Source organism: Callorhinus ursinus, unplaced genomic scaffold (genome assembly GCF_003265705.2).
Source record: "Callorhinus ursinus isolate GAN/ISIS: 27379988/994484 unplaced genomic scaffold, GSC_fseal_2.0 scaffold65, whole genome shotgun sequence".
Classification (NCBI taxonomy): Eukaryota; Metazoa; Chordata; class Mammalia; order Carnivora; family Otariidae; genus Callorhinus; species Callorhinus ursinus.
This window is the reverse complement of record NW_027397127.1, coordinates 7413188-7556433: the sequence shown is the minus strand read 5'-3', so window position 1 is coordinate 7556433 and position 143246 is coordinate 7413188. Positions and strand designations below refer to the sequence as shown.

The 143246-nt window shown below is 43.6% G+C and overlaps 4 protein-coding genes and 1 long non-coding RNA gene across 15 annotated transcripts in view; 3 read left to right on the top strand and 2 right to left on the bottom strand.

Annotated features, from left to right (window-relative positions):
• Positions 1–21410, top strand: part of TBC1D8B (TBC1 domain family member 8B) — a 56779-nt gene extending 35369 nt beyond the window's left edge. The window contains exons 11-21 of the mRNA XM_025853688.2: positions 4781–4898; positions 5823–6108; positions 7034–7163; positions 8204–8302; positions 11567–11635; positions 11810–12050; positions 12812–12877; positions 14577–14660; positions 15705–15761; positions 16767–16864; positions 18734–21410. Coding sequence (XP_025709473.1) covers positions 4781–4898; positions 5823–6108; positions 7034–7163; positions 8204–8302; positions 11567–11635; positions 11810–12050; positions 12812–12877; positions 14577–14660; positions 15705–15761; positions 16767–16864; positions 18734–19129 — 1644 coding nt within the window. The 3' untranslated portion in view covers positions 19130–21410. The remainder of the gene's footprint in view (positions 1–4780; positions 4899–5822; positions 6109–7033; positions 7164–8203; positions 8303–11566; positions 11636–11809; positions 12051–12811; positions 12878–14576; positions 14661–15704; positions 15762–16766; positions 16865–18733) is intronic.
• A 12897-nt stretch (positions 21411–34307) lies between these two features.
• On the top strand, positions 34308–74904 carry CLDN2 (claudin 2). 4 transcript variants are annotated; one of them, XM_073885719.1, is made up of 2 exons: positions 34308–34421; positions 71950–74904. In XM_073885719.1, the coding sequence occupies exon 2, from the start codon at positions 72133–72135 to the stop codon at positions 72823–72825; it is 693 nt and encodes a 230-aa protein (XP_073741820.1). In that variant the 5' UTR covers positions 34308–34421; positions 71950–72132; the 3' UTR covers positions 72826–74904. The 4 variants fall into 4 exon arrangements, with proteins under 4 accessions (XP_073741820.1, XP_073741821.1, XP_073741822.1 ...); XM_073885720.1 differs by lacking the exon at positions 34308–34421 and adding an exon at positions 50938–51060; XM_073885721.1 differs by lacking the exon at positions 34308–34421 and adding an exon at positions 63839–63879.
• Positions 45874–49070, bottom strand: RIPPLY1 (ripply transcriptional repressor 1). Of its 3 annotated transcripts, none has more exons than XM_073885734.1 (4): positions 48892–49070; positions 47959–48058; positions 47275–47339; positions 45874–46704 (listed from the first exon to the last, which is right to left on the bottom strand). In XM_073885734.1, exons 1-4 carry the CDS (start codon positions 49035–49037, stop codon positions 46509–46511), a joined length of 507 nt encoding a protein of 168 aa, XP_073741835.1. In that variant the 5' UTR covers positions 49038–49070; the 3' UTR covers positions 45874–46508. The 3 variants fall into 3 exon arrangements, with proteins under 3 accessions (XP_073741835.1, XP_025709489.1, XP_073741836.1); XM_025853704.2 differs by having other exon boundaries at positions 47959–48034; XM_073885735.1 differs by lacking the exon at positions 47959–48058 and having other exon boundaries at positions 47190–47339.
• A 1867-nt stretch (positions 74905–76771) lies between the features above and the next one.
• Positions 76772–116693, top strand: LOC141371285 (uncharacterized). Of its 2 annotated transcripts, none has more exons than XR_012376113.1 (3): positions 76772–76893; positions 79941–80057; positions 116239–116693. It is a non-coding gene; the product is annotated as an uncharacterized lncRNA (long non-coding RNA). The 2 variants fall into 2 exon arrangements; XR_012376112.1 differs by lacking the exon at positions 116239–116693 and adding an exon at positions 93774–94068.
• MORC4 (MORC family CW-type zinc finger 4) lies at positions 84660–136159 on the bottom strand. Of its 5 annotated transcripts, none has more exons than XM_025853727.2 (17): positions 135796–136159; positions 135603–135675; positions 129959–130091; positions 124574–124791; positions 123806–123953; positions 121364–121496; positions 120925–121053; positions 116703–116822; positions 115205–115305; positions 106227–106325; positions 102839–102967; positions 100490–100558; positions 100022–100073; positions 98460–98635; positions 86471–87164; positions 85890–86173; positions 84660–85582 (listed from the first exon to the last, which is right to left on the bottom strand). In XM_025853727.2, the coding sequence occupies exons 1-17, from the start codon at positions 135895–135897 to the stop codon at positions 85429–85431; spliced, it is 2814 nt and encodes a 937-aa protein (XP_025709512.1). In that variant the 5' UTR covers positions 135898–136159; the 3' UTR covers positions 84660–85428. The 5 variants fall into 5 exon arrangements, with proteins under 5 accessions (XP_025709512.1, XP_025709513.1, XP_073741818.1 ...); XM_025853728.2 differs by having other exon boundaries at positions 85928–86173; XM_073885717.1 differs by lacking the exon at positions 135603–135675.
• Positions 136160–143246: the final 7087 nt, after the last annotated feature.

The window sequence follows — 143246 nt, the reverse complement described above, 5'->3', positions numbered from 1 at the left end:
CACAAAAGTTTTAATTTGTTTTAATTTAATCTAAGTTTTTTAAAAAGTTTTAATAATGTAGTCCAATCTATTTTTCTTTGTTGTATGTGCCTTTGATGTCCTATCTAAGAAGCCATTGCCTAATCCAAGCTTAAAAAGATTTACTCCTATGTTTTCTTCTGAGAGTTTTATAGTTTTGATGATTAAATTTAGGTCTCTGAGCTATTTTATGTTAATTTTTGTGTATGATGTATGGAAGGAGTTCAGCTTCGTTCCTTTACTTGTGGATAACCAGTTGTTCCAGTGGTATTTGTTGAAGAAACTATTCTTTCACTCATTGAATCACCCTGACACACTTGTTGAAAATCAGTTGACCATAAATATTAGGGTTTATTTCTGGACTTGCAATTCTATCTCATTGATTTATATTTCTGTTCTTATGCTAGTATCACACTTTTTTTTTTTTTTTTACTACAGCTGGGTAGTAACTTTTGAAATAAGGAAATGTGAGTCCTTTAACTTTATTCTTTTCCAAGATTGTTTTGGCTCTTTTGGGTTCCTTGCATTTCCACATGAATTTTAGGATTAGCTTGTTAATTTCTGGGAAGAAAAGAAAAAGCCAGCTGGGATTTTGATAGTCATTGTATTGAATCTGTAGATGAACTTGGGGAATACTATATATCAACAATATTAAGTCTTCTAATCCATGAGCACAGGATATCTATCCCATTTATTTAGTTCTTTTTAAATCTCATTCAAAGTTGTTTTATAGTTTTCTACTGCCTAAGCCTTGTACTTCTTTGTTAATTTTATTTCTAAATATTTTATTCTTTTTGATACAGTAAATAGAATTGTTTTCTTGATTTAATTTTTGGATTGTTCACTGCCACTATATAGAAATAAGATTGATTTTTATATATACTGATCTTGTATACTGCAATCTTGCTGAGCTTATTAAGTTGTAGCAGATTTTTTTGTGGATTCCTTAGAATTTTCTACATATAAAACCATGGAATCTGAAAGGTGATATTTTTACTTCTTCCATTCCAATCAGGATATCTTTTTTTCCTTTTTCTTGACTAATTAACATGGCTATAACCTTCAGTACAGTGTTGAAGAGAGGTAGTGAGAATGCAATTAGTCTTTCATCATTAAGTATGATGTTAGCTGTGGGGTTTTTTTGTAGGTCCTCTATCAGGTTGAGGAAGTTCCCATATATTCCTAGTTTGTTGAGTGTTTTTATCATGAAAGGGTGTTGGATTTTGTTAAACAATTTTTGTCTATTGAGATAATCATGTGATTTTTTCCCCTTTATTCTATTAATATCCTGTATTACACTAGTTTATTTTCACATGTTAAATCACCTTGTATTTCCAAGATAAATCTCACTGGATCTTGGTGTATAATCCTTTTTATGTGTTATTGGGTTCAGTTTGCTAGTATTTTGTTTAGAATTTTTACATTTACATTGATAAAATATATCGATACATAGTTTTCTTGAGATACCTTTGGTTTTGGTATCAGGGCCTCATAGAATGAGCTGGGTAGTATTTCTTCCTCTCCTGTTTTTTTGAAGAGTTTATAATGAATTAATGTTAATTTTTCTTTAAATGTTTGGTAGAATTTGCTAGTGGAGCCATCTGTTCCTAGAGTGTTCTTTGCAAGAAATTATTTCATTACTAATTCAGTCTCTACTTATATAAGTCTATTCAGATTTTTCTATTTCTTCTTAATTTGGTCTCTATAGTTTGTGTTTTTCTAGGATTTTATCCATTTTATCTAGGTTATCTAATTTGTTACCACATTCCCTTATAATTCTTTTTATTTCTGTTAAGATTGGTAGTAATAGGGGTGCCTGGGTGGCTCAGTCGTTAAGGCTTAAGCTTCTGCCTTCAACTCACGTCATGATCCCAGGGTCCTGGGATTGAGCCCCGCATCTGGCTCCCTGCTCCATGGGAAGCCTGCTTCACCCTCTCCTGCTCCCCCTGCTTGTGTTCCCTCTCTCACTATGTCTCTCTCTGTCAAATAAATAAATAAAATCTTAAAAAAAAAAAGATTGGTAGTAATGTTCACTGTTTTCTGATTTTAATAATTTGAGTCCTTTCTCTGCTTTTTATCTTTTTGGTTAGGCCCCTATGGATATCTCATTCCCCAGCTATTCATTTTAACCCTTTTTTAGCCTATTGTTTGGCCCAACTGTTATCCATTTCCTCAGCAAGCCATACTTGTTCAATAACTGTCTCCATTTGTTTCCAACAAACACTCTGGGGAAAAGGCTCTTTGCTTACCCTGAACCCTGTGTTAGGTCAAATAAACACAGCCTTGTGAGTGGCGTCTTTCTGTGGAAACCACCAGACAGGTCAAATAATGACAATTATGTGGAAATGGGGCTCCTAAAGAGTTCTAGCCCCTGTCTGTTCCCTAAGGTGGCTGTCTGCTAGGTATTTTTAATCACGATTGCTGGAATGTTGGTTTTTAAGACTACTATGAGGCTGAGGAGGGGGGCTGGGTATAGGGCAATTTAAAATGCCGAAGAGCTCACTTTTTTACTGAGATTCAGCCATTTTATTAAACAAATGCTTTCTGAATTGCTCTAAGATTTTGGTTAATTTTCACAGTTCTAAAAAATTGACTCTGACAATATTCACCAGTGTTCTTGTTGCATGTATAGAGGAGAGCATTTTCAGAGGGACTTACTCTGCCATTTTCACTGACATCCCCTCCCATTATGACTTCTTGAATAGGAAAATTGACGGAGTAAAAACTAAACTTGAGGGGTACCTGGGTGACACAGTCAGTTGAGCGTCTGACTCTTGGTTTCAGCTCAGGTTGTAATCTCAGGGTCCTGAGATCAGCCCCACATTGGGCTCCACGCCCAGCAAGGAGTCTGCTTGAGATTGTCTCTATCATTCTCCCTCTGCCAAGCCACCCCCTCCCCTCCCACGTCACCTCCCACCCCCGCCTGCCGCTCAGGCATGCTTTCTCTCTCTCTCTCTCTCTCTCTCTCAAATAAATAAATCTTAAAAAAAAAAAACTGAACTTGAGGTCAAATACTGTGCCAGATCTGGCAAATAATCGACATCCTTAGTACACATATCTATAAGAAAAGTATTAAAATATAAAAATGAGCAATGAACATGAAAAGATTAGTCATAGAACCAAAAGTACAGATGGGTTAATAAAGGCAAAAAAAGAAAGTTCAGCTTCAAAGAAATTCAAATTAAAACCATAAAATACTATTTTCACTATTAAATCAACAAGGACAATTATAATTTTTACAATTCTCAGTAGTATTGGCAAAGAAGGAGTGAAATAAACATTCAAACACTATTGGTCAGAAATATAAATTGGTACAGTCTTTCTGGAATACAATTTGGTAATAATGTCATGTCATTTAAAAGTAGTATTCTTGGGGTGCCTGGGTGGCTTAGTCAGTTAGGTGCCTGCCCTCAGCTTGGATCATGATCTCAGAGTCCTGGGATTGAGCCCTGCATCCTGCTCCCTGCTTAGCAGGAAGCTGCTTCTCCCTCTGCCCCTCCCCCCCATTTGTGCTGTCTCTCCCTCCCTCCCTCTCTCTCTCTCAAATAATAAATAAAATCTTTAAAAATAAAAAATAAAAACAGCATTCTTTGACTGAATACTTTCATTGCTGTGTATCTTTCCTGAGAGAAGAGTAAAACATTTGGATGAAGATTTATATAAAAAGATGTTCCTTGCAGTGTTATATATAATAGTGGAAAATTGGATCCAAACTAAATGTCCAACAGTAGTAGATTGGTTAAGTAATTTATAGTATATTCAATTTACTAGATTATTTCATAGTCATTAAATACACTGAGAAGAATTATTTAATGCATCGAAAATGTATATATAATGTGATGCTAAGTGAAAAAATCAACAGTTTGTTCCAAATTTTAGAAGGTGAAAAAGGAAGGAAAATACACACACACACAAATACATCAACTTGTTAACAGTGGTGATCTCTGGGTAGGTAGGATACAGGAGATTTAATTTTCTTCACACATTTCCCTTCTTTCCAGATTCTATACATTAAGGTTTTATTCCTTTATAATAAGTGCTGTGGCTGAATGTTATATAAAGGTAATGATCTGACATTTGTATGCAAGATAGATTAGAAGGAGAAGGTTGGGGTGGGATAGAGAGGATAAAGCAGATCTAAAAGACATTTTATAAGAAGAAACTCTAGGCTCTAAAGATAAATTGGATGTGGCAGATAAATGGTTTCTAGCATGATCAAAATTAGGATAGCGAAGAAGAGAATCCTATTTAATAGAAAAAAGATGTTTATTTTTGAACACAATTGAGGATGATTGACATCTAGAGGGATGTTCTATAGGTAGTTGAAAATACAGATGAAGTTTGTTTCTCCAATTTTAATATGTTTTTGAGCATTGTGGGTTTTTTTTCCAGATTTGCGATAATTAAGATATTTTACTCATTGAAATTAGTCTCAAATTACAGAGGTTTTACTTATTTTGTTCTATAGTCATATTACTGCTTTATTTTCTTTGAATTTACTGTTAAGTAACTGATTAGCAAATGTTAGCCTGACTTCACCTTGTTTTGCTTTGGACTGGCTCAGAATTCTTATGTTTCCATTATGATTATTTTTCATAGTTTTTACTGCTGAAAACTAAGATTTGAAGAAGAAATGTAATTATCACCCGAACAATATATATATATATATATATATATATATATATATATGTGTGTGTGTGTGTGTGTGTGTGTGTGTATATATATATATATGTATATTTATTTATTTTTCTGTGAATTTTAGGCAATGAACATCTTAACTTCAGTGCTGCTTCTGTATGCAAAAGAGGAAGAAGCTTTTTGGCTTCTGGTTGCTGTGTGTGAACGAATGTTGCCTGATTATTTTAACCGTCGAATCATTGGTAAAACACACACATCCCATATATAAGCACATATTTCTTTTTTAAACAATTTATATGTCTCTTGTCTATCCAGTTATGTATCAAATGGAAGAAATGATCAATTAGGTTTTGAAATATACAAAATGCAAGCAATATCAAAATGTCACATTCACTGACATGCTCAAGAGAAGAGCTTTTTGTACTGAATGGGTGATTGGAAAGATTGTTTAATATGTTGCATTTTTAAGATAAAATACTTGGTCTGTCTCTTAATAAAATAGAAATTTTAAGTATACCTTGTCTGTATTGCTGAAACAGTGGCAATCTGAAGTATCCAGAGCTACTGGAACATTTTTAGTAGTTTCTTGATGAGAGAGATTTTTAACCAACTTATGTGAACTGTATTGATATTTGCAAGGTTTGAAAAAAGGATCAAGTTCTTGGTTAGTTACTTATATAATATTTTCTTCAGTCATCAAATACTTATAGATTTTGACACTACCACAAAACCACAGGTGGTCTCTACTTTATGCCCTCATAAGCCTTCAGTATCATAGCTGGGTTATTGATTATATTGTCTTTCATTACAGTTATTTGTATATTTATCTTAAGTTCTACTAGATATTAGGCCCTCTGAAAGTGAGGCTATTTCATTAATTGGTGTATCTCTTATGGTACCTATTACAGGTTTCTGCACATAATATTCAATAAATTACTGTTCAAATGAATTTGAACTGAGTTTCTCAAGTGCTTCTTTTTTTTTCCTTGATGCATGACACTTTGCTAGCAGATAAAGAGATGTGTGAAATATAGAAAAGGCCCTGAAGAAGTTCATAATTTAAGGAATAGAAATGAGATATATTGGCATTCTAACAAGCGGGAAGGTATCAGAAACAAATCCTATTGAAAGGTGTTCATTTTTAAACTTCCTTTTATGTTCGCCAGGTGCCTTGGTGGATCAGGCAGTCTTTGAAGAACTTATCAGGGATCACCTTCCCCAGCTGACAGAACACATGACTGATATGACATTCTTTTCCTCAGTTTCTCTCTCATGGTTCCTCACACTTTTTATTAGTGTGCTGCCAATTGAAAGTGCAGTGAATGTGGTGGACTGTTTCTTCTATGATGGAATAAAAGCCATTTTACAGCTGGGATTGGCAATACTTGACTATAATTTGGACAAACTGCTCACATGTAAAGATGATGCTGAAGCCGTGACAGCTTTAAACAGGTACTGTCAGAACCATAGAGTTTCAATCTGGAGAGCCCCTTGGAATGTCGTTCAGCTCCCTTATTTTACAGATGAGGAAACTGAGCCCTAGAAACTTTAAACAGTTTGCCCAATGTCACAAAGCTAGTTGCATGAAAAATCTAGGACTAAAGTCCCCTTCTCTGTTTCCAAATAGAATATAGTAAGAGTAAATCCCTTTTGAAGTAAACCACTTGGTAACATACACATTTATACTAATATTGTTGATTCAATATGCTGGGACTTTTCATAGTCCCAGTTTGAGCTATGAAGTGTTATTGTGTAAAAGTAATTTGAAAGGGGAAGGATGGTTGATAATGTTAAATATCCAGTGGGAGAAACTGGTCTGGTTTTCAAGTAATTTCAATTAGGTAGGCTGAGTTTCATTTATTCAGTGCTTTTTCTGTGAATGTTATTTTATATTGGAACATTTGTGTGTTGTGTGTGTGTATGTATGTGTGTATATGTTAAACGAATGAATATTTAATTAGGGTAACCATTGGAATGGTTCATCAAATACATTTTGTACAGAATAAAATCTAAACACTCTGGCATTCAGAATACTCTTGTGTTAAGGCCTCAAGGTACCTTTCTTATTTCTCCTCTCTTGCCTCTGCACACCTTATATTCCATCCTTACTGGGCTATGTGGTATTTGCTGAGTACTCTCTGAGCCTGTTTGCTTTCCTTGTGCTCTCCTCTCTGCCTATGAAATAATTTCTTCACCATCCCATTCCCTGCTCCCTTGTCCTCCTAATGCTCTAACCATCTTCAAATTCCACTTCCTCTTAAGACCATCCTTTGTTCTCTCAGTTGACATTAACTCTAACTAACTACAGAGAAATTAGCTGTCATTTCTTCTGCATTTTACTTCCACTAATTCTTGTATTACTGTTACTTTTGGATAGGTTCTTTGACAATGTCACTAATAAGGATAGCCCATTGCCTTCAAGTGTTCAGCAGGGTTCAAACATGAGTGATGAAAAAAGCAGTCATATTAGAGTGGATATTACAGATTTGATTAGAGAGTCAAATGAGGTAAGTTTTTTTTTATACCACAAATATAATTACATAGTATAGTTTAAATGATTGGTACTATAGTTCATAGCATAGTTTAAATGATTGGTACTGTAGTTCCATCTCTAGTGGTACATTAAGAGTAAGATGATAATACAAGTAAAAACATAATTTAAAATCCAATTTCACTTAGTGTATTTTTATTGAGGTATAGTTGACATGCAATGTTTATTAATTTCATGTGTACAACATAATGATTCAACATTTGTATTGTATACGTTGTGAACTGATCACCACAATAAGTGTAGTTACCATCTGTCACCGTACAAAGTTAATACGATATTATTGACTGTATTCCCCATGCTGTTCTTTAATCTCTATGGGCTTACTTGTTTTACAGCTGGAACTTTGTACCTCTTGATCCCCTTTACCCATTTTGCACCCCCCCCAACTCCCTTCCCCTCTAGCAACTACTGTTATGTTCTCTGTATCTGAGTCTGGGTTTTGTTTGTTTATTTGTCAGATTCCACTTACAAGGGAAATCATGTCATATTTGTCTTTCTCTGACTTATTTCACTTAGCATAACACACTCAGGTCCATCCATGTTGTTGCAAATAGCAAGATTTCCTTCTTTTTATGACTGAGTAGTATTCCACTGTATAAAAATGAGTTCTGTGAACTGTTCCTAGGTTATATAGCCTCATGTGCTTCAGTTTGCTATCCTTTAATGAAACGCTATTCACTTGCTTTCACGGGTAATGACCACTTTTAAATATCTATCACCGTATAAAAAGGTGAAAATTATTCTCTTCTTAGAGACTAAGAATTTTTCCAATGTTCTTGTACTTAGGCTAGACACATAGTAGTTGGAATTCTCTCCAGTAAATATATAGAAAAACTGAAACGTGGGAGGTGAAAATTTGCATAACCACTGAACAAGTTAGGAAAATAGCTAGAAATAGAACCAAGGCCTCTGAGAATTGAGTCTGGTGAAATTCAATTGTAGGAAAAGTGGATATTTATTATGAATGAGTATCTACTGAAATCATATTTTTTGCAGAAATATGGTAATATTCGCTATGAAGATATACACAGCATGCGCTGTCGAAATAGGTTATACGTCATACAGACCCTAGAGGAAACGACAAAGCAGAATGTGGTGAGTATCTACCCTATGGGGGGAAACCAACTGGAGAAACAGTTTTTTTTCCAACTTCCTTTAAAAAATTGACATTCCATGTAAAGAAAATGAATATAACTAAATTTTTGAGCTAGATTCTTACCACAGCTTAGCTTACTGTAAATTTTTTTGAGAGGAAGTAAATTATTTTCTTCTAGCTGAATTATGTCGATTTCTCCAAAATATTTTGTTATTTCACCTTTAATATTGAATGCTATGATATAGGCATTTAAGCATAACATCTTTGTGATGTGCTTCATCAGTAAGAACAGCTGACCTATATAGTAGTCAGTGTTGCTAATATATATTATCCTTGGAAACCTAAGATAAGGTTAAAAAGATATAAAACTGCTTTAAATACTCTCTTTTTTAATATTTGGGTGGCTACATAAGAAACTGTTAATATTCGTTGCCTCTGGTGAATGGGATTAATAGATTGCTAGTTGGAAGAGGGAGAGTTTTACTTTGCTGTATATACATCCTTCTGTACTGTTTGAGCTTATCATTAGCATGTATTGTTTTTGTAAACCTGCTTGCTTAAAGGCCACGTCCTCAGAGATACCAATCTGGGAAAATAAACATTTCTGAAGATTCTAGGTTTAGCTTTCAATTAAATAATTCAGTGATGTTACTGTGATGTAGTTAGCATAGCCCCCTTGTTTTGGTTTTTATATATTAATATTTTTTAAAGATTTTATTTATTTATTTGACAGAGAGAGACAGCAAGAGAGGGAACACAAGCAGGGGGAGTGGGAGAGGGAGAAGCAGGCTTCCCACGGAGCAGGGAGCCCGATACGGGGCTCGATCCCAGGACCCTGGGATCATGACCTGAGCCGAAGGTAGACACTTAACATCTGAGCCACCCAGGCGCCCCTTATATATATTAATATTAAAAAATAAGTCATACACATTTGCTGTAAATAATTTAAACATGACAGAAATGTAAAAAAGTAAAGATTCCCTATCCCAGGAGCAACCAGTATTAAAATTATTTGGCATATATCCTTCCAGATCTTTTTTCTTTGTATCTGTAGACATAAATGTGTGTGTGTGAGGGGGATGATATAGTTTGTTAAATGAGATCATATCAGTTACTTTGTTCTGCAGCTTACTTTTTTCAATCAGAAATATATGATAATCATTGCATATCAGTACATATAGACCCCCCTCACTTTTTTTAACATACTGAATAGTATATCATAGTATGGATATACTATACAGTTGACCCTTGAACAACACAGGGCCCCGGTTCCCTGTGCACTCGAAAATCTACATGTAACTTTTGACTTCCCAAAAAGTTAAGTACAGTTGACCCTTGAACAACATAGGTTTGAACTGTGTGGGTTAACTTATACATGGATCTTTTTTGATAAATACAGTACTGTGAATGTATTTTCCTTATGATTTTCTTAATATTTTCTCTTCTCTAGCTTACTTATTGTGAGAACACAGTATGTAATATATGTAACATACAAAGTATGTGTTAATCTGCTGTTTAGGTTGTCAGTAAGGCTTCTGGTCAACAATAGGCTATTAGTCGTTAAGTTTTGGGGGAGTCAGAAGTTATCTTGATTTTTGACTGTGCAGGGGGTTCAGTGCCCCTAAACCCCATGTTGTTCAAGGGTCAACTGTACTAATAGCCTACTGTTGACCAGGAGCCTTATTGATTCATTCAGGTTCAGACATTTTTAAAAAATGAATATTGAATGTTAACTTTGATCAAAAGAACTTTCCATATCTTGAGATTATATATTTTTCCAGCTTTGTTAATGTAGTAAATTATATTAAGGAATTCCTAATGTTAGACTTCTGTTGGATTCTTGAAATGAATCCTATTTGATGATGTCATATTGTTATTTTAATATCCTGCTTTGATGATTTTGCTACATAGCTTAGCTATGGTCTTTACATCTGTGTTTAAGTTACATTGGCTTACAGTTTTCTTTCTGTGTGTGTGCTAACTTTAGTTTTCATATCAGAGTTGTACTCATGTCATAGAACGAATTTTAGAATAAATTATATTTTACTATGCTTGAGATTAGTTTAGATCACATAGGAGGGGTACCTGGGTGGCTCAGTCGGTTAAGCGTCTGCCTTCGGCTCAGGTCATGATCTCAGGGTCCTGGGATTGAGCCCCGCGTTGGGCTCCACACTCAGTGGAAAGCCTGCTTCTCCCTCTCCCACTCCCCCTGCTTGTGTTCCTGCTCTCGCTGTCTCTCTGTCAAATAAATAAATAAAATCTTAAAAAAATAGATCACATAGGAATTATACATTACCTGAAAGTTTGAGTAATTGAGCCTATAAAACCATCTGGATCTGCTGCCTATTGGTAGAAGGCAGATTTTTTTTTTATTACCTTTTCAGTTCTATCTGTTTAGAATTTGTTTTTCCTGGCTTAATTTTGGTGCTTTATTTTTTTCCTAGAAAATTACCCATTTCATCTAGACTTTCAGATATATTGATATAAAGCATATAGAATTCATTCAACAGATATTTAATGCTACCTCCTCTGTGCTGGACACTTTTAATAACCTCTATACCTATGTTTATATTATCATTTTACTTCTCAATGATGTTTATTTGTGCTTTCTTTTATCTCCCTTGTCAGATATGTGTCATTTTACTTTTTTAAAATTAGCCAACTCTTTTATTTATGGAGTGTTTTATTTTTACTTATTCGTTTTATTTATTGTTTTTAATTTCCACTGTTTTATTAATTCTTTTATCTTCGCTCTTGCTTTTAAATTTCCTAAATACCAAAACCATTGTACCATTGATGCTTATTCGTCATGTAGTAGGATAAAACTACATGTTTTCTAAGCTTCTTCTTGGATTATGTTTTTTGGCACAGAGAGGGGAATACACATCTCTCAGAATGTCTTTGAAGTGTTTAATGACAGCCACACTTGATGACTTGACAGACTGCTTCTGTGGCAAGAGAGGAATATGTGGAATGAGACTTAGAATACTGTTGCTTATATTTATAGACATTAAATGGATGTCCTTTGGCAATGATCTCTGGGTATGAAGGGATGAAGGTGAAAGTACATGTCAGAGTAGAATTGAACTGTAGTCTATGTACAGCCTTTTCAAAGGGCAAAATTGGTGCATTTATCTTTGTTATTCTTTTTAAAAGTTAGAAGAAAATTATTTTCTTCTAGCAGAATGAGATTTCTAAATGGATTCAAGGAGAATTTCAATACTGAAGTGTTAAATTCTAAATTGCTTTTAATCTTTTTACAGTTGCGTGTTGTATCGCAAGATGTGAAATTGAGCCTTCATGAATTGGATAAACTTTATGTCATCTTTAAGGTACTGTTGTTCTTCTTCAAGTGAAAAAATAATACTTTTAAGCAAGATTTTACCACAACCACTCTTAAATATTTTATCTTTAATTGTTTTAGTAGGCATGCTTAAAAGAAAATAATTTTGTAAAATTACTTTTTATGACTTACTGACTTTCCCCTTCTTATTTGTTTTTCACAGAAAGAGCTGTTTTTTTCTTATTATTGGTGCTTGAGTTGTCCAGTCCTGAAGTACCATGACCCCAGTCTGCCGTATTTGGAACAGTATCAGATTGACTGCCAGCAGTTCAGAGTGTTATATCATTTGTTGAGTCCCTGGGCTCATTCTGCAAACAAAGACTCACTAGCCTTATGGACATTCAGACTGTTGGATGAAAACTCTGACTGCCTTATAAACTTCAAAGAATTCTCCTCTGCAATTGGTAGGATGATGTCCAGTAATTTTCTTTTTTAAAGCCAAAAATAAAGGTACCCCTAGAAATAATTGGTACTGCCTGTTACTGCCAGTTTAGTCAGATTTTATCAGCCTGAGTTACATTATCTCCAGCTTTAGCAGTAAGTGGACCTTTTTCTGGGTTTATTACTAAAACTAAGTATATTGGTCTCATTTTGACCCAGCCCTCTCAGAAAAGCAAGCTGTTAGATATGGATGTTTTAAAGGTTAACATGAAGGAAGCAAATGTCTGTGTCTCCCCCCACTCAGGCACATGGATACTTCAAAAGGAGCTTCCCCCTCAGTAAAAATCAACCACATAACCTAGAAAAGTGGTAGAGAAATAATCCAACAAACATGTACCTGCAGATAGTTTACCAGTTACATTGTTCCTTTGCTTTTCCAGACACCACAGCATACTTTCTTATCAGGGATTGCCCCCTTGAAGAGGAGTTCTCTCCTCAAATGAGTCATAAGGCCTCATTCAAAAGAAAAAAGAAAATTTAGGTTACGGGGAAGGGAAATCAGCAGGTGAGCATTTTTCCCTCTGATAAAGGGTATTTTGCTTATACTTGAAGGAGAGAGAATCTGGCTGACTGGGTGGTGGTTTAACTGTTAGCTTAAGTAACGGAACGTTTTTGAATCCTAATTACTGACTAATATCTTCTGTATCTTATTAATCTGTGTTGCTAGAATTGATTGAATGGTCTTTGAAAACATGATAATTTGTAATTGAATTTTATTGGACAGATATAATGTACAATGGAAATTTCACTGAGAAGCTTAAGCTGCTTTTTAAGCTGCATATTCCTCCAGGTAAGAGTTTAACAATCTTTAATGATATACAGGAGTTGATTCCATTTTAACAAGTATAATTACAGATATTCAAGTTTAATAAATCACATAATTTTCAATATGATAAAAGGTCATTACTTCATTATGGCCCATGGACCGTATGTCCAGTACTTTTGCTGATATATAGTTACAGTGAAATCTATGGAAGAGATTCTGTGTAACAGATGGGTTCACAAGTTTCCTTCAAGTTAGTGGTCAATTTAATGATAATTCATGTATAAGAACTACCTGACATTTACATATTGGTGTAATACTGAAATGTGATGTTGTTGTTATTGTTGTCATTGGGGAGTAGAATTTAACTTTAGACAAACTGCCAAACTCGTGGAATACTACAGATTATTCAGAAAAACTGAGACTAGGCAGCAGGAATGTTAAGCATTTGGAAAGGAAGCAAAATAAAAGCTACCATTTATTGAGCACTTGCTCTGTTGAGACATTTGCTTTACATGTATTCTTTTACTTAATTCTCACCGTATCTCTGAGAAGTGATAATGTCCTTCCAATTTCGATGATAAGGAAACTAAAGCTCAGAAAGGTTAAATTATTTGGTCAAGATCACATAGCTAATAAATTGCATAGCTGGAATTCAAACAGGTCTGACTCCAAAGCTCAGGTTTCTTTCTATTCTATCATACTGCCCTAATGTTACCATATAATGCCAGTTTACTTCAGTGTTTTCCACTGACCTTAAGAGGCTGCTTTCCCAGGCCTGATCCATATCTTGGGAAAAGAGTCTTAGCCTTTAAGCTAAAGGAACATTGCAAAAGTACCACTTAGTTTAGATAGGGTTAATTCACACAAGGAAACAGCACCTCGTAATTTGTCTAAAGCTACACCTGGGATTTCTTTTAGTCTTCCCAGGATAGCCAGGAACCATTCTTTTTTTTTATTTATTTTTTTGTTTTTTATTTTTTTTTTAAAGATTTATTTATTTGAGAGAGAGAGAATGAGAGACAGAGAGCACAAGAGGAAAGAGGGTCAGAGGGAGAAGCAGACTCCCCGCTGAGCAGGGAGCCCGATATGGGACTCGATCCCTGGACTCCAGGATCATGACCTGAGCCGAAGGCAGTTGCTTAACCAACTGAGCCACCCAGGCGCCCACCAGGAACCATTCTTTACCAGACCAAAACTCTAAAAGCTATCTTTGACTCTTCACACACTGAGATCACAAACAGAGCATTAGAAACCAAAGATAAACCACCTAATAATTTAATTATGGAGGACTTTACATTGTCAAGTCAAATTACTGTTGGAATGTTTAATGTTGCCGTGGAATGAATATGCTTTCGGTAGGGGATCAAAAATGGAAAGAAAAACCACTGTGTATCTGTTACAGCACTCAGCTTCATGTTTGCCTTATTATTGAAGATGTTCTTAAATGACTGAGGTTACATTTTCAGAGATTTCAAAATGCCAGATTTTCTTATTTCAACTTGTAATGGCTCTCAGAAGACTATTAAAAAGCAAGTAAGAGAACTAATAGAACTCAGAGTGATCAAGTACTTCTTGTTATTTGCTATAGAGTAGAACCTCTTCTACATTTCTTCACATGTGTCTTTCTTATAGTGACCTTTTATTTAACTCTCTGCCCCCAGATTTGCTTGACCCGTTTCTGTCCCTTATTGTTAGTAAATTGATTTGGGTTATCTGTTTTCAGCTTATACTGAAGTGAAATCTAAGGACCCTTCAAAAGGAGATGAACTTTCCAAGGAAGAATTACTTTATTTCAGTCAGCTCCATGGTAAATATCTGTTTAAAATGTATCTTTTTTTGATGATTAGTCAGAGATCTTCCTGGCTTTAAATAATTTTTTACCCAGCTACCATTAATAAAATTTGAGTTAATTATACTTTATATTTCTTTTGTGCTACCATAACACTTAGCACAGTGCTAAATGCATGGTAAGTACCCCATAAATACTTGACTAATTAACTGAAATGTGTTTTGGGTTTTGATTTATGGAATTTTTTGTCTACTGGAGGATTAGAAAGAAAAAGCATTTTGTTTCTACTTATATGGCAGAAATTTCTAAAATGTATCCCACCATTTTCATGCCTTGTTAAAATACAGTGGAAACAGTAGAATCTTTGATGATTGAAGGTCATAGCTATTATTCCAACAGTGAATACTCATTATAAATCACTGTAGGTGTAGGAGACAGGGATGAATCTGTCTCCAAGACATAATTTGGAAGTGTTATGAGCTTATTTTTGTATCCTTTGCCTCTTTTTCATAAACATGAATGTCTTATAGAGAGATAGGTCCTGATTAATGTATGTTTATAGCTACTATATGTTGGTGTTTGAACATTAAGTTTGAAGAAACCTTATAAATCATCTCGTCAAATCCCTTAATTTATATAGATAAGGGCACGGAGACGCAAAAAGGAGAAGTGACTTCTGTAAGATTTCACAATGAGTTATTGCCACAATCAGGATTAGTAGCTCAGTCTTCTGATCTCCTGCATGCTTTTTTTTCCCCCCAATAATAAAAGTAACACAGTTTAGTTTGAAGAAGGCCACAAGGAAGAAAATACCACCAAGAAATAAGTAATATTTGGTACATTTCTAGGATTGTTTAATATAGATTTTTTTTCCCAGTGTTCTTTCTACTATAAAAGTTCTTGAAATTTTGTCTTCTGATGAGAGGAGGTCATGTCAGCTAAAATTGGTTTCCTGAATTGAAGAAAATAACATGTGCCTAAGTCTTTATATAAAATATTATTTTACTTTCAAAAGGTATTTACTTGTTAAATATTTTACAAAATGCAATTGTTTTCCTCTAGTTTCTAAGCCTGCAAATATGAAGGAAGCAGAATCACCAAAAAACAGCCCTGAAAAAGGTACTATGATTAGGAATATCATTTAGCTTAAGTTACTGTTTTTGTGAATAGGGTTAGCTACAAAGGCAAATAGTAGATTCCCTTTAAAGGCTATTGATTTGTCCTGAGAGCCTTTTCACTTTTGTGTTAGTTTAACAATTTAGTCTTTCTTGTCTTGATACTTAAGTCTCACAACTTAGAGTACATGACCCATATTCATTTTACTATTTTGAAAATTATTATGTTTAATTACAAGAGTTAGTAGATAATAAAAGAAATTTAAACAGAAGTCTTCATACCCCCACTGAACTCCACCCTGAAGTAAATGTGAAAGCATTTTTTTCTGTATCCTTTCCGGACCCATTTCTATGTATACACAAACACATATAGACATCTCTTTTATAAAAAAAGAAACATTCCATAAATACTGTTCTACAATTTGCTTTTTCAATTTTGTGATATATCATGGACATTTTCATGTCAGTACATTTGGATACAACACCTTCCCTAGGTTGTTAAGTGTATCTACATAGTTTTCCAATAAGTCTCAAGTAATTATTAATAGTCACATTAATTATCTTCATTAAACTCTTCAAATGAATGAATGGATAGTAGTATTTTGAGATTTTTTAAGAAGAGCCACCATAGACCACTTCAGAATCTGCATATTAAGAACATCATATAGAAGCTATTTTAAACTTAATAGTATGCATGAGAACATCTACATGAAATTTACATTGTCAAGCCAGAGTGTACTGTTTAATCTAAAATGCGTCCTTCTCCCTCTCTCTTCACATCTTCCCTAATCCCCAGCCTTCCCAAAGTAAAAGTTTTAGTCTAATGGAACTAGAGAACATATTCTGAAAACCAGTGGGTGAAATAAAAGATAAATTCAGATAATTTTCTGGGTTATTTAAAGGTAGAATCTTGTATTTTAAATAATTTCCAATTGTAGTTATTCCTTCTGAGATTTGGGGAAATAAAGTGAACTGTTCATTATGAAATGGTTTTATTCCACTCATACAGGCAAAGAGAAAGTTGATATTCAAGCATATCTAAGTCAATGGCAAGATGAGCTTTCCAAAAAAGAAGAAAACATTAAGGATTTACCAAGAATGAATCAGGTATAGTATTTTCAAAGAAAAAATTCTAGGTTCTTGTTTGTTTTTATGAATGTGGATGTATCCGACTCTAAAATAGTTAATAATACTATTACAAAAATAGTTAAGTAATCTATGTATCATCTCTGTAAGCTTCAGATGAGCACAGAAGAGTAGGAGCAAATTTTTAAATGATTTCTTACTTTAAGCACTTAAATGCACTTAGTGTTTCAGAATAGTTCCTCTGCTATGACAACATTTGTGACTATAGAACAGATGTATGTATAAACATACATTTCAGTGTTTCCTATTTCCAGCTTTATTAAAAGTGTTCATTTATTCAGTAAACATTTTTTTTAGTGCCTACTAGATGACAGACCCAATGTTAGGTACTAGGAATAAGAAGTTACTAAAATAGGTCACATGCTGGTTTCTAATCATCTTGTATTTGAACCTGCTCGAACAATACTAATGACTACTACTTGACACAATTCTAAAGCCATCTCTTAAACACTGTTCGGTCTGTTTATGTTCTTATGTTTTTTAAATTAAAATCTGTTGGTGATTAGATACTGAGGATTCCCAGAACTTTACCAAAATGAGAACTATCAAATAGCGGTGTTCCTCGTGGACTGGCTAATTTGGTAGCTGAATAAGTACTTTTTAAAATGAATTAATATGATTTTAGTCTAAAATTTTTTATAAATAAGCAGTACTACAGACTAAGGTAGAAAGAGAAATAAAACTTAAGAGTTTGATACTATTTATTTTGATTAAGTACATCCTTTGTATTTGCTTTTATTTACAGATAAACTTTTCTGTTAGGATGATTGGCTTATTGTGTTAGAATTATTTTTTTTAATTGACAGATTCTTTTAGGAATGTCTATGGATTATTAGGGGCAATTAGCAAACACAACAGTTTATTTCTCCACTTGGGTCCCACCTCAGCCTTTAAAGAGAAACATGTCTAAATGGGCCCTGTGGAGCTACCTTGTACTGCTAGATAGTTCCCAAAACATTCTTCCATAAATTTAAGTCGTCCTAGTTGAGCTGCCCACACTGTAGCCCTTTAGAGTGATCTCCTTGTTAAGCCTTTCATTAATATTGATTAATGAATGAATGATTAACATGTAAGGAAATAGGTGAATTTGCCTAATTAAAAGTACCACCGGGGCGCCTGGGTGGCACAGCCAGTGGTTAAGCGTTTGACTCCTGGTTTCAGCTCAGGTCATGATCTCAGGGTCCTGAGATCAAGCTCTGGGCTCAGGAGGGAACCTGTTTCCCCTCTTCCTCTCCCTCTGCCCCTCCCCCCTCGAATAAATAAATAATTTTTTTTTTTTTTAACAAAAGTACCACCTACGGTCTCCTGGGTGGCTCAGTTGGTTAAGCATCTGCCTTCCGCTTGGGTCATGATCCCAGATTCCTGAGATCCAGCTCCTTGCTCGGTGGGGAGGCTGCTTCTCCTTCTCCCTCTGCGGCTCCCCCTGCTTTGTGCTCTCTCACTCTCGCTCTTTCTCAAATAAATGAATAAATAAAATATTTTAAAAAAAAAGTACCACCTAACATTGAGGGAATGATGGCAGGTAAGCTGCCCAAGAATTATTGTGTGTGTGTATATGTGTGTGTGTGTGTGTGTGTGTGTGTGTGTGTATAATGTACTGCTATTAGGCAACATATGAGAAGATTTAAAAGGCATTTTAAAGGGCATTTTCTTCCATGGTTTATACCCATCTTTCTAGAACCAAGATTTATTTGTTTTGCTTTTTTTTTTAACTTCTATGGTGAGGGTTAAATGGTACAAATTCTAAATAGGAGACTGTTTACTTCTAAGTTCTCTTTCTTTTTGCTAAGTCTAATATCAAATGTGGTATTTCTAACTTATGTCTTTCAGTCACAATTCATTCAGTTTTCAAAGACCCTATATAACTTATTTCATGGACACCCTGAAGAAGAGTCGTTATATCAAGCCATTGCTGTTGTAACCAGCCTTTTGCTCAGGATGGAAGAAGTTGGAAGGAAACTACATAGCCCTACAGCATCAGCCAAAGAATTCTCTGGTACAGTCTGTGCTTCTGGAGGACCCAGTGAGGGGAAAACAGAGAGCCACTTGAAGAAAGATCCCTCCTCTCTGAGGGAAGAACCTCAGTGGTCATTTGCATTTGAACAGATTCTTGCGTCTTTGTTGAATGAACCAGCATTGGTGAGGTTTTTTGAGAAACCCATAGATGTAAAAGTGAAACTAGAAAGTGCAAAAACCTCTCAGTTAAGCTGTAGAACCAAGATGTAAATCTCTTAACAGGAATTGCCTATTATAGACAAGTTTACTAAGATTCCTATAGCTGTCAGTTTGATTCTTGGGAATAGGGATCAGGGATTTATCTTGTTACCAATGTGCTTGAAGGTTAAAAAGGAAAAGATATGTGGAAGCACAATAATTCATTGCTTTGTGGTAATCTCTAATTTTGATATTCTTCATTACAAATGAACTTTTTATAGTTCACATGATATGCACTATCAGGGGAACATGCTAAATGTTACCACCAGAGGGCACTACCATATCACTTTTAGTAAGAAAATGCCTAATTTGTTCTGCTATTTACATATGAATTACTGACGATTTTGAAAATGTGATGTTATGTTTGAGTATTAGTGATGCTGACATGTCATCGATAAACCCTACTTTCTAAATTGCCTCAGTGCTATTAGAATGCTTTAGAAATCCAGGCTCTTAGATCTATAGCCTTAATTATCTAAGGGATTACCATACAGGGACCTCATTTTCAAGTTATCTAACTGAAATAATACTAACTTTTTAAAGTTAATATCATTCAGTTTTCTAATAATAAATGGTTTTTTAGTAACTTCTACATTCTTCCTACCTGAGAGCAGTTCAGAAGCTGCTGACACACTTCTAACTCTGTGACTGATAAAAACAAGTCAAGAACTCAAAATTCTGGGATTATTATTATAAGGAGAAACAATATTGGATTTAATTTTAAGCTGGATAAAGCCAGTCTCTTCAGAAGGGTTAAGAAACAGTTCAGTTAACTATATAGGTCTCATTAGACTGTGCAATTACTTGGAATTCTTCTGAGCACTGCTGTTTGTGGCATTTGTCTCAGAGTAGCCTGTGACTGCTTTGGTTCTAGCTTTAGATTTTGAATTTTCACCGGTCATGTTTTAAGCTACATTAGATAGACTGAATTACTGTGTTAGTCTGGCAAGTTCATAAAGTATACTTGTGTGTAATAATAGTTAAGGTAATTGCTGGTGTCTATCTAAAACGTTTTGACCATCTATCTGATTTAGATGTGTGATTTCTATATTTTATGCTGCTTATATTTCATTACAATGAAAGCCCATTTAGAGATGATGGGCTTTTGTTAGCACTTTAAAGAAAAAAAAAAAAACAAGCAAACCACACCTATTCGATCTTCTGTGCTATTTTAGACAAGAGCAATTTATTAATCAATTGACTTAGGAGATTGTGGGGAGAGATCATCCATTGGAGCTGCTTTTTTCACAAAAGGCTTTGGTTTTAAGCCCTTTGACTTTTCAAATATGAAACAATAAAAGGGCAAAAATTCTTTAGAGTAACCCAAGATGACGCCCTTTCTGGGAAGGAATTGGTGTAGTCAACCTTTGACAAGAGTCTACTGTGAACAAGGCCTAACACAAAGGGTTTCATCATCACAGAATGTTATTTTCAAAGAGATTCAAGGATTTTAAGTTGATCCTTTAAATTTCATAAATTGGACTTGGCCAAACACTTAATAGTGTTGTCTTTAAAATGATTTGGTCAACTTTTTCTTTTCAAGGAAATTATCACTTAAAGATACAGTTGGTAAATAAGCATCTATGCCTTTTCTCAGAAATAATTTGCTGAAATGTGTCCAAATTTTAGAGTTTAGTTAATAGTTTATATGTAAACTATCATACATCTGCTATTTTGCAATGATTGTTAAATTATAGTAGGTCTAGAAAGACACAAGGTTCTGTGCTTATATACAAAGGTACTATTGCACATACTCTGTTGGATATTTTGTCAATTATATTTACAAAAAAAGATACTTTCTTAAGAGCATATGTTATTAATATTTGATATGATTTTAAAGTCTGAATATTGAAGTTTAACCTATATTAATTAAAATTGAATACTTAGATTTTTGAATTGCAAAATGATTATAAATGGAAGTTTAAAAGGCAAACATTTATTTTCTGAGTCTGCAAGAGAAATAAGATGAACACATAGTTTTATAGTTGCTACCTTGTTAAGCAAATGAGTTGTTCTTAATATTAAAAATCTTATGTAGTTGTGTTGAACTGAACCACTGCGTTATACCTTATACATTAAATTAAATGTGTTATAAGGTGGCTTTACTTGTCTTTATAAAAATAAATATTACAGGGGCGCCTGGGTGGCTCAGACGTTAAGCATCTGCCTTCGGCTCAGGTCATGATCCCAAGGTCCTGGGGTCGAGCCCCTCATGGGGCTCTCTGCTCAGCGGGGAGACTGCATCTCCCTCTCCCACTCCCCCTGCTTATGTTCCCTCTGGCTGTCTCTCTCTCTCTGTCAAATAAATAAAATCTTGTAAAAAAATAAAACAAATCTATTACAGTAAACATGAAAAATTGTTTACTAAAAGATATTACTGTTATTTATTACAATGTATTTTTATTTACACTTAATTCAGTTATCACTTGAGGACTTCTCTATTAGTTAAGGTTAGGTTGCAGAGAACAGAATTCACTCTAATTAGTTAAGGCAGAAAAGATTTATTACCAGACATGAAGTGGCTTACAGAATTATCAAGGGGACTGACTCTAAATTGAACTTTCAAGAACAACTTCCAAAACTACACCACAGAACCAGGCCACCAAGGGAGTTGCTAATTCTTCTGCGATTAGGAAACTGCTGCTTCCTGCTACCATGATGAAAAGCCAACACCACAGCTGCTACTTACAGATCCATGCTCCACCTGCTATGATTTATACCAGCAGAAGAGATGCCAAGGATCCCACCTCTCACCACCCACACTCTAGTGACTAAATTGCAAGAGAACAAGCAAACGTCTTCGCAACCATGTTTACCAGCAGAAATGGCAGAAGCATAGCCTTCACCTCCCTTCTGCCATTCAAGTCTCAAGAGTATGCATCTGAGTGACCTGTAATATATCCAGAATCCTAGTTGCAAGGGAATCTGGAAAATATCCTTTTAGCTTTTAAGCCTCTGCAGTACAGGAAGGTACACTAAGAGGCTAGAATGGACATTGAGCACTGCATTTGTTTTCTATTGCTGTGTAACAAGTTACCATGTCACACATTTATTATCTCACCATTTCAGTGGGTTAGAACTCTGGGCTCAGCTTAGCTGGGTGCTGTGTTTAGGCTCTCACAAGGCTGCAACCAAGGAATCAGCCAGGCTGGTTCTCAAGGAAAAGCTCAACTGGGGAAGAATCAACTTCCATGCTTACTTAGGCTTTTGGCAAAATTTATTTCCTTATGGCTATAGGTCTGGAGGCGCCAGCTTCTTGCTGTTAGTCAGTCAGAGGCTGTCCTCAGCTCCTAGAGGCTTCACTCAGTTCCTAGCAGCTGCCCTGAATTTCTTCAGGCTGCCCACAGTTCCTTGCCATGTGGCCTTCCCCAAAATGGCCACTTACTTCATCAATCTAGTAAGGAGTGTCTCTAGAACAAGACGGTATTTTATATAATGTAACATCTCACAGTGGTGGCATCTCATCCCCTTTGTCAAATTCTGTTGGTTAAAGGCAAGTCACAGGCCCTACGCACTCTCAAGGGAAGGTTACACAGTGACATGTACATCAGGAAGCAGGGACCATAGGGGGTACACCATAGAGTCTGTCCACTACAAGTACCTATCTATGTTATCCACCTCTTTTACCATGCAGCATACCCTTCTTCCCATATTTATACATAAGAGCTAATAGCATCAATGGCCAGCTGCTGCCTGTCATGACCTAAATCCTCATACAAACAAAAATACATTAATCCTCTCTCCTGAGGGAAGATCCAAGTTTCTATTTGGTCACTTGGATCCATGGATGAGTGATACCTACTTGTCCTAATTCAATCTCAGTCCCATCTTGATATCCTGTAACGTGAACTAAAAAAAAAAGTTAATTACCATAAAACTCGCCTTATATAAAACAATAGAGGGAAAGTAGGGAAATAAACTGATTGCTATATGTAATTATGTACCTTAAAGAGAAAGGGAGAGACTATGGGTAGCTACTATAGTCCTCATTTCTGCAACTAGTCATGAGGCCGTGGTTGCGTTTTATTTTTTTAATTATCACACAATAAATTAACTTCCTTTTGCTATACACTTCTATGAATTTTAACACAGGTATATATTCCTGTAACCATCATCACAATTACAGTACAGAACAGTTCCAGCACCCCCCAAACTCCCTCATGCTATTCGTTTATAGTCACACTCTCCTCCCACCCAACAACCACTCATGTTTTCTGCCCACCATATAAAAGACCAGATGTTTGCTTTCCCAGAATCCCCACCTCCTGTGGCCCTGTGACCAAGGATTGGCTAATCAGATGCTTCTGCTTGGAATTTCTTAATATACAGCAGAGCACGATGGAAAGTGAGGTATACATTCTGGTGGCAGTGGTGGCATCTTCACATTAACATTCTGGTTCTGACATAGGACTTAAAGTGCTTTTGGATGCCCAGACTTTATTCTCCCTTTTGGGGGGAGCTTCTTAGTGGACCCATGAGCTCAACAGTTCAATAAAGTCTTTTTCCACTTTTCCAGCCAAAATCCGTTTCTTTGGCTATTTAAAGTAAGACTGATACATATGACACTGGGAGCCCTATACCACTAGATCCCTCAAAGCAACGCAAGCAAATTATCCCGGTAGCTACATTCCTGGGCTTAAAATCACCAGTAGAAGGGTGTTTTATCCTTCATCTTACATTATACTGCAACTTCAGTTTCTATTATCAGAACCACATCTTTCTCCTATCCTAGAAGCATCAAGCAATAGATTTCCTAGCTTCTAATTCTACTTGTCTTCCTCTGCAGGTAATGTCTCCTTTAAGGCTGCTTTTAAGACCTTGGTCTTTCCGGTGTCCTGCAGTTTCTTATGATTTATGTAGATTTTTAAAAATCCTATTTGGGATTAATGATTAAATTTTGATAATCAACTATCATTCCCCAAGACCCATGTACCTTCTGCACCAGCCAAACAGGCAAGTTAAATGAGGATGTAATAGAAATCCCTCTCCCGCCTCCCATATGACTACATACATCCCTTATATCTTTGATGGGCACTTATTTCTGTGATTTCCCCAAGCATACAGTATTGACAGGTACAGCAAACCCTTCATGGCCCTTCCTACCATAAATAGTCCTTACTACATTGGTCAGAGAGAAAATGTGATAGATCTGTCAGTTGCTGAGTATGGCTATTTTATTTCTTTTTAATATTTTATTTATTTATTTGTCAGAGAGAGCACAAACAGGGGGAGTGGCAGGCAGAAGGAGAAGCAGGCTCCCCGCTGAGCAAGGAGCCCCATGGGGGACTCAATCCCAGGACCCTGGGATCATGACCCAAGCCGAAGGTAGATGTTCAACTGACTGAGCCACCCAGGCATCCCTGAGTATGGCTATTTTAAATATACATCCATAAACTAAGAACTAACCATATGAATATTTGCAGATCCACTGGACCCACTGTAGATGGATTCAGGATAAAATTCTGTCTCTTGACTCCGTAAGCCCTGACTCTCACCAGTGGATAATTGTATTCTAAGTGGCCCTGGATAAGTGTGAATTCAACGTCAGTGTCCAGTCTCTGAAAAGTATGAGTATTTCTAGTTGCCCAGTCATGATTACCCTGGTAAATGGCCACAGGCCCCTCTGGCCAGAAAGAAAAAGGAAAGCCAGAAAGAAAATGTACAACATGCTTATGGTATTCATTGTGGAGTCCTTCTTCAAGTGTACCTGGCTTTCCCTTCAAGGGCCTCTGGGTATGTGAACTGACTCAGGCCTGCAAACTGGGGTAGAGGCCATGAATCTCCATCACAGTGACTTAAATTAGATCTTTGTTCACCAGACACATATTTTGGCTATACGGATCAAGTAAAAAATAAGTAGGCTGCTCATTTATTTCCATCTAAGGAAACTGAAGAACAGTTAGCCACTACCAAACTACTCTGCAAGTCAAAACATTCAGATTACATCTCTGGCCATGCTTCTATCACATTAACCATGCTCACCCCATCTCTTGTCATTAAGTGCTGCCACTTCGTCTTTGCCAGTCTAAGATCCCCTTATTGAAATTAGCAAGTTCCTTTCAGTGGCAGCATCTCTCATTTTTATCCCTGGCCTACTGAAGAGGAATAATATAAACTGTAGCGTGTTTTGGGAATAATAAGGCTCTTCTCATAAATATATTTTTCAATGCCTTGGGAAAGAGAACATCCCCTGGGTCCTCTTGGGAGACATAGTTAGGATGTAGGTTAGTGAGTCATATATCATAAATGTACTCCATTGTTTCTATTTCCTTGTCTTTGGAGTATCTCCTATACATTATACCAAGGAATATCTGGCATATCAACTTTATTTAATATGGGCTAGTTTTTAGCCTTGGCTTCAGTCAACTGAGCAAAAAAGAACCACTTCCAACTGGGCAAACTAGTAATTTTTTTTTTAAAGATTTTATTTATTTGACAGAGAGAGATAGCGAGAGCAGGAACACAAGCAGGGGGAGTGGGAGAGGGAGAAGCAGGCTTCCTGCGGAGCAGGGAGCCCGATGTAGGACTCGATCTCAGGAACTTGGGATCATGATCTGAGCCGAAGGCAGACGCTTAACGACTGAGCCACCCAGGCGCCCAGGCAAACTAGTAATCGAATCCAGAATCTCTAGTAAGTATTCAGGTGTTGATATATTTGACCTAATCTAAAATTACATTCCTTCCTCCATGGTATAGTATTCTCAAAATCCATTCCTACACATATTCTGCAGATTTCTGCCACTATAAATTAGCAAAATTCTGTAATTATCTCCTCCCAGTTCAGACTTTTATTTGTATCCTTGGAGCAATTCTGTGACCTATAACTAGTTACAGGTCTGGAAGCAATGAGAGGAGGAAGGGGTGGTACCTGAGGATAACTGACATTCCCTTGCAAGTAGCTTCAAGCAAGCGAACATTCCCTTCAAGCAACATTCCCTAGCTGGTTCAAGCAAGGCAGAACCAGCCTCATCAAATAGCATACTTCCACGGGCAAGTAAGGCTCATTGGTGAAATACTTAGAGTCATCTGAATTCACTCAAGTGTCCCCATTTCTATTCTAGGTTGTCTCTCTAATCAAATAAATGCCCTTACTTTCATAAAAGTGACCTGACAAGGCTGTGAGTTCAGCACATACTGTAATTGAACAACCCATGGGATCAGACTCTCATTTTCAGCTATGTCAGCTCTACTGCAACAAGGGGTAAGGGAATAGAAACTCCTAGTCCTCTTTTCTTTGAGCTTAGAATTTAAATCCTGCGATTGCCATTTTCTTTCTTAAACCTCTAGAGCACAGTTAGAAGTTATTCTACTCCACAGTCTTTGGGTATCATTAGCACCAAAATAATCTGTAGTAGCAGTTACCTGGTCTATCAAGCCTTGCCTTCAATAGACACTTCATGGTAAATGCCCACTTGTGATAATTTGATTGGTTTGCCATTATGTGCCATAAACTATCAACATCCCATCTTCTAATATTAACAGTATCATCACTGCTTTCAAATCCAATCATGCTATCTAATCGATCTGAGTTTCCCAGTTTCTTGAAACACTATTGCCTTTAAGCACTCCTGCTACTACATTCTTTATTGGTCAGGGTTCAATTTTAGAGAACAGAAGCCACTATAGCTGATCTGAGGAAGCAATTTATTACAGGGTGTAAAATGGCTTAGAGAGTCATTCCAGGAGAGCTGTAGAAACAGATGCTGAGCCTTCAAAATGACTCTCAAAGCCACATCACAAAGCTATGCCATCAAAGAGTGCTGCTTGTCTCTCCATACCATCAGGAAATTTCCGGCTCCAGAACCGTGTTACTCTTGCCACAATCAGGAAGCCCTTACTATTGCTATCAGTTCCAGAAACATGCCACCTATAGTACAACCTGCACCAGCAAAATGGGTGCCCTGTCACTGCCTCTGGACTCCCATGTAGTTAATATCTAGACCATGGGACCTCTGCTAACCCTCCTGAAGAATAACTAAACCAACTCAACCACTGTGCTTCTCAGCACAGGCAGCAGAAATGAAGCAAAAGCCATATTACACCTTCTGAATCGCATGCCCATGCATCGGATTAGCTGAACCTAAATCATATTCAGAGCTTCAGCTGCAAGGAAGTCTGGGAAGTGTGTTTGTATGTATACTTTCCATCACCTGCATTACAGGTTACACTCTAGGATGAGGATGGAATGGAGCTGAACGCCAAGTCACAGTATCTACCCTAGCTTTCATCAAAGACTTAGTATATTTGGCTTGAACCCCAATTCCAGGATCACAGGAAGCTCAGAGTTCTTTCTGTGATTTTGTCTCTATTTTCTTACGTTTCTCTGAATCATTCTCTGCTTCTAAATGCACACAGGCTTCCTGAGGCCTCTAATCAGAACCTGGCCCAAAACTCCAGCCCTCCACCATCTTCTAAAAGAAATCAAATCACACTTAAGCATATGATGACTTATGCATTCCCCCCCCCAAGATTTGTGAGGTTATAGGGGAGAAAGGCCATATCAAGGAGCATATAGCCATCTGCCATCTCATTGGGCCTCTTTTTTCTCACTTTCGCTTCAAGCTGATCCCTCAAGTTCATAACCTTCCACAAGTCCACACTCCACATATGACTCTCCCTGCCATTTGAAGCACTATGAGAAGCATAGGACCCTTCTTCTGCTCTGGGCTATTTCTCTTGTATGGTGAAGCCCACAAGTCCTATGTACAATTTCTTCAGGCTCCCCTGAAATTCCAGTAAATAAAGTAGTTTTTTTCATTTCATTATTGGTTACGTATTTCATTAATTGTTATTGTTCTAATTTGCTAATCTTGTATCTTATGAAGAGTAGCTTATGTCCTCATGTTTTCAAAAGGAGTAAGAAAAGGAGAAAGAGCCAAAGACCAGTCACTTTAAATAAGACATGAGAAATATTTCGTTCATCCCCACCTCGGGGACTTGGCTTTTTTACATCATTATTTCAGTAATTTATTAAGAGTTGCTACCTATTCCCTGGTGACTCATTAATGGTATCCTAAGCATCTCCCTTTAACGAGTGAGACTTGCTCACTTCCTTGCTTACCACTCCTGGAGGAATCTCCTCACATGATTAAAATTGAAAATTGGGATTAGCAGTGGCTCTCTTCTTCCTGTTTCGTAATTTTCAGATGCCCAGGCTAATTGTTCCTCTCCTAAGCCAAGACCCAAATCAACAATATGAAAGTGGATGAATTCCAAATACTGGCTTTTATCTGATTACCAATTTCTAAAGAAACAAATACATAATATGGGTCAACTTTTTTTTTTCTTTTTCTTCAAATTTATTAGATTTTTAAACAATAAAAACAAAGAAAATATTCTTGAAAAGACAAAGCTATATTGATGGGGAATAGATCAGTGGCTGCCAGGGGTTAGTGGCAGGGGAAGGTGTGATTATAAAGGGAATTTGGGGGGACTGATGGAACTATTCTGTATTCTGATTGTAATAGTGGGTACATGAATCCATACATGTGTTAAAACTCATAGAACTGTATGCCAAATGAAAAAATCAATTTCACAGTATGATAATTTAAAATAAAAATTTTCAGAAGAAAAAATCCTTTTTTTTTTTTTTTGTATTGCACAGGATGTATCTAAAAAGGTACACAAGATGCACATTTCAGTGATTTCCTCTGAGGAAGGCAACTAGATGGAAAACAAGTTGGAGAAATATCCTTATTCCTTGTTTACCTTGTGTTTTGAATTTTTTAATACATTATTTCATTAAAGTATAACATAAGCATACATTTAGATGAATTATCACCGAGTGAACACACCCACCCACGCAACCACACTAAGGGCACAATAACGAATATTGCCAGCACCTCAGGAGCCTCCCTCCTGCCGCCTCCCATTCATTATCTTTTTCTCTCCTCCCCAGAGAAAACCACAATCTTGACTTCTATGACCACAGATTAGTTTCACCTATAAAAATTTATATAAATGGAATCGTATAATATGTACTCCTTTTTGTTTGTCTTCTTTCACTCAATATTATGGGACTCATTCATATAGTATATCGGCAGTTCATTTCCTTTTATTGTGGTGTGATATTTCACTGTATGGATACTCTATAAATTTTTTATCCATTCTACCATTGATGGACATTTGGGTTGTTTCCAGCTTTGGAATATTACGAATAATGTGGTTTCAAACATTCTTGTATTTGTCCTTTGGTGCCCCTATTTATATATCTCTTTTGGGTTATCTTTTACATATCTAGGAGTGGAATTACTGGGCCAATAGGGTACATACATGTTCAGCTTTTTGTTTTTTTTTAAGACTTTATTTATTTGAGAGAGAGAGAGAATGAGCAGGGGGAGGGGCAGAAGGAGAAGCAGACTCTCCCCTGAGCAGGGAGCCAGATGTGGGGCTCGATCCCAGGACCCTGGGATCATGACGTGAGCCAAAGGCAGACTCTTAACCGACTGAGCCACCCAGGCACCCCACATGTTCAACTTTGATAGATGCCAAATGGCTGTACCAATTAACACTCCAATCAATTGCAAATAAGAGTTCTGGTAGCTGTGTATCCTCATCAACACTTGGAATGGTCTTCCTATTTTCATCTTAGCCATTCTGGTGAGTGTATAATGTCATCTCGTGGTTTAAATTTGCATTTTCCTCATTGTTTCTTAAAACAAATTCTATTGAGGTATAATGTACATACAAATTAATGCATTCACTTAAAGTGCATATTTTGATGAGTTTGACAAATTTATATACCCACACCACACTCAAGGCATGGAACATTTTCACCACCCTAAAAAGTCCCCTTGTTCCCCAACCAGGACAACCTCCTCTACCCTCATGCCCAAGCAACGCTTGACATGCTTTCTGTCATATAGTACATTTATCTTTACTAGAGTTTCATAGAAATTGAGTCACACAGGAAGTTCTCTTTTATGTCTGCCATTTCTTGCTCAGCATAATGTTTGTAAGATTCATCTATGCTGTTGCTTATACCAGAAGTTAATTCTTTTTAGTATTCCATTAGTATGAATATTTCACAATTTGTATATTTATTCACTTGTTCAGTGTCATTTGGGTTGTATCCAGCTTTTGGCTATTATGAATAATATTGCTAGGAACATTTGGGTACAAGTCTTTTTCAAAACATGTTTCATTTCTCCGGGTTAAATACCCAGAAATGGGAATGACAGGATATATATATTTTTAATCTCATAGGGAACTTCCAAACTGTTTTCCAGATTAGCTGTATCATTTTGCATTCCCACCAGCAATATATGAGAGCTCCAATTGCTTCACATTCTTGCCAGCACTTGGCATTCTTAAATTTTGTCTTTTTAATTTTGGCCATTCTCGAGCATGTGTAGTAGTATTTCATATTGTAGTTTCAATTTGCATTTCACTGATGACTGATGAAGTTCAGCCTCAATTAATGTACTTATGGGCCATTCTTGCATCTTCTTTTGTGAAGAGTCTGTTAGACTCTTTCATTGATTTAAAACATTTTTTAAATCAGCTTTATTGAGGTGCAAATCACATACAATAAAATTTACTGATTTTAAACAGTCTGCGGAGTTTTGAAGAAACTTTACACTCATTATAATCACCACTCCAATCAAGATATAGAACATTTCCATCAACCCAAAAAGTTCCCCTGGGTCCCTTTGAACAATCCCCTCACTCCACCCGTGGTCCTTGGCAACACTGACGTGCTTTCTTTCTTTATTCTTCTTCTTCTTTTTTTTTTTAACACTGATCTGCTTTTTATCACGATAGTTTTAGTTTTGTTTTTCTAGAATTTCACATAAATGGAATCATACAGGATGTAGCCTTTCTTATAAGATTTTATTCTTCGTTTTCATATACTTCTAAAAACAGCTTTATTGAGACAATTTACATACTGTGAAATTCACCCATTTCAAATGCACAATCTGATGAGTTTTAGTAATCTTACAGAGTTGTACGTGCATCATCACAATCTAGTTTTAGAACATTTTCATCACCCAGAAAAGAGAGTTCTTAATCTTCATTCCCACTGCCAGCCCAGGTAACAAATGATCTACTGTCTATCTGGCTACTTTCACTTATAATGCTTTTGAGATTCATTCTTGTTAGCCAACTATCAGCAGTTAATTCCTTTTCATAGTCGAGTAGTATTCCACTGTGTGGCTATATGACAAAATGTATATGTATTCGACAGTCAATGTACATGTGGATCATTTCTACCTTTTAGCGTTCCGTGGTACAGGTTTTGTGTGGTCCTATGCTTTCATTTTTCTTAAATAGGTACCTAGAAGTGGAATTGTTGGGTCATATGCTAACACTATGTGTGACATTTTGAGGAACTGCCAAATTATTTTCCCAAGTGGCTGCTCCATTTTATATTTCCACCAGCAGTGTGTGAGTTGTCCAATTTCTCCGTATGCTTGCCAACACTTGTTGTCTATCGTTTTTATTGTGGCCACTCTAGTGGATGTGAAGTGGTATCCCACTGCAGTTTTCACCTGTATTTTCCTAACATCTAATGATGTTGAGCATCTTTCTATGTTCATACTAGCTGTTATGGGCTGAATCGTGTCCCCCGAAAACTCATGAAGGGGAGCCTTGTCTGGTTGAAACGTAGTAGTCAGCCCCTGTGTGGGGCTGCATGGCACCATGGCCTGAAGAGGTAGCTGAGCTTGCATCCACCTAGAACCCTACCACACCAGACAGCATCCTTGACAGCTTGCTGAGGGCTTCCCTGACGCCTGGCAGAGTTGGGCCTAGAGGCCCCGAGGCTGGCTAGTCCAGCTCAGAGTGGCTACCAGAGCTGCCATCAAATCATGGGTTGGGGTGGGGGGTGGCCTGTGGTTCACTGCTGCTTCTGGGTCTGAGCCCAGCCAGTGTCAGCCATGGAGAGGGCTCTGGGTCTCGGCAGGAAAGGGGTTGCAGCCCGCCCTTTTCCCCCCACCCCAGTTCGCCTGTCTCCACTTCTCACTGCCCATTCTTTTTTCCACACTTTATCTCTGAAATCCAGTGTGTATTTCACACTTACAGAACATCTGAACTTGAACTAGCTGCATTTCAAGTACTCAATTGGCACGTGTGGCCAGTGGCTACTGTATGGGACAGCACAGTTCTATAGCTTTACCAATATATTTTGTCTACTTATTCTGTCATTGACAGAAAGAGGTATGATAGAATTGTCCTATGACTATGGATGTATCAACTTTTATTTCTATCCAGTTTTGCTTTAAAAATATTGAGTCTAGGGTATTGTGTACATCAAAATTTAAAAATTTTATCTTTTTTTTTGGTGAATTGAGTCTATTGTCATTGTGAAGTGATCCTTGTTATCTCTAGTTCACGCTTCCTGCATGAACCCCTTAACCTCATTCATTCTCATCATGACTTATTTGCCATGGTTGCTGTGTAATTTAATGCTCTGTATATTGTTGACCTTACATGACATTATTATTATTGTTGATTTATACAACGTTTACTTAAGATTTCCCAACAGATTTACTATTTTTATTGTTCTTTATCACTTCTTGCATCTCTAAGCTGCCATCTTGACCACCTATATTTGATATTTCCTTTAGTATGAATCTGCTGGTGACAGATTTTCTCAGTTTTTGTCTGAAAATATCTTTAGTTCACCTTCTTTTTCTAAATCTTTTATTATGAGATCATTTAGGTTCACATGCAGTTGTGAGAAATAATATAGAAAGATCCCATATACCTTTTACCCAGTTCCCCCAAAGGTAACACCCTGCATAGATACGGTACAATATCACAATCAGGAAATTGACATTGATTCAATACACTGACCTTATTGAGATTTCTTGTTTAAATGTATTCGTGTGTGTGTATTTCATTCTGTGCAATTTTATCACTTGTAAAGATTCTTGTGACCACTACCACATCCAAATGCAGAGCAGTTCTCTATCAGAAGGCACTCTGATGCTACCCTGTTACAGCCACATCCATCTCCCTGCTGCCCACCCCAGCTCCAAAAACCACAAATCCAGTCTCCTGTTCTAAATTTTATCCTTTCAAACATTATATAAGTGGAACCATACAGTAAAGTGACCTCTGGGGATTGGCTTTTTTCAGTCATCACAATTCCCTGGAGATGCATCCAGGTTGTTATGTATATCAACAGTTAGTTCCCTTTTATCCATGATATGGATGTGCCCCAGTTTGTTCAACCATTCGTCCACTGGGGTACATGTGGACTGTTTCCAGTTTGGGGATATTATGAATGAAGCAGCTATGAACATTCATGTATAAGTTTGTGCATGAACATAAATTTTCCTTTATCTGGGATAAATTACCAAGAGTGCAATTGCTAGGTTGTATGGCACGTACATGCTTAGTTTTGTGAAAAACTGCCATTCTCATTTCTGAGAGTGGCTGTACCATTTTACATTCCCACCAGCAATGTGTAAGTGATGTAGCTCCTCAGCATCCTCCCTAGCATTTGGTGTTGTTACTATTTTTTATTTTAGCCAATCTGATAAGCATGTAGTGGTATCTCATTGTGGTTTTGATTTATTTATTTATTTATTTATTTATTTATTTATTTATTTGACACACACAGAGAGAGAGAGAGAGAGCAAGCACAAGCAGGGGGAGAGGCAGAGGGAGAGGGAGAAGCAGACCCCGCTGAGCAGAGAGCCCGACATGGGGCTCGGTCCCAGGACCCCGGGATCATGACCTGAGCCGAAAGCAGATGCTTAAGGACTGAGCCACCCAGGTGCCCCCTCATTGTGGTTTTAATTTGCATTTCTGTGATGGTTAATGTTATGGCCTGAATGGTGCCCCACCCCCACCAAATGTGTACGTTGAAGTCCTAACCCCCAGTACCTCAGAAGGTAACTGTATTTGGAAAGGTCTTTAAAGAGGTGATTCAATTAAAACGAGACCATTAGGGTGGGAACCTAATCCAATATGACTGGTGTCCTTATAAGAAGAAAAGGAGACAGGAGGGGCACGTGTGCCTAGAGGGACGTCTAGGTAAAGAGGCTGCAAGAGAACAGCCAGCTGCTGTGCCTAGGTGGCTCAGTCATTTAAGCGTCTGCCTTTGGCTCAGGTCCTGATCCCAGGGTCCTGGGAGAGAGACCCACATCAGGCTCCCTGCTCAGCGGGGAGCCTGCTTCTCCCTCTCCCACTCCCCCTGCTTGTGTTCCCTCTCTCACTGTGTCTCTCTCTGTCAAATAAATAAAATTAAAAAAAGAGAGAGAGAGCGAGCAGCCAGCAGCAAGCCAAGGAGAGAGGCTTCAAAAGAAACCAACCATGCCAACATTTTGATCTTGGACTTCTAGCCTTCAGAACTGTAAGAAAATAAATTTCTGTTGTTGAAGCCAGTTTGTAGTATTTTGATATGGCAGCTCTAGCCAACTGATATAGGTACTGATGTTGAACATCTTTTCATGTGTTTATTTGCCATGTGTCTATCCTCTCCACTGAAATGTCTCTTCATGTCTTTTGCCCATTTTCTAATTGGATTGATTGGGTTTTTTTACTGTCGAGTTTTGAAAGTTCTTTTTCTATTTTAGACACGAGGTTTTTGTTGGCCATGTGGTTTGCAAACGTTTTCTCCCAGTATACAGCTTGTCTTTTATGTAATTCATAGGATTTTGATGAGGTCCAATCTATCAATTTTTCCTTTATACTATGGTGATTCTGCTGTCAAATTTAAGAATTATTTGGCTACTTGTAGATCCCCCAAATTTACTTCTATGGTTTTCTCTAGACATTTTAGAATTTTGTGTTTTACATTTGTCTGTTATCCATTTTGAGTGAATTTCTGTGTAAGGTGGGAGTTTAGGTTGAGGTTCATTTTTTGCCTCTGCATGTCCAATTATTCTGGCACCATTTTTTTGAAAAGGCTCTTTCTTCATCGAATTGCTTTTGCACTTTTGTAAAGAATCAACAGGACATATTTGTGTGGGTGTGTTCACTTTCTCCTTTGAAAGGTATTTTTGCTGGACATCAAATTGTATATTGCTTTCTCATTTTTAAAAAGTTTCCAGCTGTTTGACAATATCATCACATTGTCTGTTGGATTCTATAGTTTCCATTAAGCTGTCAGTTTTATTGTTGCTCTTTTGAAGTTAATCTTTCCTTATGACTGCCTTCACCCCTAACAATCTCAAAACAGTGTAGGCTTTTAAAGTAGCATTTGGAAAAAAGAGAACATGAAGTAAAATCACATCTAATGTTACCACCCTACCACAACCCCAGATTTGCACTTTTGGATACTAGTTTCTGTAAGCATTTTTAATTATGGCTAATTCTTTAATCCTCTGCCTATTTCTTTTAAATCATACCCTCTTCCATATGTTTTCAGTTGCGGTGTCCCCAACCACAATGTAATATTCTTGCATTTGCAAAACTAGATAATAAGGAAGCCTTGCCAACATCTACGTTTATAATTCTTATCTTCTATTCAGTAGTAAGAGATTTTTCCTTTCAACTAACTCTGCATGGGTTGATTTATGGTTTTATATATGCATTGGACATGCAGAGGCAAAAAATGAACCTCAACCTAAACCCCCACCTTACACAGAAATTCACTCAAAATGGATAACAGACAAATGTTATATATGGTTTTATATATGCCTAAGAGGGGAAAGGTACACAGAAGTGTCTAGTACATTACATAAAGACTAGTATCTCCACCCTTCTCTTTTTTAAAAGTAAGAAGAAACTTTCTTACTTTCAGTAATTTCATTTGTATTCCCATGACTCTGCCTTCATTTTCTTTTTTGTTTCAGCAAATGTTTTGGTCAGTTGGAATTTCTCCTACCATTTTTGGTGTTGTAATTCTTTTATGGATTATTTGTAGGTTCCTCCACTGTTTTAGAGATTCTTCTTTTAATTTCCAGTAATTTTGGGGGGGGAATTTAAATAGTATGAATCCACAAAGTGGCTTCTAGAAAAAAAAATCCATTTTCCTAACATGCTGAATACATTCAGAGTGGCATATGTTCGTTTTACTCAAGTGTGCCGGCAGCCTACCTTGTGAGAAAATAGCATAAACTGAAGATTCTGTAAGCCATTACCAATGGTAACAATCAAAAGTCACCACTCCCTGCAATTCAAGCAAAGTTACTGCTTCCATATTCAGTTTTGTACAATACGGAGCCTCTTTGATAGCTTCCCCAAGTTGAGTAGGAAACAGAGTATCCAGGAAAGGTTGAGCAGACAGAAAAACGGAAATATTTCAGCAACCTCCAGGAGCGAAGTCGCGAGCTTTAACTTCTCTAGTAATTTTCCTGAATATCTTTTATGTCAGATCTCCAAAGGGTTTTTCTCCCAGAAATTTCTGGGGCTTGTGTTTGTGTTTTGAAAGGCAGACGATTACACTGAAGTTCCTTTCACGGTGCTTATTAAAAGACAACTGCATATAACATTTTACAATTTTCAGAGTGGTTTCATCATATAACCATCCACTCAAACCTCATTTCCAACAAAGCTGTGATGTTGATAGGCTAAAGACTGTCCCCATTTTAGAGATGAGGAAACTAAGTCAATTGTCCACGATATTACAGATAATGAATGACAGGACCTGAACAAGCACCTGAGTCAAGTCGGCTGATTCTGGTGCCCCTTCCTTCCCACCAAACTGCCCCCATGTGGTTTGCAAACGTTTTGCAATAACAGGATATATTAAATAGCCACGAATAAAATCTCCTAAATTTACAAAGAATGGATTTTTATTTTAAGCTTTTCTTACCTGTGGAAATTGCCCATCAGTTTGCCAGAAGCATTTTGATTAATTAAGTAAGTTCACGTGGATCTGTCTTAGCAGGGGATATTTTCACTCTTAGCCCAAGGCAAAGCTCCTGCTCCCAGGCTAACAATTTCGCTACATAGGTCACTTCTGAGTCCCCATGAGAGAGCCACCCACAACTAGAAGCTCAATATGAAATTTGAATTTAAATTGAATTTGCTCGCCAGGTAATCAGAGATCAGTGGAAGGTGAAGAGATTTAATAAGTGCACCCTCTCTGCCTGGTGTAGACATAGGCTGGGACAAGACCAATCCTGGGCTAACCTTCCTAGGTGCTGTGGGTTCAAGGAGGAGTTTTCATGCCTGAATCCTACCACTCACCATTCTCCTCAAAGCTTTCCTCTCCGAATGCTGTAAGCACAAGGAACAATTAGCAGAACAGCAGGAAAATGTCATATACTAATAAAAGCTTGATTTGAGGAATCAGCATATGCCTGGTAACCCCTCTTCTCTTTCTAGCTTTCTGTTGCAGGGTTCTTTGGTTCTTACAAAAAAATTAATTGGAAAATGCAGCTTACGCTACCCCCTCCCCTCGGAATCTGAGAAGCTAAGGTCTTCTCTTCAGAACAAATTGGCCTGACCTAAAAATCCAGAGCAGAGGGAACTGACTATATATATAGTCAGAGATGTATATTACTTTTCACCGTGATGACCTTGTGGCCCTAATGATTCATCTCAGACCACTCAGATTAGTAGCTCCAACGCAGGGAGATCTAAGAAAGAGGTATATCAGGCACCTGCAATTGTAGGTGAGAGTATTTGCTCTCTGCCATGGACCAAAGCTGAAGCATGGAGAGATGGTTAAAAATGTTCCCCTTCTCGAACGTGAGAGAGAGAGCGAGGGAGAGTACACTTGCTCTTCCACATACGTCTATTGGGGAAAGGATTTCAATGCTGGCTCCCTCTCTTGGGTTGCCATGGTGATGAGAGTGTGAAGAGCAAGTGACAGCAGAAAGAGGAATTCAGTGCCATCCAGAGATCCAGTGCTCTGGGGGAAGTAACGAGATTCTCCTCTCAGCAGAACCAAGCTTCCCGGGGCTTCAGGGTCGCACAGAGGATAAGGAGGGGGTCTTGCGCTCGATGATTTGTTATTTCAGCTGTGCTTGTGCTGTTGACAATGTGTCAGAATGAGAGCCGGCCAGCCTCCAGTACTGACGGTCGAACCTGCATCCTCTACCCCCAGAATCATGTCACATATTGCTTCCCTCGGTGCTTGCAAATAGGTGCTGCCCTCAGCACCCACGCTCATGGCGCCCATCAACACGTCCCAGTGCTCATACTAAGGACAGAGTTGCCCTTTTGAGCCCCCGATGGTTATGTCCAACAGGAGACGAGTGGCTAAAGCAAGCTGGCTGTGAGGACTGGGCAAAAGTTAATTTCTCAGCAGGGCACGCAGCTTGTTTGGGGAGATACTGTTCATCTCTCCTCAAACCTCTCATCTAACATTTAATTGTATTCTTGGCATGTGTTGGAGATGTGTCAGTCTCGGGCCACCAGTCCTGGGAACTTGCTGCCTTTCCTTTTAGGAGAAGAGTCATAGTTTAAGAGTTTACCAGAGATACAACTTGGCCTCAGTAGAGGCAAGAAATTTGTTGTCAGAGTGCAGCGATGTGGCCTCCAAACAGTAAGCCATGTACTGCCTTATCGATGCTCCATGTTTAGCCAGAGCTTGGGGCCCTGGGCAGTTGCAAGGGTTGGTGGAAAAGCACTAAGACTCAACACAAGATTCTGGGGTCCAGTCTTAACTCCTGTGCTGAACAAGTCACTTCTCGTCCCATCATCTTCAATCTCCTCATTGAAAAATGAGAATATATCTCCCTCTCTGATTTCATCTTATTTTATTTTTCTCTCCCTTCCCCTATGATCCTCTGTTTTGTATCTTAAATTCCACATATGAGTGAAATCATGTGATAATTGTCTTTCTCTGACTATTTTGCTTAGCATAAGACCCTCTAGTTCCATCCATGTCATCACAAATGGTAAGATTTCAATTTTTTGATGGTTGAGTAATATTCTGTTGTATATAGATACCATGTCTTCTTTAGCCATTCATCTCTGGATGGACATCTGGGCTCTCTCCATAGCTTGGCTATTGTGGACATTGCTGCTATAAACACTGGGGTACAGTTGCCCCTTTGGATCACTAAATTTGTATTCTTTAGGTAAATACCTAGTAGTGCAATTGCTGGGTTTGGGGGTGGCTCTATTTTCAACTTTTTGAGGAAACTCCATACTGTTTTCCAGAGTGGCTGCACCAGCTTGCATTCCCACCAGCAGTGTAAGAGGGAGACTCTTAATTCTGGGAAACAACCTGAGGGTCGCTGGAGGGGAGAACGGGAGGGGATTGGGGTACCTGGGTGATGGGCATGAAGGAGGGCACTTGATGGAATGAGCACTGGGTGTGATATGCAACTGATGAATCACTAAACGTTTGGCCCCCAAACATCCCAACCTCTGAAACTAACACACTCTATGTTAATTCATTGAAATTAAATTTTAAAAAAAGGAAAATGGGAATATATCATGGGGAGTATTACGAGATTCAAATGAAATCATGGATGCAAAGCTGCTCTGAAACATAGAAAGAGCCTGTGTAAAGCAAGCTTATTAACATTCACAGGATGTACAAAGATGTGGAGTCCAAGATTCTTGAGAGTATACATGGAGGGAAACACCTGTCTTAGCCCGGGTCTTGCCCGTAAGCCTTAGGTGAGTGTGTCGACAGTGCCTGCCTTGGGAGACAGCGGGTGTGGGGGCATCCAGGACTTAATAGAGCACGTTAGGGACATCAAGAAGAGTCAAAGATGAAACTTCTAAAATGATAAGATGTGTCAAAAAAGAACAGTGCTGGAGTGCCTGGGTGGCTCAGTCGGTTAAGCGCCTGACTCTTGATTTTGGCTCAGGTCGTGATCTCAGGGTTGTGAGATCGAGCCCTGTGTCAAGCCCCTTATTGAGCCCCACGTTGGGCTCCACACTCAGTGTGGAGTCTGCTCGAGATTCTCTCTCCCTCTCCCTCGGCCCCTCCCCCCAAGGCGCACACACACATACACACACTCTCTCTCTCAAATAAATAAATAAATCCTTTTTTAAAAAAAAGAACAGTGCTATATATATCCTTGTACCTCACATCTATAATGTGCCAAGTACTCTAAGTCCTTTACATGTATTATCTCACTTAATTCTTACACTAACCCTTGAAAGTAGTAGTAGTATCCTTATCTTACAGATGAAGAAACCGAGGTTTAAAGACCAATGTGCTATTTTGCCCATGGTCACTTAGCCAGCAAGGAGGAGAACTAAGATTTGAACCCAGGTCTAGTGTGACTCCAGAGCCTGTCCCATAACCACCAGGTGCTAAATGGCTGGTCATAGAATCCTCTGGGTCAGTGGGCCTCTGGATCCCTTGCCTAGTGCTAAAGGTCCAGGCTCAGTCTCGAGCTCGGCCACTAGGGGGCAATGCATCTCGTGCTGTTACTAGACACCAGTTAACTTGTTGGGGCCTTGTGGGAGTTGGCCATTCTCTCCCAGGGTTGGAAGGCTTTGGGAAGAACCCAGAGCTTGACTCCAGCTTGTTCTTGGGCTTTCCCTCAACCTCCTTTTAATTTGCACTTGGCTCTAGGCCCCAGGTGTCCCCAATGATGAGGATAGAAATGCCTTTGCGTGGCAGGTTACATGCTTCTCCTCCATGTCTGGCACAGGAGAGCATGCGGGCTGCATGCCCTTAAGGGCCTTTCAGGACTTCCCTGGGGGACTCAGTAGAGGGTGGGAGGAGCCTAGTAGTTAGGAGCCAGGACTCTGTATCTACACCGCCAGAGTTTCCCCTCAGCTTTCCCACATCCTGGCTGTCACTTAACCTCTCTGAGCCATTTCCTTCTCTGTCAATATGAGCATGGCACCACCCACCCTCTGGAGTTTGGTGAGCCTTGTTTGGGATAAAGTGTGTGCGGTGCAGGGCTCAGTGCCTGGCGCACCACCTAGGCAATGGGTAGTTCCTCCCTCTGGGCCCAGATTCTTCGGCCAGAAGGAAGCATGCCCAGCCAGGGCCCATTCCACTCAGAGGCCACACAGCACTGAGGGGCAGGAACAGAAGTCCCTCATCAGCCCCTGGCCCCTGGTAGCCCTGTGCCCGAAGAAGCCCAGGGTCTGTGGGAACCTGCCACTGCCGGGCAGGAGGCCCCCAAACGTCCCAACCTTGGTGACACCTTTCAGCATCCCTCAGTTTTTCCTGGCCCGGCATTATTCCTAGACTCTGATTCACTTCCCTCCCGCCAGAAGTGAACCTTTGTTTCTCCCTGGACTCCCACAGACTTAATCCTTCCTCAAGCCTGTAGATTTCATCCCTTGAAAGCGTGGGGTTCTGGAAGGAAACAGACCTGAATCCTGCTCCTGCTGCTTATCATCGTGGGGTAACCTGAGGCACGTGCTGTAATCGCTCAAAAACTGGCTCAGCCGTTTATTAACTGTGTGACCTTGAGCAGATTCCTTAATCTTTCTGAACCTCAGGTTTCTCATCTGTACCTAGCGCTTACGATTCAGGACTGTTGTGAGGATTGCGTGAGGTAATACATGTAAAGTGCCTGGCACTTGGAAGGTGCCATGGATTACCAGCTGTGTGATTTGGGGCAAAAAAGAAAAACACCCAAAAAACCAAAACACTCTAAGCCTCAGTTTTCCTAACTGTACCTTTCCTTCGGGGTTGGTATATTACAAGAGTTCATCCCTGTCAGGTTCCTAGCCATGCACCCAGTCCATAGTAAGAATTCAATGATTATCTGTGGTGCGCCTGGGTGGCTCAGTCAGCTGAGCATCTTCCTTTGGCTCAGGTCATGATCCCAGGGTCCTGGGATCGAGTTCCGCATCAGGCTCCTTCCTCAGCGGGAAGCCTGCTTCTCCCTCTCCCTCTGCTGCTCCCCCTGCTTGCGCGCTCTCTCTCTCTCTCTCTCTCTCTCTCTCTCTCTCTCTCTCTGTCAAATAAATAAATAAAATCTTTAAATAAAATAAAATAAATCAATGATTATCTGCTGTTGTAACTCTTATCCTCCTAGCCACCCTGTTGCCTATTCCCTCTGGATAGGGAAAGCTCCCTCTTCTGACTCAGTGTTATTATCTCTGACCCACTGACCCCCAACCATGCACACGTGGTTATCTAACGGGCAAGATGTCTCCTTTCCTCCCTAGCGCCCTGGTGTAAAAGGGTGGCCCAAGTTTCCTACTCTGACCTGTCAGGGACCTGGTGTCGCCTACTGTGTTTTGGGTTTACCCCCAGCAGGCAAGGCTCAACCTCCATGCAAGCACACAAACCCAGGTACAAAGACCTTGCTAACTCTTAGTTTTCTCATTCATAAAGGGGCATAATAATTGTGCCTACCTCCTAGGCGATCGTGGATGTTACGTGGATAGCAAGTAGATGGCAAAGAGTGTTGTACTCACTCTTTGTCAGGCTTTTGTACCTGGGTTTCTGCGCTTTGCGTGGGGGTTGCAAGAAGCTTTCCCACCTGGGAGTAAACCAAAAACACAGTACCCAACACCAGGCTCCTGACAGATCCAAACAGGGAACTCGGGCCACCTGACCACCTTGTTTGGGAGTAGGATCGGCAACCCTTTTACAACAAGGGGCCTGAAGCAGAAAGGAGACAAAGTGCCCACTAGATGAACACACAGGCTCAGTTGGGGGGGAGGGGAGAGATGGGGGTTGGTGATACCCACTGGGGCAGGGAAGGGGGCTTTCCTTGCCTAGAGACAGAGGAGAATAAGCAGAGAGCTGACAGCTCATTGACATCTGAGTGGAGTGGGCCTATGGGTAAAGGCATCCTGCGGCAGATAATGCGATCTGAACACGGGCACATCTGCCTGCAAAGCCCATACTCTTAATCATTACAATATTAATGCCTGGCACAGAGTAGGTGCTCAACGAGTATTTGTGTAATGAAGGAATTTATACTGCTGCCTCCTTCTGGAAAGTGTTCTCCCTCCATCTTTCCCTGAGCCCATCCTTCAAAGCCCAGCTCAGATGCAGCCTCCCACTAAACTGATGTGTCCTCTCTCCGTTGCTCTTGGGTGGGGGAAACCAGAGGCATTAGTGCTGGGGTAAGGAAGTGTGGGGCGCGAGGATGGGCCAGCTGTCGTGGAGCTGGAGGAAAGACTCTTGAGTTTTGCACAGAGACTTCTCTCCTGAGTCTGTGTACTGGATCTGAAGTTGCTACAAGGACCGGATACACCGATGACAAAGCAACTCACACTGGGCTCTGGTTACTCATAACAGTGAATTCCAATCACTTAGCAACCATGTGTGGGGAGGAGAATTGGAAGCCATTGCAGGGCAGGGGCCTGGGAGGAAAGGGAGACAAAATGTCTGCCACTGACCAATAGTGCGTGTGCACTGAGGAGGAGGAGGGGAGGGAAAGTGAGAGGAGCTCATTCTGACTTAAGAATTACTGCTCCAAGGGTTTTAGGGTCTTTAAGCACCTGAGGATTTAGGGATTTGTAATTCTATGCTATATAATACCCTAAAACCAAGGATATTGGGATTCCAAGGATTTCAAATACCTATAACCTATGGTACAAGGACTCAAGCAATTTTTGAGCTGTGAAATGCGGGGAGCTTAGGACCCAAAACAAGGATTTTAAACGGAACACTGGACATGTTAAAATACTAATCCCCCTTCGACTTCAAATCAATCTTGTTTTAACCCTTGCGACAGCGGTTTCCAAAGGGTCTTCCCAACAATCTAGGGATCCCTGTGGGTGCCTCACAGAGGAATGGAGAGAGTTAGTTTACAAGGGAGAGGACAGCAGGATGGGAATTCTGCATCAGCCATTGTGCCTTCCACCAGGGCAACTCCATCTTCACTTGGTTTGTATATTGGGCTGCTGTACTCAATTCCAAAGAGGGGTGTTCCTGGGGCGCCTGGGTGGCTCAGTCAGTGAAGCGTCTGCCTTCAGCTCAGGTCCTGATCCCAGGGTCCCTGGATCGAGCCCCGCATTGGGCTCCCTGCTCAGCGGAGAGTCTGCTCCTCCCTCTGCCCTGCACTCTGCTCCTGCTTTCTCTCTCTCTCTCTCTAAGAAATAAAATCTTAAAAAAAAAAAAGAAGGGTGTTCCTGCTAAAGCACAAAAAAGAAGTTTTGAAGCCTCTGTCCTAGGAAAAAGGGACCAGAAACCTGCAGAGAGTGGCCCAGGAAGCCACATTTGACCTCTGTTGTTTGTTTGTTTGTTTGTTTGTTTTTTACCAAACACCACAAAGATTCCTCAACTGCTAAACGAAATGGTGCCAGGGAGATCAGGTGGATCAGGATAAATCAGTCATTAGTTGAGTAAACCAGTCATTAGCTGACTCTACTGATAAGCTCTGCTTATCCGTCTGCTATAAAATTAATAATAACCACCACTAAAACTATAATTGTGATGAGTACTAGTGTTTATCGAGCACTTTTACTATGTGCCAGGGGCTGTGCTAAGTACTTTAGATGTATTATCTCATGGGATCCTCACAACAGCCCTGAGAAGAAGTATTAGTTTCCCCATATGACAGATGAGGAGACTGGGGCTCTGAGTGGGTAAGTAACTTGCCCAAGGTCATACAGCCAGAGCACGGTAGAGCCCGCCTTACTTACAAACAGAAACAGAATGGACTCCAGAAATCCCAGTAGCCAAAGTTCAGCTGTCTGGTGGCCTCGATTAAGGAATGAGGTTAAGTTTTGACCAATAGATGGCACCAGCGTGTGTGAGTTTGGTGGTCTGCTCAGGTCCGTCCAAATTCAGGCACTTCGCAGCGAGGGCTCAGAACTAAAGCAGCCCCATCTCAAGTTGAAGGAGGAGAGAAATGGCTAGCATTTTGGTCCTGAATCAGATGACATTAGCCGGTCCTGTTTGTAGCTAAGCAAAGATACGGGAGACCAGCAAGTGGAGGGATAGAGGCGGTTCTTTAAGAAGACCCGAGAATCTTTATCCTTCAACATTTCCTGGGCATGTCCTTTGTACCAGGCAGCGTGCTGTGTGATAAAGTCACATGGGGATATCAGACACAGCCACATAGGGACAGAGGCAGATGCTATGGTAGACGAGGTCCTGAATATATGGGGGCAACCCAACCTGGACTTGAAGGTCTGGGGAGGCTTCTCACAGGAATGGTGTCTGAGCTAGTCCTCTGGGCTGAAGGGGAACTTACCAGACTTACGAAAGGGGTAAGGCATTCCAGACAAAGGCTTAAAGCCACAAAGGTGTTAAAAAACATGACACATTCAAGGACAGGAGCCATAGGCTTCAACTGTCAAGAGAGGAGTCTGAAGAGACAGGCAAGAACCAGGTGATCGAACAGCCTAGAATATCAAATTAAGGACTTCATTGGTGAATATATGAATAGAAAAGCCATAGATTCTCAAGAGGATCTGTGACCAAAAGAAAAAAAGAAAGGTAAGTCCCAGTTGTTGGGGAAGCAATGAAGAGCCACGGCAGGGCTTTTGGCAGGAGCACGCTATGGTCTGATCTTGTGACCGGTGGGGAGGGCACATGGCAAAGGCGCCTGCGGAGGCAAGAACATTAGTTGAGGTAATTGGGACGGGATAGGCATGAGGACCTGAGCTGTGGTAGATACAAAGGGAATCAAGGAGATAAAGTTGACGGGACTTAATAACGCCCCCTCTTGAACCCCCTCCCCGCATGCATACACTCGTCTCCAGAGCTCAACTGAGGTTGTACCTCTGACTTTTCCCCCCAGCCACACTCCCAATTTTCAAGCTGCTTTTTGGGGGCCTTTTTGCTCCTTCCCTAAGCTGCCTTTGAAGTTTAATGGAGCCTGCCTGATTTCACAAGTTGACAGAGAAAGCCTGGCCCCATGCTGGGTCAGTCCCTGGCCCTGGATCCCCATGGAGTAGAATCTGTCAACTGACCTCAGGTAGGGTACTGAATTGGCCTTGAGCTGGTCTCTGACCCTCTGCCTGTGGCTTCACAACATGGCCAGAGTTCAGTTAAGAAATCAGCACAGTTCCAGGAAAAGGGCACCCATCATCTAGTTTATTTTTCTCCTGATTCATTTCATACCAACACACAGACCCCAGTGGATAGCAGGCAAAATGGAGGGAGGTCCCCAAAGCAAGCTGATTTCCTAGATGCCCCCTTCCTCTCCTGCAAGGCTCTTCAGAGAGGTGCCCCCACTTTGCCTGGATCTGATGCTGGTGTCACTGGAGGCGAAGCCAGAAGTCAGGTCTTCTGTGGGGAGACAGGACTCTGGAGCCAGCTGGAAGGCTGGGGAGTCAAAGAACCCCGAAGAGTAACTGGTCCTCTCTGCATGGGCAGCCACTGTCTTGATCTGCTTCTGGGGGAGCTTCAGAAAGCTGGTCTTCCCCCAGAGCTCCTTGGACCCTCTCACTGTCTCACGACAACACAGACAATGAGGTTCCAGAGGCCTGGGTCCACAGGCCAGCTGAATATCACCGCGGTGAGCTGGGGACTCAAGGACCCAACTTACAGTCTAGAGAGCTATGTCTGGAGATTCCTGGCTCATTGATGCTCTAGAGCCTCGCCAGTCATACTGAACCCCAGTCAGACTCTGACCGGTTCAGTTTGGGCACGTCAGGAGCGGGGAAGGAAGAGGAGCTGTGGCCGTGTGTGGGGCTGACCCCGGGACCCTCACACACTCTTCCAGCCCCCTTTCGTCTGTCTCCTCTTCTTCTCCTCTTCTTTGTCCTTTTCTTCTTCCTCTTCCTCCTCTTCGCTGTCTGAGTCCTCATATAGGTTGATGGTTGCCTGGACGGGGAAGTTCTGCAGTAAAATCTCCCCATCACTGTACAGGTAGTCAAAGGAGCGTGCTTTAGGCCAGAAGAGCCTGTGGACAGAGAAGAAATATGGCCCCTGACTTAGGTCTTTTACGTGCAGAGAGGCAAGGAAGGCCACGAAGGGAGTCAACCCCTAAATTCCTTCTCCTGCCTGCAGTAATGAGGTGAAAGGGAAAAGAAGGAAGCAAGCATTGTAACAGAACCTTCTAGATGGTTACAAAATGGCCCCAGGCGGGAAGGTCATATCTGGTGGGCCTAGAGCTGTGGGGAGCCCCTGCCCCGGTATCTGTCAACTCTGACATTGGTCCCATTCTCCCCCCTGCAGCCCCCCACTTCAGAAGTCTTCTAGCCAAGAATTCTCTAGCCCTGTGTCCTCCATGTCCCACTAAGGCTTCCTTTGCTGACCCCGCCCATAGGGGCTTATTCTTAGGGGTCACTGACAGATCCTCCAAAGAAGGCAACCTTGGTCGACTCCCTTAACCACCCTGGGCTTCAGTTTCCTGGTCTAAGAAAGAGCGATCCTGGCACTGCCTACCTCCTCCGGCTCCACAGGGCTGTTCTGAGGACTGGAAGAGCCGACGGGCCTACATCAGGTTCCAAGCTGGGCGCCACAGGCTTACCTGACGGGGTGATGGAACTCAGGGTCAGCCTTCGTGACTTCAGCCCCTGTTGGCCCACCAGTAGCCTGTCCAAAGCAAGAGCTAACATGTCGCTCAAAGTGCATGGCCACACGACTGCCTCCTCCATACCAGGGGTCACAACCCTTCATAAGACGATCTAGAAGAAACCTTAGCCATCTCTGGGGGCAGCCCCTGTCCCCCCCACCACCACAACAAGGGGCTCTATCCTGGTTCTGGTTGTAAAACAAGTGCAGAGTCCTGGGGGTTGTTTGCTTTCCTGCCCCTGTTCTAACACCTGTTTGGAGACTGGCCAGGAGACAGAGTTCTACTGAGCCGCAAAGATTCGGCGGCGGGGGAGGGAGGAGGAGAGCCCTGGGGCTGCATGCCAGGAGACCAGGATTCTAGCACCAGCTCTCCCACAGGCTAGCTGTGGGGCCTGCCCAAATCCCTCCCCTCTCCTGGGCACTCGTCTCTTCATCTTTCCCATTGCAGCAGAAACCCCAGGGCGGCCCTCCTCCCCCAGCTGTTGTGGAATCAAACGTGACCGAGGCTGTGGAGAGGCTTTCCCACGTCTGCAGCCCTGGCCCGAGGGCAGGGGTGCTCTGGAAAGGGACCTGCCTGGCCACTGTGAACGCACGTGGCTGCCTATGCACGTGACCGTGGGCCACAAGGGCTCAAACTCACCGAATCTACCGGTCTCCTCACCTGCCCCGGCAGGTCACTTGTAGAGGACAGCCAGGGCCTCCAGAGACAAGCTCCTCTAGGACAAAGAGGCAAGATCAATCTGTGGAGGAAGGAGAACGGAACTTGGCTCCAATGTGGGCTCCAGGAAGCCTGTCATGAGGCCCCTGAGCCCAGGTCAGTGCTCCTCCCCCCTGCTTCAACAATGTGATCATTGCTCTTGTCACGCTGGTTTGTAATGATCTGTTTACTCGCCGTTGAGCTTCTTGGGGGCAGACTTACGTTTGATCGTGTCTGAATCCCCAGTGCCCAGTACAACACAGTAGGCATTTCACTCATCGGTTGTTGACTGTTACATGCTTAGAGGGATAAAGGAGGGTTGGGTGGAAAATATCTGGCCCCTGGCTCTCCTACTCCAAGAAGTAGAGCTGAGAGTCCTACCATCTTCCTGCGCTGGGGAAAGGGGCCCGAACTATTCCTGGGCCCACTGCTTCCCCACTAGACTCCCAGAGATCCGGACAAAAAGCAAATGGGAATCTTAAGGCGTGGTCAGGGAAGAGACTGCCCCCCAGTCTCTTTTGGGACTTTGGTCCTCTCTTACCCCCTCTTCAGCCTGGGTCATATGGAGGCCACACTCCGTGGCAGCCTCAGTGGACTAAGCCACTTGGCCCACGAGGGCCTGGCTGGTTGGCTTTCAGCTTTGGCAATACCCCCTGTTCCCCTCCTGCCACCCAGAGGGATGAGTGAGGCGAGAAGCCAGTTGAGACACTCCAGCCTGAGATGTGGAAGGGGCAGTCTCTGGGGGCTGTGAGGCCTTGCCCTACCCCTCCACAGAGAGCGGGGGCACCCTGGCCATCTCATCCATTTCGTTGTCCTTCCAATCCCGGGACCCCACTAAGCCCGAGTTGGGGTCGCCAGAGGCCAAGTTCCACTTACCTTTCTCTGCCACCTACTCGTTGTCCAGAGGAGACAAGGGGCGATGGACTTAATAGGTCAAGGAGTGCCCGGGGGCGCTGCACAGGGGTTGGAGCTAGGGCCAGGGCTGGGACCGGGGCAGCAGCAGCGGGAACAGAAGGGTCCATCCTTAGGGGGTCGAGGCCAGGCAGGCCGTAGGGGCTCTCATTTCTCAGAACCTCCTGCATTCTTTTGGCCTTTCCTGGGAGACCCTTTTATAAGGCCTGCCTGGACTCATAAATTATTCAGGGCCGAGCAGGGCTGGGGGACCTGGGAGGAGGGACGAGGATTTAGAACAGGGAGCTCACGGAGGGGGGAGCTGGGTCTCTGGGTATGAAAGCCCTCCCAGTTGAATAAACAGAGAGTCGGTGGGGGGTGAGGGGTTTTCTTTACCTCCAAGTCAGAAAGGAAAACACAGAAGGGGCAAATCACACACCATTTGTGCAAATTCCCCAGGCAGTAGCAAGGCTAGAGGCGGGAAGCTCATTAGCACCCCAAACCACAGAAAGCTGTCAGGCACAGAGGCCTGGAGAGACAGGCCTTTGGCAAAGCCAGTTCCCAGCAAAAAGGGACAGCTGACCCGGCTAAGGCGAGTGAGGGACTCACACATTATTTCGGCTCAAAACCCGCAAGAGATGTGCCAAGTGGACCTGATAGAGGGTGACCGCCATTAAGCATGCCACCTGGGTCAGGAAAATAGCAGGTTGGGGGTGGAGCAGGTCCAGCTGCCTGTGGGGTGACCCTCAAGCCTTCCTTCCACACCCTATGCTCTCTGGGTCGGTTCCTTTGCAAAAGTGCCCAAATCTCCTCTCGGGCCTCAGCAGTAAGTGGTCTGGTAAAGGAGTGTGGGCAGCATTTCAGGGCTTGGAGGTCAGATTCCAAGTCTCAGAGCTCAGCCCCCAGTCCAGGAGCCAGGGTCCTGGCGGGGGTGTGTGTGTGTGGGGGCAGGGGGCGGGGTGAGGCAGGGTTCCTTCTGGCCGCTAAACTGCCTCAGAACCATCCCCGGCCCAGGGGCCTCTGTTCCCTCATGTGTGAGACGAGAGTGCAGGTCCAGTGGCCTCAAGGGGCCCTGCCAGCCTGAACACCCTTTGCTGGGTAAAGGGGTACTGACCCCCGGGCGGGGGGCAAGCCTAGCCGTTCCAGCACAGTCTTTGGCCTTAGCCAGTCTTCTGGGCCTTTGCCAAAAAGCTTCCAGTTACAACCGTTGGCGGCCTCCTTGTGCTTTAGAAGTCCCGGAATATTCCTCCGGAGCCCCAGCGTCCAGCAGCAGCATGGATTTAGCTTCTTGGGTATTCATCCTGGTCGGGTTTGTGATTGTCCAAAATTTGAAACCACCTCAATGTCCAATATTAGGAAACCAGCTACATTCATTAGGGTGAGCCTTTGCCCGTGAATACTAAGCAGGCACTCACAATCAGGCTCTAGAAGGATAGTCATCAGCACAGAAAGTGGGAAAGAACATCAGATCCTAACATCACCTGAGCACTTCGATTCAGGGGCTCCTCTTCTCTCTGTTCGCCCACCCCCTACCCCCTCCCCACTTCGAATTCTAGCCCCACCGTGTGCTCTGTAGCAAAGGAAAATTGGAAACAACATCGACAAATGCCTCACTTTAGAAAGCAGGCTCAACAACTCCTGGAACAGTGAGACAATTGCACATTCAAATTGGCTTGGTGGAAGACTGGGGAAAGAAAACAAGTGGAGACTATCCAGGATGCCGGGGGCGGGGGGGTGGGGGAGGCTGCTTGGAAGAAGGAAGAAGGTGACTGCGGTCAGTTCTGGGAATAAGACTGTGGGAGATTTTTACTTCCTGCTTTGCGCTTTTCTGAACGTCCGCAAAAGTTGCACAGGATCCTGCTATTCTTTGGGCAAGAGAAAATAAAGACATGGGAAAATTAAAAAGAGAGAAGGAAATGCCTATCCGGGGAGCAGAGAACCCTCTCGGGGAAATGACCCATGCTCTGTGGGAGCGAGGCCGAGGCCCATGGCAGAAGCTACAGGGAGACACATTTTGGCTCCATCCAAGGAAAACTTTCTAACAGCCCAGCCGCCACCTAACCCAAGGGCCTGGCATGGCACCAGCCCTCGATAAACAGAGGTTTATTATATGTGTTGAAATGAGGGCAGTGGCATGCGTGGCCTCGGACCGAGGTAAGCTCTCTGGCCCTGCTTTGTGCGAGGCAGGCTGGATCCTGGGTCCCAGGGAGGGGAAAAGGAGGGCTGCTGGGGAGCCCTGAGTTCCTATCAGTCTCTGAGGGCTCTTGCTCAGTTGACCTCCAGAGGATGAGAAATTGCTGGTACGGCTTGGCCTCGCCAGCTCCAAGGAGGAGTGAGGCTGAGGGGGAGGAGCCTGGTGGAAGAAAGGCCTGGAAGGACCGGGGCCTGCGAAGGAGAAAGAAGCCAACCTATTGGCACTCCCCGGGATCTTTTTGACCTCTAGGTGGCTGTGGGTTCCGCAAGCAGGCAGGAGGGAAGAGGGAAGAGGGAAAGGGAGGAGAGGGAGACATTACTCCTGAGCCCAAGCTGACTCAGCCATTGCCACCCATCTTGCCACCTCCGCCCTTGAACCTGTGTTCATTCCTCCTTCCGTGTATGGGAGACGAAGCCCCTGGCCCCTCTCGGTGGGCTCTCCCCAGCCTGAAGGATTTTTAAGGCCTGCAAGTGTCGCTGGACAAATGTGGGAGCCTGGCTGTTTTCCCTTGCAGTCGGCACAGAACAGGAATGAGCAGGACGGCCAGCAGGGTTTGGCAAGGAAAGGCGTGGAACAGCAAAATGCATAACTTCTTGTCAGGTGATTGCGAGCCCACCTCTGTTTCCCCTAACAGCCCTGGAGCACCTCTGGGTTTGGTCAGTGACTGCTTTGCCAGGCCCTTCTGAGAGAGCACCTCCGCCGGTCGACACCCCGCTGGGCACTGCCTGGCAAGGGGAGGGGCGAGAAAGAGGAAAGTGCCGAGGACCCTGCCTCCAGGCGCCTGCAGCCTAGGGAGGGAGGTAAAACCCGCACAAGGGCCAGGCGGACTCCAACAAGCTCTGGTGGGCCCTCGTACCCCTCAGCCACCCTCGAGTGGGCTCCCCTGTGAAGCCCCAACATTCCCCTGGGCCCCATTCCAAACTTCCTTCAGCTCCCTACCATGTTCCTGCCCCACCCCTCTCCTCCTACTTCCCTGAGAAAACAGAGGCCTTCAAGCATGAATTACCTCAGTGCCCTGCCCCATCCCCCCAAAAGTGGCGGGCCGCTCCAACTTCCTTCTCCTCCAGCCCTCCCTTCCCAGGGGACAAGGTGCCCCTCTTGTTAAAGGCTAATCCCTTTATCTGGGCCTTGGCCTCATCCACGTGGACCTCCTTCTCTGGGCCCTTCCTCCAGACATTATTCCCCCTTCTCTTCAGGAAAGTCCAGTTTCCTTATACTAGCTCTTTCCTTTCTGATTGTAAAATGGTGGTCTCTTTTATGCCAGAAAATAAGGCCCCTCCCTCTCCAGATGTGTTTTCTTGCTCCCCTAACAAGTTCTCCCTCTCTCTCTCTCTTTTTCTCTCTCCCCTCCCTCCTTCCCTCTCCCTCTTCTTCCCATCACCCTCAAATGTACCTCAACCTACTACAGTTTGGCCCCCGCCCCATCTTCCTAGTCAACAGGCACCACCAAAGGTCACCAATAACCCCCTAATTGCCAAATTCAGTGATCTCTTTGAACTCTGGGTGTCAAGAGACTGGGGGCCAAGCCCTCTTTTCTTAAACCCTCCTTCTGCTCTTGGCCTCCACGACGACTCTCTCGTTTTCCTCCTGCTTCTGGATCCACTTCTCTTGGTCTCTGTTGCTGACATCCCTTCCTCTGCCCATTGGCCAGACCTGTGGTTCTCAGTTACAGTCCCCGAATTGGGCTGATACACAGTGACCTTTTCAGTGGGTCACGGCAAAACGGGAGACACATCCAAAGGAAAGCTTTTCAATAATCTAAACTTATTCACTTATAAAAAGGACTGTCTTTTATTCTGAGATTATACCCTTCCTATTTGGGCGGGTGGGATAAGCAAAATAGTCTTTCTTTCGTGAAATGATCGCAATGGTGGATATTCGTTTTTTTTCTTTAATGAGGCAACTTGGCAAAATAAAACGTTGGTTTCTCTATGTCAGTCCCGTTAATGTTTGTTGAATGAATCAAAACCTGAGAATGATATTTCCTCCCCCGCAAAACTCCCCCGTACCTACCTCAGGAACCGGCGTCATACAGGCCGAGTCACTCAAGCGAAAGCCTCAACCATTTCTCCCATCTGTCTCCTCCGGGCTCCCCCACTCACCCCATTGTTTCTTCAACTGTGGCCTCATCCGTCCTCTCTCACCTGGACGCCTAGAACGACTTCCAAGGAGGTTTCCCCTTGTCTTGGACTTGGCCTTTCCACTCCATCCTCCCCAATAGCCACCCCAGTGATCTTTCTAGAACACACACCTGAGTACAGTCCTCCTGCACTGGAGAACGTCCAGTGGTTCCCAGTTGCCTAGAAGAAACGTCCAGACCCCTACGAAGGGGATGACACCTGAGGCCTTTCGCTGCCTAAGCCCAGCCTGCTTCTCCAGGCTTCTGCCTCCAGTGGCCTCCACGCACCCTCCACTGCAGCTCCCCTTGACTTGACCTCCTCTCTGTAAACAGGCCATGGCCTTTCACCCCTAATCCTTTCAGGGTTTAGGGCCTCTGGAGGTCTTAATCCCACCTTGTGTCGGGCTTATCGTGGACAACGCTGTGGGTCACAACCAATGGCAGGGCTTAAAATCGATGGAGGGGGTCGGGGCCAGCATCAAGCCAAATGAACGAACAGCGACTAGAAGCGTGGGTCACATCTGGTAAGGATGCAGGTCGTTCTGTGAAACGTTTGCTTTTGTCACATGGAGATGGAGGTGGAGATCGAAGCATGCAAAAATGCACGTACTACGTACGCCGTGCTGCAAAATACGTTTCTAGCTGTGGGTCACGGTCACCGGATTTGCACTCCGGGGCCTACACGTTGTTCTGTGATTCACTTGGCACTGCCCGTGTCACAGTCCTTGCTCTCCAAATGGGTGTAGTCTCCCTGGGGGGCGTAACAGAGGTCAGGTGAAGGGGCAATGCCGGGGAGACCTCTTGGAGGAGGGGGTGGTTGAGCTGGGCTCGGCTTAAGTCGGCAGAGAGAAGGGGACGTGTCATCCTGGCAGGCAGAGCTGGTACAGGAGCAGAGTAAGAGGAGGGAACATTTGTTAAACATTTATGTACCAGGCACTGTCCTAAGCATTTCGCATGGATTAATTTGTCTCACAAACAACCCTATGAGGAAGATACTGCTACAAGCCTCATTTTATAGATGAGATTAAAATACTTGCCCAAGGTCACAGAGCTAAACGTGACCTACCTGGGATTTGAACTCAGGTAGTCTCCGTGCTTTTAACCACTGTGCTGCACCACGGCTGGGGGTCGGGGAAGAGAGGGGGCCGTCGGGGGGACAGTGAGAGCCCAGGCCCTCAGGAAGAGGGCCGACAGTGGCAGGTGGAAAGGCCCAAAACAGGTTCTGCGCTCACCTTGGCAGAGATCTTACTCTTTCCCTCCAGCCTCTGACTCGAGCGGGGGCCCGCCCCTGGGGGTGGGGGGCAGGAAGCCCTAAAAGGTCAGTATGGGGGCCCGGCGGAGGCAAGAAGCAAAGCAGGGTCTGCTCTGAGAGAGGAAATAAGGGGACGGTTCTCTCCCTCACCCCAGTCTGTCCCCAAAGCAAAAATAGCAAATGGTGCATGGGACCTCTGCCCTCAAGTCCAAATGTCCCAAATGTGCCAAATCCTGGACCCAGCCCCTTGGGTTCCTGGGACAGGGGGTCCCCTCTGGAGAACAGTTTGTTGCCGGGTCAGCCCTCCTCCCGCACCCTCTGCCTCTTGGCCCGCCGCTGGAGCCAGGCCGTGACCCATGTGGTGCAGGGCTCTTTTGGCAGACCCCCTCGCAGCTCCCCATTTGCTCCTCATTTGAACCACAGGGGCCTAGAAAAACAGAGCTCCGAGGAAGCAGGAGGGGCCGGAGGGAGGGTGCCTGGGGAAGGTCATGCCCAGCCAGGCTCCTTCCCTCCGCCATTCAGCCCATCCAGCCCCATCCCTGGCTCCTCTGGCCAGCCTCGCCAGCCCCTCTTCTCTGAGATGGCCTCTTTCCCAGCCTGGTCCCGGAAGCCTCTGGAAGATACGGAATTCTCAGGAGTGCATTCTCTTCTCTTTCCCCTTTGGCCTCGGAGTCCTGCTGATCATGCCTAAGTAAGGCCAGATACTGCCAAGTAGTGGCAGGTGTCTCCCCGGGAGGTGGGTCCCGACAAGCTAATGAGAATAGCCATCAGCACCACAAAAATAAGTGAGCATTTATTGAGCGCTTACGATGTGTCGGGCACTGTGCTAAGCACTTCTTTCTTTATTTCTTCATTTACTCCTTCAGGAGATCCTATGAGGTAGGTCCTGTTACTGCTCCCATTTCAAGGTGAGCAGGAAACTGAGGCACAGAGAGATGAAGTGACTTCCCAAATAGCTGGCGAGTGACCGATCTGAGATGGGAATGTAGGCCTGTTCTGTTTCAGCACCCCCAACCCCCACAGGAGACTGTAGAATACAGCTGCGTGGAGGGTGTGATTCCTTCAGTGGTCGCCCGCATGGGCTGCTGTGGCAGGAGGCAGAGGGCAGAAGGGGCCAGTGGAATTGGGTGACCAGTGTCACAACCTGAGCAAGTCTCCCCTGTCCCGTCACCAGTGCTCTGGGGCGGGGTGGAGCCGTCAATGGCTCCACCTTCCAACTACAAAATGGGGCGCAGCTCTTCACTTCGCCCTCACCAGCTGCTGCTATGGATGGCTTGGGCTGCCACTCTAGCTCAGGTCCCTGTCTGCTGGGGTCTGTGTATCTGTGCTGGATCTTCACATGGAAAAGCTTGGGCTCGTGACTCAGATACACTCAGGTGCGTCCCAGCTCCAACACCTAGCTGTGTGGCCCAGGGCAAATGACTTAACCTCCCATTTCCCAGTGTCCCCGTGGGTGAAATGACATAATAAGGGTTCCTACCTCGCAGTGTTGTAGTGAAGGTTTCACGAGAGGGAGTAGAGGTTGTTCAGTCGGACACGTCCTTAGCCATCAGCCTATGTAGCCCTTTATCATTATTATAATTATTCCTCTCTCCCCACTCCATCCCCGTGGTGAGGCAGAGCTTAGGCTTTGGGAAGCGGGCATGAGTTGGAATCCCTCCTCGCTAGTTTACCGCCTAGGTGGCCTTGGGTCAATTAACCAATCTCTCTGAGCCTCAGTTTCCTGGGGAGTCGAGTCATGCCCGTATCACAGAGCTGGAGTTGAGGATGAAATGAGATGCTGTAGGTACATTGGTGTTGATTTTTTTTGTCCGACATGCTTTCAGTTGTTTTCTGCACACGTGGCCACATTTGCCTTCTTACAACTCAGCTTCCACCCTGTTCACAAACCTGCACCAGCAACCCCATGACTGGGGGCATGTGACAGTCACGATTTTCCCTGCATTTTCAGCCTCACCTCCAACCCCACCAGCATTCCCTCTCACTTCTGGTGGGCCTTGCTGCTACACAGGCCCTGCACATGATCATCCGTACCTCCCTGCCTAGGTCTAGAATGCCTCCTCTCTCCCCCCATGATTCAAATTCTACCTCTCCCTTCCATGTCCTCTTGGAACCCACACTGACACCAGGAAGCTTTCAAGACTTGCCATTATCCACTGCCTTTTCATCTGAGCTCCTTTTCAGATGTGATGAGCCTCCCCAACGAGGTGATCAGGGAAGGGGCTTTGTCATCTCTCCTCCCTCCCATTGGCACCTGGCAGAGGACTGGGTCCACAGCACGTTCTCATTCCAATGTGAATGGAAGGTCTTTTGATGGCGGAGAAGTCAGTCCGAGACTATTCAGTCTAGCAGAGCCTTGGGGCTCTAGTGTTGGGTAGCAAACAGCCATGACAGGTGTAAGGGCCACGATGAGATTCTCTGTTAGTATTTTGGCCTTGCAAAGACAGAGCATCCAAAAATCCCAGAAGGGGGCACTTTTAGAGGGTAACTTTTGACTTGGCTGGGACAGCTCAGGAGCAAGGCAGGTCAGGAGAAGAAGGGGTACAGCAGAGGTCCTTGGGGGAAGAAATCTAGAAATTCTTTCCTCCTTTTTATTCCCAGCTGCCTCCTCTATGGGCAGGACAGGAGTTTCATCTCCAGGGGTACCTGGATGACTCAGTTGTTGGGTGTCTGCCTTCGGCTCAGGTCATGATCTGAGGGTCTGGGGATAGAGCCCAGCGTTGGGCTCCCTGCTCGGGTGGAGAGTCCGCTTCTCCCTCTCCCTCTGGCCCTCCCCCCTCCCGCTCATGCTCGCTCTCGCTTTCTCTCAGATAAATAAATAAAATCTTTTTTAAAAGTTTCATCTTCACCCTCCTGCTTACCTCCCCTTCCAGCTTTGGCCTAGACCAGCAGCCCTAAAAGTGTGACCCAAAGACCACTGGGGGCCACTAATATTCATTCAGGGGACTCAGACAAGACTACTTGCATGATAATACTAAGATGTTATTTGCCATTTCACTGTGGTGACATTTGCCCTGATGGAGCAAAAGCGATAGTGGGTAAAAATGCTGACACCTTAGCTCGGATCAAGGCAGTGGCACCAAACTTATATTCATGTTATTCTTCATCACCAATGTATTCCTGGTAGAAGAAATGTCAGTTTCACTTAAGAATGTCTTGGTGAAACAGTAAAGATTATTAATTTTTATTAAATTTCAATGCTTTGAGTACATGTCTTTTCAAATAGTCTGTGTGACAAAATAGGAAGGGTGTATAAAGCACTTCGACTGCGTACTCAAGTATGATGAGTGTCGTGAGGAAAAGCACTTGCGTGATTGAATTGCAAGCTAAACTAACCAGTTTTTCATAGAATGCTCTTTTTAAAAAAGATTTATTTATAACTGAGAGAGACAGAGACAGAGAGAGCATAAGCAGGGGGAGAGGCAGAGGGAGAGGGAGAAGCAGACTCCCTGCCGAGCCAGGAGCCCGAAGTGGTGCTCGATCCTAGGACCTGGAGATCATGACCTGAGCCAAAGGCAGATGCCTAACCATCTGAGCCACCCAGACGTCCCCTCCCCCCCCTTTTTTTAACTTGAAAGAATGATTGACAGACAAACTATGATTATTCAGACTCGGGTCAGTGTTCTGTTGAAAATGAATGAAGTGATTCTGTCATCTCAAAACAATCAACTGATCGTATTTGTTGTCCATGATAACATTTAAGCTTTCAACTGAAAACCAGAATTTTGGAAAAGTTTATCTGTCACCGTGAGCTTGAGAGTTTCTTAATACCCTAAAGACATTTCTGATAAGATATTAATGAATGCAGTTTTTCATCCAATGAGTCAACAATTGGAAGATCTGTATAACTGGGTAGGCCAGTATGTCCCAAATGACTAATGCATAATGTTACCAAATCATGCATAGATACTAGATCCATTCAAAGTGCAAGATAGACCAGTGGGTTTTAATGTAACAGAGTACAAAACATTCATTGATAAGGTTTCAGAGTCAACGTCACAAATAAGCATCAGGAAACTACCACCTGTGAAGTTTAGATGTAGTATCAAAGAATATCCGCAAGGTATTAGTTTTCTACTGCTGCCGTAACAAATTACCACAAACTTAATACAGCACCTACCTCTTATTTCACAGTTCTGCCGGTCAGAAGTCCAGGTGGGTTCACCTGAGGTCTCCACTTGGGGTCTCCCAAGACTGAGGTCAAGTTGTCTTGTCAGCTGAGCCGACCCCTTAACTGGAGGGTCTGAGGAAAAGGTCTGCTTCTAGGCTCACTCAGAATGTTAGAAAAATCCAGTTTCTTTAGGTTGTAAGTCTGAGGTCCCCGTTCCTTGCTGGCACTCTCCTTGGAAAGGACTCACATGACTACATCAGGCCCACCTGGATAATTTCTCTTTGCCAGATAACTACTGGCATGATCATGGAAGTAATAACATCATGAACACCTACTCTCAAAAGGGGAGGGAATTTATACACAGGTGAATGTCATTTGGGAGTATTAGAATTCTGCTTAAAAAGCTATTTAAACAACACCTGTCTCTATGACATATTTTTGTGAGGCTGGATTTTCTTCATCTATTCTAACCAAAACAACACATTGCTACAAACTGAATGCAAGAGCAGATATGAGAATGCAGCTGCCTTTTTATTGAGTCAGATACGCAACAGATTTTGCAAAAATGTAATACAATGCTACTTTTCTTGCTAATTTTTTTGGTTTGGAAAATAGTTATTTTTTCATAAATATATGTTACCTATTTTAACATGCAATGGGTTTATTGTTTTAAATGTAAAAATAAATAGTTTTGGGATGCCTGGCTTTCTCAGTTGGTCGACCACGTGACTCTTGATCTCGGGGTTGTGACTTCGAGCCTCACATTGGGTGTAGAGACTACTTAAAAATAGAGTCTTTTTTAAAACTCAAAACAAAACAAACAAAAAAAGCAGAAAAAGATCTACAAATGCAGAGAACAAACTGATGGTTTCCAGAGGGGAGGAGGTGGGGGGGCTGGACAAAATGGGTGAAGGAGAATGGGAGATACAGGCTTCCAGTTATGGAATGAACGTCGCGAGAATAAAAGGTACAGCATAGAGAAGATGGTCAGTGATAGTGTAATAGTATTGTGTGGTGACAGACGGGAGCTCTGCTGGTGGTGAGCGCAGCATAACGTATAAAGAAGTTGAATCCCTATGTTGTACCCCTGAAACTAATGTAATGTTGTGGGTCAACTATATTACAGTAAATAAACAAATAGCTTTAAAACTTATCAGTTTTAATTTCTAATATGTTAAATATCAATAGACATAACCCATAAAAAACGCCCTATTGGAGTTTTCAATAATTTTTTTAAACTAATACCTTTTATTTATTTATTTTTAAGTATACATGTATGTCATTTTAATATTCTGCCTGACAGAATGTGGAAGGACACATAAAATTCATGCTTTTGAGTGTGCAGTTCCACGAATTCTGACAAATGCGTAAAGTTATACAACCATTCTGTAATGCTTCCAACACCCAAAGAATTCCCTGTGTCACAGCATTGTGGTCACCCCTTTCCCCCACCACTAACCTCTGGTAAGCACTAACCTGGTCTTGTCATTTCAAGAATGTCACGTACATGGAATCATACCAGAAACAGCCTTTTGAATCTGGCTCCTTTCACTCAGCACAATACATTTGAACTTCATCCATGTAGCTGCCTGTATCCATACTACATTCCTTTTCAGTGCTGAGTAGTATTCCGTTGTGCAGATGTGCCACAGTTTATCCATTCACTAGTTGAAGGACATTGGGTTGCTTCCTAAATAATTTTTCAGGGTGTAAAATCATCCTGAGACCACAAATCTTGAGAGATGATGGTAAGAAAAGGTAACAGAGGTATCATTTTTACATGGGAAACAAGTAGGTGGATGAAAGAACCATATATGGGAAGTAGAATTGAAAGGATTTGCAGATTGGATGAAATGGGGTATGGAGGGTCAGAGGAAAAAAAGTGAAATTAAGTCTAATTCTGAGGTTCCTGACTTAAACAACTGGCTTTCTCAAACGGAGAAGACTGAGGTTTTATTTCAAAGGGAATCAAGGAAACAATTTGGAGATGTTGAGTTTGAGATGCTTTTCAGTTAGCCAAATGGAGATGTCAGGATATAGGGGTCTGGCTTTTAGAGGAAATGGGCGATTTGGAGTCATCTGAGTACATGAGAGATAAATGGGACCTCCAAGAGTGGGAATGTAGAGCCAGAAGGGAGGCAGAACTAGGTCAGGCTCTTGAGGAACACAGATTTCTCGGAATCTAACAGAGGAGGAGGAGTCAATGAAGAAGTAGCCAGAGATATAGGAGGAACATCAGGGGAGAGTTGTATCACAGAGGTCAAGAGAAACAAGGGCAAAGTGATCGGGGCACTGAGTTACGCTTAGCGGTCAAGGAAGTTAGGGACTGAAAGGTGCCCATCAGGGGCGCCTGGGTGGTTCAGTCGGTTAAGCGTCTGCCTTCAGCTCAGGTCATGATCTCAGGGTCCTGGGATTGAGGCCTGCGTCAGGCTCTCTGCTCAGTGGGGAGTCTGCTTCTCCCTCTACCTTTGTGCGTGCTCTCTCTCAAATAAATAAAATCTTTAAATTTTTTTTAAAAAATTTAAAAAACGAAATGTGCCCATTATATTTGATGACATGGGGTGGGGGGGGTCATTTGTGACCTTGAGGAGAATATCTTGGTTTGGTGGAATGATAGGGATGGAATGTCTCAAATCCTCTCTCTGCCCAAGGTCCTAACTCCTTCTCCCATTGTCTTCTCATCCCTGCCCCTTTTGCCCCTAGAATCTCTTATTTCTCATTCTAGACTTATCTCTTTGTAGCACCATCTCCTCCCTCTCCCTCAAGACCTTGCTTTATACAGACCTCTCTGAGATTTTTTCCTCGAAGACTCCTACCTCTCCTTCTGCTCTCTTTCCTAACCCATCTCTCCCCAGACCCTCATTTTCCTCCCTTTATTATGTCCCGGCTCATTCTTCTCTTGAAGCAGATGCTGCTTTTGCCCAGACTGCTATTTTTTGCTCTTTTTCTCAGGCCCCTCTCCATCCCTCCACCCATCCAGGTTCTCTGGCTCTCAGCAGGGGTCTTAGTTGGTGACTAAGGAGCCTCGCAGACTCAACACTGAAGAGTCATATTCTCTGGCAGGATTCCACCAGGATGTGACAGTGCTGACCTGGAGGAAACACGGTGTTAAAACCGAGTCTTTGAATGATTGCCAGTCTGCTAACCACATCCTGCCAACACAGTGCCCTCATCCGCCCTGGCACCTGCCACTGAGATTCTGCCTTTTCCTACCCTCAATTGCACAGAGTCACTACGAGCTGATAAGGTGCCCCTCTACTACAAATTCTATCTTTCACTCAACCGAGGTTTTGCACTTGCCAGAATGCTTTCATATTCATTAGTCTGGCCTTGGGAAGTCAGCAAGGTGAAGTCTGGAGAAAGAAGATGTGAAGACTTGCCCCGGGTCACACAGCTGGTTAGAGGATTAGCCTGCTACCCCTCCCACCCCTTCAGTTTTGCTTGCTTTCATGCCCCCCGAAACTCCCCAGGCCTGAGCTCAGGCATGGCTGCCCTTTTAGCTTGTTGCAGCCTGCCAAGGGGTAACCCCTGGAGAGGCACCTGCGCGGGAGCATGGCCAGGGGGTGGTACCCCAGTCACACTTTGCAATACAGTTCTGGGCCCCTTGGAAAAGAGGAAGATTTCTGGTTTGCTTCACTGAATTCACAGTAGGCAACAAATTTGACTGTTTGCTTTGATATGACTTCAAAAATGGAGTACAGAGTAATGAGTAAGAGTCAAGGGCCAGAGGTGGCTGGATTTGGTGCCCAGACCTGGCTCTGCTCTGCAGTAGCTCAGTGAGACAATGTATATGAAAACCCTCAGTGGAGTTCCTGACACCCAGCGAGTGTTCAATGAACAGTGGCCACTGGCCTTATCATTTTTCCGTAGGAATCCTTGGGAGGCAGTTAGTGTAGTGTACTGGAAAATTTCCTGAACCAGACACCTAGGGACTCAGAATCCAGGTCTAATTATCACTGCTCAACTTGCGATGCTGGCTGATTCGTTCATTGCATCTCATCGGGCCTAGACTTTCTCATCTGTGCATAGTAATGGCAGCCCTAGTTTTGCAATACATTGTATTAGCTTTTAAAGCTAATTCCGTATCATGTGCAAAGAGGTTAGGTTACGGTGAAAACACGGAAATAACAAAAATGCCTACTAGCGAATGGTTAAATAAATTATATTTCCATATGACAGAAGACAATGCAGCCTTAATGAATGATGAAGATCCGTTGTTTGATGGGCATAGAAATCAGGCCATGTCATAGCATTGCATTGCTTAGAAATGATAGAAGGTTAGGGAACTGTAGGGTGTAATACGATTCAATCATGGAAAAATATTTCTGTTCATGTCTTCTACAGTACCTCAAAATGTTAACATGATTAGCAGTATATCCCTTGCCGGTGGTATTATGAGAACTTCTATTTTCCTCTTCATATTTTATTTTCGGAGTTCTTTGCAGTAACATCTACTATGCTTCTAATCAGAAAAACAACAGCAAACAATCAAAAAAGCTCTCTCTTGCTCCAGTCCGAGAGGCAACCCAGTCACTGCTCTCTGCTCCACAGAACTTTCGAGATCCCTAAATGGCATGGGTGGGGTACGGTACTGCTGTGCATGGGACTAAGGGGAGGCCCATGGTAATCACGGCTGCTTCAGTCCCACTTTGTAGGAAACTGCTCTTTTGAACCCACCAGAGTCTGAACCCAGAGGCCACATGTTCGCCTTTGCACTTTGGGGGATCAACCGCAGGGGTGGGGTAGGGCTGGGAGCTTGCTGGAGAATAAAGCTGGGTGAAAGAGTCCACGGGGCTGTCTGCAATGCAGAGCTGCTTGGGCACTGGCTCACCAGGGCTGTGTTTATGAGGCTTACTTCCTGCTGGGCCTCAAGGCCCATAGCCAGGGACACCTAATGGGCCTAACAGGAGCCCCCTCCTCGCCCCCGCCAAAGCTGGAATGTTCCGAATTCCTCCTTGGGCCAAACCCCTCTCCCCCCAAGGCCTCTCCTGGGCTCACAGAGATCACCACACAAAAGCCCAGCTGGAGTTTTTGACAGGAAAAACACAAAACTCACCAAACTTTTTTTTAAGTACCTCAATCTTCCACAGACTCCAGGGGTTTAATTCTGATCTGTAATAAGTCTCTGACCCAAGGCTGAGATTTGCAGATGGATTTTGCAAAGCTGTGGCTAACAATTAGAAATCCTTTATCACCTCAGCCTGGGGCCCCTTGCACCTTGCTCCCCTCCCTCAGGATCCTTTCCTCCCTCTCCAGGGCCATACATCTCCTCCAAGGCTCTGCAAAAGAACCACCTCGTAAGTGTCTCCATTCTGATTTATTTGCTGCCTCTTAAATTCACCTGTGGGCTCTTGTTTCCTAGTTGCTATCAGTTTGGCTCGTGGCGTCGCCAGGCTCGGCCATCTTGGGTTTCTGAGGGAAGGGCACGGGAGGGAAAGTTCAGGTGGCACTTGGGTTCGTAACATTTGTTTCCTCAAGGCCACCACAAAGTTTCCAGTGTTTGAAGCTACAGGGCCAGAGGAAGCACTCTCCAAATCAGATAATCATTTCTGAATGGAGCTTTTGAGGGCAGAAGGACTGAGCTACCGGGATGGGAGGAAAGGAGCGACAGTTTACTCCTGTGCCCAACTGGAGGGGGATGAGTAGGACTGGGGGGGGCGCCCCCCCAGCCAGCTTCAGTGCCTGCTTCGCCCTGAAGCCTCAGGGGGGTCAGCAGAAGGCGGATTTCTGAATGAAGTAGTAGTCTCCCCCCTCAACCTCTTAAATAACCCTTCCTCCACGGGTCTGTAAGTCTGTCAGCAATTCCTTCTTTGAAGGAAATCCTGCCATTTGCGACAAAACGGATGGGCCTTGAGGGCACTATGCTAAGCGAGATAATTCTGGTGGAGAAACCAAATAACTGCGTGAGTTCTCGCCTCTTGGTGGAATTTGAAACAAAACAAAACAAAACAAAACAAAACCCAAGCTCCTAGATAGAGAGAACAGACCGGCGGTTGTCAGAGGTGGGGGTGGTGGGTGGTGGGTGGTGGGTGGGTGAAATGGGTGAAGGGAGTCAAAAGGTATCAACTTCCAGCCGGAAGATAAAGAAATTCTGGGGCCATGAGGCACAGCGTGGAGACGGAAGCTAGCAAGGCCAGATTGTATGTTTGAAGGTGGCCAAGAGAGTAGATCCTAAAAGTTCTCATCAAAATAAAAAGAATGTGTAGCTATGTGTGGCGAGGGATGTTAAGTAAACTTACTGTCAGGATCACTTTGCCATGTAGGCATATATTAAATCATTCTGTTGTACCCCTGAAATTAATACAGTGTTACATGCCAGTTACATCTCAATACAAAAAGAAAGTTCTTCTTTGGACTGAGGCGTTATTCTCTTCAAGTGTCCTCTCGGAAAATGGAGCTGGAAACAAAACATTAACCGCCTTTATAGCTCGAGAGATTGTAGATGATGTCTGTTCTCTAAATTGGGCCTGTGTTTTCTAGCATGGTAAAGTTCGAGCACTTTCCTTTGATGGTCAGGACAAAAAATGAACTTCTTTTTAAAGCAATTAGAAAATCCCTCAATCTGGTTGTAGTTCCCTGAGCCGATCCATCAACTGCTCCGAGGACACACCTTCCAGAAAGTTAAGGGCTTCAGGGGAATGGCTTTGCCACTTACTAGAACCCTCAGCAGCTGGGGGCGAGATGCAGAGAGGAGAGCAAGGGTCTCAGATTCCTGCAGGGGAGGGGGGGGACTGTCAAGTCAGGGGCTGGAGAAATGAGGCTGACTGGCAGAAGAGGGCTGTGGTGGCCTCCATCACCCCCCAGGACATCACATCAGCTCCTTCTTTGAGCCTGAGAACCCCACCTGTCTTATCCGGCTCAGTCTTACGAGGCCCCAAAGAAGGGGTGCCAGGCACAAGACTCTTGGGGCAAAACTAGGGAAAGGCAGGGCAAGTACCCAGGCAAGAAGGGGTTAATTCAGGAGCCGCTGTCAGTCCTGACCCTCCTAATCCTCTCCTGCCTTCCAATCCCTCCCCTAAGGAAGATTAGGTAAGGATCCTAAATGAAGCCTTCTTGCCCAGCCCTTGGGCCATGGAGTGTGGTGGCCTCATGCCCAGAAGACAAATTCAGCTGTCAATGCCTAGAGTTTTCTGTTTCTCCCAACCAGCCAGGGCTGGACTTCTAGGAGGATCACCGAAAAAGAGGAATTTCCTTTAAAGCTGCCTGCTTCTAATAACAGCTGTTCAGTCTTCTATATTTGTCAACGTGGCTTCCTGTCCCCATTACCTTAATTGAGACTCAAAGGCTTGGAGATGAGCAGACTAGCGCCTGGACAAGTTAAGGGGACTTCCTCACCAGGTTCCAGGCAGGACTGAGACTCGAAGTCAGTCCTGATTCTCAATCAGGTCAGGGCTCTTTCTCTAAACCATCTACTGCTCATCACACAAATGAAAGCAGAATCTAGCCTGCCCACTATCCAACCGCCTGCTATTTTGTCCACTCCTGCTTTCCTGACCCTGGCTGAAAGCTGACCTCCTTTGGCCCATCTCTCCCCTTTGAATCAGCTCCAACAATGGGTTCTCCCTCCTGCCCAGCCATGCCAAGACAGATTCTAGAGACGCCCAGTTTCAGTGATGGCATTTTTAAAAAAAAATTCTGTCTTCCCCAAGCTACTTTTCCTACTTATGCCTACTGAGTCAGGACTGACTCTGGGGAGAGGCTCTCCTTTTGGGGACACTGCTGACTCTCATGGGAAACTCAAGCTGGGCTCTTCTGCCACCTTCCCAACAAGGCTGAAGCAGGAGCTGCTCTCTGGGAGGCAGCGGGTCTGCTCCCTAAACACCTCAAGGTAGCTCACCAACACTTGCTAGAGACCCACACATAGATCGGAAATACAAAGGAAAAGTATGTAACCCAGCCTGAGTTGGAAGCAGGCGTCCAAGGAAGGTTTCAAGGGGAGGATGAGTCCTGAAGGATGACCAGCAATTAGCCAACCAAATGTTGGATAGTAGAATAGCATACTCAAGGGCTTAGAGACAGAGAGAAAGGCAAATTCAGAGAAATACACCTGTTCAGGTATGGCTGGATTGTGTGTGTGTGTGTGTGTGTGTGTGTGTGTGTGTGTGAGAGAGAGAGAGAGAGAGAGAGACAGAGAGACAGAGAGAGACAGAGAGAGACAGAGAGAGACAGAGAGCATAAGCACGAGGTTGGAGGTTATTGGTTGGAAACGAGGCTGAAAAAATCAGGAGCCAGACAATGGAGCGCTTTCCTGGTTTCCTATTCTAGGGAGTTTGAACTTCATCTTGAAAGCAGTTAAGAGGCCCTGAAGTTTTTAAAAGCACGGCAAGGGGGCAGGGTGGCGCTTAGGTTTAGATTTCCATTTTAGAAAGATCGTTGGTTACTGGGTAGATAATTGATTGCAGAAGTGGAATTAGAGACCAATTTGGGGTGCCTATGAGATTTCCAATTTCAAAATGAAGTTTAGGTAGTGGAGATAGAGAGAAGTGGATGCATTCAGAACATATTTTGAAGGTAAATCTCATAGGACTTTATAATTGATTACATGTCAAGAAGAAGAGAGGAAATCAAGGCCGCCTGGCTTGAGTTGCTGGGAGGGATGGTCCTAGTGAGATAAGGAACACTGCATGAGGAATAGCTTGAAGGTAGTGAAGAGAGCAGATGATTTCAGCTTTGCGAATGTTAAGTTGAGATGCCATGAAAACATTCAGATGGGGTCATTCCAAATGCAGGTGATTATACAAATCTTGAGTTCATGAGACAGATTGATGAGACCATCCTTAGAGAATGTGAAGAATGAGAAGTCAAAAAGTCCAGAAGAAACCCTGCAGGGAATAGTCAGATTTATACAGAGGGCACAAGAAGAAAAACTTACAAAGAAGACTTAGAAAGGGGCATGTGCATTTGCAGCGACGTGGATGGAACTGGAGAGTGTTATGCTGAGTGAAATAAGTCAATCAGAGAAAGACATGTATCACATGACCTCACTGATATGAGGAATTCTTAATCTCAGGAAACAAACTGAGGGTTGCTGGAGTGGAGGGGGGTGGGAGGGATGGGGTGGCTGGGTGATGGACATTGGGGAGGGTATGTGCTTTGGTGAGCGCTGTGAAGTGTGCAAGACTGTTGAATCACAGATTTGTACTTCTGAAACAAATAATGCAACATATGTTAAGAAAAAAGAAAAAGAAGAAGATAGCAGGAGGGAAAGAATGAAAGCGAGTAAGTCAGAGGGGGAGACGAACCATGAGAGACGATGGACTCTGAAAAACAAACTGAGGGTTCTAGAGGGGAGGGGGGTGGGGGGATGGGTTAGCCTGGTGATGGGTATTAAAGAGGGCACGTTCTGTGTGGAGCCCTGGGTGTTATGCACAAACAATGAATCATGGAACACTACGTTAAAAACTAATGATGTAATGTATGGTGATTAACATAACAATAAAAATTTTTTAAAAAGAAGGGGGCATGTGGGTGGCTAAGTTAAGTGTCTGCCTTTAGCTCAGGGCATGATCCTGGGGTCAAGCCCCGCATCAGCCTCCCTGCTCAGCGGGGAGCCTGCTTCTCCCTCTCCCTCTGCTGCTTCCCCTGCTTGTGTTCTCTCATTCTCTCTCCCTTCCTCTCTCTCAAATAAATAAATAAAATCTTTAAAAAAAGAGACTTAGAAGAATCATTTTAAGGGCAGGGAAAACCGGGAGTAGTATCACAGAAAACAAGGGCGAAGACAGTTCTCTGAAGGAGAGGGACAAAGTGAGATGACAGAGATATGACCATTGGATTCGGGGACAAGAAAACAGTGGGCAACCTTAGTTTCAGAGGAGGGCTAATGGCAGAAGCCAGACTGCAGAGGATTGAGCAGTGGGTGGGATGGGAAAGAAGTAGAGACACCAACACAAAACAGCTCATTTAGGAACCTTGACTGTAAGAAAATGATGAGGATAGGGTAGTAGCTGCACAGGGAGGAGGTTGGGAAGGGGCCTCAAAAAAAAAAAAAAGGTGGTGTTTGAAGCAGTCCCCAGGAGATGCTCACCAGGGAGAAGCAGGACTTCCGAGCGGCACTGAAGGTGCCATTGAGGTGCCCGGTCATGATCAGGATAGGGTAGAATCGTGCCAGCTTCATGGTAAGAAAACCAATGCGTGGAAAGGACAGGTGCAGTGTCACAGCTGGTGAGCTCTGGAGCTGAGATTCGAACTAGATTTCCTTCCCCCTCCCATCAGATGTGTATTGGGCCCTGCTCCACACTGCTTGGCATCCACATTGGCCTTGTCATGCTCATCACTGAGAAATAGTGTTGACTGGCAACTCTGTACCCGATGCTGCCGAGGCACAACAGAAGTGTAATTGAGGTTTACAATATTGAATAATTAATAAGTTTAATATATTTCCTCCCTCAAGTGGTTTAGAATTGGAAGAGACAAGGTATTCAGCAAATGCATATACACAGAAAATAAGAAATTCTGTTTTGCTCTCTCTTTCTCTCTCTGGCTCTCTTTCTCTGTGTTTGTCTCTCTGTCTCTCTGTCTCTGTTCTCTCTCTCTCTCTCTCTCTCCCCCTTTGTCTCTCTTCTCTCTGTCTGTCTGTCTTCATTTCCCTCCATCCTCTGATTCCCTCTTTCTACCTTCTTTCCCAACAGTGGGCAGCTCTCGCCCCTTACACTGAAGTGTCATTGGCTCCTTTAGAAAGCCCACATCTTATAGTCCCTCAAACCTCTTTACCACTTTTATTCACTCATTAAGAAGATATTTTTTAAAGATTTACTTATTTATTTATTTGAGAGAGAGAGAGAGAGAGTACGCAAGCACACAGAGGCAGAGGGAGAAGTAGACTCCCGGTTGAGCAAGGAGCAGGGAGCCCAGTGCAGGGCTCAATCCCAGGACCCTGGGATCATGACCCAAGCCAAATGCACTGAGCCACCCAGGCGCCCCAAGAAGATATTTTTGAACACCTGCTCTGTGTGTCATACTCTGTAAGGCACTTGCGATCCAGAGATTAAGACGATATAGTCCTTGCCCTTATGTAGCTCACAGACTGGGGAAGAATAAGGGTTTAAACAGGAAATTGCAACGCAGGGCAATAACTACTATTTGTAGCACAGTTTCCTCATCTATACCATAGGGATGATTAGCACCTACCTCATAACGTTGTGACGGTTAAGTGAGTTAACATGTATAGAGGGCTTAGAATCTATACATTGGTCACATCAGAAACACTATGTAAGTGTTGCTATTATTATTATTATTATTACTATTACTGTTGTTATTATTACTGTACTACCATGAGGGAGGTAAGGAAACACAGAAAATGCTGCAAGAACATGGAGGAGGGGCACTTGATCCCAGCTAGAGAAAGAGACATAGGAGTTGAACTCTAAACGGAGAGAAAGCAATATAAACAGAGGGAGAAGAATGCCAGGCAGCCTGCATAGAAGGAACAGCCTGCCCTCAGGTTTGGAAGCAAAAGACAACATGACATGATTGAGGAACTGAGAGTAATTTAGCTCAGCAAGAATATGAGGAGGACAACGGCAAGAGATGAAGCTTGAGAGGTCATAGAGCACGGACAAGTTTGGACTTTATTCTTTAGCCAATGGGGAGCCACAGGAATGTTTTATGTAGACACTTGATCAGATTAATGTGTTGAAAGATCACCTTGGCAACGACATGGAGAACGAATCGTAGGAGACAAGACTGGAAATAAGACTAGTTAGGAAGTCATTGCTACAGTCTGGGGGAGAGAGGGTGGTGATGCACTGACCCGGGCAAGAAGCAGTAGGGATGGGGAGAGGGTGCCATGGATTTGAGGTATATGCAAGAGGTAGACTTGGTGAGACACTGACCATGGAAGGTGAGGAACCAAAATGAAAGAGGTGTCAAGAATCACTCCCAGGATTTTGGTCTGGTGGAATGGATAGAGGTATGGTTCATTGATCCCCGGGGACCCAGGGAAGAGCTGGGTGCGATAGGAGTTTGGGGAAGGGTGCAATAGGAGAGGTGATAAGTTCCCTTTTGAACATGCCAAATTTGAGGTGCCTATGGCATTTCCAGTGGACATTTTATTTATTTATTTTTAAAGATTTATTTATTTATTTGAGAGAGAAAGAGGGGGCACAGAGGGAGAGAGAATCTCAAGCAGACTTCCCGCTGAGTGCAGAGCCCAACGCGGGGCTCGGTCTCACAACCCTGAGATCATGACTTGAGCTGAAATCAAGAGTTGGATGCTTAACCGACTGATCCACCCAGGCGCCCCAAGGTGGACATTTTAAATAGGTGATTGGTCTGGTAGTCTTGAAGTTCAGGAGGAAAGTCTACGATGGAAATTCAGATCTGGAAGTGTCAGTGGATGGGTTGGAGACTAAGTCATGGGGGTGGGTTAAGTCCACTTAAGTCATGATCCCTATTTGCTCAGGGACAGAGGGTTGACTGAGAAAAGAATGGACTTCTGAGGCATACTCACATCGAAGAGATGATCAGCCTTGGCAAGTCCCTGCAGGGGGTGCTCCTTGAACACCACACAATCCTAGACAGCTCTGAGATTCTCAAGGATCAGCTCAGATGCCTTCCTCTTACAAAGCCTTCTACGGTAGAACAGCTTCCATTTCCTCTGTCCATCCTAGGCTATCTGTTGGGAGATAGCCTAGGGAATTTCAGGACTCCCACCACCCCCAGGCCTTGGCACAACTTTTGCTCCAAAATCCTTCCACATTATCTCCGAGGCTAGGGCTGATAGGGGAACCTATGAAGAGAGCAGACAGGAAAATGTCGTTAGGCTGGCCTGTGGAGGGAATCTGGGCAGGGCTGGGCGGACCTGAACTCTCAGAGTGTGGACAGAAGTCTTTTTTGCCGATCCCAATCCACCCTGGTGTCGATGTTCCCCTGCAGGGACTATGACCCGAGGGCCAGACCCCAGCTCTCCGGGCCCCTGGAGATTTGAGAGGCCTCTAATAAGCCAGAGTCCACAGCTATACCCTGGGACCTGTTCCTCCTGTTCCAGGCTCCCAGAGTTTGGCCTCGGTCTGCAGTTGAGGGGCCCTGTGGCAGTATTGCTGGGCAATGCATTAAACATCAGGCTGGGGAGACAGAACCGTGCCAGCCGAGAGCCTGCCTGGGAGCTAATGTGGCCGCCACAACCGCCACCTTCTCGGAAAGGAGCCACCCGTCCGGCCTCTGGCTTTGTCTGGCTGCCAACCCAACCCAAGGCATGTGCCTACGCAGGAGGCGATGACATTTTGGCTCTGCTTTCAAAGTTCTTTTTTTTTTCTTTCTCATGTGTTATTTCTAAAGATAACAAAGGTCAAAAGGCATCCAGCATTTTCTGGTTTCTCATAAGCTTCTGGTCAATATTTAATCTGGTTTATGGATTTTTTTTTTTTTAGGCCTTCTAGATGCCTTCTTGAGCCTGCTTGTGGCCACCCACAGACACTTGTAAGGAGGAGAGAAATCGGCCCGCTTACAGACACTCTGAAATGAAGGATTAGAGGCCAGGATCCAAGGAGCAAGAACCACAGCCCGAAGGCAAGGGAGCAGGCCCCGACGACGCTACTGCTGAGAGGTCTGCCATGGCCTCTCTTGGCCTCCAACTCGTAGGCTACATCCTGGGCCTCCTGGGGCTGATGGGCACCCTGGTGGCCATGCTGCTTCCCAGCTGGAGAACGAGCTCCTACGTTGGTACCAGCATCGTAACGGCGGTCGGCTTCTCCAAGGGCCTCTGGATGGAGTGTGCTACACACAGCACAGGCATCACCCAGTGCGACATCTACAGCACACTCCTAGGCCTGCCCGCTGACATCCAGGCTGCCCAGGCCATGATGGTGACATCCAGTGCGGTCTCTTCGTTGGCCTGCATTGTCTCTGTGGTGGGCATGAGATGCACAGTCTTCTGCCAGGACTCCCGAGCCAAGGACAGATTGGCGGTGGTGGGCGGAGTCTTCTTCATCCTCGGAGGCCTCCTGGGCTTCATCCCAGTTGCCTGGAATCTTCATGGGATCCTGCGGGACTTCTACTCTCCACTGGTACCTGACAGCATGAAATTTGAGATCGGAGAGGCTCTTTACCTGGGCATTATTTCCTCCCTGTTCTCCCTGGTGGCTGGAATCATCCTCTGCTTTTCCTGCCCATTCCAGGGAAATCGCTCCAACTACTACGATTCCTACCAGGCCCAGCCCCTCGCAACTAGGGGCTCCCCAAGGTCTGGTCAACCGCCCAAAGTCAAGAGTGAGTTTAACTCCTACAGCCTGACAGGGTATGTGTGAAGAACCAGGGGCCAGAGCTTGGGTGGGGGGCGGGGGCTGGGTCTGTGAAAACCAGTGGACAGAGCCCACACCCCCATCCCCCGGGGCCACAGGTGAGGGACATTGGCACTGGATCATGTCAGGTGCTGCTGAGGATAGACTGACTTTGGCCGCTGGATCGAGGGAAGGCAGAAACCGGAACTGGTGTGACAGCATGTAGGGTGGATTGTCAAGATGCTTGCCGAGCCAACCTTTCTGTTTCCTTCACCTTGCCCACGGCCCTGCCATCTCCCTTCACCCCCACCCCAGCCCGAGTCCCCAGCCCTAACTCCAAACTCCACCCCTTAGCCTAGGCCATGCCACAGAGGCTCCCCTCGGCCTTTTGGTTGACCCACGGTCCGTCCCCAAACCCACGCATTAATTGCATCCCACTGACTAACCCTCTCTGTGATCAAAGACCCTCCCTCTGGCTCATGCTGGCTCTTAGCTCATTGCTGGGGTGAGGTGGGGGTAAGGAGGGGTGGTGGCCTTTATGGGCATGGCTCTCACCAACCTCCCAAGCTTCTCTCCAAAGAAACTGGCCAGTAATGGAGCCCAGAGCCTCCATCCCATTGTTCTTATGACTCCACAGTGTTCAGACTGGTTTGTGCATGGACTGAAATAAAACCACCCCGTGGTACCGAGGGAACAGAGAGCAACCGGGTGCAGGATGAGAGGGAGGGAAGGCGGCCAAGGACCAAAAAAAGACCTGACTCACAGGCCCGGGGCATTTCCTGGAATTCCCTCCCACTGTGGGTTGGGGATCTAGCCACCCCCACTCCTGCTAGGGGAAAGCACAAAGAAAGAAGATAGGGTGGTAGCTCAAGGCAGCAGTGGATGCTAATGCCGCTGAGGAACTGCCTCAGGAGCTGCAGCCCCAACTTTCACCGAAGCCCCTGCCTCCCTCTGACCTGACCCCCTGCTAAGAAACAAGGCTGCGGGTCCGACACGGTGGTTTCCTCAGGAAGGGAAACCTGGCTTTTCTAGAGATGGCTCTTGGCTGGGGGATGACTGCCTGAGAGCCTTGGGGCTCCTTAGCGGAGACCACTCCTTGATGCGGCCCGAGAAAGAGTAAGAACTAGGGTCTCTAAGAAGCTGGGTGGGCATGTGAGGTGGCTCCAGTGGGTGTTTCTATCGGGCAGAGAGAGGTGGCTTCCCCAGACGGTCTTCAGACCTAAAAGAAAAGCAGCCCGAAGACTGCGATCAGTCCCCCAGGGTCTCCCCACAGAGCACTACAGAACCTCTGAGAGACGACAGCCCCCGGTGGGCCCCCTGTCACCCTTCAGATGTGCCCCGCCATCCTTCGCCAGACACCTCCGAGTTGCTAGAAGGCATCTGAGGGCTTTGGCATAGAGCAATAACGCCCAAGGAGCTGTGGCCCCGATCTGAGCGAGAGCTGAGCCGCTGCCTGGAAGTTCAGTTCCGGGGGCGGGGGCGGGGGGTGGGGCGGTGGAGAATATCTCCCAGGCAGACAGTTCCAGCTCCAAGGTGTGGAAATGCTCCATTTCCCCAGGGTGGGGGTGGGGGTGGGGGTGGGGGTGGGGGTGGGAGTCACAGATAGACCAAAGGCATTTTCCCTCATCCCCGCACCCCGCAAGCACTCCCGGCTTCTGACAAACTCCAGTCCACCTCCCCAAACCGCAGTACCAGCAGAAGGGGCTCACTCGTTGTCTCTAACATGCCTCTTGCCTCTCCACCTTCTTGCTTATGATTAAGCTCTTCTCCCAAGCTGGAAGGCCCTGTCGCCTTAGCCGAGCCCTCCTGCTGCCCGGAGAACTCGCTCAGCACCACCTCCTACACTGAGTGTCCTCTGACCACTCCGTCCCTCCTCTCCCCTCCCTCCTCCACCCCTCAGTGTATAACTATTGCTTCTTTGATGCTTATTATTCACAATTTTTGATGGATAGTTATCTTTTTGTGTGAGCGAATCTGATTTCACAAGTACATTGTAAACTCTTGGAGGGTAGGGGCCATACCCGAGATCTCTCTGTATCCCCCAGACTGTCTGTAAGAGTGCGGGACACATAGTAGGTGATCAATAAACACTTGTTGATTGAGTAATTTGGTTACTGTTTTATTCATTCAAAGGGGACCCAGGCAGGGCAGGTGTGAGAGAAAACTGGGCCGGGGGAGGGTAGGATGGAAACTGGCTCTTCTTCCTATTGGGTGGATAAAAGAATTCTAGACTTTACCAGAGACATTATGAAAACAAGACACCACCACCACCCCCCCCCCCCACCTTCCCAGCGAAGCTTTACCTTTTCATCTTACTCAGGGCTCCTCCCTCTCCACAGTTCTTTCATGGAAGTTGTTTACTAAATGGCTGTGTGTTTATTCCTTTCGTTCTCTGAACCAGCACCGTGAGGTAAAGGGAAGTCGATCTGACAATCTCCATGCAGCAGATGGGGAAACGTGAATAAAGAGATTGTTTTTCCCAGGGCCGCATTGCTGGTGTTGGTGCCCCAGACTCTAGACTCCCCAAATAGGACTCTGCTGATCCACTCATTGGGAGAGCCTGCCAGGGGTCCCCCCAGGCTGCCGGAGGAAAGCAACTCATGGCCAGCAAAGACACACTGGGGACACACACAGTTCTCCTGGAGATCTCCCGTGGAGGTGATCTGGGGGAGCAGGACCAATTCACATTTGAATGAGACACGACACCTCCGTTCTAATTTCCCAAACTCCGGAGGTGTGAGAGTTCGGGAGGCCAATGATTTGGCCGTGTTCAAACCTCCGGGGGGGAATGAACAAAGCCCAGTCCATAAAGATGTTAACTGTGGCATCGCTGACAATAACAGCTCCCCCTCCCCCAAGATTCAGCTTACGCAGGCCCTGGAGCGAGTGGGCTCTCCGAACAGAAGTTGAACAAAGGGTCGTGTCTCTGGCCTGGCACCAGGAGCCCCAGAGCGCTTGACTCGGGGAGGGGGCAGGGGAGGCTGCTAGAAGGGGTTACTTTGTTGTGTTGTGCTGAGGGCGCAGCCATCTGGTCTGGGCTCTGAGGACCCACCACCTGGCAGCCAAAGCGCTCTCAGGCCCACAATTTCCTCGAATTGCCCAAATACCCGAAATGAGGCCAGTCTTTTTACAGGAGACAAAATGGAAGCCTCCTGAAAGTCACAGTGTCGGAGTCTGACGGTAAGCTTGGAAAGTTCTTCCACCCAACAGCAACGTGGGCCTGGGATTCTGCCTGGGAAGGTGGAAGAGTGCCTTCTGCTCCTCAGACTCCCAAAGCTGCTCGCGATAGAAGGGCCTTCGAGGGAAATAGGGCCCAGGGCTTCCCCTCGTCTTAGGATGAGGCTGCCCTGGGACGTCCTCCTTCCTTGTAATCTGGGAAGATTGGACAGAGAAGTTAGAATTTCATCCTTAACTAGAAAAATCAGGGCAGACCGATAAAGAACAGCCGCTCCTTTTGGCCGGGTAAGCAAGGAAAGCCTTGCTCTAAATAATTTCCTCGAAATCTCTAGGTGTCTTGAGTCCACGTTGAACGGCTTTCAGCTCATGCCATTGCCTTCCATCATAAAGTAATTTAGATTAGCCACAACCGAAGGGACAGTGAAGGCCATTGTCGTTATGCCCCAAACTGATGGCTCTGACCCTTGCACAAGGAAAGACGTTTCTGCCCTCCCTCATTCCTCTGATAATAGTGTGACTCATGTTTTCTCCCCCTGGGGGCCCTAGTGACCTACAGCTCTGTGATCATTAATAGGGCAGGGGGAGGCTGAAACCGGCTTCTTGGGGGAACGGCGAGCTCCGGCTTCCTGAGAGACTTTCATCCGGCCACTCCAACAAGCCATTCAACAGGCTCCGCAGCCAGGGGGCCCAGACTGCCTGCACCCCCACTCCGTGTCAGATGACGTGCGGAAGGCTCTGAGGGCAACGAGGGCGAACGGCGAGGTAAAGTCTGTGCCTTGCAGGAGGTGACCGCTGATCCAGGGCCAGATAAGACATGCACACCGAAGTGTGGTACAGGCATGGTACGGTGTGTCCTGTGAGAGATCGGAGGAAAGTGCCAGAAGGTAGGGGTGTCAGGAGCTACTTCGAGAAAGGCTTGTAAGTCCCCTCAAACCCCAACCCATATGAAGGGAGGGCCTGGCACCACTTGAGCTTTGGAGGGGGAAGGTGGAGCCCGAGAAACTGCCTCCTGCAGCTGAAGGACCATGGGAAACGGAGCAAAAGGGTGGACAGCAGCGCTGAGGAGGAAACAGGGTTCCACGGCACAGCTCACCCAGAACCCCTTTGAGTTTGCCTCGCAGGACTCCTAAGTGGCTCCAGGGGAAAGAGAGGCCCTGGGGCTCGGCCTCTTCTCCCGCATCTGCTTCTCTTGGGCGGCTCTCTGGAAATTGGTGGGGGCAGCAGAGGCAGCGCCCATCCGGGGAACCTGAGGCCTTTTGGCCCCGGACCGGAGGAGAAACCCAGATGTGGGAGAAGGGAGAGAGGAATGAGAAGGGCACGGCACTAAAGGCAGGCGGTGGGGCCTGGGCAGGGTCAGCTGTTCCCGCCCACTCAGCCCTGGCTCCCCGGGCAGGAGACTCTTCTGCGCCTGTGGCTGCCCGCTCTGAAGCCTGGCCTTTGCCCAGCCTGGTCTCTCTGCCCAAGCGGCTGCTGGCTTTGATGAGAAATCCTGTTATCTCCCCGGGAGAGAAAACCTCAAACAGGAAGTCCAGCAGGTTATCTCTCTCTTTTGCCCTAAGTGGTGGCTTCTCCGTGCTGCGTGCGATGTGATCACTGATAAAACATTAACAGGTTGTTATCAGGCCCGGCGATACAGAAGCTATAAGGGGACCATCCCTCTGCCTCCCACAAGCTACCACTTTCCCGAGAACTGCTGCTCAGGAACTCCAAGCCCACTCTTGCCTGCAATTCTCTGCTCTGGGCCTCATTTCTCCACAAGACAGGTGGCAGTGGCTTCGGGCTTAACAAAGCAGGAGGTCACTCCACAAGGGCAGCCCATCAGGTTCCGCTTTCCTGTCATCCCTGAAGTCCCATTCCTCCAGAATGGCACCCTCGCCGCTTCACAAGTCACCTCCGAGGAGGGCTTCGAAGAACTTTCTATTTGTGAACACGGCCTTGTGGAGGGAACACTGAGAAAGCTCACAGGCTTTCAGACAGATACGTATAATGCGATGTGAATCAAGGTGCCCAATGAGTATGAGTAGAGTGGCAGTCAACCCCGAGTTTCAGTGGGAGCCCCTTTACTCCAACAGCACTTCCCGAGCCTGTGACATCTGACAAAGTTCCGCGTGGGTTGCTCAGGAGAAAGGCCAATCACACCCAAATCACAAGCAGCCTCTTCGTTTGCTTTCTTCTGGATTCACCCAATGGGAGGCAAGAAGGTGCCTCAGCATCCCCCACACAGGCTATCTGATGATACTGTAAAGACTCTGCTCCCTTGGTTTAAAGGCACTGAGGGCCTTGATGGGGCGGGGTGGGGGCGGAGCGGGGAAGCACGTACATTTTTCTAGCAGGATAAACCCATTCAGTCATAGATTAGCCACTGATGTCAGAATTTGCACTAGTTTCTCAGTTTAGCGCTTTTTTTAAAAAAGAGCCCAAATGAGAAGACGAGTCCAGGGAGCTTAAGAAAAAATGGATGATCAATTCAGAGGCAGTGGACGCTGGAATTTGGGGGAGCAGGGGCCTTCTCTGAGTAACGCGTGCACTCTTCAACTAAATGATTCAATAGCCTTCAATGGAGATGAAATAGAAATCAAGAAAAAGGCAGACAAGACGAGAAAGGTGGTGCCATCTTTTTCTCGGCAATTCCAGAGGCACCTCATGTGGTTAATTTTACTCTTCTGTGTGTAATAATAAACCGGCATGTTCTCAAGTGTCACTTTCTCACTCCCCGAGAAACTTGCGCACCTCAGCACTGTCTGGGGTGGGGGTGCGGTACCAAGGAGCCAGTGAGAACCCTCACAGGCAGAGGCCAACAAGTCCAAGACCTCCTGGAGTGAAAGAATAGGATCTCGATGGCTGTTTTGATATCAGGAAAGCTGCCAAGTGACAGCCCTGCGTGAAAAACCCAGTCAAGAGGAAATGAATTTCCACATTGTTTGGAGGGATATTCGTTACATAAGTGAACGATTTCCTGATCATGAGGGCAGTTAAACATTGTGTGGAATTGTGGAACTTTCTTCCTTGGAAATTCCTATTAGCGTGGGCTGGCTTTGGCTTTTTCTTATCAAAGGGACGAAGACGAGACTAACCGTTTTCAAGACAAGCCGTACGGTGTCGTGGGCAAAGAGCCTGGGCTTTGGAGTCAGACAAACCTGGGTTTGGTTTGGCCTCTGCACACTCCCTAGATGTGTGGCCTTGGGAGAGGCACTTCAGTTCTCTACACTTTAGTTTCCCCATACATCAAATGGAAATGATGCCTGCCTCTTAGCATGGTCATGGCATCTGGTAGGTCCTTAGCAAGGGGTTAACTGTGGTCTAAGCATATTGGTGACCCAAAGGGTAGTGTCAAAGTCACACCAAAATGTGTGTCTGTGGGGAGCGGGGGCAGATGACAAGGTCTATTTCCCACCACAGATCTGAATCTACATCAGCAAGGGGTATTCTTTCCCAGGTCAAAACTTCTCCAGATTCTTCCCCAAAGTCTAGATACCTTGAAGATTCCATTAACAGAGGCCAGAGGAAAAGCAGACTCGAGAAGTTGGAGAAGAAAGGAGGGGTGATGGCTCTTTGCCCTTCATCAAGCTCTGTGAAAATCTGAGGTGGAACAAAACCATGATCAATCATGTCCTGCTTCTAGAGAAAATCTTAGTCCAAGGGAACTTCAAACTGATTAATGCCCCCAACTCTGGGGACAATTGGGGAGATACAACAACCACTTTTCTAGTTCATAGCCTACAAGGGCTCCATTGGTAAGCAGATTTAGCATAGCCCCCCTCTTGCTGGTATTCCCCAGCCCTTGGTCCATTCTGTTCCTTATGCTTCAAATTAAGTAATTCAATATTCCTCAAATGCACTTCGGTGTTCCTGTATTCACAAACCGCCCCCCCCCCCCGACCACCTAGTCCAGTGACTTTACTTATATTCTTCCCTACAACCTGGAAAACCCTCCCCACACATCTCCACCATTCCGATCCTTACAGGTTTCCACAGCCTTCTGGAAAATCGGGGCTTTTGGGAACACCTTCTTGAGCCTCTGCCTAAAGTCATCGTGCCTCTGCCCCTGAGGACTCAATGGTCAGATGTATGAAATGTGTTTGGTGAGTAGAAGGCACCCAAAACATTTGGACTAATCTCATCTAAAAGGGGGTTGGGGTTTCTGATGATTCACCTCAAAACTTTGGACTTGGGGTTGGGGTCAAGTAACAAAACACGTTCCTTCTGCAGAAAATGAATGCTATGTATGTCTCCCCTAATGACTAAAGCTACAATCTGCCCAAGACGATCTAGGTTAGTATTTTCCAGCTGTCTAGTTTATTACAACCGTGTGCCCTGACTTTGAACTCAGAAAGTATGGTCCCTGAGTTTCCTCTCTGCCTAAGAGAAGTCATAAGTCCGGGATGTCCTTGTCATCAAGAACAAGGTATTCTTTTGGGGAAATTACGCTTGACTTCGCCTGAGCTCACCCCTGACTTTCCGGAGCATACCCCCATGCTTCACTCCTAACCCCGTACTGCAGAAAGAGTTTTAATTCGTAGTACAGAACTCTGAAACATGTTCTATCTGGGGATTACCCTTTGGGAACCGAGAGCCTGCCAATTAAGCCTCTGCTTCAAAATTATTGCCCCAGATCATCTGTAATCACCGGACAGGGACAATGCTATCTTTCTGCCCCCCCTGGGATCACCAAGTCTCTGACTTGGTCCTCTGCTAGAAGCCCATTTGTTCATCCCACAAGCATGTACCGACTTCCTAACACGTGCCAGGAACTTATTTTCTTGAGGCTTGCTCTGTCTACTCTCTTTATGGATAGCTCCCGTTTCTTTTGTTCTTAACATTTTTAAAATTATTTATTTAAAGATTTATTTATTTTAGAGAGAGAGCACGGGCAGGAGGGGCAGAGGGAGAGAGAATCTCAAGCACACTCCACGCCAAGCGTGGAGCCCGATGCGGGGCTTGATCCCGAGACCCCAAGATCGTGACCTGAGCTGAAACCAAGAGTCGGATGCTCAACCGACTGCGCCACCCAGGCGCCCCCGTTTCTTCTCCTGAAAGACACTATCACTGCTCTTGGCAAAAGGGAACAGAAGACCCCTCAGAGATTTTTTTTTTCTCCTTTTAGTTCTCACGCTCAAGATGTGCTCTCTATAGGCTTCTCCAGATTGTATTCTGTAATTCTCAGTATTTTAAAATTGCATGCTAGGGAGCTTCCTTTTGATAACATTCAGAGTCTGTGGGAAAGAACACCCATATTCCTTTTTTTTTTTTTTTTTTGCCTTTGGTAGCCTCTCCAATTATTCAAGTGAAAACTCAGCTACAGAGAAACGTTGGGTCACTCCAGCTCACCCTGCCTGCCCCCCCGAAACCTGAAGCACTTATGGTCTGTTTTGCATTTGCAGTGTTTCATGTCCAGCACTGTTGCTTCCCTCACTCATTTAGCCAGCCCCTTCCACGAATGAGCCACTGCTACAGGCTCTTGAGGGAGATGGAAATATTGACATGTTCCCAACATTAACTGATTCGTTAAGAATCATTGACTACCTACTATATACCAGGTACAATGATAAGCTGTGGGATAAAGGGATTGGCCAAAATGGCGTGGCCCTTCCCCTCATGGACCTTATTAGGGAAAGAGGCGGACAGACATCATGTGGGTTGTGTTCCCAGCTATCACACAGTACGTGGTAGGTAGCCACTGAGTATTTGTTGAACGAGTGCAAGTCAACAGCCGAATATGTAACAGCAAATTGTGAGAAGTGCCAGGAACTGAAAACAGGAAATGATAGAATAGGGGAGAGAGAGGAAAAAAAAAAAAAAACGCCGCACAGAAGGCCTGTCTGAGGAAATTGACACTTAAAACCGAGACCTGAAAGGATGAGGCTGAGGCAGCCATGCCCAAACCGGAGGTGTGAGCGTTCTAGAAGAGGGAACAGTATGGGTAAAGGCTCGGGGGGAAGTAATAGCCTGACGTGTTTCCGTGGGAAGACCACAGTGAGCGAGGGGAAAAGAGATCTGATGAAAAGCGGCAAGACACAAAGCAGAGGAAGTAGGGAGGATGGATTTTATTCTAAGTGCAGTGAGAAGTCACTGCAAGGCTTTCAGCACGGAGTTATGTAATCTGATTTGTATTTTTTTTTTTTAATCTGGCTGTCGTGATAAGAGAGTTGTGGGAACGAGAGTGGAAGCAAGGACACCAGTTAGAAGCCGCAAAAACATCTATGGGAGCCGATGGTTGTTTGGACTAAGGTGGCTGTGGTAAAAGTCAGTGAAATCAAGATATACTTTGGCGATAGAACTGACAGACTTTCTGACAGACGGGATGTGGGGGACTACAAAAGAGGAAAATTTAAGGATGACTTCCAGGTTTCTAGCTTATGTGACTGGGTGGGTGGAGGTGCCATTTTCTAAAATGAGGAAAACTGGGGGAAGGAATAGTCCCGGGGTGTGTGTGTCACTGTTTATTTTTAACACATTTTATTTGAAATGCCTGTGAGGCATGTAAATGTAAATGCCAAGTAGGCAGCTATATATTTGAATCTAGAGCTTTCTAATAGGAAGACAGGACAAGGAAGTTTGTGATAAAAAGCCTTGCGACACAAAACTTACGTGTTCAAAGAAAACATTATGACTGCCCGGGTTAATTGGGGGAACTTGGGGCGCGGGGGAAGGTTGACATCTGAGCCAAAGGAAAGATGAGGGAGAACGTTCCAGGTAAAGGGAACAGAATAGCAAAGGTGGAGGAGAAAAATCTCCAGGCAGGTTCGGAAACAGAAACAGTGCAGCTTGGACGGAATGAGGTTTGTGTTTGGACTGTTAAAAGAGGAGTCTGGAGAGCACAGGGACGGCTACGGGGGTCTCTGTACTGCGCTTGCTCAGCAACTGGGAACACTAGCATGTCTTTGAGCAGAGGCATAACCTGAGGAGGTCATTCAAAGCAATTTCGTGACAGTGAGGAGAGCGGATGGAAGGAGTGTGAACGGGAGGAAAGTGAGGCCAGTTAAGAGCCGATTTCAGTTTTCCAGGCATGAGATAATAAGGGCCTAAATGGATTGTGGAAATGAAAAGTTGGTGTAAATAGGAGGGACGTTTGAAAGGACAGTTACGATCCTGTTAACCTAACTGGACAGCCGGCAGGAGGCACCCACTTTTTTCTTCCGCTGTCTTTTGCCTCCACGGTACATAAGCTTTGGTAAGGCTGGGGGACACTTTTGAATCTCTCCACCGTGGCTTTTAACATTGGTTCAAGGGGCCTCCCGCTGGTGTGGTTTCACGGCAAATAGGTATCAAAGAGGTAGCTCCGGCATCGCAGTAGATGGACTCGCACACCTAACTGCGGCTGGAAGCAGCGGCGTGGGGCTGGGCCTAGGAAACGGGCGGAGAGTAAGCACTAGTAAAGAAGAGTTACATTTTTCCAACTTTTTTCTTTTTTCAACTTTTTTCCCCAACTCTTTTCTTTTTAAAGCCCAATTGCCCATATTCTTTCCGACTTTGCTCCTCACTCACCCAAAGCGTGTGTGCATGCGCACGTACACACGCACGCGCACGCGCACGCAGGCACGCACCCCTCACACACGCTTACTCTCCGCCTCACAAGCTGAACCTTTAATGCTCTGATTGTTTTTTCCGACACCACCTTCCATCCATATTGTCCATATCTGTGCCAAGTCCCAGCTTTTCACAGCCCCCTTCTGAAGAATAAGTATCATTGAGAGGACAGCTGAAAACGCCTCCCCACCGCCCCACCGCCCGTTTCTCAGTAATATTTATATTTATTTAGACAACGGGGGCCTTCAATATCCTAGTCCAAATGTCCTGCATGAAAACTAACCAGGCTGCAGGCTAGAGGTGAGGTGCGGCGAGGGCCCAGGGCCGGGGGCAACTGTCAGCACTCATTCTGAGGCTGAAGCCTGGCTCGGACCTCCCCGCCTTGGCCTTACAGTCTTCCTGGAAGACCTGTTGATGGGCCTCCTCTCCAAGGAGGTAAAATAAGCTTGGGAGAGTCTTCCAAAGTAACCTCTGCAGGGGAAAACAGGACAAATATCCGAAACATTCTTCTGCACTACCGGATCCTATTGCGATTGCTTGATCCCACGCCCACCCCCTGTGATTCTTTCTCCTTTACTTCTTCTTTTTCACTGCTGGTATATTTTTATGTGTTCATTGTTCAATGTCTTGTGAAGAGTACCTTGAACTCTTTGGAGCGTATGCGCTATATAAATATAATAAAGCAATGGGTCAACAAAATGTCTACTTTGACAAGAGTGTTAGGTTTTACAATTTCTGATAATATGAGACCAACCCCTTACTCAGCACTAGCCTGAGGGAGTAGGTAGGTGGTGAATTGTGAAGAGTATCAAACAGATCTCCCTGCTCTAAAAGAGCTCCCCCACTTCCTGAAATCCCAGTTTGGTGGCACGTATTTTTTGAATTTGAGCCCTGAAGATTTCTTTTTTTCAAGAATTCCTTATTGACATGCAAATGCCACGTGAGGGTGAGTAGATGGGTCATGATTTAACTTCAGTTCCGTTTACATTAACCCATCACTTCTACCAAACGTCTTTTTCACATTCCAGCTTTTTCCATGCTTTTGTTCATGCTATTCTTCCAGAGGTAATGCTAAATATAACATGAACTGTAAATATAAAATTACCTTATATGTTCAACAGTCTCTCTCAACTGATATCTGAATCCAAACCTACTCATTCTTTTTAAAAACGATTTATTTTTTCCAATGTAAGAAGAATAATGGGTTTATTATAGAAAATTTGAAAAAGGCAGGAAGATAGCAAGAAGAAAAAAATATCAACCATAATCCTACCCCCTAAAGAACAACCATTGTCGCCATTGTTGACAGTGTGGTCGTGCTCGTTCTTTAAACAAATCTCAGTTTAGGTCCCATTTCTGATGTGATGCCTTTCTTCAACTTCCTCCCCCAGAACTTCTCTATCATGTTTGTACCACTCACTTGCAGCAGTTAGTTAACTTGGTGTGTGTCCTGCACTTTCAACTAGGTTGTTAGCTCCTTGAAGGCTGCAACCAGGAATTATACTTCTTAATTTATCCCCGAACATCTACCACATTGGACCCAGTATTTGCCGACTGATTTAACCTAAATGAATACAAACCATTTCAGAAAGGATGTAGAAGAGGCCAAGTTGTCTACATCATGAAAATTAAAGCTTTCAGGTCACCTGGCTTGGTGACTCTCGCTTTTCTGTTCCTGGAACCCCTGAAAGCCTAATAACTAGCCTCCTTCTCCACACCAAAACTGAGTAAGAAGCAGACTGAGTGAGAGCCAGGATTTACTCAAAGATTCTCTATATAAGGCATAAAGGTGTGAGAGAGAGATGGGGGGGGCGGGCGGAGAGGGAAAGGGGGAGAGGGAGAGAGAGGAAGGGGGGGGGGGGGGGAGGAGAGGAGACAAGAGTAGGGTAGGGTATAGGAGGGTATATAGAGTATATAGTCCGGTGCTCAATCCAGTATGTGATTTGCCTCCAGCACCGTATACAGGATCCCATCCACTTGCTCTGAGTCAAACCCGATCTCACGAAGCTCCAAGTGAGGGAGGACAGAAGTAAGGAGATAGCTGACGTGGATACGCAGCCGCGTAAGCTTTGCCAAAGCCCTGTATGATGGAGTGAGGGGGCAGAAGAGATGACATGAAGTCATTAGCCAACAGAACAAAATGAAGCTCCTTAAAAATGGGCCTACGTCTCTCAACAATGATGTGTCCATTAGCTAGACAGAAAGAAGAAAGCACGGTGCCACCACGCACAGGGAGACTGACTGCGGCTCTCTAACCAATTCCTCGCTCCTTGGTGGCCTACAGATTAATTAAGGCTTCCTCCCTTAGCTACGGCCAGTCACTGGGGGTCCTAAGGGATGCTTCCCGGTAGCACTCCCAAGCTGATAACTAAACCCTGGGAATTAACCTTTCTAGGTCATCTCCCTCTGGGGTCCGGTAGGAGACCTGAGCCTTCTGCAGCACTTCCAGGTGCGTCTCTGTCTCCTTCAGTTTCTCTTTGAGTTCCTGCTTTTCTTCCTTGGTCCTCTCCAGCTCAGCTTTCAGAATCTGGAATTCGGCTTGGCGATAGCCCATGTGTTTCTTGCTCCAGTACAAGCCTTCCGTCTCCTGGGCGGTGTAGGTCCCCAGCTCGCTCTGGACTTTCTTGAACTCAGAATGCCAGTGATTCCTCTCCTGCTCCAGCTCCTCCACCTGCAGCCCAAGAAACAGAAATTCAATGAGCCCCACGTGCTAGGCGCGCGCTGAAACGTGTCCCTGATAACATTCACTCTGCAGTTCCTCCGTACACGTTCCGCTCAGGGCCCTGCTCGACCCCCAGATAGGGGCGGTAAGCCCACTCGGGGGCATTCAATCTGAGACACCACACAGAATGAGTCGATGGCTTCTGCTGTGTAAAGGCCTCAGAGCAGGAAATGGTCAAGAGCCGCGACTCTCTGGTCTCTTGGTTAAAAGGATCTCTTATTCCCAGTGGGAAGGTGTTGCCCTAACCTTTTGCTGGAACAAGTTCCGCTCAGCCAAAACGCGTTCCAGTTTTTCGGTGGTTCTTTTCAGTTCTTCCAGCTCTCTTTGGTTCTTCATCTTTGGCGTACTGCGACCTCCGCTCTCCTCATAACCCCGGCCCTTCTCCCCAGCGGCTGCGGCAGGGGCGGGACCAGAGGCCACGGAGGAAAAAGGCACCGGGCTCCAAGATTCCACTGTTTTTCTCCTCTCAGCCAGCTCCTCTCTGTTAAAAGGGATCAGCTGAATGGGAGCTCCTGAATCTCTAACGCCTTTTGCAACACCCACAACGGCTACAAAAGGTCCCTTGTTTACTTCCTCCTTGTTTACGGTTGTGCTGCCTCTGTTAGATTCTTCTGCTACCAATCTTGGCATCTGATCTTCTAATTCTTCAGGGAGCAGGGACCCCTGGTGTTGGTCTTGGGCCCCTGAATACAGGACTGACACCTCCCTACTCTGACTGGTATTCTTGCTTGCGTCTGGGTATTCTGGAGAAAGGTACGGTGGTGTGCTTCTCTCGGAACTGGACTTATCATGGCTGTTCTCCCCTTCTGGGTAGGCGACAGGTGCCTCCACCCTCCTGTAAGGGCCAGGCATTGAATAATCTAGAGGAGGTGTTGTCATCTCATTCTGGAGCCTTCTTCGTTTCTCCGCCGGCTCCTCTCCCAGGATCCATTTGTACTTACTGCAAGAAGAAGAGGGAATTCAATGTTAAGCTGTCAAAATACAAGCTCGGTATATTCCGATCCTATGGAGCCTCTCTCCAAACTTCCCGCGTTTAAAACTGACCCTAGCTGTTATCCACAGATCATTTCGGGTTAGGAAAACACAACTCTACCCCCGAACTCCAAACCCTTCCCTCATGCACCTTGCTGAGATAGCAACCAGTCTGAACGGAGAGATGAAATCAAAAGGTACGAGAGTCAGTGTCTGGACATAACAAGACCAAGTTGATCTTGGTAAGAATTCTGAAAATAGGATTGAAACCAGCCTGACTTGGAAGTTTCCAAAATGCAAAGAAAAGCAGCAAAACAACCACACACACACACACACAGAGAGAGAGAGAGAGAGAGAGAGAGAGAGAGAGAGAGAAACACACATGCAAAATCCCCTAACACGAGAATGGAAAAAAAGGTCATAAAAAGCCTAGTAGAGTATGCGGAGGAAAGCTGAGCCAGCTTGTTAATTTTAAAGTGTCACAAAAACCTCCCAGCATCAAAGACTTAGGCACATTTTTTATATTGCAACAGAACACCATGCAGTTCCTTTGCCAGCCAACTGGATTGTGGCTATTGCCCATTATTCACTTGTAAAAGTTAATTAAAACACAAGGCCCTAGTCAGAATCAAACAAGTGGAATCGGCCAATTCGAGCCATTGCCCTCTTAGGGCAAAAGAACTCCCCTCTGTCAGGGCAAACAGGCACTCCCTCATTTCTTCAGGAAAGTGCAGGAGAGTAAGCGCAAATCGCCTTCCATTTCTGGCTGCTATATGCACTAAGTGTTGAAGGAACTAATGAAATGACCGGCGCCTGTGAAATCCACAGACAATTTAAAATCCTGCAGTAGGATGGGACCCCCCCCTTGCCAGCTCATTTTTACCCCTATAACTATTTTGTCCTCCCTGCAGAAAACCCAGAAATCTCAAGGTAAAAACCAAATTTCAAATTTTCAATGAGAAAGAGTCAAGCATGTTATCTATCAGCCACCTCACAGTATTTCAAGGCTGCCCACTTTTCTCTGCAAGTTCTGAGAACGTCTGTAAGACATCTCAAACCTTAGCTTCTCACAGCCCCCTGAATGTTCTTCAAAACTAGTGTTCACCCAGAAATAAAACTGGTCTACATCCTAATAGGTCTTGCTGTGTCAACCTTAGGGGGAAAGCAAAAGTACTTAGGGGCAATGTGAGAACAAATGTATTCATCTAGAACAGGGCCACTGCAGAGGGTCCCATTTAGCTGTGGTATGGAGGAAGAGAGTCAAACAGTCACTTCGGAGGTATGAAGGAAGGGTATGTGATACCAGATAGCAACACCAAACTTCTGTGAAAGGCAATTAGAGTCAAATCATCTGCCTTCTTTTTGTTTTCCCACCTCCAAGGGTTCTGTTCTTATTTCTCTCCCCATATTTCTTTTCTTTGGTAATCTCATACCACCTCTTGGCTATAACCTCTGGTCATCCTCCCAGCCCTGATCTCTACTGAATTTCCAATAGCCCAGCACACATTCCTTCCTCGCAGTCCCACTGGTCTCAGGATGTAGAAAACTGGCCTTCCGTTGTTAAGGTCAAACCCTGTTTCCTCTCCTATGTCCCATTTGTGTTATGACACCAGCAAACTCTCAGTAATCTTATATAGTTCTACTACTATCAATACTCAGGTTCAACCTCACGTTCCCTCTCCTGAGCTCTTGCAATGGCTTCCCCCAGTCTCCCCTTCTCTCACCTCCAGACTGCCTACTGCCAAGTTAATAATCTTCCCAAGGTGTTGCCCTGATTGTGTTACACCCTTATTTGAAATCTTTATTTGTTGCTCCCCACAACATAAAAGCTCAAATGCCTTAGCTTGGTATTCCATCCCCAAATGTAAGAAATGTTTATTGAGCACCTACTCTGCCAGACAGTGTGATAAGTGCTTAATGTGTATGGTCTCACTCAGTTCTCCCAACAACCCCGAGGTAAGTGGTATGTTTATGTGCATTTGTTAAAGAGGATGCTCAGACATAGAGAAGTTAACTTTCTCAAGGTCATGTGGCTAGTCAGGGGCAGGGCTGGGACAACGCTGGGCCCCAGCTTTCTGTCTCATCACTTCCCTTCAAAAACACCACCCGAAAGAAATGCCCATGGTTTCTCATGCTGCTTCTTTTGATTGGAACACCCTTCTCCTACCCAACACCGCGTGTCTAAAACTGGCTCAAGTGCTACTTCTGAATTCCTACCGCACCTTAGCACTCGATTATAATATACGTCGCTTTTGGGGCGCCTGGGTGGCTCAGTTGGTTAAGTGACTGCCTTCGGCTCAGGTCATGATCCTGGAGTCCCGGGATCGAGTCCCACATCGGGCTCCCTGCTCAGCAGGGAGTCTGCTTCTCCCTCTGACGCTCTTCCCTCTCGTGCTCTCTATCTCTCATTCTCTCTCTCGCAAATAAATAAATAAAATCTTTAAAAAAAAAATATACATCGCTTTTTACCGTGTGCGTGTATGTGTCTTGTAAGTTCCCTCCTAAAGTACTAAAGTATAAGCTCCTTGACAGAAGAGAGCTTAACTAACTGCTGGATGGGAAGGAAGGGACAAAACTCTGCACAGAAGAGGAAATCAAAAAGAAACTACCATGTGAATGAGAGAAAAAGAAGTGGATTTTACTTAGTGGCTCTAGAAGTACTTACTAGCTCTGTAAGTAAAGGTCTGGTTCTTCCCTTTAGGGACTGATTCTTATTCCAGGCCTGTATTCACTCATTTAGAAGGGCTAATTGCTGGTTTATACACCAGGAATTCTTTTCCAACTATATAACTAGTTTCTTCTCATTTTTTTTAAGATTTTATTTACTTATCTGAGAGAGAGAGAGAGAGAGAGAGAGAGAGAGAGTGCACGTGAGAGAGAGCATAAGCAGGGGAAGTTGCAGAGGGAGAAGGGAGAAGCAGACTCCCCACCGATTCGGGACTCGATCCCAGGACTCCAGGATCATGACCTGAGCTGAAGGCAGACACTTAACCGACTGAGCCACCCAGGCGTCCCATCTTCTCATTTTTCTTTTTGACATACTCCTCAATTGTCTGTCGGCAGAGGAGCCAGCTGGTATTTTGATAGGAGACTGCATCGAATCTGTAGCTCGATTTGGGGAATATTGCCATCTTAACATTATATCTTTTTTTAAAAATAAAATCTTTTTTTTAAAGATTTTACTTATTTATTTGACAGAGAGAGAGAGCGAGAGCAGGAACACAAGCAGGGGGAGTGGGAGAGGGAGAAGCAGGCTTCCTGCGGAGCAGGGAGCCCGATGCGGGGCTTGATCCCAGGACCCTGGGATCATGTCCTGAGCCGAAGGCAGACGCTTAACGACTGAGCCACCCAGACGCCCCAACGTTATATCTTCTGATCCATAAACACAACATGTCTTTCCATTTATTTCAGGTCTTCTTTAATCTCATTCAATAGTATTTTATAGTTTTCAGTTTACAAGGTGTACTTGCACTTCTGTTAAATTTATTCCTAAAGACTTCATTTTTGAAGCTACCGTAAATGGAATCATTTTACTGTTTTCTTAAATTTTTTGGTGGCTATGTATTTATTTGAAGTATGGTTAACATACAGTGCTATATTAGCTTCAGGTGTACAATACAGTGATTCAACAGTTCTATTACTCAGTGCTCATCACCAGAAGTGTACTCTTAATCCCCTTCATCTATTTCACCCATCCCCCCCCACACCTCCCCTTTGGCAACCACCAGTTTGTTCTCTGTATTTAAGAGTCTGTTTTTTTGTTTGATTCTTTTTTTTTCTTTGCCTTTTGTTTTCTCTTTGTTCACTTGTTTTGTTTCTTAAATTCCACATACGAGTGAAATCACATGGTATTTGTCTCTTTTTATCTGACATATTTCACTTAGCATTATACCCTCTAGTGTTGCAAATGGCAAAATTTCATTCTTTTTATGGCGGAGTAATACTCCACTGTGTGTGTGTGTGTGTACACAACATCTTCCTTATCTATTCCTCTATCAATGGACACTTGGGCTGCTTCCTTATCTTGGCTATTGTAAATAATGCTGCAGTAAACATAGGGCTGCATATGATCTATTCAAATTAGTGTTTTCATTTTCTTTCGGTAAATAACAGCAGTGGAGTTACAGGATCAAATGGTAATTCTATTTTCAACTTTTTGAGGAACCTCCATACTGTTTTCCAGAGTGGCTGCACCAGTTTGCATTCCCACCAACAGTGAGAGAGGGTTCCCTTTTCTCCACATCCTCACCAACACCTGTTGTTTCTTGTGTTGTTGACTGTAGCCATTCTGGCAGGTATGAGGTGATAGCTCATTGTGGTTTTAATTTGCCTTTTCCTGATGATCAGTGATGTTGACCATCTTTTCATGTGTCTGTTGACTATTTGTATGTCTTCTTGAGAAATGTCTATTTAGGCCCTTTGCCCATTTTTTAACCAATTTTTTTATGTTTTTTTTTATGTTGTGTTAAGTTCTTTATGTATTTTGGATATTAACCCCTTATTGGATATATAATTTGCAAACATCTTCTCCCATTCAGTAGGTTGCTTTGTCATTTTGTTGATGGTCTCCTTCACTATGCAAAAGCTTTTTATTTTGTTATTTGATTTCCACATATATGTGAATTTCCTAAATTTCCTTCTGTTGTTGATTTCTACTTTAATTCCATTGGGACTGGAGTACATCTTTTGTATGCTATAAATCCTTTCAATTTATTGAAGCTTGTTTTCTGGTGTAACATATGGTCTATCCTGCAGAAGAGTCCACGTACACTTGAGAAGAATATGAAGTGTTCCACACATTTCTGTTAGGTCCAGTTGGTTTATGGCATTCTTCAAATCTTCTGTTTCCTTGTTGATCTTCTACCCATAATGGAAGGTGGGCCATTGAAGTCTTATTGATATCTATTTCTTCTGTCAATTCTGTCTGCTTTTGCTTCATATATTTGGGGGGCTCTATTTGTTAGGTCCACATATAGGCATAATTATTACATCTTCCTGATGAACTCTGTCATTATAAAATGTCCTGTGTAATATCTAGTAACATTTTTTGTTTAAAGTCTATTTTGTCTGATATTAGTGTAAGCACTCCAGCTCTCTTATGGTTGCTGTTTGGATGGTTTATCTGCTTCCACCCTTTTATTTTCAACCGATTTGTATCTTTGAATCTAAAGCATATCTGCCGTATACATGGATATTAAAGAAAAATCCAATCTGGTATTTTCTGTCTTCTGATTGGATAGTTTGAACTAGCTGTATTTAATGTTATTATTGAGATGATAGAATTTACATCTGCTATTTAGCTTGCTGTGCTCTATATGTGCCATGCCTTCTTTGTTCCTTTCTTCTTCTACTGTTCCTCTTTTCACATTATACGGACATTTTCTGGTTTAGCATTTACAAGTCTAACACATTGCTATCATTATTACTTTATGTAATGTTGTATCTTTTGAGGAAGCTGAGAGAAGAAAGCAGAGCAATTCCATATTTATAATGCTTATAGAATCTGCTAGATCAACCTTATTTTTCCATTGAAAATTTTCTTCATTTCTTATTATGGTGTTCTCTCCTTACTGCAGTACTGCTTTGCTCCCACTCACCTCCTTTGTGCGGTTATTGTCAAACCTTTCACATTTGTGGATGAGCCCAACAATAACGTTGTACACATATGTAAAATTATATACAAATATATACATATTGTTTTATTAAATTATTCTTTAAATTAACTTAGTTAAGAATAGAAACAGGAGGGGGCACCTGAGTGGCTCAGTCGGTTAAGCGACTGCCTTCGGCTCAGGTCATGATCCTGGGGTCCTGAGATCGAGCCCCACGGGCTCCCTGCTCAGCGGGGAGTCTGCTTTTCCCTCTGCCCCTCCACTGCTCATGCTCTCTCTCTCTCAAATAAATAAAATCTTTTTAAAAAAAAAAGGAATAGAAACAGGAAAAAATGCCATGATATTGTCTTTTATAATGAATTAGTTACCATTGCCAGTACTCTTGTTTTTTCATGTGAATTTGAATTACTATCTGGTATCACTTGCTTTCAGCCTAAAGAACTCCCTTTAGTATTTCGTGAAAGGGAGTTTTGCTAGAAACAAATTCCATCTGCTTTTATCTGGGAAATGTATCATTTCACCTTCATTTTCTAAAGAGAGTTTTCCTGGATTTAAGATTCTTGCTTGACACTCTTTCTTCTTTTACTACCTTGAATATGTGACCCGACTGCCCTCTGGTCTCCACTGTTTTTGTTGGTTGGTTGGTTGGTTGGTTAGTTGGTTATAGTTTCAGAGGTAGAATTTAGTGATTCATCAGTTACAAATAACACCCAGTGCTCATTCCATCAACTGCCCTCCTTCATGCCCATCACCCAGTTATCCCTTCCTTATAATGGCTGCCTAGAGGTCTTTGTCTGCTAAATCCAACATCTGGGTCTCTTCAAGAGCAGTTTCTATTATCTGCTTTCTTTTTTTCTCCTATGTACAGGTCACACTTTCCTGTTTCTTTGCATGTCTCATGACTTTTTTTTGCAGCCAACTGGCTATTTTATCTTTTTAAAGATTTTTTTTTTTTAATTTTAAAGTAATCTCTACAGCCAGCGGAGGGCTTGAACTGACAACTGCGAGATCAAGAGTCACACGCTCCTGCAACTGAGCCAGCCAGGCGCCCTGACAGTTGGATGTTTTAGGTAACACAGCACAGCAACTCTGGTTACTGCTCCCATCTCCCTGAGTGGTTGACGTCGTTGTTCGCTTGGTTGTTTATTTAGTGACTTGGCTGAAGAAATCTGAGCAGGAATATCAGAGGCTGTATACTGTAAAGGAAACCGATTTCTTCTTGGTTTCTCCTCTTACCTGGCAATCTAGGGGTCAGCCCTGGGTCAGCATAGGCCACTGACTGGTCAAAGACTGTGCTTAAGCCCCCTCAGCCAGTTAGATTTTTACCCTTTCCCATTGGATGTATGTGTGGCGTGGAGGCCGCTATCACAGTTCAAGGAATCTGTTTCGGCCCCACATCCGGCCAGGCAGTAACGGCTTGGATTTTTCCCTCTTGAATCTCCTCGGAGAGGGCACAACTTTGAGCACGTACGTGGTCTTCCAGTCTATCAGGATATGTGTGATTTCTTTTTCGGCCTGGTTTCCTAGGAATTGTTCGTGGGTCAGAAAAGCATATGAATGGGCCAGTGGTTGGTCAGAGGCTGTGCGTAAGCCCTTAGTGCCAGTGAGGGCCCTGTCCTTTTGTTGTTTGATCTGCGTGAGGCTCGAGGACTGATGTAAAGTCCACTGCATGTCCTGGTCTGACTGCTCCTGAGTAAATGGAGCCTTGTGTTTATGCACAGCCTTCCTAATCCCAGGGCTGACTGTGATCCCAGGAGAGCTCTTTTGACTGGCTTTCTCCTTGGTTCTCTCTGTTACCAAACTTCTGACCTCTCGGCCATTTTGCTCATTGTAACGTGTATCACGGAGCTGAGTGCTCCCTTAATTACTGCTCACCGAGATCTCCGTTATTTTTGACAATGCTTTTATGAATGGAATGTTCCGTGATCCATTCCATATAATAAAAGTCAGCTCCTTCCGGTAGAGTGAAGTTCTTCATCTTTAAGGCCTCTTGCCCTAAGCAGAACCTCAGTGCCACTGTGCAGAAGTGGCATGAAATAAAGAAGTTTTCTTTATGAATGTGGATGCTGGCATGTTTTCTTGGGCTTGCTGCTTCCGGCATGAACCTCTGTCCTATAAGCATGCTGGGGCTAGAGCAACAGGAGTCCAGTATCGTCAGCACGCTTTCCCTGGGGGAGAGCCTCCACCCTGAGTGGGGGCTGGGTGGGAGGAGAGAGACCTAGTCCTCCGGGTCTGCCTGGAATAGAGCTTAGGCAAGACAGAACTAGGGGACACAAGAAATGTCGGAGGCCTGTCCGACCCAGGTGAAACCACAGCTCTAGACTGGGAGCTAGGGAAAGAGGGAGCCCGCAGCTTCTTGACCGCACCCGGCTGGATTGGAGCTCCCTGAGAAGTTTTTGTAAAATACAGCTTGGAGGGGGACGAGAGCAAGCTAAATGCTGAAGACTCTTGTGGTTGTCTCTGAGATTTCATAGGTTTTCTTGAATGAATATGTATTTGCTAAATGCCTCTAGGACAATTTCCAGGAACTTCAAATGCTTGTTTTGTTTAATAATATTTTCCAGTTAAATGGTTATTTGTTGGTGAAAGAGTCCATGACACTTCACATTTCTCCATTCTGGAAGTCTCTCTCATTAAAATGTTAATACTGGCTGCTGAATCCATCTTATTCACTTATAAAATTGTTCTTCTGTTTCTACCTTGTGTTTGTTGTTTTCAAATATTCCTTCAAACATATTAGGATGTCTGTCTTCCTCTCCTTCGACTATTACAGTGTAATTTGGATGGTCTCTTTTTGTTATCCTTTTTAAAACATGAACTAAGGGGCGCCTGGGTGGCTCAATTGTTAAGCGTCTGCCTTCGGCTCAGGTCATGATCCCAGGGTCCTGGGATGGAGCCCCGCATCGGGCTCCCTGCTCGGCGGGAAGCCTGCTTCTCCCTCTCCCACTCCCCCTGCTTCTGTTCCCTCTCTCACTGTGTCTCTCTCTGTCAAATAAATAAGTAAAATCTTCAAAAATAATAAAAAGATAAAAAATAAAACATGAACTATTTATCATTAGCCTTTGACATACAGTTTATTCAAGGGGTCTCTAAACATCTAAATAAATTACAGCTACTAATTCTCTCCTTTGTCCATATGCTAATGGATACTTTGGACCTTACGTTTGTAACCACACGTATGAAACCTAGCATGTATTGGGGATACTTACATGTATAACTTTGACTGCCATAAGCTCCTTCATTTTTGATTCCATCGCTGCCTTAGAACATTGCCTTTCATACAGCAAGCACTCAAATATATGCAGTATGAATGAACAGAAAGGACTATTTCCTTTAACAGAAATAAGCTAAACGATTATGCCCACTTGCATCCTGGCTGAACTTACTCTCCACTGCACGTCCTCCCATCCCCTTGGCTAGTTTGTGAAACTCACAAAGCTATTTCCAATGACCCTTCGGGGGCCCCTGCTAGGTCATATAACTTACCCCGCTCAAACTTTTAAAAAACTCTCTTGGATAGTATGGGCTTTATTTTATCTAGAGTTGGAAAGCTATACTACATGACCCAAGGACCCTTATCAGCTTCAGGTTTTGATAATAACAAAGGAGACCTTTGTAACTCCTAACTAAACCTATTATTTCATTAACATTGTTGTACCAAGAAAACCCTGTATATTTTACCAAACTCTTGTGTACCTTCATTTCTCCCTATGAAAAGGCGGATTCTTTGCGCTCAATCTGAATCCCCTTACCCATGTAGCTTAAAATGACATCCTCAGCTTACTGAGCCTACATAAAATATGACATTAGCAACATCAATGATCACGTTATCTCTTTCCCTTGAAAGAATATTATTCTCAAATTAAAATTACACACAAATGATGTACTTTTGCCTGTCCTCTGTAGCCAAAACCCAAATCTGGATGTGGCCGTTCGGTAAATAATGCTTACAGAAATCCCATTAAAGCCTGATGAAGTCTGCCACCCAATGGTTATACTGCCATACTGCACACATTAAATACACACATACATGTATCCGCGTCTGTGACCTCCTTCAGGGGACTGGAAACCACTCTAGGGTAACAAAAGAAACACTGAAGAAAAAGGAAAAGACAGTGGTCGCAGCAGGGAAAGGACAGCCTTCAAGAGCTACGACAGCTTGAAATGCCAATGGCAATTTGGATGCGTGGCCACCTCAAGGAGATCGAAGCAGAGAGGCAACAAGGTGCTTCAAAAACACACAGCGCTTGACTGTATGTCCCTCCCCACCTACAACGGGAGTTGGAAAACTACGGGTGGGAACAGACTCAAATGAGACTCAAGGCCCTGAGACGGACTGGACTATATTTTGCTGCACAGTTCAATCTTAGAAACGGCTCCTGCCACAGGACTCCGATTTCACAGTAGTTACTGAGTGCCTCCTAGCTTCCGAGGCATCGTTCTAGGTGATCTCACACCGATTCTCATTTAATTCCTTCAGAGTTTTGTTAGTGTCGCTCCTAAGATAGCTTACTTCCTCTCAAGACCTTTTGTTCATGTTCAGGGGGGTCATGGGCTTCTCCCAATGTCTACAGGGCTTAATTGTGGAAGAATCACAGAATAGGGGACTTGGCCACATGTGGAGATGTTTGTCTAGATGAGAAGCTGAAAAGACCCACCTACGAAGCAAGACACAAGGAAAAGAATCAGTAACATCAGGGGGGAAAGCCAGGAGTCGTTTTTTGGGTGCTTTGTTTGTTTGTTTGTTTACCCTGTTATATATATACCATCGCTTCTATCCTAGACTAGATTAAGAAAATACCCCAAATGAAGAGGTCAACGAAAAGTTCATAACCCATGATATAACAGTCACGTTACTGATGACTGCAGAAGTTTCTACTTTTAAAGAGCACCTCTGTCCATGCCTTATGGTCTGGCCCTGCCAGAAGCGAGAAGCATAGCAGAGAGGAGAAGCCAAGTCCTAACTAGGAGTCCTGAGTTCCAGTCTCATGGTAGTAGAGGGGCAGCCGTATCTTCCAACACTTCAAAATACCCTTGTTATTTAAGAAAAAGAAAAGGTATGCGCCTTCCTGTTATAAAGACTAACAAAATTATACCGACGAGGTGCTAGAAGATGGACAAGTGAAACCCAAAACTAACTCACATTCACAACTGGCTCTAGGAGACAATGAACGAGAAGGCTTGCCTAATGGCACAAACTTCTAATAGTTATTTTTTATATGTGGCCAACATGTGCTAGGCCTATGGGGCCCCACGGGACCTCAATATTCCTAAGCTTAAGGAAAGAAAGAACGCTCACCTATGTGACATTACCTTACATTTGGAGTGCACATTATGCTTTTCAAAAAGTTTTCACGTCCATTATTTCACTTAACACAGTTCCCAACATAATGTGAATACAAAATACATAAAAGAGTATTTGTTGGATGATTACCTCAAAGGAGAGAAACAGACAGACTTGACACAGCAGTTGTAATGTTGAAAACTTGCAAGTACACGCAACACATAGTTCTATTACCCCCACATCGTGTTTCTCCATCTGAAGTCCATGCTAGGCCTCAGGAGAAACATAAACACCATAACCGTCCCAACTTTACAGGAAAACGGAGCCCGAGGCTTACTACTGAAGACACACTACGTTTTCTACCCACCTGGAAAACTGAAAAACACTGGAATCCAGAGGCTTAAGCTGAAGAGAAGGTGTCCTGCTTTCTTCTCCAACAGAGGGAGGCCGGCTAGGTCTGTCCATTCCCTCGTATCCAATTGTCTTACTGTTCAATTCATCCATATCTTGAATAGCAGGGATCTTCAGTGGATTAGCAAGTACCTAGCAAAGAAAGAAGCGATTCATAAAAATCCCAATTTCAAACAAAATACCAAAAGGATGAGTCAAATCCTTCTGATGCTAGGAGAAAACACTTGGCCAAATAAAAAGAAACTGGTTTCCTACACAAAACAAACAGCGCGAGGTAATGTACACTAGACCACTGAACCCAGTTCAGTTATAACCTTATCGGCTGGACACCAACAGACCTCCCCAACTCACTTATTGGCTCCTAGAGTCATCCCACCCACAACACACACCCAGGCCCCCTAATCACCATCTAATTCTCTCCTGTGACCCAGTTTAGGGCTGGGTGTTCACTCCTCTGAGATCTGTGATGCGGGCAGGGGTGGAGAGAATGAGCATTGCAGCAAGTGTCAGGGCTGGTTTTGGAGAAATGCATGCGAGAGACTAACGCATATTCACAGTGCACACACACAGAGACATGCATCTAAGATCTTGTGGGAGAGCCAGCTGAGGAAGAGAGTAGAAATGATGAAGGTGGAGGTATATAAAGGGGAGGTAAACTGAATGAGGACAGGGCGGTCCCAGGAAATCTCGCAATCTCTAGATCAGACGATTAAGCCAAGACATTAAGGTATGAAACCTGTGTATTCATATGCCTGGGTCTCGGCAGGATGTCACAAGAAGAATTAGTATTAGATTGCCTCTATCCTCACCAGTCTGACCTACCCTGACTGGGGCGGGGGCAGGGGGAGAAGGTGAATCTAACATGCTACTAGCAGATATCTCTGGGAAAGAGGGTCAAGAGGAAAATCATGCAGAAAGGCAAGGTTGGGTGGGGAAGATACATGGGTGCTATGGTGGCTGTCAGGAAAGGAGTGTCCCTGAGGACGGCCAACCTTATTGCACCCTTCAGCGTCCGGAGCTGGGCAACCATGTCCGAGAGACAGTGCTCCTGAAAATTCAAAACAGCAGAGTCTTTATAAAGCCAGCCAGCCTGAAAGCAGGGATAGGGGAGGGGCACAGAGAACCACCCCTCCTTCCTGAGAGGAAGGAGGAAGGAATCATCCCTGAATCCTGGAAGAAAGGAGACTGAGGAAAAACCAGACACTCAACAGGAGCAGCCGGTATGAGGATGGAACACAACCCTGAATGTTCTGTGACACTGAACGTGACATTCACACTGTCCAGAATCAGTACGAAATCCAAATCTGGGAAATAAAAGATTTGGCTCTTCTATTTTTGGTGATCTGAACATCAGTAACAGATCAAGGCAAAATCAAAAGATCCAATGGAAAAAAAGACCACCAGAAGAAATGGTTCATTATTTCTATGCAGCTTTCAAGACTGCTGCTCCCTTCAACCTATGTCCTCTGTTGGGGAAAATTTCGTGTGAGAAAAGAAAGAGGGTGGACTGTCTCTCACCTGGTGGTTCTCATTGTCCACTGGCAGCTTCTTCTTCTCAACGGCTTGATCTCTAGGAGAAGATAAAAGTGCTATTCAGTTCACTCGTGAAATTTCTCCATCTGCAATGGATTTTCAATTGTAGATTGAGGTTATAATGTTCCTTCCGAATTAGAAATAGTGTGGGCCTCACTGAGTAACTGAGGGTGTCTTCCTAAACTCTGCCACTGAAGAGAGAGATCAAATGCTCCATCAAAAGAGAGAGGGGGAGGGGAAGGTGAGAGACAGAAGACAATCATGAGTTAGACATTCAGGAGGTGATTAGAAAGAAAAAAATAAAAAGAATTGGGAGAACAGAGAAGTGAGAGGGAAATCATTCAAAGCCAAAAAAGAAAAAAAAAATCATCTCTCTTCTCAAAATTTCCCCCGTCCTGTTACAAAGGGTCAGGCCCCTCTACTGTATGATCGAGAACCTTAGGTATACTCAACTGTTTCTTAGCTTTGCTCAAGTACAGGTCTTCATCGATGAGTTCTTGTTCCTCTGGAACAGAGCATCTCCTGCAGTACAGAGAAGAAATCATCTTTTGGAAACAAAATGTGCCCTTAGGTTTTACCCTTTACTTTTCTTACAACTATGACGAGGCAGGTCATAGAGGTCAACAACCCTCTGACACTATAGAGTTCAGATTCCACTCACATTACAAAACCCGTGTGCCAGGTCACCATGTAACAATTCTTTTATTTTTTTTAAGATTTTATTTGAGAGACAGAGAGAGCGAGAGAGAGAGAGTGCGCGCATGTGAGCACACGCAGGAGCAGGGGGAGAGGCAGAGGGAGAGGGAGAAGCAGACTCCCTGCTGAGCAGGGAGCCCTTTGCGGGACTCTATCCCAGGACCCTGGGATCATGACCTGAGCCAAAGGCAGATGCTTAACCGACTGAGCCACCCAGGCATCCAACATGTAGCAATCTTACTTCAAGGCATACCATTATCTAATTATTTTTGGTGTCTATATCACCTTTCCCCAAAGACATTCAAAGTACCTGACAGCTACAAAACTCCTATGATGGTGGATGGCAAGAAGCATAATCTCTATTCTTACACAGTGGATTTCAAGCACAAGAGAGACCTGCCCGAGGATCCACACAAAGAGATGATTGCTGAGACTAGAACCTGGGTCTTTTGCCTCTGGTTTACGAAGAAAGTAATTCCCAAGGTGCAGTCTAGAAGCATGAGAATCCCTAAACTAAGTGATGATACCTGAAGAAGAAAATCAGAGGCTATGACAGAGGGAAGCAATAAGAGATTAGGAGCTGACGTTGTAAAAACAACACAGCGGAGACTAGAGCACAGAGGAGAGAAAGGATTCTATAAATGGAAATACATCTGCTATATGTAGAGAGCACAGGGAAGAGAATCTCAGGAGTAAACACTAAAAGGAGTACTAGAAAATGTATTCAATCATCAAAAGCAATCCTAGAACAAATAAATGAAAATTAGTAACAACTGGAAACCCTATGATATACCCGTTTTATAAGGAGGCACGTCCCGGAAGGTTATGTCTTCTGGACTAAAGTGTAAACCGACAGAAGATCCAGGCTTCAAAAGGGAGACTGCTAAGCACTCAGTCCCACATTCTAGCCCCCAGTCCCGGTTACTGTCCAGGGAGAGGGGCTTCAGGACATCAGTAGACGATGATGGGGGAATGCTTACTCATCATAGACCTAGACCTCATTTACTTAATTTCCTCCATTTTAAACATTTTTCTGAAAACGCATACCCTGTTTTAGTATCTTTTTTTTTCTATCAGCATTTATCCCACAGGAAAAAAATACTAAGAAAGTCACAGCTGAAGTGAAGCAAAAGGAGTTATTCTTTTGAACCTTTGTGACTACTGAGTCAAAGTGAAAATATTTGTTAAATTGAAATGAATGCTCACCAATATGCCAGGCAGTATCTAGCTGTTAGATCCTGCAGGGTACATGTGAACAGATGGCATTAAATGCACAATAAGGTACGACAACAGATTTAGGCAGAGGAAGGGAAGCATGGGAAGAAAATCATCAACCCCACCTGAAATGTAAAGCCCTTGGTCTCGAATAGTTTACAGTCTCTGGAAGAGCCAAAGTATATACATATGAAAACCATCTAAAGCATACCAAACAGGATGTGAACAAAAGTGTCAAGAATTAAAGACCACAGGAAGCCAGCATAAAATCACTGTAAACTATTGTCAACAGGAGAGGTATCACACAAGAATACTTCGGCTTCCCAGAGGGCTGCGGTGCAGGTGGGCAGACGGAATGCAGAAACTCACTGCAAGCAGGCCGAATGACACGGTCAAGTCACGGAGGAGGGAACAAGCACGGCGCACGCAGGGAACACTGGAGCTGCAGGTCTGGCCAAAGCATACGGTTTGCGTTGAGGTACAACAAAAACAAAGGCTGGGCAGGTAGGGTGGGGTCGGTTAGCATGGGGCTCGGATGCCAGGCTGCAGAGTGCGGACTGGAGGTCAAGTGTTTTAAGTGGGCAAAATGAGTGCAAGGGGGTGGGGTTCCAGTTATGGAATGAGTAAGTCCTGGGAATAAAAGGTACGGCAAGGGGCAACATGGTCCCTGGTACAGTAACACTGCTGTATGGGGACAGAGGGGAGCCACGCTTGTGGTGAGCACAGCAGAACGTACAGACTTGTCGAATCACTATGCTCGCCTCAGACATCTGAAAGCAATGTAACATTATAGGTCAACTATACTCAAAAAAAATCTTTTTTTAAAAGTGTTTTAGAACGCAGAGACAAATCAGGAATTTTCTCTAACACAGCACTGAGTCCCAACCTTACCTGTATTTCGGATGGGAATTATAGTAACAAAACCATCTTGCAGGTAATGTAGATGGATCAACCTTGCCAGGAAGCTTCCTCCATTTAAGACACTCATCACACTGTACCCATGTCTGGTCAGGAATCTTCCTGAATGAAGGAAAACAGAAGTATGACTGTGTATATCCTAGCTCTGTGCCCTTACGTTAGAAAGGCGCACCCTAAAAGTGAAAGAACAAAGTTTTATATATGAAATATGTTAGAACTGTTACGTTATGGTCAAGGTGTCTAAAACATGTATCTTGAACGTCACAAATAAAATAATAATAGAACTATACCAGATATAGGTATGAAAAATAGTAACAAATATTAACATGTTAAGCTACCATTATTTACAGAAGTGAATCGTATTTACCCAGAATCTCTTGTTCTAAGCAAACAAGAGGATAATTTTAACTCTAAAATTAATTAACTAGGGAAAAATTTATATACATATAGATATGTAACAGTATTACCATGAAATAAAACCCATAGAATCATTTTATTTGCTCCCATCCAACTGTGTGACAGGGTTGAAAGGCATTTGTGGAAGTCACGGAAGCATCATCATCGTCAAATCTCCCCCATTTCCCTGCAGACTCCCTAGTCCTCTCTTTTTCTCTGTTTGAAAGTCTTTGTTTATACTTCAGTCAAAATTTTATTAGGTTGATATTCCCAACATTAATCTTAAAAAGTCCTATAAATGTGAATAAATTTCCTAACTAGATATGGTGGCTCCAGGCCAACAACTGGGTTAAATTAAGGTTTTTAAAATCCTTCCAGAGTTCTATGCTTAAGACACAAAGCCACTCCCATCGCTGCCAGGAAGCATAACCCAGTCACCTATACCTCAGTGACTGTGTAGCTCTGAGAAAGGAGATGGTCTGTATATAACAGAAGTAGTCCGCATCTGAAGTGTGAAAAGCAGACTGGAGGGAGAAGGCTGGAGAAAAGCAAAAAGAGGGCAGAAAGCACCGAGGACCGATCTGAGAAACACGTAATTTAGCCTAGAGCATAATGCGTGTATGTTACATTTATACTGCTTTTCTAGTGGCCATTGCAATACAGCCATAGGGTTCTTTTATGTCTTAGTTCAATGTTCTCCTTATCTTTTTTTCTTAGAGAGAGAGAGCGCGCACACGCGTGTGAGCAGGGAGTGGAGTGGGGAGGGGAAGGGGCAGAGGGAGAGAATCTTAAGCAGGCTCCATGCCCAGTGCGGAGCCCGATGTGGGGCTTGATCTCACGACCCTGAGATCATGACCTGAGCTGAAATCAAGAGTCGGACGCTTAACCAACTGAGCCACCCAGGCGCCCCTTCCTTATCTTTTTAAATGATGCTTTTTTTCTAGCTATAAAAATATAAGCTTATTATAGAAAAACTGGAAAATACAGAAAAATATAAAAAAGAAAAGGCACTCATATTTCTACTACTCAAACACAATGTCCTCTTCTTGTTTAAAACTCTGTTTTAGGGACGCCTGGGTGTCTCAATCAGTTGGGCGTCTGCCTTCGGCTCAGGTCATGATCCAGGGTCCTGGGATCAAGTCCCGCATCATCCTGGGATCGAGTCCCACATTGGGCTCCCTGCTCAGCAGGGAGCCTACTTCTCCCTCTGCCTGACGCTCCCCCTGCTTGTGCACGCTCTCTCTCTCTCTAACAAATAAGTATATAAAAATCTTTTTTAAAAAATAAAACTCTGTTTTAACAAAGAGAATTCATACATGTTTTTGGACATATAGCTTCTTCCCCTCTCCTAGCTCCAGGCTGCTCCAGCCTTGTAACCTCTAAGCTCCAAGCTCAGACCTGACCTCTGGTGTCCACATATTTCCATACAGCCACTGTTTTACTTAGAGTCAGAGACAGCAAAAAGCACTTTCAGAAGTAGTGGGAGGGGAGAGGAAAGGTCATATTGGCTTTGGTTTTACATGTAGATGCACAGAAGAGCTGCTTACAGAAGTATACCAATATTACTGCCTTGGAGACAAGCATTAGAGACAGCAACTCCTTTCCTCAGCTTACATCAGACTACAGTAGATTCTTCCACCCAGGCAGACAGGAGAGGCATTTAGCTCGTGCTTTCAATAAATAGGTAGTTGAAGGGGTTACACCATATTCCCCTCACTGCATCCCTCCAGAAGAGTGTCATGGCTAAGAACTTGGGTTTGGGGGGCTGAATGCCTATATTTGAACCTTGTATCTACCACTTTCTACTTGTTTCATCTTGAGCAAGTTAAGTTCTCAGTGTATCAGTATCTACATTCGTAAAGAGGTAAATGATGATTCTGTCTACCTCATAGGGTTGTTGTAATGATCAAATAAATTTACATGTAAAGAACTTAGACCAGGGCCTGGCATATAAGTACTCAATAAATAATAATAATTATTACAATTCTGCCTCCAGAAAGGTTGTATAACACATACACACACACTCCAGCAATATATGAACATCTGCTTCATTGCATTAATCACTGCTTATTTGCAAGGCAAAAAAAAAAATGGCATCTTGTCTAAGTTGGCATTTCTTTGAAAACCACAGAGTCTGGACATGAGCAGAGATCTTCAGAATAAGACAGTGATTCACACAACAGCCGATCATGTTGCATTTGAAATGAAATTTTATATCATACATTTGCCTGATAACTTCCATTAAAAAAAAAAAACCCACAGGGGACAATCCCCAAAATAAACTCTTAACACTCTAATCTTTGTCATGACGGTGGTGGTGGTATAATTGATTATGTATGTGTTGTTACACATTCCATCCTCTGCTTTATGCTCCCTTCCTGGCTCACCGAGGCATGTCATCCTGATCCACAGTTCTGTATGTAACTGCCCATCTTAGATTCAATAAATTCTACCTTTTTCCTGATATGCTGGGTTCTCTACTTCTACCCTCAAATTCCTTGGTACAGATCCAACAATGTTCACTAAGAATAAAGTGAAGGGAAGTTTGCTAACATTTCTGAACACTTATCATATGCCAGGTACTATGCTAAAAATGTCATGCTAATTTCATATTCTCACGGAGGTGAAGTAACTTACTTACCGAAGCTCACCCAACTATTAAGAAGCAGATCCAGATTTTCAACCCGGGAGTGTCTTATTTAAATGGCCATCATCTTCCACTATATCACACTGCCTGTAGGATAAACTCACAGTCCTAAACTCTTCCTATTTAAGAGCCAAACCATGCAAGTGTTAAACCAGAATGAAGAGGTCTAGAGAATGATGAAATTAGTACCTGTGATTTCCTATTTTTACTTCATTAAATTTCCTTACGTGAAAAGCACCATCTTACTACTCTTGTTCCTTCCATTTGTTCTATGGACATCACCCCTGATACTTTTTATATCCTGTATTTACTACTCACGGTATTGGCCTGGCAATGGCTGAGGTCTCCAAATTCTCTTGGGATGTCTTTTCCTTCCAATAAGCATTGAGCTTCTGGGCAAGGGCATTTATTGTCAACCTGAAAGAAAAAGCAAGAAGAAGCACGTCGATGCTGAGGATCTGTTGAACAATTTTACGATTTTTGAGATGCTCCCATTTAGCAGAAGCCGACAGTGTAGAATATTCAGCCTAAGTGTGAACATCTACACTTTCAGAAACTAAGGTGGGAATCCACTGCCTTTGCAAATTACATGTCAAAATGATGAAGTCGTAATGTTAAGTGGTCATTTTGGTTGCAAAGGTAAAATCATCACAAGTCCTAAAAAGGACTGTGTTCTTCAAATTTTCAGGGCTTTTAGAATCATGAGGTGGGAGAGCTGACACTGTAGACAATGACAAAAGACTAAATTGCAGAGCGAGGACAGAGCCATACTGAGAAGTTGATGTGGAGCTACTCCGACTGTCAGATGACTACAGGTAAACAATTCAGGACCAAGTTGAAAGTCAGGATCAAATATCAAATACTGCACCCTACTTATTACAAATCAATCCAATGCTAACTTAAAAAATATCTACATAGCTCTTCATTCAAATGTTGATCACAGCAGTTAGGGCACCAGTGAACAACCAAGTCCCCGTCCACCCTCCACTGCGCATCTGTTAGTGGAGGCTGGGGCCCAGCTCTGGCTCTTGCTCTTTTTCTTTTATCTCTCTGCCCAAATGAACAACAGTAAACCTAGGGTCAAACGATGGAATGCATGTTAAGACAAAACATGAATTTTACTTTTTAAAAACTGCCCATTTCAAATGACTAGTCCTTATTTAATTCTGTAACATAGGATTATATCTTATTGTAGAGCTGTACACACCTAAAATACTACAAATTTAGTATTTTTTAAAAATCTCTGGACTCCTTGGGTCATTCCGAAGGGTTCTGTAGACCTCTTCTCTCCTTAAGAGGAATTCTTCCTTACCTCCACTTTACTAATATTAAGTTAGATTCTGACTACACAGAGAAGAGTCATCATCCGTGAGCTCCCCTATAAACACTTACTCCCCTCCAAGCTACTAACGTTCACACTTCTATGTTTGTATCTTTCCTTCAAGTCACAGACGAAGAACTATTCCTTGTTTTCTCTTACAATTCTATTTTAAAACTATTTTTAAAAGATTTTATTTTATTTATTTGTCAGAGAGAGAGAGAGCGTGTGCACACACACAGGCAGAAGGAGCGGCAGGCAGAGGGAGAAGCATCAGGCAGAGGGAGAAGTGTCAAGCAGAGGGAGAAGCATCAGGCAGAGGGAGAAGTGTCAAGCAGAGGGAGATGCATCAGGCAGAGGGAAAAGCAGGCTCCCAGGACTGAAAGCAGACGCTTAACTGACTGAGTCACCCAGGCGCCCCTTAAAACTATTTTTAAAAGTAGTGGATTAGATGGGATTCTGGAAAGATGATGGGGTAGGAGGCACCAGGAATCTATCCCCCCACCTAGACAGCCACTGCACTGGCAGAACTTTCTGAACTATGTGGAACTCTAGAGTCTACTGATGGCTTGCAACTTTTGGGAGAAGGCTTGAATGGTACATCGGCAAATTTCAGCTCTTAGAACAGGAGTAGCTACCATCTCCCATGCACAGGCCCATGGCAGGCAGCTGTGCACACATTTTAGGAGCAGCCTGCAGGAGCCAGGGTGGGCAAAAAGAGCCTGTCCTCCAAATATTGGGGATCTGCACTCTGACTACTGTTTGATGCTCCTGATCACAGGATCATGTAATCCCATGGTAGCCACAAAGAAAACAGCTATAAAATATACACAAAAAGAAATGAGAAATAAATCTTCACTACAAAAAAATCAACTGAACACAAAAGAAGACAGTAATATAGGAAATGAGGGACCAAAAAAAACAATCTTCTAAGCCAGATAGAAAACAGAGCAAAATGGCAGAAGTCCCTCCTTATCCATAAGTGCTTTAAATGTAAATGGTTTAAACTCTCCAATCAAGAAACAGAGATTGGTGGACTGGGGGGAAAAAAAAACATGATGTAAATATATGCTGCCCATAGGAGATGAACTTTAGATAAAAAAGACACAAATAGGTTGAAAGCGAAAGGATGGGAAACGATATTCCATGTAAACAGTAACCAAAAGAGAGAAATGGTGGCTATACTAATATCCAACAAAATAGACTATAAGTCACAAGAGCTAGAACGTGGAAGCAACCCAGTGTGCTGATGGATGAATGGATGAGCAAAATGTATTGCGAGCGTGCGCATGTGTGCCTATGTATAGATACATACACACACAATAGAATATATATTCAGCCTTAAAAAAGGAAGGAAATTCTGACATGCTACAACATGTAGGAAGCTTGAGGACCCTATGCTAAGTGAAATCAGCCAGTCACAAAAAGACAAATTACTGTGTGATTTCACTTAAATGAAGTACTTGGAGTAGTCAAAATCATAGAGACAGAAAGGAGAATGGTGGTTGCCCGGGGCTGGGGAAAGTGGGAATGGGGACTTATTGTTTAATTGGTATAGAGTTTCAGTTTTGCAAGATGACAAGAGTTCTGGAGATGGATGGTGGTGATGGTTGCGTAACAGTGTGCATGTCCTTAATGCCACTGAACCATACACTTAGAAATGGTTAGGATGGTAAATTTTACAGTACCTGTTATTTTACCACAATAAAAAAATACTGGAGGAATAAAGGGAAGTAGATTATGCGGTTGCCAGGGATTGGAGTGACTGCTAATAGACAAGGGGTCGCTTTTTAGGGTGGTGGAAATGTTTTGGAGTTCGACAGTGGCGATGGTTGCACAATTTGTGAATATGCTAAAATCACTGTAGTGTACACTTAATAATGGTGACATTTATAGTATGTAAATTATATCTTAACTAAAAAGAAAAATAAAGTTCTGTTTTCATGTATTCAGGTAAAATTTACACAGAGTAAAATTAATCTTCTTTAAGTGTGTAGTTCTAACAGTTCTGACAAATGTATACTCATGTAACTACCATCTCAACCAAGATACTGTTACCATGTATTCTACAATCCCATTTCTTCTCCAAAAACACTGTTCTATTCATCTCCTTCCCTTTACTTCCCCAATCCTGGTATATGTGGTCTACACTCACTACCTCCTCTTCATTCTCCTGTCTTAACCACCCCCCTATGGTCTAGTTTCCACCATTGCCACTCCACCAGTTCCTTTTCTCAAAGTAGAGTCATTACTCTATCAGTGATCCTGCCAATATCCCAGTGTACTGAATTTGAGACCTTGCAACGATCTTTGATTCTTCCCTCTCTTTTATATCCCTTATCTAATATGTCACCAAAATCGTGGGAACTTTTCTTCACAGCATCTGTCCTATACTTCCTTCTTCACGGCTACTCTTATTTTAGACATTCATCTCACACCTAGGTTACTCCAAGAGCCTTTAATCCTTCATTCAATCCATCCTGTGCTCCGTTTCCCGATTTATCAGCTGACCTAATTCATGTAAAGCACCTTAAAAACCATAAAGCTGTATACAGTTATAATATACTATATCCTTAAGATAGAATGGTTTCAAATCACTCCCCCATTCAAGAATACACAATGATGTCTCACTGTCTAAGGCATCAACTTTACTCTACCCAACATCCCTCTAAGACAGAAGTTCTCAAAGCTTCTCGGTTCATGGCACCCTTTGTGTCTTGAGTTTTGCATGGCACCCTTAGGTGAAAAGCAGTATGTACTAGCTCCAGTTACCACACCGTTAGGTCCAAACAATTTAATCAGTATTTATGTACTAAAATTTAGTATCTATTTGAGAAAATAATACATACGAATTGAAAAAGAAATTTTTATTTCATTCTTAAATAGCCACAATTACTAATGGGATGCATGCGTGGGCATGCCTGTTGGGCAGTGTACCACTACTCAAACCTTGGAATGAAACTGGACACTGCGTCCCTCATTTCTCTCATGTGTTACTTTTTCATCACAGCAACCACTAAACACCCAAACTTGCAAAGATGCAATGTAATCAAAAGGAATGCAATAGATTTTGGTACCTGGCAACGGGGTGCTGCTATAACAAATACCCCCAAATGGGAAAGCAGCTTTAGATCTGAGCGGTGGGCAGAGGCCAGAAGAATTTGAGGACCATGACCGAAATAGCTGAGATTGTAACCTAGATTCTAGATTGAACAGACGGTTAGTAGAAATATGGATGTTAAACAACCCCCCAGTGAGGGCTCAGAAGGAAGTGAGGGGCATGGTGGAGAAAAACACAAATTTCTTCAGAGACTACCTACATCACTGGGTACAGACTGTTAGTAGAATCACAGATGATGAATTAGGTGCTGCTGGTGAAGGCTCAGGAGGAAATGAGGGACATGCTACTGGAAAATTTGAGGGAAGGTCATCCTTGCTACATCATGGCAGAGAGCTTAGCAGAATTGTGTCCTACAGTTCTGTGGAAAGCAGAACTTATAAATGATGACACTGGACATTTAGCTGAGATTTCCAAGCAAGTGTTGAAAGTTGTGGCCTAGTGTCTTCTCACTGCTCACATAAAACGTGGGAGGAAACAAATAAACTGAGAAAGAACTATTGGACAAAAAGGAACCAGGACTTACTGATTTTGGAAGTCCTCAGCCTATCCGGACTGCAGAAGATGCTAAAATTGAGACATTCCCTGTCAGGAAAGCATGCTCTAGAGAAAAAGCCAAGGCTGTGGCTAGAAAACCTTTTGCTAATATCTCAGATCAAAAGGTCAGAGTATTCAGTCACACAAAAAGCTCTTTGAAAAGCTTAAACATGTGACTCAGACCTCCACAGCCATCTCAGCAGAAGCCAAGAATAGAAATAGGATTATCGAGGAAAGACCTGTCAAGAGCTTCTTGTCTGACCGAATGAATATCCATGACATACATGTGAGACCCACAAGGCTCTCGAGGATGGCATATTAGCCCACGAACTCCCTCACTGGACTGAAGGGATGGAGAGAGTATAAAACTGAAAGAAGGCTGGTGGACCTCCGAAACTCTAGAGTCGGGAAACAGGCTGACGAGGCTCCTGAGCTGTACAGACATGCTCCTTCCCTGAAAAAGGAAAGAGGACTCAGGTTGCAGCCACGGGCCCAGAGGACGGAGCCTGAAGTTCACAGGATGAAGCTGCAAGCCCCAGGAGATTAGTCACAGGTCTTGAAATGTAATGGAATTAGTTTGGCTGCATTTTGGGAAATTGCTTGAGACCTGTGACTTCGTTTTCCTTCCATTTTTCTCCCTCTTTGAACTGGAATATCTGTAACTGGTATCCTACGCCTGTCTCACCATTATATTTTGAGAGTGAAATAACAAAAAAACAAAACAAAACAAAACAAAAAACCCACATGCAGATGGGAGAGGAATTTTACCCCAGGATGCCTCAGACCCACACCTGATGTAGATGAATGAGATTTGGGGATTTTGAGCTGCTGACATTGAGGCAAGAGTTTAGCCTTGAGAGTCGCTGTAACAGTCGAGAGTTTGGGGATGCTGCGATGGGCTGAATGTATTCTGCAGGTGAGATATAAGTGGATCTTCGAAGGCCAGGGGGCAGGCTGTGGTAGGTAGAATAATGGTCCTCCAAAGACACCTATGTCCTAATCCCTGGAACCTGTGAATATATCGGGTTACATGGCACAGGGGAATTAAGGTTGCAGATGGAATTAAGGTTACTTACTTACCAGTTGGCCTTAAGAGAGGGAGATTATCCTGAATTATCCACTGTAGTCACAAGGGTCCTTAAAAGGAGAAGAGTGGAGGCAGAAGAGTCAGAAGCAGAGAAAGCAGATGTGATGACAGAAGCAAGGTCAATGGGGTGATGTGATGTGAGAAGGACTCGACCTTCTGAAGATGGAGGAAGAGGGCCAGGCACAGGCCAAGGAATGCCAACAGCCTCTACAAGTTGGAAACAGCAAGGGAATGGATTCCCCCCACCCTTGCGCCCCCAGAAAGGAATGTAGCCCTGCTAACACCTTCAGTTCAGCCTAGCGGGACTTGCGTCAGACTTCGAACCTACGGAACTCGAAGACAATAAATGAGCGTTGTGTTAAGTGGTGAAGTTAGAGGTAATCCGTTACAGCAGGAAGAGAAAACAATTTCTAGGATTTATAGGCAGAAGTCAAGTGTCACGGTATTTCCCTCAAAAGTTTAAAATACCCTATGGCTCCCTGTGAGTTTGTTACGTGCAGCCTGGCATGTCGTTTGGGGACTGTGGCTCTAGGAGAGGGGTGGCCAAACTACAGCCTGGGGGCCAAATTCAGGCCACCGATTGCTTTTGTAGAAAACAAAAAACTTGTACCGGACACAGCTCATTCCTTTACTCCTTGTCTAGGGCTGCTTTTATACGACAGCAGAACTGAGCAGTTGTGACAGAGACCACATGGCCTGCACAACCGAAAATACTTATTTCCTGGCCCTTCACAGGAAAAGCGTGTTGACTCCTGCTCTGGGAGACGGCCCTACTCTATCCAGTCGACTCTATTCCCTTTCACTCTAGCCGTGTCCTCTTATCTCCACTCCCTATATTCTCACCATTCTGAGTTCCTGTCACTACCTCAGATGGGGCTACAGCTCCATCCTGGAATTCCCTTCCCTCCCATTTCTAAGTCCTGTATCCTTTCAGACAAATCTCAAGTCATACCTGCCACCCAAAACCTTCCCTACTCTCTCTGCTCTATCAGGGCATTTTTTCCTATATCGTATCACTTAGGTTTTGATTGATCACACAGCCATGTTATTACTCTCCAAATTGTTTCACGTATGTGAAAATTCATTATTATAAATCGACTGTAAGCTCCTCAAAGACAGCAACCATGTCTTGAATTTCTCTGGAAAATTCCATAAAGCCCAGCCACTGTGCCATGCACCAGTGAGGTGCTCAGTGGGTACACATTCATTGTATTTCTTAAGCTGAAATTCACTCTAAAAATGTTGTCAGTTTGAGCCCTGATAGCTGCAGCTGGAATTTGATATCCACAACTATTAAGAGTGATATTACAGGATGATTTATCTGTAGACGTTCCAGCACTGTGATTGGCTGGTACCTCTTTTAGCATTTGCAGTTTTGTTATCTACAATACTCTTAGGATGAGTTTCTGATAGCAGACAGCTTTCTCTAATCCCCTATTTTTTTTTAACTAAACACCTTTTCATTTATATAAAATAGAGTAAAAAAAGGATGATGATGCTAGAACTGGGATAAGAGTCATGCAAATTTATTATCCTCAGGACCCTGTATGTAGGGTAGTATACTAGTTTCCTGTTTTTAACAAAATGTGTAGCAGTTATTAAGCTATGTAAGGCAAAAATCCTAGATGTTTATAACTAAATAAACCTACCGTCTATGGAATATCTCTATTTGAATCCCCTGCAACCACCTCAAACTCATCATACTGAAACGAAACATCCCAAGCCAAGGTCTAATACCTCTAAAATTTAAAAGGTAGATGGGGGTGTGTGTGACAGAGAGGATATAAGAAAGATGTTAAGTGATGTTTAATATCTAATATTTGGATTTCACAAATCTTAACTATTCGGTTAATCACCAGAAATTCACTGTTCCTTTCACTCAAGAGAAAGAGAACGACTTGGCTCTGAGACTTGTCAAATCGGTGTCATTTCTAAACTTTCACTCTGAAGAGTCAAGTCCCAAAGATCTCCACTCTGGACCAGACTCACATCTAAAAGGGTCTTTTTACTTAAACGGAGGGCAGGTAGTTACCATACCCACTGAGTAGCCCTAGTGATCAAGAATCTATTGCCCCGAAATTAATTTAGGGTTGCTATCCAAACAGCTCTCTCTTTTTCAAGCACTAAGCCTAAAATTCCTGTGGTTTCTGATAAATTGAGGTAGAAGAATTAACTAATTTTATTACATTTTCTGTGTACACGCCAAAAGAGATTTGGGGAAATGCTTTTCCCCCCACTCTAAAATTTGCTACTGAGGCTTCAAGGAGAGCGAAACCAAATGTCCTCATACCTTCTCTCTCCTTACTCCCAGAACACCACTTGCGCCTTTGCACCCATACTTCCCTGTGCTTAGAATGTCCTGGCCCTATTTCCGAACTCCAATTTCTCCTTCAAGTTTAAGCTCAAATAGAATCTGCTTTGTGAATGAAGCCTTGCGTGACTCATTTCGGTGTATTTAAAGGCTCTTCCCATTTTGCACGTATCCCCCATTGAAGCAATTATTTTATAGGTATGTGAGTTTCTTATCTGCATATATCTCATCCCATTTGTTCACAGGCATCAAGGATTCTTACCTTTCATTCTTCTGTCCCTAGTACCTAGCACATGGGAGGTATCTCATACTTGGTGAAGAAGGAATGAATGATTCATCCCTCCCGAAAAGCTTTACAACAAACTATTTTATCCTGGTTTTATTGACTTTTTTTTTTTTGTCTTCCAAAAATATCCTTGCTGCTTCAGCCTCAATGTCAAGTTCCGTTTTGATTCTTTTCTCATCTCACCTATGACATCTAGATGCTTCTATGAAAACACACGTCTTTCCCACTGCTTTCCTCTCAATCTGTTCACTGGCTTCAAGAAACTCTTTTGGAACAAACTTCAAACTGTGGCTTTTTCTCCCCAACATATTCAATACCTGCAGATCCTTTCATCCCTTTTCATTAGGATCAATCCCAACTCTTTGTTTCACCAGAAGTATTTTATGAAATGACTCCCATGCTCTTCCCGTACTTTTTAAAGGTAAGGTTTATCTCAACTGGGCTCTCTCTATCATGTATCAGTAAGTTTTAATTGAAAAATCAGATCGTTTTCTCTCTAATCTTGGAAGAGTGATTTGAAGGAATTCTCAGTTAACTCATCCGGCTGGCTTTTAGAGATGGTTTTAGAGGTTTCAGAGAATAGAAGAGAATTGTATGTGAAGAAACTGTCAGAAACAAGTCGGGTTGGGAGTTACTCACCGGTACTCTTTGGTGTACTCAAAGTCTTGTTTGTTGTAGGCAGGTTTTAAGAAATTGCACTCGATGACTCCAATTACTCCCACACCTTCTCCATGGGTTGGCTTCGAAAAAAATATTAATTTCAACACTTACATTACTGTTGACTGTCTGGAGGCATTTCCTTTCGATTTTAAGCAGTAATAGAAAGGTTACATAACATCCAAAGGCAAGGAAAGTCCAGCAACATCTAGAGAAATACTCAGAATGTACTTCAACACACTGCAAGTATTAAACTGAACTGGAAGCTCTGACCAATTCTAAGGCAGAGATTTTCAAACTACGATCCATAGATTCCCTAGGATTTTCCAGGGATCGATTGCCATCTCTACTTTACACACACACTCTTCTACCTTCATCCATTGTATATTATGGGATGGCCATAAGATTTCCTTTGAACAAAGAATAGCAATGCCAAAAAAAAAAAAAATCAAGGCTATGTACTACTGTTCTAGGGAGTGGAAAGCAAACTTCATCTGAAAAATGATTTTAAGGATGCTGTGGGAACATGACACTCTATTAAAATAAGTAATTTTTATATATGTAGGCTACCAAACAATTACGAGAGGGAGTGGAATTGCAGTGGTTATTAATGGCAAGCTGATACAAGAGATTTTTGCATTTAAAAAGTCCAGGTGTAATTAGACTGGCATACAAATGTGAGTTGTATGTATAAAGAGGATATAACAAGGGAAAGCAACACAAGTTGTAAACTAGCTGTCCTGGATCGTACGTAACTTTGTCCTACTGTGTACTACAAAGAGGTTTATCATTCTTTGTGCTTTAGCAATCTTATCTGTAAAACAGGAATGAGTAGGACACTTGCGGATATTACTACTTTAAATTGCCATTAAAACATTAAAGATGATGGTAATAATTTGTACAGTTCAGTTTATCAAGTATTTTCACATACTTTATCCCATTTAAGTCTCTCAACCTTGTAAAGCTGTAGAGGAAGCAGAGCAGGTAAAATTATTACTGTTGTTTCTATCTTACAGGGAAGGAAAATGAGCCTCATAGAATTTAAACAATGCCGTGAAAGTTACACAGCTTTTATGCGGAAAAGCCAGAACTCAAATCCTGGTCATCAACCACGAGGTTTTATGCTTCTTCTACTATGCCTTATTGTCTCCCCAAGGAAACAGAAAGAGCTACGTTAAACACTAATAAACTGATACACATGGCAAAGTTGCTGGTGTTCTAATACTATCTCTTCTCAACGGCTACCTAGAAAATGCACTGAGTAAAGCTCCTGGAATGCTCAAAAACTGTGAAGAATGAGAAGTAGAAAGAGCTTTTCAACAAAAGACAGCTCACCGGTAACACAGAGTTCCAGGATCAGATTTAACAACCATCATAAGATGGGAGTAAAAGCCATTAATGAGTCTATACTCTTTGCAAATTTTAAATCTTCCTCCTCCTCTTTTCAGCCTTCTATGACGAAGAAACATTAACCACTCACCTTCACCTGGCATCCCACCTTCTCAAAAGACTTTATGAGTCGGTTGTTATGATACATCATTACTCCAAACTGGTTATTATTCTTGCAAGAGAACCCAAAAGTTATTTTCACCTGCTTATTCTGAGAAGAAAATCATTAAGGAGACAAACGCCAAGGGATTTAGCAGACAACATTTTGCACTATGTTATAGCAAAACACATCAAATACCACTGGATAGAAATTGGTATGCCCTTTCCAGGGGACGTTTAAAAAATCTGTAGCAATAGGTTTAAAAATATTCTTAATCTGTGACCAAGCAATTCTCTTTCCAGGAATTTATCCTAGAGAAACAGTCAGGAAAGCCCATAAAGGTTAATGAGTTACAGAGATTTATCAATTAGTTATAGTGACAGAAAAACAAATAATTCAAATGTCTGACAATAAGGGAATGACTAAATAAATGTGGGTATATTCACATGGTCTATTATGTACCTCTTAAAATTATGTCCTTGAAAAATATTTGGTAACATTAGGAAATGTTCACAATATAACAATAAGCATTATCTAAAAACATGTATACATAAATACATGCAGAGAAAAGAGTGTAGGAAAATACACTAAAGTGCCATCAGTGGTTTAAAAATTCATAAACAATCACAAAACACTTCTTAACCCTTGCTAAGTTGCTCAGTTTGCTGCTGGGTTAAGACAAGAGTTGTAACTAGTACAACACAAATCCACACAAGTTCAGTTGATGCTTGAACAACATGGGTTTGAACTGCACAGATCTACCTGTGCGTGGATTTTTTCAATAAATACATCGGAAAAATTTTTGGAGATTTGTGACAATTTTTAAAGACTCACAGACAAATAAACTGTGCAGCCCGGAAGTACCAAATAAAATAAGAAAAAGTTAGATATTATTCTAAGAATGCAGTATATAATATCATACAAAATGTATGTTAACTGTTTATGTTATCAGTAAGGCCTCCCACCAACAGCAGGCTATTAGTAGTTAAGTTCTTGGGGGGGGGGGTCAAAAGTTATACTCAGATTTCGACTGTGCAGGGGGTAGGTGCCCCAAACCCCGCCCCTGCACTGTTCAAGAGTCAACTGTATAAGCAATAAGGTAAGTCCTGCTAATCATACAAAACACAATGAAAGCAAAAGCACAAAATCACCTCTAAAGTTAAAAGGACAATGAACAGTCCTGTTGCAATATATTTCATGGGAAGAAGTGAACAAGTTTGGATAGATGAAATAAAGCGAATTATGATACGTAAAAAATGAACATGATGTGGGTGCCTGGGTGGCTCAGTTGGTTAGGCAACTGCCTTCGGCTCAGGTCATGATCCCGGAGTCCTGGGATCAAGTCCCGCATCGGGCTCCCGGCTCAGTGGGGAGTCTGCTTCTCCCTCTGACCTTCTCCCCTCTCATGCTGTTTCTCTCTCTCTCTCTCTCAAATAAATAAATAAAATCTTTAAAAAAAATGAACATGATGTGTTTTTAGCAAGTTCTATTTGATTTAAAAACCAAGGTAAGAGAGGGAGAAAGACAAACGGGGGAGAACAGAGAAACTGAAATTTTCATTAAAGCAAATACTAAGCCATCTTCAAGTCCAAATGAGTTAAAATTTGTTACTGATTCAAAAAATGATCTCCATTGCCCCCCTACGTAATAAGCTACTTGCATCAAATCCATGGAACAAATGGGTCAGGTATGATACAAAGGCATCATACAAGTGGGTACCTAACACAGTAATGTTTGGCTCAGAAAATATGTTCTGGGCTCCAGAAGTTCCAATCTAACCTCAGATAAGACCCTATTCCAATGAAAAAGCAAAACAGGACAAACTCTCCAAAACAAACAAACCAAAACTCTATACCATAAAATTAACATTTTTAGAGATATGTCAAATTCTTCTGTTGCACGCTTTTAAAATTCTAAATCATGGGGTGGGAGTACACTGGGGGAGGAGGTTCCCCAAATTAGTATAAGGAGAAAGGACAAGAAGAGAAAAGAGGCCTTTAATAACTGAGGGATAAATAAGTCAACATCAGTGCTCTTGTCCCTCAGTGACGTCGGGGGGAAATTTTATCAGGAGTTTCATTTCACTCATGCCTATAGTGAATTCATTTAGCCCAAATTCTAATAGGGGAAGGTAACTAGTTTAATGGGAAGGAGGGTTGAAATACATATCAAATGTACTGCTGTTAAAAAAAAGAAAAAAATGGGGCACCTGGGTGGCTCAGTCCCCAAGCCTCTGACTTGTAATTTCGGCCCAGGTCATGATCTCATGGGTCATGAGACTGAGCCCGCATGGGGCTTCCCGCTCAGCAGGGAGTCTGCTTGAGATTCTCTCTCTCCCTCTGCCACCCCCCCCCACCTGCATGCGTGCACACCCTCTCTCTCAAATAAATAAATCTTTAAAAAAAAAAGTCCAAATTGGAATCATTTGCCCCTGCAAGACGACAAACCAAGCCTTAGTTATGATTTCAACCAATCCCAGCAGTATGACCTTTCAACAGTCAATCTGAAATTTCCTGATCAGCACTATGTACATGATAAAAACCCTGCTGTTCCCTTCTCCCACAAAAAGAAGATGACCTGGCCTAAAAGAATCCCTTCTTTTCTTTTGCTAACAAATTCTGGCCCCACCCTATAAATACCTTCCATTTTGTACAGCTTCTGGGAACATCTCTTAATTGCTAGATTGCTAGATGCGATGCTGCCCTAATCACGAATCACTTAATAAAGCCAATTAGATCTTCAAATTTACTCAGGAGAATGTTGTTTTTTAACACTGCATAGGAGTTCCCTCTGATAACCCATAAAAGAAAGAAGCTGGAGGCAGAAATGTGGTATCCCCTGAAACAGTAGTTAGAAAGCACTTCTTTAAAACCGGCTCTGTTAAACCTAGGACACTAAGATCCTAGCCTATATACAGTGATGTGACAACTAATTTACCTACAGATGTAACAATGCTAGCTCTGGATTTGTTAACATGGGCTTAAAAAAAAAAAAAAAGCTTTTGTAGTAGAGAAGGTATGTGTTCCCAAAAAAGGAGAAAATCAATTGATTTATGAATAAGGACTTATACAGCTTTTAAAAAAGGGAACAATAATTTCTAATTTTTGGTTGGGGAAGAAAGACAAAGCAAACTAGGTAATGCCTTTGATAAAGCAAATCGAGTGTGAACATGTTTCTTGGGCCAAGAGCTGTGCTTAATTACTAGAAAATAAATTATAAGAGCAATTCTTCATGACCGCTTAGAGGAGTTCCCACCCTTTCAAAGACTTTATTTTTGCCCCAAAAGCCATCAACAGAGATGGACCCCATTTCCATAGTTCATCTTAAGATTTTTCTCAAGTATCTGAAATCCATTCCCAGTGCAATGCGGGGTAGAAGTGAAAATCAGTAATTATTCCTTTGAGTGGCTGCCATTATGACAAGTACCAGGAAATCTGTCAGACCTGTTGAAGATTTACCTCACCTTAGAAAATCAGCCTTTAATTTCCACTCTCCTAACTTCCATCATTGTAAGTCTGGACATGTTACAACAAAAATCATAATATGCCCAAAAGGTTAACAAGTTCTAGTCAATATTTGCTTATTTCAATCAATGTAACATCTAACAAAATTCCAGGAAATACCAAACAGCGTGGATCATTCCTTATTGCAGAGATTCTCAAACCTGGCTACTCATTAGAATTAGCTGATGATTTAAAAATAAATTAAGTATTTCCTACTAAAAATAGAGATTTCAGAATCTACTGAACCAGAATCTCCAAAATCTAAGGATGCTGTATGATTTTAATAATTTCCAGGTGATTTCTGATAAAATTGATACATCGATCAGCATTTAAGAAATACCTTCAAAAAAAAAAAGAAAAGAAATACCTTCTCAGAGACTATACTGTATGGACACCTGGGTGGCTTAGTCAGTTAAGCATCTGACTCTTGATTTTGGCTCAGGTCATGATCTCAGGGTGGTGAGATCAAGACCCATGTTGGGCTCCACGTGGAACCTGCTTGAGATTCTCTTTTTCCCTCTCCCTCTGCCCCTCCTCCCTGCTCTCTCTTTCTCTCTCTCTCTCTCTAAAATAAAAGAATATACCGTAATAGGATTTGTATTACAACACACATTTTTCAATTGGAAAAAGAAAGGTCTTTGTTTTCCTATGCCAGCTTGGAAATCTAATCCTGAAATGAAGAGGTCAACTTCATGTAGTTGGAAGGATACTGTGAAGGTAGGTTTATATAAATCATATCCTACATTGGCCAGGCTCTTGGCAATCATCTGGGTAGTCACCTTCTTTTGACGCAGAAAAATTTTCATTCGTGGCTTCATATACAGAATACCACAAAATGCCTATGGAACAGTGAAGGGGAAATTATTACAGGACATTGTCAATTCTACCGACAGCCTCATAAAACACTGCTAGTGACTGAGATCTATTCTGGGCAAAGATCTGGCTTAGTTTCTATACCTTGTTATGTCAACTACCGCATTAAAGTGCTATTGACTATATTAGCTACAGTGGAGACAGTGAAAAGGAATCTTAGCACAGGGCGAGAAGTTTGTCATCTTTATCTAACTAAAGTGACATCTTGTTCTACAATATTTCCATGTTACAAGACATCTTACCTCTCATTGTTGAAGAAAAACCACTCTTACTCACCCGTAAAGAATACTCTGTTTCTGGCAGCTCACAGGTAACACCACCAGTCTCTTTTTCTTCTGTGCCAAAGTCTGATACCAGGATGTCATACTGATCTGTATCAAAGTCCAACTCAGACTTTCCATCTTTATTTCTGGGTAAAAGAGACAAGTACCAATCTAACAAATACTGGCTCCAAAGGACAAAAATGCACTAGGAACCCAAGAGAAAAGAAACAAGATGAGCCAAAACTCAGACACCTATTTCTTTCCCTATCAGTGCAAAGGAACTATAAATTACTTGGTTTGAAAATCACACAATATTTAGAGGTATTCCCAGTCTAAACAAATTGACTACGTTTCATAGAAGTGGTGATGCCAGGTACAGAAGAAAAGGGAAAAAAAAAAGGGAAGGTGGAAATGTCTGATCTGATAAATCAAATGGATGTCAGCTACCCTCACGGTAGGATCTTAAAATAGATCACAACTTTCTGGGTATTGCCTGGTAGGTCATTCAGCATCATCTTCTCCAACTGAATAAATAGAGGAATGAATCAAAACCTACTTCTGATTTCAGCAATGGTATAAGGACTAATGAAATACCAAGATTCCCCGGATTTAATCCTATTTCTTCGAGGGAAAAGAAAGGTCGCTCTAGAAACAGCATATATCTGCTAGTCCTCTGGAATATCATTTACGGAATTATCATTTAATTATAATGGTACTCATATTCCTTTCATAAGGATCTTACTTCTTCTCATAATCCTTTTGGGCTACTTAGCTTTGATCCATTCCAAGACCCTGGACTAGATCACTAACAACTGCCAGGGTAAAAAGGCAAGACCCATCTTTGTTCCTGGAAAAAACTCAAAACAAATGATGGCCTATCGAGCAAACATATACATCAGAACAACAGTTCCCAAAGTTTGCTCTGTGGAATCGTAGTTCCCCCAAATACTCTTAAATAAGAAATAAGTAATAAGGGTTGTATGACTGAATAAAACGGAGAAACAATTGCTGGCCCTCAGGGCCACCTCAAGCTCTAGTGATCTCTCCCCCACACTTCAAGGCTGCTTGAAGCTCAGAGCTGCTGTGTTGAAAAATGTAGCTCCTTTCTCAGGGCTGGACCAGAGCCACTATGGTCTGTATGAAGCCCACCTCACTATAATAGTATATTCTGAATTTTCCAGCATATTTCAGATACTTGCTACCTCACCCCACTCTCACACATACTCTGAGGACGTTCCCTGTCCTCCCTGCCCCTCACCATTCACCATTCAAGGAAAAGGGGTCTGGAGAAACTTTTTTTTTTTTAATTGGGAAATACCACATACTATATTGCTCTCTTAAACATTTTCAATGCAGATTGAAATGACATTAGCATATGAAAGCCTCTGAGAAGTCCTGCAATAAAGCAACATGGTAAATTTTGTTTAAGCCAGCTTTTCCCACAGTTTTTTGACTGTGGAATCTTTTATCCACATAACGCCTAATACCATGTAACTGAAAAACAATGTACAAAGAAAAAAGTCTGACTAATATGTTTAAATCATTGGAAACACCACAGGAAAATGATCCTTTATAATATAAATTACATTACTTGAGATTTTTCCCAGTAGGACACAGGAGGATCTAAATTACTAATGTGTTAAAAAAAAAAAAAAACTCCTTATGTTCTTCTTTTTAACTGAAAGTACTCTGTATAAACCAGCATAGTTTTTATATAGTTTTACCCAGCTAAGAAATGAGGCAAAATACTTCACCTCAGGAGGAAAAGAAGAATGAATACATCTGATACCCTGTTCTACTAAAGATACCGGTATCCCCTCTGTTTTATATAAAAGATCTCTAGATTTTTGTGGACACTGTTAAATGTATTCCACTTGACACGACGAGATTAAACAAATGATGACATATCCTAGAGTATTTCTAGATGGTTTTATTAGCTCTCAACGCCTGATGTGAAGCCAGCCTCATTATAGTTCAAATTTACATGCTTCAAAGATTTTCATACTTCTAATCCAGCTACTCTGAAAGCACAAGAGATCCTTATTTTTAAAGATCATGTTGTGCTTTGTTATTCTAATTTGTCTTTTTCATACTTCATTGCCACTGTCAAATATGTAAAATAACTATCATTATCCTCTCTCAAAACAATGTCCATGAATATAAGATATTCAAAATGGATTCTGAAGATCTTAGAATAATGTTGAACTGTCTTGATTATTTGTGGCAACAGCCTCAGGATACACATGTCTCCACTTTATCAAGCTCCACATTCTACCAGTAAGAACCACTTTCTCAAAGGGGAGCTGTGGTTCCAAGAGAGTTAAGGAAAGCTATGCAAAGAGACACAGATATGTATCAAAATTGATCCACTCTGCTTTTCTAAAGAGATTTCTGAAAATGTCCTTCATCATACTACCTTTGCTTACTTGACCCTATCACCCTTGAGATACTATACCTGCGGATGTTCCAAATGAGAACCCGAGTGCCTTTTTTGCCTGGGATGGCATCAAACTGGGACAGCAGGTCATTTTCACTGTTGAAAACTGAATAGTTCAAGATGGCTTCTAGGCTGGGCAAGGAATCCTCAGTAATAATCATTTTTTGTAAAACCAAATACAGTCAAAGAAAAATTAATATCTTAAAAGGACGCTATCAGTTAGGAAGATCTGCCTTTTGGGCTGCATGTTTAGACAAAATATAGACACATACCGTCGGAAGCATGGGCATTATTGCTACAGAAGAAAGGAAAGGGGGGAAAGGGAGAAAGGTCGTAGAGACAAAACACCAAAATCGGTTACCCCTGCAGACGACAGCTTCAAAGATACAGTGTAAACAAAGGCTATTTAAGAAACAGATCAAAGGCTGAATTTTTAGCCTCTTTGGAAGCTGAGTTCAAACTTTACTACTGTGCTGCTTGGGTCAAGACAATCTGTCCTCTAACAGAAATAACAGCTTGTCTTAGGTATAGGGAAACGCGCCATTCTGCTATCAGATAAGCTGATTCAATACACTAAAAAACATTTCTAAGCTTCTGTCTATGGTACATTTATTTTTTAAAAGTATTTCATACAGTGAAATTCCAGGTAAATTTAAGACACTTGAATACCTCTTTAAATATGAAAACTTTTGATAGCTGGATTTGAGCTGAAGACAAGAGCTTTCTATCATAATAGTCAGATCAGACTAATTTTTAACCAACATCTGCCACTTCCAGAAAGGATATTGTTTTGCTGGTTGAATGGAACAATTGGTACAATAACTGCCTGGGCCTGGACACATTCCAGATAGGTCTGTGATAGGAGTCCAACAGTGAGAGTACCCCCATTCTTGGTGAAGACAAGAGCATCCTTTCCTAGCCGCATGGAGCCTGACTTGAAACCATTACCAAAGACCCCGATGGGACACTGGCTCTTCTTTATTACTTTATCTGTAAAGCCAAAGCTGTAATTACACAAGAAAAAAGAAATCAGAAAAAAAAAAAAAAGGAAACCAGAAAGGTAAAAAGCATCCTAAGACAGGCTGATGGGCAGAATGGCTTATACGAACGAAACACACTTATAAAAAGTCACTCCTTCTTTCTTCCTTTCGGTACCTCTGGCACGTGAAAACCATAGGAAATTACCATGACGTGACGGCCCAGATTCTCCCGTGTGGCTGCTGTGTGCACACAGACACCCCCACCACCAGACAGTCGCACTTGGCGAACGTCAAGATGGCCTCTTCTCGCTGACTAACAGGGAGAACTGCAGGAGGCCGTGGGCAGCTGCCTTTCTTGTCTAGATGCAATGGCTCTGACTGCTGATAGCGAGGTCAGGGCAGGGTGAAGAGGGTGGTTAGCTCAGAGTGCGCCCGAGCGCGGGTCACAAAAGGAACCCACAGTGTAGCGGCGCTGGTCAGAAGTACGAGATCTACATCACCCTCTAGAAACCTGAAAAGCCAGAGGTTATATATCTTAACAATTTCAACCTTCCCCCCAGAGGATAACCCTTCCAATTCTTAACCTCTGCTCCATCTGCTGGGACAGTTCCCTGGAATGTGGCCAAGGGATAAGAATAGGTAGGTCCCTCGCTGAATATCGGCAGGCAGCTGCAGTATGAGGTCTCTCTCGTTTTATTAGGGACCTTTCACTGCGTCACCTCGACAATCTCTGCAGCCAGGTCCTTTCCCTCGCTTAGATTCCCCATTTAAACACACAACAGAATAACAGAACAAAAAAAAATGAAAGATACAAAATCCAGAAAACAATGATTGGCTTCCTCATAGGTCTTCTCTCACCACAAATAAAACTAATTTTAAGGACTGCTTCTCTCCAGACAAAGTGTACAATGTCGTACGCTCTCATTCATTCAATCAATATTTACTGAGTCCCTACTACGTGCCGTGCGTTGTACTAAGTGCTGGAGACGCAAATTGTTAATAATAAAAGACATGATTCTTGCCTTCATGGTTTACAGTCTAAGGAAGGATTACAGATTAGATGCTTCTCCAGTATCAATAAAAGAGACACTCTATCTGCCATGGCTGAGCGGCGTGGCCTTGGCTCTTACGCTTTGGAACAGGGCTAAGGTGCCTGGTTTCTACTTCCTGAAGGCTGTGGCTTGTGCCTACTCCCTAAGAAAGAGGGACCAGCTTGTAATTTTCTATTTCAAAGTGTCCCACAATAAAACCATTATGTCCTTCTAGACACTTCCTAGCAGCTTTGTATATCCTACAGATAAACCTAACCACAGTAAAAGGTAATTTCTAGGGCAGCAGTTCCTTGGAAAATACCAAAAGATCGAGTTTCTGCCATCTATGGGCCTCAGTAATCCGGGAAATAAACTTATAGAAGCTGGTGAAATTCAGGCATTCCTAATCCTCTTGTGTAAGAAGTGCCTAAAAAAGATGGGAGTCGTTAGGAGGATTAAATTATATACTGTCTGTACAGCATATTTTAAATTATAAAGTAGCATTTAAACCTTAATTTTAAACGAACTCTAGAAGTCATTCTGAGAACTGTCCTGGGCTCGCTTCTACCTATACTTCAGATCGAATGCTGTATCTAAAACTCAGGGCTCCTCATAAATAGTAACCCTACCTATCACACGAAATGAAGCTATACGGTTATTTGGACTCAAACCATCTCTAGTGCCACACAAGCTTCAATTCGGTGGGTAATGGAAAGTGGTGAAAATAGGGAGACTCTATTCAATCCCCTTAATTTCCCAGCCATCCCTGACTCTTCTGACATCTAACACCCCCTTTTCCCTTTGTAAGTATAAATCCTCACAGTGTTACTTAGTTTGGAGAGACCCAATGACTATATTAGGTTGAGAAGCTAAGTAATCGCTCAGGGCCAGAACCAGACATGGAAAAGGATAAGAAAATGAGAAGAGAGGAGCCGGAAGCACTGGATTTTGTTGTTGTTGTTGTTGTTGTTAGGTTCCACTTAACCCATCCCACGTGTTGTTTTATTCCATCTACATTCCTGTGTTAGGTATTCTATTTAACGGAAAATTATGGAACGGATGCCAGACCCCGATCAAATAACTACCAAGTATAAAAGCCCTCACAATGAAGAACAGAATTGTAGGGAAGCATTTTACATAGCTTGGTAGAGCTCACTAATTTTCCAGGGATCTCTTGGCTCAGACAGGCAGCTTCCCTAAGTTAAGTCCTGTTCTATCCTTTTGTGTAAGTGACAGCAGTGTTTACACACGGGGGGGGGGTGCCAGGGGGCTGAATACCAGCTGAGTGGAATGCAGGGAGACAGCAGCTCACTTCCGAGTTCCTTAAAATGTCAAGATTCTAGAATCCAAGGAGATCAATTTAAATTGGGACTCTGACCAATGAAACACACCTCAGCGAATCCGTGGACACACGACGGCAGGCAGTGCTGTTTCCTAGATATACTGGGGATGTAATATGGAATATAAAACAATGGAACACTGCTAAGCACAGTTATTCTCTGGCTGTTGTTTCAGAAGAACAGACCTACTAGGAAATGCACTACTGAGCAGAGGTGGCAAATACCTTTAATCCAGGGATCTGTGGCTCTTTTTAATCCTTGACCTTTGGAAGAGGTTTTCTACCTTGCGGAGAACAGCAGCTAGCTGGACATCTCGACTAGCTGCTTCACACCAGCCCCAGAAGCTAAAGAGAATTCACTGTGGACTTTAAAGGAATTTAATGATAGGCTTTTCCTTCTTAATTTGATTTTCATTGGGATTCTGTATTTATGGGAGAAACTTGCTGCAATTAGATAACTATTCTATTAGCCTGGAAATAGGAAGAGTAGCAAGAAGAGTTGGAAAATGTGGATGGGATTATTACGAATGTTATTGGTGACACAGAATTTCAGTGGGTTTAATCATTTTGCATAATTACCTCTATTATTATACAAAAGTAATATGTCCCTAACCAAATCCAGAAAAATGAACATACTTAATAATTTTCAAAGCTACCTCTGAAGTTCAATTATTTATAACAAAATTGTGGTAAATGGAATCCATGGCCAGGAGTTAGGATTGGATTAAACGAACTTTTAAATAAATGGGACTTTCTAGCTCATTCAAGTTTGTTTTAAGATATGACCACAAATAAAATCTGGTACATATACTATACATTAACCCAGGACTCATTAAAAAACTCTCTAAAATTAATTTTTCATATGAAGAACAATTGCCCAGCTCAAATTAGTGGGAAAGGTATTTGGTATGATAATGCCAAAAAAGGCTATGGCTAAATAAGTTTCTGCCTGTTTTGCTGTTTTGTTCCTTGGGGAGGGAACAAAATTATGAACAGATGATACTCAGTCTTCATATTTCAATTCAAATGCCACCTTTTCAGGGGATCTTTTTTTTGACTCCCTAGACTAGGTTAGATCCTTCCACTATATACTCTCATGGAAACTGTAGTCTTCCTTCATAGCACTTAACACTAGGTGAGATAACCTATTTAGTTGTATTACTAGTCAGTTCTTTTCTATCCTTCTCACTAAACCGTCAGCCCCTTGAGAGCAAGGATGTCTATCTGGTTCACCACTTTATCTTCAGTGATGTCCACATAGGTGCTCAGTAAAAATTTGTTGAATGAATCTGGAACAAAAATGGTTGTGATTATTTTGAAACCATCCTCCTTTCTCATCCTTCTTGTAACTACAAGCACCGACTTTCATAGATGTAGTTCCACAGACAAAATGGAAGGCACTAAAATTGCTGGGCCCACTATCTGACACCAATGTCACTGGGATAAAGTGTGGTTGGAAGGAATTACTAAAGAAGTAAGTGATTTTCGGGGGAAAAATGAATACATGCATGAAATAAAGTGATTTTAGGGGAAACATGAATACATAATTAGACATATCAATGTTTTGGTTCCATCCCATCTAAAATTGTATTTTTAAATATAAAATACTAACTTGAGGAGCTAAAAGTAATGCTATAAATTAAAAAACAGGGCCAACTCCATACCTTCACCAACATACTGGCCACATCTTTCTCCCACTTCCAGAAGCTTTCCTTGAACATTCTTCTAATTATGAGGGTCTGAGACACAAGGTACACAGACTGCCGAGTGGTAAAACAATGCAATTTAATTGGTTAATGCCCAAATTTCATTTCTTTTCTTTGATGGTTCAAAGGGATTTCCCTATAAACAGGGTTATAGAATTAGAATAAGTTTAAAGAGAACCACAACCAAATGAACGTTTTTCCATTTTTATAGTTCAGAGCCCTCTCTCCCTCCTCCACAGAACCCCTCTTCCATTGTTACTCATGCTTCACACACTAGTTCAGGAAGCCACACGGAGAGTAATTAACCTCACCTGCTCAAAAAAGAAGAGCAAAGGAAGGAGTTGAGGAAACACTCATCTTTTACTGAGTGATACGTGGAGATAATCAAGTACAAACTTACATTCTCAACTACAAACCTTTTAAAGTAATTAAATGAACTGAGAGTGGCAACAGAAATCTCTATCACCAGCTTCAGCAGTTAGAAAATTCCCTAATTTTGCCATTCTATTGTGAAACCTTTCAAAGATTATGTGTATGAATGCCTTCTATTTATCATTCATGGGGCTTGGTTATACCCAGGCATATTCATGGTCCTAACCCACAAATCATCCCAACTGCAATACTTCGGATCTAAGAGTGAGTTCAGGCTAATATAATTTGGAGGAGGTCTCAGGCCAGCGAAGGCCTGCAGATCTTTACGCTTGCTATTCTCTGCCTGAACCCTCAACCCTTGCCCCCTGCTCCTTTACCTTGTTAAATTCTACTACTCACCCTCAGATCTCGGTTTAAATATCACTTCCTCTAAGAGGTTTTGTCTGACTTCCTGGATCAGATTTGGTTCCCCTGCTGGTCCCCATTGCATCCTATGCTTTTCTAGCATGTTTACCATTTTTTATTATAATTACTGCTTCGCTGTCTGAATTGCCAACTAAACTGTAAGTTCTATGAGGGCAAGAATAGTGTCTGTTGCATCACCAGTGCCCTGGCACATAATATATGCTCAATAAATATTTGCTGAATGAATAAAGGGAAAGGGAAATATTAAAGAAAATTATGAAGCCCTAAGTAGAGTTCATGAACTCAAGACAAGAGGAAAAGAATGAAGACATTTTTACCTGAGCATTCGGTGTAGTTTATGAGGTGTCATCCCACATCCATCATCAGTAAAGGTCAAACAAGATTTATTCTTGACCTCCTCAACATCTATAAAGACGGTCCTGGCGGATACATCTGGATCTACAGCATTATCTGCAAAAGGTAGAAATCTGTGATATTAGACCCCTTTTTCTCGTATTTCAGTAAAATCTCTAGTTCAGTGCCCCAAGACACAGAAACTAGCCTTTATCCCCTTCAAGTGGATGTCCCCAAAGGTGGGCAGGGAGCTTTGATGGTAGTGTGCTTACTGGGTTATTGGGAACAACAGATAACGACTGCAGATGGGGTTATGAAGCTGATTTCTAGATTTCATATAATGACAAACTGCAGTCTGCCTTTCTCCCTTCACATTTCAGGGTCTGTGGGGAAAATAACTCCTCTACACAAAGCATTTGGCTCCATTTTCATCTTATTACTTCTTTCTCGTCTTTTAGCACTTTGCTGCTCATGAACACATACAATAGAGGGTGGCTATGGAGAAGAGTTGAATCTGCAATTTCGGTACATACTGCACACATTACAGTGCACCCGTGAACATTTTATTTTCTATTTTTCTAATTTTTTTTTTTACATCACCATCCCTGTTTGCAGCCTAAGAGGCCCTGAAAGAGTTAGCAGTTCAAACCAAAACATTTAATTGCCCGCCCCATCCCAGTGAATGCTAACAAGCACACTCAGAGAGAGGGAGGGATTCAGCTTAAGTACTCTGTCACAGTCTTAAAGGTGAAGCTGCCCCACCCTCATTAAATAGAGAAGGTAGAATTAAAGCAGAAAAAGAAAAAACTGTAAGTAAAGTTCCATGATTCCTCCTGAGTCCCGTCTTCATAATGGGCTCATCATTTAAGGCTCCGAAGGCACCAGACAGAACCACATTCTAACATCCGGGCAAAGTCCACAACCCCCCACAGTTGGGGGTGGGCAATGTCTAGGAGCCACATCTTTGTGTCCCAGACCCCAGGTCACACAACTGTCACTCACAGATACACAGACTGCAACAGTCTCACCAGGACTTGCTGGCCCGAATGGGAGGGCAGGTTGAACCATGTGTCTGATGGGTTCGCTAAGCACTCCTGTCCCTACTAGCTCTTTAATCAAGACAGAGACCTTCCCTTCCACCCCCTTTCCCTTCCCCTGGCATCCTAGACTACCTTACTGATACCACATGGCTGGGCTGAGAGAGCACCAGGTGGGGTCCCGGCTGTGTACTTGTCCTGCCACCACTGTTCAAATCATGGCATTTCTCCACTGGGAACATCCCTTACAAGCAAGAGAAATATTACTCATATTCAAAATATAATCAACAGTTTCAATTACAACCACTTGGACGTGTGGAATGTCCAGCAATGAAAACAAGACACGGACTGATTTCAAGGGCCAGAGTGGTGTTGCCCGTGTCCATTGATAAAATCGTCACCAACTGTGAGCCGAAAAATCTTAACAGTAGTAAGCCATCACCGAGAGCCCCAGAAGGGAATTAAGAGGTCTGGTAGGGTCGATCTTTAAGGACGGACGAGGTGGGGCCAACGCCTTGTGTCATGTGGTAAATCAAGTGGGCCAACTTTTGGCAGGAACTGTAAGTTTGACATGCAATAGAGGCTTTTATCAGAAATAGTGTTTTACTTTGTGTGAGAGGCAGTTTTTTTTTTCTGGAACTGACAGAAGGATTCAGCACTGTGAAGCTGCCTACACTGTTTCAAGAAACCATTTGACAAGCAGGCCCTGAATTGTTTTAGGACTTATCAGTCACTCTTGCTGGCAGAAAGCCAGGGCCACTGAGACTGACACCTTTACTGTGTCAATGGCCAGGGCATCATTTCTGTTTTGAAAACTTTGAACATAGGAGGAAGTCTTTCTAACATTTTATGAACATTCACCACTCAAGCACATAACACATATCCATCCCAATTCTAAGTGTATGTAACAGCGTAGTCAATGAATCAGCTCACAAAATCACTTTTCTTTCTTTCCTGTTTACTGCAAATTTTGCCCAAACATTATTAGATGCTTTTTTTTTTTTTTTACCGAAACATACCGGAGAGTTTTAACACAGGCACTCTGGGAGTTACAAGGTAGCTGCTGGAAGCAGCTAGGCATTTTACCTCCTTGGCTAGAGGTTGCTGGAGTCCAGCGGGGAGGGGGTGCCCCAGCAGCCAGGGTCAGCTCCAGCAGCATGGAGCGAGGCAGCAGCGGGTGGTAGCAAGCCCAGCTTTACACTTATTTTCAGTTTGAAGTGGCCTTTCCCTTGGCTCAACAAATGAACGTATAAATAATAAGGCCCCAATCTGGTGGCTGGTTTTGATCCTCTCTCTTGCTGCTTAACCTCCCGAAAATGTATCAACTTGTAACACATGCTATCCCAGCCTGCCCAGCCTACAGACAGGTAGGACAGCGGAGAGAACCCTTGAGAACCCCTGGTCCTCGCCCCCCCCCCCACCACATAGGCCTGGGCTGCACTACCAGATCCTGGAATGTCTTTATCCCCCTAACCTGGCCCATACAATCTCATGTGCTACCAGATCCCAAGGAGTCTTCTGTCTCCTAACTTGGCCCACGCTACCTGGAGTGGGAGGACCCTATCTCTGCCTCCTCACCCCCACTTAGGCAAGAACATGAGAAACCAGATCCCAGGGAATCTATCTTATCCCTTGACTTGGTCCACCTGACCCCTGGTCTTCTAAAAAAGCACTCTAACTGAATGAAGCCTCAGGGCTCATCAGAACCTGGACTGCAATGAGAAAACTGTCCCGTGACAGCCTCCCTGGACAGACAGGATGGCAAGTGGGAGGTAGCTTCAAGGTGGCACTTTACAAGCCTCCCATCCTCTCGTGTTCCAGGAGGACGACCTGTGTGGATTCCTGCAAGGCCGCCAGGGCCAAGCTGTTGCCCTACAGACATCTTGCATGTACCTAAAAGCATTCTTGTCTAAAATTAAGGTCATCACCTTCCAACACAAGCCTATTCTTCCCCTGTTCCCCCCCAAACACATACACAGAGCCAGCATTCAAATGACCACAAGTCTGAAATTGGAAAATCATTTTTTATCGCTCACTTTCTCTTACCCTATGCATCCCTAAGCTCTCTCACATCTAGCTTTTTCTATTCTCCCTGTCACTTTCTCAGTTTACAGAATTTATTCCCTCTCATCCGGATTATCACGTTAACCTCCCAACTAGTCTTTCGAAGTCATGGCTCTTTCTCTTTTCCAATCCATCTTTTACACTGCTGCAAGATTAACTCTCCTGAAGCCCAGCTCTGATCAGGACTTTCCCCTGCTCAGAAAACTTCAGACTAAAAGGCCAAATACCTGGGCCTCCCAGTCACATCCTGGTCCCAGGCCGCCTTTCTAACCTCATGACCTACGTGGTACTTGGGAGTAAAAAGATCCACGCTTGAGTCCTGGACCTGCCACTTACTAGACATGTAACCTTGGAAAAGTCAGTTAAATTCTTTGAGCCTCCGGATCTTGATCTGCAGGATGAGAATAATAATGATATAATAATGACAATAATAATATTCATTATAATAATGCCGTATAATACCTCAAAGGGTAAAGTTAAAAATGTACTTGTGCCGGCGCTTTATACTCTAAGGACTTATAGTCGTAACTATTTGTAAACTCCACACTCTAATGAAACTCAGCGACTCAGTATTCTTCATGCCTTTGTTCATGCAGTTGTTTCTTTTGCCTGGAATGCCCTCCCCTCCCCACACCCATATCCACATGTCCCAATCCTTCAAATCTCAGCTCAAATGTCACCTCCTCTATCTACAAAGCCTTTCCTAACTCTCCTCTTCCTGGTAAGCTGGAAGTCATCCCTCCTTCTTCTGAACTCCCACAGCACTCGATCCGTAGATCTTCGCTGATATATCACTTTCCATTTTGCTGTTATACAAAGCATAAACCTTCTGTACGAGTTTTCTCTCCCCCCTACTAGAAAAGTGAGTCTATGTTGTATTCATTTTTGTTCCTACCATGGTGGCCTTGCCCGCAGTGAATGCTCCATAAATATTCACTGAATGAATGATTCACTAGAAAATTAATGCATAAAGGGAGGAGAAAAAAATTGAGGGAAAACCTAAAGCTTTGGGTTACCAGTTAACCCTCTGCTCTCCTTTTCTTCCTACTGTTAATATTACCACAGATAGCTGTGATTTGGTTTTAAAATCTGTGTTTCCCTATGCATGTGTGCAGGCATGCGTGTCTATGTAAATTAATACACATACACACTTGCACTCATAGACATCTTGGGCCAGGCTTAGGTTCCTTAATTTAATGCTCGGGACAAAAATAATATAGTATATTGAAAATTACAAACAGAACACACTCTTCAAGTCACCTCTAAGGTTCAGTACACAGCACAGCATCGGGATCCATTGTTTTGCACAGTGCAGCTGTGAAGGAGTAACACCTCTGTCTCCCACTTCCCCCTAAGTAAATTGTGATTTTTCTCTCTTTTTTCTTTTCTGAGAGTTACACACACAGAGGTCTGGTTCCACCCAGCAAAGTTTCACTCAAAGCATGGTGCAAACCCTTAAAGATGGAGTCCTTGTTTCTCTAGGATTCAAAGTGTGTCGAAGTCACTTTTTTTTCTTGCACCTTCAAAAGAACAGTCATACACGATGTAAGCATTCTTGTGATGGTGAAACTAATCATCAAAGTTCTCTATCTCCCTTCCCAGTAACTCTCCTGACCCTCCTGCTGCCTGCTGACTTCTTGCTCAAGACAACTCACACTGAATGGCCACAGCAATTGTTTCAGTACGGGCTAGGGCTCATCTGGTGAGCTTGCAAGCCACTTTTCAAGATTTTGTTCGGGGCTACCTCGTCCCATAACCGTCTCTCCCTTCTTTCCATGTCTGAAACATTTACAATGTGCTCTGTGTGCTGCATTTTGTCCGGGAATGCCTTTCTTCTTTGCTTTCCACACAGTATTTAGCACACTACTGCAAAAGCTGGTGTACTTGGCTTCAAGGGATCAACTGAAAACGCTTTAAAAGCAAACATCGGTGGAGCGAGAGGTTAAGTGCTCAGTATTCATTCCAGCGGTGTGAGGGCGCTCGTGGACCACGGACCCAGCCCTCCGCAGTCGCAGGGAGCCAAATGCACTCGTGTCATCTCTTAAAAGATGTCCCATCATTCCCAGACTCTCTGGTCCCAAAAGTTAAAGAAGTCCGTTTTCCAGACCTTTCCTCGGGACCCTTCCGGGTCCTCCACAATGCCCCTCTGCTAGCTTGGCGCCCTCCGTCGGTCGCCAGTCCCTGCGGTGCCCAGCTGCCTCAGGGCCCGATATTTTTATTCATCTCCTTTTGATTATTAACTAGGCTATCCTAAAGTGCCCGGAACATCACGATCCAGAGAGAAAAACCACACGGGCGTCCGAACTCTTCGGACACACCTTGTTTCCTCAGCTTTATCTGCGGGACCTCGTCCCCCTGGCCGGAGAGCCGTCCCCCTCCTCCGCCTGCGGAGCCGGGGCCGGTCCCGACACCCCCACCCCAGCCCCGGCCCGCCCCGCGCGGCTCCGCGCATTCCTCTCGCGTCCGCGGCACCACGTTGGCACCACTGCCTCGGGCGATCGCGGCCAAGCCCGCCCTCGCCACTCACCTAGCAGCTCCGCGATGGCACTGAAGGGTCGCGTGTGGCTGCTGGAGTTGCTCTGTAGGTAGCGGGGGCTCATCTGGGGGCGAGAGAAGGTCCCGTCCCGCGTGAGGCCTCGGCCCGCCGGGCCCTCCCCGCGCGCCCCCCGCAGCCCCGGGGCCCGCGCGCGCGCGTCCGCCCCCTCGGGCCCCCGACCTACCGTGCTCAGGCGGATCCCGAAGGCCTGTGGGCCGCCGCCCGGCCGGGCCAGCCCGCTTGCCGGCGCGCCAGGGCCCGCGGGGGCCCCTCGGTACAGGAGCATTTTTTTGGCCGCCACGATACTCGTTTGCTGCCGCCGGACTCCTCGCCCGGCCGTCCCGGACTGGCCCTCTCTCACTCTCCCTCGCAGCTGGCGGCGGCCGTCCGGGGCTGGCCCTCCCTCGCTCCCACCCGCAGCTGGCGGGGGCGGGGCGCGCTCCAGCCACCTGTCCCGGGCGGGAGGGGTGAGGCCGGCAGAGCCGAGCGGCGGCCCCGCCCTGTCAGCACCTCTCCCGACCCACCGACTGCCTGCCGGGGCGGCCTCAGGGCCGTACAGAAATATGGCGACCTCCTGACAGCCGCTCCTTGATCCCCGCCCCTAATTAATTCTTGGCGTTTGCCATAGGCCGGGCCGCCGAGCGGGAAAGCGCAGGGGGGAGGGAGGGGGCGGGCGCGTGGGGAGGGGCGGGAGTGAAGCAAGAGGAGGGAGAGGGTGTAGGGATTTCTGGAACGGAGTCCCAGTTAGGCTGCATGACTAACGGGCAGGATAAGACAAGTCTTACAAGTTCGAAAGACTACAGTTTTGCTATCTGGGAAGATAGCAGGCTCGCGTGATGGGAAAGCATTCTGATTATGCTGGCTCCAGTGCCTCCAGAAGCTCCCAGAACTTTCTGGAAGGCAAATGGGAAATCATCTTCAAAGCTTTGCGAGTGTACAGGGAGGCTGTTTAGAAAAGAAAACATTGGAATGCACTTACATGCCCCCTAATGCGGGATTGGTTAAGTTATGGAGTACGCATGAAAAGGAATACTATGCAGATCTTAAAGGCCATGTTTGTAGATGAATATTTATTGATGTGGAAAATATTCATGAAGGAATGAAAGAAACAAGAAGTTACAACGTGTAACGTGATAGCTCTTTTATTGGAAAAACAAGTATATATATATATGCGTATATATATTCACACATACATAATACATATGCATGCATATACACACACAATGAAAAACACTTGAAATGACGTATTCCAAGATAGCTCCAGGTCTGGAACTATAAATTTGTTTCTTATTTTTCTTATTTGTATTTTCTAGTTTTTGTACTATTACACCTACACTCTTTGATTGCAGAAAAAAAAATTTAATTTTAAAAACTATAACATTCCCTGGTATGGATGAACCATAATTTATTTGACCATCCTTCTAGGATAACTCAGGTTTTCAAATTTTTTTTTTTTGACAACACAAAAAGTGCTGCCTCAAACGTCCTCATGTATAGATAATATATTTCTGGTACTATAATTTCTACAGAATATTGCTGTCTAATAGCACGTGCGTGGTTTACTCTTAATAAATATTGTAAGATGGAAGCAATTTGCCCTCCCAGCAAGTCAGCTATTTTGCCATGCTCATAGTGCTAGATATCTGGTCCTGCTCTTTTAACTTCTTGCGGATCTTTTGAATAAAAGATAGGCTCTCCTTATTGTTATTTTTTTTTAAGAGTTTATTTATTTATTTGACAGAGAGAGACACAGTGAGAGAGGGAACACAAGCAGGGGGAGTGGGAGAGGGAGAAGCAGGCTTCCCACTGAGCAGGGAGCCCGATATGGGGCACCTGAGCCGAAGTTAAGGACTGAGCCACCCAGGCGCCCCTCTCCTTATTGTTTTAATTTGCATTTCCCCAACTACCAGTGAAGCTGAAATGTTTGTTGTACGTTTGAATCTCCTTTCCTGTAAGTGCCTGTTTATATCCTTTGAGCATCATTTTCCTCCCATTGGGTTCTTTGCATTTGCCCCTTTTTTTAGTATCCTAAAAAAATTTTTTAAATACACAAAAGTACAGAGAATGATATAACAAATCCCCGTATACTTATTACTCAGATTCAAAAATTATCGAGACTTTGCCAGACCTGCTTTATATGTTCTTTTCTTCTTCTTTTTCATTGCTGTAAGCATTTTAGAGCAAATCTCAAACATCATATCATTTTACCCTATATATGTCAGTGTCCTCTAAAAATATGGACACTTTTCTAAAAAACATAACCACGATGCTACTTTCACACTAAACAAAATTAATAACAACTCTTTGATGTCCTCTAGTACCAGTCCATATTCTGATCTTCTCAGTTATCTCAAAAGTATGCCTTTTTACATTTGGTTTGTTTAAACCTAGATCCAAACAAGATGCACACATTGCACGGGGTATTTGTCTTAAATCTACTTTAATTTAAAACAGTCTCCCCTCTTTTACTTCATGCTATTGAGTTGCTGAAGAAACCCAGTCCCTTGTACTGTTGAATGCCCTACGTTCTCATTAGTCTGTTTGCTTCTTCATATTGCCATTTAGCTTGTTCCTTTTGTTAGAGGAATAAGTGTAACTTAACTATGAATCATGAGTTGGCTCTAAAGCCTTCATTAGATTCTAGCACAAAGGTTTTTCGAAAGCAGGAATGCTCATAGACAGTACTAAAGACTTCCTATTTCATCACATCAGGAAGTACATACGATCCAATACTTAATGATATTCAGATTGATCAGTGGGTTCAGGTGGAGGCAGCCTGAATATTCTGCTATAAAGTTCCCCATCGGCCTTTCATTTTATGGTCTCATCAATCGATGTTCAGTTGTCTGAAAAAAAAATTTTATTGGGGTTGCAAAACCGCGATCCATAAGTTCTTGTCATGTATTAACTGGATCCTTCTGTAGAGAGCTCACCCTCATCAACCACGGCTGTTTGGTTGGTTACTCTGAAATATAATTCCTATAGGAAGAACAAGATAAATGCTCGATTTTTACTTTTCATTGACAATTTTTAGGGCGAAGAACTGGTGCCTGTGGCAGATGCTGTGATACGCTGGCCCATCTCCTATTTCTGTAAAGGACTTTCTGGGCTGAGCTGTTGAGAACACTGTTGGCAAGCCGACTTGAGCTGTCAGCCCCTTCAGGGATTGCCCAGGTACAGAGACTTGCCTCACTCAAGGTAACCAAGTTTTCTGAGGCAGCCCACGATGTCAGACCAAAGAAGGGGTATGAAAGGCCTGACCATCTCAGCCCAACTTGGGACAATTGCAAAGGGTCATTTTAAATCCAGATCTCTCTGTGGGGTTGGCTAAGGCTGCTGGTGGGTCTGCAGTGCACCTCTGCTGCCCTTCTGCCCCTAACCAGCTTCCTTCCACAGCTGCTAATCCAAAAGACACCTATTAGTAAGTAAGCATGCTGCATGCTACAATCTACCTTGCAGTCCGTTTCCTGGGGAACTAAAATTATGACACTTGAAATGGAGATTTATCCAAGAAATTGGTGCGTAGATGCAATTTGGGAGCTAGGTCACTCACTGCCCAGTTGGCAGTTAGGACCGCATCACAGATAGCCCCCTGCCACAAGGTGGCAGTCCTATTATTATTAAGATCTTCACCAGGGGGTGAACTGGAATGGCATACTGGTAGAAGGGAACATACGATCTGGTGTGATATAGCAACTGTTTGAGCAATAGGGGGGAAATAGTAGCTCTAAGCCCAACAGAATGCGGTGGTTATCGAGCTCCCAAGAAAGCTTAAACTCCCAATGGATCCAAGTTTGCTAATGCCAAAATCAGAATGCTTCCTAGAAGCATAGGACCCTGACACTCGGTCTGGGGCTATCTAGATTGATGCCACCAAAATCTTGAATCCCCAGATTTGTCTACAGAACTGATCTGACTTCCCTACTGATAATCTCCTCACCTCTTGCTTGGAGATGATGCAGAATTTCTCCTCCACAAGGCAATGTGTGCACTCACTTTCCCTCCTGGCCACTAGGCCTATAAGGAGGGTAAAGGCACAGCCTGAACTTGCTAGGCCTGATAATGGAGGAAAGTGACTATGCCCCCAAGAAGCCGCAAAATCTAGCCAGCATGGATTGGCAGAAGCTGGAAAGAGTTGCATGGAATTGGATTCTGCGAGCGCTTGACCGAGGGAGCTAGACTATAACATTGGATAAAAGTGAGTGTCTCAATGTGGGAACACCCTCCTAGAATATAGAATTTAACACCCTGGCAAGGACCACAAGAAATGGTACAAACTCACTCCTGGGGTAGCTCCTAGAAGTACAGAAAAAGTGAGGATCCATGCTAAGTGAGGTTGGAATGGCAGCATTGCTGGGGCAATCGTGGAAGTAGGGATAAAAAGATTCAGAAGTGAGCATCCTCGAGTGGATATACTAATCAGGCCTGGAAAACTCAACAGAAAGCCACAGGATACACCACGTCACACAGATGAGGAATGAGCTGGTGAGGGGGCACCAGCACCTCTAAGAAAGTTGGTGCTAGCTCTCTTCGACAGGTCCGGCCTGCCAGGGGGAGTGTCCGCTACGGGGCCAGGCTCACCATAGCGGTGCGGATGGTAGAGCTCCGACGTAACAGAGAGCCTTGGCTGCGTGTGACCATCAGAAGTCAGGTGGGGGAGGGGGCGCCTGGGGGGCTCAGCCCGTTAAGCATCTGCCTTGGGCTCAGGTCATGCTCCCAGGGTCCTGGGATCGAGCCCCACATCGGGCTCCCTGCTCAGCGGGAAGCCTGCTTCTCCCTCTCCCTTTGCAATCTGCAATCTCTCTCACTCTTGCTCTCTCAAATAAATAAATAAAATCTAAAAAAAAGAAAAAAGAAGTCAGGTGGGTGCAGTTACCATAATGAGTGGCAGGGTTGGAGGAGGAGCCGGAGAGCCTGAAGTGCAGTTATAGAAATAGAATAGGGCTTCCCTGGGGGGCAGAACAGATGGACAGGGACAATAAATGTCCATTCTGGTGAGGTTCGGACGGGAACCTTATATCTGGAACGACCATTCAGAATTTTCCTTGTGGAGTGACCCATTGCCATTTCTTCCTCTCAGCACAGCAGAAACATTATAAAGGCCCTGTTTGGACCTCGCTTTTATTTGACTCAAGACTTGGAACTACTAAAAATGCCCACTTACTGCTTTCTTCTTCTTCTTTTATTTTTTTTTTATTTTTTAATTTTTTTATTGTTATGTTAATCACCATATATTACATCATTAGTTTTTGGTGCAGTGTTCCATGATTCATTGTTTGTTTCTTCTTCTTCTTTTAAATTTTATTTACTAATTTGAGAGAAAGAGAGTGAGGGAGAGAGAGAGAGAAAGAGATAGAGAGAGAGAGAGCACAAGCCAGGGGGAAGGGGCAGAGGGAGAAGCAGACTCCCCGCTGAGCAGGGAGCCCCGACATGGGGCTCGATCCCAGGACCCTGGAATCATGACCTGAGCCCAAGGCAGACGCTTAACCGACTGAGCCACCCAGGCGCCCCTTACTGCTTTCTTCTAAGGTGTGCCGTCCATGTCTCCCCTTTGCTTTGGCCATTGGGAATGCTGCATAAGTACTGGTGTGTTTACTACTTGGGGGATTTGCTGTTTAAACAAAACCTTTGTGTCCTCCCAAGAGTTTGGCCTCCTGACTGGCAGCTGGGGTCAGAGGTTGCCTCTCAGCCCCTCTCCAGCTCCCCAAGACAGAGGGATGACCCTGAGAGGCCAAGGAAGCTGCTGGAAGTTCAGGATTTGGCTTCCTCGGAGCCTTGCTGCCACCGCACAGCAAGAAGCAAAAAAGCAGCAGGGCGCCTGGGTGGCTCAGATGGTTAAGCAACTGCCTTCGGCTCAGGTCATGATCCTGGAGTCCCGGGATCGAGTCCCACATCGGGCTCCCTTCTCAGCGGGGAGTCTGCTTCTCCCTCTGACCCTCTTCCCTCTCGTGCTCTCTGTCTCTCATTCTCTCTCTCTCAAATAAATAAATGAAATCTTTAAAAAAATTTAAAAAAAAGAAGCAAAAGCAGCAAATGAATGCATACAAAGCCCGTCACTGTGGCTCCACAGGGCAATAGAAAGGCCATAGCACAAGGTTCCACACACTCACCACCCAACAGGGCGGCAGCAGCTGCCTGCACTTTGGAAGGGAGCACTCCAGCGAACAGAGCCTGTCGGGGGGCAGAGCAAGAGCCTCAAAATGAGGATCAAGGAAATGCCCGAGCAGGGTGTGGTGGGGCCCTTTGACAACCTCCAGCCTGCCCCTGTCTGTCTCACCCTGATCCAGGGCCAGCCTCGCCCTAATCCAGGGCCTACGGTCTAAAGCCCCGAGCCATCTACTTGATCTTTTTCATTTCTGCCTAGTCCGGGCTGAGTTCCCCTCGCCATTGCTCCTGGCAAATGAAGGAGCCCTGGGAGAACCAGGAAGGCACCTTGCATTTCCTCCTGGCTGATTCACCTGCAACAGGTAGCTCAGATTGTATGACACACACATGTACTTGTTGCCATGCAGGCTGCTCCTGGGGGAGGAGGGGCTTCTCCTAGCCTCTTTTGCCTCAGTCCCTAAGGTCACTTGTCCCAAGTTCCTGGATGGATGTGCCGGAGAAGGAGCCTAAGAGGCCTCAGTGTGGGAGGTCAGCAAGATGGGGGAGAAGGGTCGAGAGTCAGAAGGCACGGGTTCCTGTCCTGACTCCACTGAAGTGGCCTGTGACCTTGGGGAAGTGTCACGGGCCATGTTCCTAGGGAAACAGAGCATGAGACAGAGCCTTGCGGGTTTCTTGGGGAGCTCTCTCAGGGTCAACACCTACAGGGAATGAAGAAAGCAGGACTGAACAGAGGAGGAAGCTGAACTGCAATGCGGCCACAACAAAAGCCTCAGCCGATCCCACTGGGAGCTCTGGAGCCAGCGTGGCCCCGCAGAGCTGCCCTAAGTTGTGGTAAAGGGGCTGGTGCTTCATGCTCTTGCACTGACCCGTCACCTGCGATGCGTGCGTGACTTTGGGCAAGGTGGGTCTCTTCGGCCAAGGGCCATTGCTGGTGGGGGGCTCAGCTGTACGCTGAGGATCGTCAACATTCCCCCCTACGGCAGGGGAAATGGGGGCTTCAGCTCTAAAGGGTGGGGTGCAGCTGGGCAGTGCCGCACAGCATCCCTTCAGGGAGTCACTTCCCCTCCCCGGGCCCCAGTTTTCCCATCTGTCACATGGGTGCTGAGGATGAGCTCTAGGGTCCCTTTCAGCTCCAGGGCTCTCTGATTCCACCAACCCAGCCCCTCGGCTCTTACCACCACCTCCCGTTCTCTTAAGCTACACCCAATTTAACATCCCACCCCCTCTTCCATTTTTGCAGAGACTCCTCATTGACTATGGCAAAGTACAAATTCCTTAGGTGACTTTCAAGGCCCTCCACCATCTAGCCCCGACCTAGCCCCTCAGTCTCCTTCCTCAATATTCACTCTCCATGGCGAACATTTTGCTTCTAACCTGTTTTCCTAGAAAGCATCCTCCCCTCCTTGCCTCTGCTCTTTCAGTGAGGATGAGTCCTTCATGCATTCATGAACAAAGCCAGTAAAAGGGCTTTGGAGCCAGAGCTGGAACCCGGGACCAATTCCCATCAGTTGTGAGACCTCAGGCAGGTCA

Excerpts from the sequence above, each read along its gene's own strand:
- RIPPLY1 (XM_073885734.1), bottom strand. The coding sequence starts at position 49,037 with ATGGACCCTTCTGTTCCCGCTGCTGCTGCCCCGGTCCCAGCCCTGGCC. Across the intron at positions 47,340-47,958 it reads TGAGGAGACCGGTAGATTCG|GCTACTGGTGGGCCAACAGG; the intron begins GTGAGTTTGAGC and ends TGCTTTGGACAG. Across the intron at positions 46,705-47,274 it reads GAGTTCCATCACCCCGTCAG|GCTCTTCTGGCCTAAAGCAC; the intron begins GTAAGCCTGTGG and ends CTCTGTCCACAG.
- CLDN2 (XM_073885719.1), top strand. The coding sequence starts at position 72,133 with ATGGCCTCTCTTGGCCTCCAACTCGTAGGCTACATCCTGGGCCTCCTG.
- MORC4 (XM_025853727.2), bottom strand. The coding sequence starts at position 135,897 with ATGCTCCTGTACCGAGGGGCCCCCGCGGGCCCTGGCGCGCCGGCAAGC. Across the intron at positions 115,306-116,702 it reads AGGTGGGATGCCAGGTGAAG|CCAACCCATGGAGAAGGTGT; the intron begins GTGAGTGGTTAA and ends TTTTTTTCGAAG. Across the intron at positions 86,174-86,470 it reads GGAACTTGTTCCAGCAAAAG|GTGGAGGAGCTGGAGCAGGA; the intron begins GTTAGGGCAACA and ends CTTGGGCTGCAG.